Here is a 144,179-nt window from a genome sequence, read left to right as displayed (position 1 = left end):
AGGCTCAAGCTCTGTCTCTGTCCCTCAATAATAAATAAATGTTAAAAAAAAATTAAAAAGACCATGTAAAGCACCCAGTTCTGTGGCTGAATGCTTAAAAATCAGTAGCTGCCTTCCTTCCCTGCCCTGCTCCCATCCTATTCTTCCAGCCCCTCCTTTCCCGGTTATTCATTTGGCCCCACTCAACAAGAAAATCCTCTAGCTCCACTGAGAGCTATACGCTGACATTACAGGATGCTTTGTTTCCAGAACAGGACAGATAGTCAAGATACCCAAATATGAGTTTTTTTCTGAATTCACACTCTGAGCTCTAGAATATGAGAGACATCCAATAATATATGCCTACTCTTTCACCAAAAGTAAGTATTCTTAATTAATATTTGACAGGGTTTTTTAAAAACTTTTTATCATGTTTAAAACTGCAAATACATACATAGGGAGGATTGTATAAAGAACCTGTGTGACCCCATCTCTAGTGGTAATGGTTATCAACAATTTAGCATTCTTCTTTGTTCTATCGCCTTTCCACTTTTGCTGTGGTCTTGCTAGACGTCTTATTATACCACCACAAATACTTCCAGATATATCACTAACAACTAAGGACATTTTCCATCATAACCACAATTGTTGTCTCAAAAGTGTCTTACTGTGGTTGCTTGTTGGAATCAGGAATCCTCCACATTTGGCTGATATTCCTTGTCTTTGTTCATCTACAACAGTTCCTGTGGTAGCCAGAAAGTCACCCCATGCAGATCCCCTCAAGAGAACCTGTAGCCAGCTGCAGCGTGCAAGGTCAGTAGATAGCCCCCAACTCCAGCTCTTTGGAGATCAGAGTCAGGAGCCCCCAGAGCCTCATCACCTTGGATCGCACCGCTCCCCGAGCAGCCAACCTTCAGTGACTAAGGCCAGGGTATAAACACCCAGCTTTCCGATCTGACACAGCACAGACAACTCTAATGGACAAGGTTTGCCCCATACAGCACCACTGCATCGGCCAAGGTTTTGCCAGACCTGCACCTCAATGGGCCCTTCCCCTCTGCTTCCCGGCTTCTTCCATTCATAGGCACTGATCCTTAATCACACAGTTTGCACCAAATTGTGTCTCAGTATCTGCTTGCAGATAATGTAATTTACAATAGTTCTCTTCCATTTGTTTTCATACTTTTTACTAGATGAAAAAAACCGGGACTGACCTTGTATTTTAAAATACTCTTTTGGGCATCCCTGCATTCACTTCTCAAGAGCGGAAATTCTAAGCCAAACATTCTCATTTTCACTAAAGGAGATTTCCCATCAACTAAGATCAAAAGAAATCAAAGAAATACCAAATACCTTAACATTCCCACTTGATTTTCTAAAAAAGCTAAACTATTTTGGGGCACCTGGGTGGCTCAGTCGGTTGAGCGTCCGACTTTGGCAAAGGTCATGATCTCGCTGTTTGTGACTTCGAGCCCTGTGTGGGGCTCTGTGTTGACAGGTGAGAGATTGGAGCCTGCTTCAGATTCTGTGTCTCCCTCTCTCTCTGCCCCTCAGTCGATCATGAGTGCGCATGTGCACTCACAAAAATAAACAAAAATTTTTTTAAAAAACTAAACTGTTTCATATACATTAATGCTAAATTGCTAATATCAACAAAATAAGCCATGAAAGAGGTCTAAATTCCTATCCAAAGACTACTGTCATATTCAAGTTATAATAAATCTATCAATCTTTTTTTTTCCTAATATAGCAAGGGCCAACCTAAGTAACAACACATTGTGGGGAAGCTGCAGGAGTTACAATTCAATACATGTCCCAGAGTACTTGGTCACAGAAATGAAAGATTGGCTGGCTCAAAACAGTCTAAACTCCAATGCCCCAGATAAATGATCTGAGCAAGCCACTTTCCCTCCAGAATCTCATTTTACTCACCGATAAATTAGAAAACATTACACTTCCAACTTCACAGGGCTGTTGTGAGGCCTGAGAGAATATGGAGAAAGCGCCTCTGACACGGCTACATACTCACAGCCGTAGATCCCTACCCGGTCTCACACCTGGGGTGCTAAGCTGCTGACTGAGCTTCTTCCCCAACCCTCCTCCAGTGCCTCTGAACCGAGCCAGGTGTGTGTGTTTAGGTCCCCGACACTGGGCTCCCACCAAATGCCCACACCCTCGAGGTCAGAGAAAACAGGTTTCAACACTGTCCCATGGGCTCTAGCTCATGCTGGTGGGGTCCACCTGCCCTTGCTCTCCGCAACTTTTCTGTCTTTCATTCCTGACTGCCTGCCCCATGGACTTCAAGCTCCAGCATCAGATGGACACTGAGATCACAGCTTTATAACCAGTTCCCATGACTGAATAAGGCCAGATCCCTTGGTCCCCATCTGCTAGTGATTCTGCTCTCTGGCTGGACCTTGACTGACACACCCACCCTCATACCACCGAGCACCACAGTGCTCCCCACCGTCCTCAGAAGAACTGCCCAGAGCATGGCCTCCCCTCCCTCCAGCTTGTCTCAGGAATTCCCTGGATCTTTGAGCTTTTCCTCTTTGACAGCAACTTTGTCAAAGGCCATAAAGCTGCTTAGATTTTCCACAGGTTTGAAAGAAAAGCTCCTCCGTGTAGACTGGCGTCATTTCAGAAGGGAATTTGTCAGTGTGTACTAAAACCTTTTCCAAAATGAACATATCTGCTGCCCCAACCTGCTCTGTTTTTAAGATTTGAAAGACACAATCTTGGATGTACACAAAGGATTATCATGTCAGTTTAATTTATAATGGCAAAATATTGGGAAAATACTAACCAGAAGACTGATTAAACTATATTTTAGCCATATGGTAATGATTATGCATCCATTAGAAGAGGTAAAGGAACAAAATAAATTGCATTTTACAGAAGAAACATACACAGCCCATAAAAATATGAAAAATGCTGGGGCACCTGGGTGGCTCAGTCAGTTAAGCATCCGACTCTTGATTTTGGCTCAGGTCATGAGATCATGATCTCACGGTTTGTAAGATCAGGCTCCATGCTGATCCTACTTGGGATTCTCTCTCTCCCTCTCTCTCTGCTCTGCTCCCCCTGCCTCAATAAATAAACACAAAAAAAGAAAAACATGGGACTTCTGTCCTCTAAAATAATATATATATATAATTTTAATTAAAAAATAAAAAACAAAAAAGAAATATGAAAAGTGCTAACTTCATTAAGATTTAAATAAATGCAAACCAGGATTACAAGATACAATTTTACAGCCATTAGTTTGACAAAATTTAGAAGTTTGATGGGGCACCTGAGTGGCTCAGTGAGTTAAGCGTCCAACTTCAGCCAGGTCACGATCTCGCGGTGCGTGAGTTCGAGCCCCGCGTCAGGCTCTGGGCTGATGGCTCGGAGCCTGGAGCCTGTTTCCGATTCTGTGTCTCCCTCTCTCTCTGCCCCTCCCCCATTCATGCTCTATCTCTCTCTGTCCCAAAAATAAATAAACGTTGAAAAAAAAATTTTTAAAAAAAGGAGGAAAATCTATAATCATCTATAGAAAGATCATGAGATAAAAGTTAGCAACCATTCATAAATATATGAATTTTTTACTTTGGCAATCTAGGACCAAAAGGGAGCATCCTTATTCTGATAAAGAGGATCCACAAAAACCCTGCAAGAAGTCTTTAGTTAGGATTAGCTATAATTACACATTCAGGTGCTACCGTTTAATGGCTAATGTGACATGTTCCACAATTCAAGAAGCATTGCTGAACCTACTAAACGCCAGATTTGGGCTGCAAAGAGATAGAATTTATAGATCCTGACTTCAAAGACACAGAAAATCTGTTGGAGTTTTAAACATAATCATTTAAGAAACTCATTCATTTGAAGTGAGATTTAAACATATTTATTTTAAATGCAAACTAACATGGGATTAATACTGAGTGGTTGATATCTTTACTTCATTGACAAATTATATATATATATGTATATATATTTTTTATATTTATATACATATATTTATATACATATATATCTATATATATTTTTTTTTTCTTAAGAGAGAAAGTGAGCACAAGCAAGGGAGAGAAGCAGAGGGAGAGAGAGAATCTTAAGCAGGCCCCAGGCTCAGCATGGAGCCTGACCAGGGCTCAATCCCATGACCGTGGGATCATGACCTAAGCCAAACTCAAGAACTGGGTGTTCAACTGACTGAACCACCCAGGCACCACACTGACAAATATTTATTGAGCGCAAGGCACTATGACCAGATGTGAAAAAAAAAAAACAATGAACCAGAGTTGGGAGACTTTTTTTTATTTTTATGAAATCATGTCATGTTCTAGGGATTTGTCATACAGGAGAGGTAAAATTGTCTCCTCAATTACGTTTTATTGTCTACATTTTGTGTTTATCATTCAAGAATTGTATTATTGAACAGGTTTCCCAATGCACAGGCTCATGAAAAATTCAACAGCTTATTAAGGACTGGGAATTTTCACAGCAAAACTAAGACATGTCATATTTCTGGTTTAGGGTGTATAATAAATTATTAATAAAGACTCGTACAATTGTTTTTTCGAGAAAACAGTGACAAGGGGAAAACAAAGATCAATTGGTTTTGCAACAAAAAGGGCGGCAGTGACTGGCTAAATATAAGTCAGCATCTCTCGCCAGAGCACAACTTCAAACAAATTGAAGAAAATTACAAGCTTTGGTGTGTCGTGAAAAACCACATTGTTAATCTGCTCCAGTGTCTGTTCTTTGAGTTCCCTTCTCTATTTAGAAGAGCATAATTATTCGGCTTCAATAATTTTGCATTTACTTTTCCTTCTGGCTTCTTCTTTCTAGCATACACTGTAAGGTCACCAGTACCCTAAATGGCCAGCGGTCTCTTTTCAGCCTCACCTCTCCGCTAATTTCATAGCTGGCACTCTTTTTGTTACCCCTCTCCTCACCCAACTTTTGTGATGATGCTTGTGTTCCCTAATTCTCCCTCCACCTCCTCGAACACTTCCCCCCAGTCTTCTCTCTCCCAGAAGGATTCTCAAGTAACCCATGGCTGCAGCCTCCACTGAACAGTGATGGTTCCCATACCTGAACCCCTCCCCCCTTTCTCCTGCACTCCAGGCTCCTGCTTCTGCTCCTGGAAAACACCACTTCAGAATGTTCAAAACTGAATGTACTATCTGTCTTTCTCTTACTAAACCTCTACCTTCACCTGTGCCTGGCCATTAATAACATCACTGCTCACCTGAATGCCAAGGCACCAACCTCAGAATCGGTGCCTCCATTTTTCTCATCGTTGCCGTATCCAAAGGGTCTCCAGTTTCACCGACTCAGCTCCTGAGCATCTACTACTTCTGGACCCTCCTCATCTCCAGCTGCCCTAGTTAAGCCTTCATCCTCTCTTACCTAGATTATAGGTGCTAGGCCACCTGCCTCCAGGCTCTTGCCTTCACCCCATTCTGCCTCCAGGGTGTTATTTTAAAATACAATCTGCTTAGCTTGCTTTCCTGCCTGCTTGAATCTCTCAATGTTTTTCCAATGCCAACAGGTTAAAGTACTATTTCCTTAGTATAAGATGTAAGGCTTAAAAAAAAACTGGATTCTACCTATTTTTTCAGCTTTATTTCATATTTTTCTCCACACTGCACCCCCACACAAAATACACATGCACACCTGTTTCTCCCACACTCACATTATGCTGCAGCCATACTGAACTGATACTTCTTGAAGACGCCTTTCTCTTTCGTGCTTCCTTCCTTTTGTACATGTGAGTCCTCTGCTTGGAGTGCCCTCCCTTATATCCAGGGTCACCAGATTTAGCAAATAAGAACATAGGATGCCCACATAGATTTGAATATTCCTATATGGCATGAAGTATATCCCATATACCATGTTAACAATTTCACCTTTTACTCACCGATAAAACTCGGGTTGGCATTCAACGCTAAGAACATACCTCCCTCACCATAGTGTGGCAGAATGTGGCCTCTTGCTTTAAATGTCACAGAAATGCATGTCTGTCTCAACTGTGGATGTTGTTCTAAAAGCTACTGTTATTCAGTGCTAAGATTAGGCTAAGGGATTCACATGCATTATGCCTTGTTTATCATTTCAGTTGTCTTTGAGGTAGGTAATATTACTAATTTTCATTTCATAGATGAGGAAACCAAAGCCTTGAGAAGATACAGAACTTGGCCAAAATTATATCATAAGTGGGGAAGCACCAGAATTTAAACCCAAATAGCCTCACTGCAGAGCTCATATGATTCATCTTTGTGCTTTAGTAACTACTTATGTTTGCATAGTACCATGCACTTTATGAAATGCTTTTCCTCTTCCTCATGAGACATCTTGCAGAAAACTATAAGAACAATATGACCAAAGACTCGTGTACCACCATCCACAAAAATTACAACACAAATAAAGCCAAAGCCCAATAACATTCTCTTCCCCAGTACATACCATGTTTAATTGGTGCTTATCCTTCTAATTCCTGTATATGTAGTATACAGTGTATAATATTATTTTATATATTTAATATACCATTTCCATACTGTATTTGTCAGCAACTTGCATTTTTCTCTCCTATTGTATTTTTTAGACTTAGTCAATGTTGATATATGTCATCCTAGTCATTCATTTTCACTGCTATATAATTCTTCATTGAATGACTATATCACAATTCATTCATTCTCTTGTTACATGGATATTGTTGCCACTTCTAGGTTTTTGTTTCTTGCTTTGGCTTTCATTTTGTTTTGGATTTTTGCTTGGTTGATTTTGTTTTGTTTTATTATTGGTTAGAAGTAAAGGCTATTATTTAATTTTTATACATGGCTCCTCACACACACATGCAGGAATTTCTCTTTAGTAAGTATGTAAAGAGAGGGGTTTCTCTTAAGTGTATGTCCATTATTATATTAGAGGTCCTAGACAACAGAGTAAGACAAGAAAAAGTAAAGTCACAAGAATTAGAAATTAAACTGCCAGTATTTACAGTCAATTGTATTGACTACATACAAATCCAAAATTCAGGGGCACCTGGTCAGTCAGTTAAGCATCTGACTCTCCATTTCAGCACAGGTCATGATCTCACAGTTCATGGGTTCCAGCCCTACATCAGGTTCCACACTGACAATATGGAGACTGCTTGGGATTCTCACTCTCCCTTTCTCTCTCTGCCCCTGCCACACCCCACCCCCTACTCACATTTTCTCTCTAAGAAGTCTTTTAAAAATCCAAAATTTAATAAGCCAAAAATTGTATGAGAGCTCAACAAAAGTAGCTATACACTTAATGTTCACAAATCTGTTGCATTCTTATACTATTGCAACAAAATAATTAGGACATATAATATTTAAGAATAATTAGGAATAGGGGCACCTGGGTGACTCAGTCAGTTAAGCATCCAACTTCCGTTCAGGTCATGATCAAATAGTTCATGGGTTTGAGCCCCCCATGGGGCTCTGTACCGACAGCTTGGGGCCTGGAGCCTTCTTCAGATTCTGTCTCCCTCTTTCTCTGCCTCTCCCCTGCTCACACACACTCTCTCTCTCTCCCCCCCCGTCTAGAAAATAAATATTTTTTAAAAATGGAATAATTAGGAATAAATTTTATAAAAGATATATAAGGCCTTTAGGAAGAAAATGATAAAAAAAATATAAGATGCATTATAGACCTAAATAAGTAGAAATACTCAATATCATAAAATGTCAGTTTCTCTCAAAGTAATCTGTAAATTCATTGCAATTCTAATCACAATCCCTACAAGATCACCACAGACTGGGAGAAAATACTTGTAATGCATATATCCAACAAAATATCTGTATCTTGGATATAAAAAGAATCATACAAGTTAAGTGAAATAAGTCAGAGAAAGACAAATGCCATATGATTTCACTCATATGTGGAATTTAAGAAACAAAACAAGCAAAGGTAAAAAATGAGAGAGAGAAACAGACTCTTAATTATAGAGAACAATCTGATGGTTACCAGAGAGGAGAGGTGTGGGGGATGAGTTAAATAAATGATGGGGATTTAAATAAATAAATGATGTGCACTTGTCATAAGCACAGGGTGATGTATGGAACTATTGAATTACTGTACTGTATACCTGAAACTAATATAACACTATATGTTAACTGGAATTAAAATTTTTTTAATTTTTTTTTAAAAAAGAATCATACAAGACAAAGTAAAACAAATAACATAGGAATATAGGCAGTTTATATGTTGTGGTTCAAAATACATCACAAATTCTATCCACGCTTCCTTCAAAAGGCAGAGTTAATTCCCTTCTCTTTGAGAGTGAGCTGGGTTTAGTAACTCATGTCGAACAAACAGAGTAAGATGGAAGTGATAGTATGTATGTGATTTTTAAGACTAAGTCATAAAAGACATCACGAACTTCATTTTTGGGCAGTCTTGGATTTATTGCTCTGGAAAACACTTGCCATGTCATGAAGACACTCAAGCAGCCCTCTGGAGTGGTCCAAGTGGTAAGGAATTGAGAACTCCAGCAAATAACCATGTAAGTGATCCATCTTGGGATCAGATTCTCCAGCCCCAGTCAAGTCTTCAGATGACCACAGTCCCAACTGATATATTGAGATATTATGAAAGATCCTGAGACAGAATAATATAGTTAAGCCACTCCCAGATTTCTAACACTCAGAAATTGAGATAATAAATGTTTACTCTTTTAAGCTGCTAGTATAGGAGTGATATGTTATAAAAAATGACAAATACAGGCAGTTGTGTATTAACAGCATAGTGACTGAGAGCACAAATGCTGAGCCAAACTGTCTGGATACAAATTCTGGCTTCACTGCTGATTAATCAAGTGACTATAAGAAGTGACTAGCTATGTGACGACTTCAGTTTACTTATCTGTAAAGTGTAGTTAATAACATACCGTATAGGACCACCATGAGGAATAAGTGAGAGTTGATACAAGTAAAGCACCAAGGAGAGTATCTGGTCCACAGGAAGCATTCAAGAAGTGTTAGCTACAGTTATTAATTCATGAAAGAGTAAATGTGAATTGAAAGTTCAAAAGAATAAATAACGCAAAAACCCAATCCCCTCCCTCCTCTACCCTTACGCTAGAAAATGCTCTGTCAATATCAAATACTGGCAAAGATGTGGAACAGAAGAGCTCATATCTTGCTGGTGAGAGTATAAATTGAGACAGCTATTTTGGAGAACATTTTGGAAATAGTAGCAAAAGTGAAAATGCACAATATTTTACTTGAATAATACATAAAATTGCTCTATTATTTTTCTGTATCTTCTTCTAACTTTCATTTCTGTTAAGATGTTGATGTGAGAGAGGAGTGCCTGGGTGGCTCAGTCATTGGTGGTTAAGCATCCAACATCAGCTCAGGTCATGATCTCACGGTTCGTGGGTCCAAGCCCTGTGTCGGGCTCTGTGCTGACAGCTCAGAGCCTGGAGTCTGCTTCAGATTCCGTGTCTCCCTCTCTCTCTGCCCCCCTTCCACTTACACTCTGTCTCTTTCTCTCAAAAACAAATAATAAAACATTTTTTAAATGAATTGTTGAGATGTAGAAACCCAAACTGAGCTTTAGGTTCCCCACAGGTAGAAAAGCTTAAGGCAAGACATGAAAACTGAGAAAGGACTAAGAGAGGCAAAGGGAAATAGAGAATGTTTTGGATAATAGGAGTATCATAAGAACTGGAGATTAGAGAGAACACAGTTCTTCAGAAGGTTCAAAAGCTCACCATGGGGGAGGTCTCAGAGGAAGATGCAGAGTAGGAGGATCCTGAGCTCACTTCCTCCCACAGACACACTGAGGCAACAACTACATGTATTGTAACTTCCTCTGGAAATGATCTGAGACTGTCAGAGAAGATCTTCCACAGCTAGTCCTAGAGAGAAGCCACATCAAAAAGGGTAGGAGGGGCAGAGATGAGATCAGGAACCAAATCCCCATTTTAACTAACCACAAATGGGGAGGACAGCACAAGCACAGAAGAGAGAGATCAGACCCCACACCAGACACCCCCAGCCCTAAGAACCCACACTAGGAAGCAAGTCCACATAACGTCTAGCTTTGCAAAGCCCACTGGGACTTAACTCTGGGAGAGCCAGAGGATGATAGAAAACTGAGTCTCTGCAGGAGCCAGCACACTAAATAAATTGGTTAGAGACACAGACAAAAAGCAGCAGTTTGAAAAGCACCTAGGGTATACCTGAAGGGGATTTATTTACTAATTTTAAGATGTATGCCAGATAAGCAGAGATCTGCATGTTTCTCTGGGAACTAAAGTGCTGGCCTGGACAATTTTTCTTGCCTTCTGTGAACTTAGATGGCTGGAGGCTTTTGGGAATCCCTTCTAACACTCTTCATCTACCTTAGCAGCACACCAGCCCCTACAGACCCACCCCATCGAATCCACCCACCACCACCACCACAACCCTCCAAAGCAGATCCCACATAACCACACCTAGTGGGCAGCAGCAGCTAGGACCAGCACCCCTCCAAAGTGACTCCTGCCCTGGGGAGGAAGGGAGCAAACCATGCCCCCCAGCACAACCACAGCAATCACAGTGGCTAATTGCAGACAGCCTAGCTGAGTGCTGGCCCCATCTACCAGTGATCCCAAGGCAGCTGTAGGCAGGCCCTTAAGCCAGCAGCATGAAAAGCAAACCCTGCCCACCAGCATGTCCACAGTAGCTGTAACTGGGCCTCACAGCTAGACACACAGGAAGCAAGTCTGCACACCAGTGCACCCACAGTAGTCACAGCTCAGCCACAATGGAAAAATATATGCAACACACACTGGGGACACCCTTGAAGTGCATGATTCTGGTGATGAGGATTGTGCTACCAGGGGCACTACAGAACATCTTTTACACAATGCCACTACTTTCTCAAAACCAGGAGACATAGCTGACCTACCTAATATATAGGAACAAACACAAAGAGTAAGACAAAATGAGGAAACAGATGAATATACCTAAAATAAAAGTACAAGACAAAAATCACAGAAAAAGAGCTAAACAAAACAGGGATAAGCAATATGCTTAACAAAGAGTTCAAGGTAAAGATAAAAATACTCATCAAACTTGAGAAGAGTAGATGAACTCAGTGAGAACTTCAACAAAGAAATAGAAAATATAAAAAATATGAGCACGTGGGTGGCTCAGTCTGTTAAGTGCGTGACTCTTGATTTCAGCTCAGGTCATGATGTCATCGTTTGTGAGATGAAGGCCTGTGTCTGTGCTAACAGCACAGAGCCTGCTTGGGATTCTCTCTCTCTCTCTCTCTCTCTCTCTCTTTCTCTCTCTCTCTCTCTCTCTCTCTCTCTGCCCCTCCCCTTCCCATGCTTTCTCTCACTCTCAAAAATACATAAACTTTAAAAAATCCTTTTAAAAAAAGAAAATATAAAAAAACAGACTGAAGAATACAATAACTGATATGAAAAATATATTAGAGGAAATCAGCATATGAGAGGGTGCAGAAAAACAGATCAGCAATCTGGAAGACAGGGTAAGGGAAAACTATCAAGTTATACAGCAAAAAGAATAAAGAATAAAAAATGAGGATACATTAAGCGACCTCTCAAGCAAAATAAAATTTGCATTACAGGAGTCCCAAAAGGAGGAGAGAAAAACAAGGAGACAGAAAACTTATTTGAAGAGGTAATACCTAAAAATTTCCTTAACCTGAGGAAGGAAACAGATATTCAGATACAGGAAGCAGAGAGAGTCCCAAACAAGATGAACTCAAGAAGGTCCACACCAAGACACGTAATAATTTAAATGGAAAAAATTAAAGATAAAAAGAGAATCTTAAAAGTGGCAAGAGAGGGGCGCCTGGGTGGCGCAGTCGGTTGAGCGTCCGACTTCAGCCAGGTCACGATCTCGCGGTCCGGGAGTTCGAGCCCCACGTCGGGCTCTGGGCTGATGGCTCGGAGCCTGGAGCCTGGTTCCGATTCTGTGTCTCCCTCTCTCTCTGCCCCTCCCCCGTTCATGCTCTGTCTCTCTCTGTCCCAAAAATAAATAAACGTTGAAAAAAGAAAATATCAACATTTAAAAAAAAAAAAAAAAAGTGGCAAGAGAAAAGCAAACAGTTGCTTACAAAGGAAATCTAATAAGGCTATCAGCTGATTTTTCAGCAGAAACTTTACAGGCCAGAAGGGAGTGATATATTCTAAGTGCTACAACCAAAAATATTCTATCCAGTAAGATTATCATTCAGAAATGAAGGAGAGAGAAAAAATTTCCCAGACTAACAAAGTTAAAGGAGTTCATTACCACTAAGTCAGCCTTATAAGAAATGTTAAAAGGGATTCTTTAAGTAGAAATAAAAGGCCATAACTAGAAGAAAATTATGAAAAGTAAAAATTTTACTGGTAAAACTAAACATAGAGTAAAGGTAATAGATCAATAAGCTACATAGCCAATAGAGAGATTAAAACACAAAAGTAGTTAAATCAAGTATATATATAAAAATTAGTCGAGGAATACACAAAATTTAAAACTGCAAAATATGGGGGCACCTGGGTGGCTCAGTGAGCTAAGCGTCCGACTTCAGCTCAGATCATGATCTCACAGCTTGTTGGTTCGAGCCCCGCGTCGGGCTCTGTGCTGACAGCTCAGAACCTGGAGCCTGCTTCGGATTCTGTGTCTCCCTCTTTCTCTGCCCCTCCCCAACTCGTACTCTGCCTCTCTGTCTCAAAAGTAAACATTTAAAAAAATTTTTTAAAAAGTGCAAAATATGACATCATATGCATAAAAATGGATAAGGAAGTAAAAATCTAGTGCTTTTATAATGTGTTCAAACCTAAGCAACCATCAACTCAGTACAGACTATTATACCCAGAGGATGTTATATATGAACCCCGTAATAACCACAAACTAAAAACCTATATACAATACACAAAAAATAAAGGAATCAAGCATAACACTAAAGAAAGCTATCAAACCACAAGAGAAAAGAGCAAAGGAAGAAGAACTTCAAAGACAACCAGAAAACAAGTAAAAATATGGCAATAAGAACACATCTATCAATAGTCAATTTAAATGTAAATGGACTAAATACTCCAATCAAAACACAGAGTGAAAGACTGGATAAAAAATAAGACACATCTATACACTGCCTACAAGAGAATCACTTCAAACCTAAAGATACTAACAAACTGAAAGTTAAGGGATGCGAAAAGATATTCCATGCAAATAAAAGTAAAAAAAATCTGGGTTAGCAATACTCATGTTAGATAAAATAGACTTTAAAACAAATACTGGGGGCGCCTGGGTGGCGCAGTCGGTTAAGCGTCCGACTTCAGCCAGGTCACGATCTCGCGGTCTGGGAGTTCGAGCCCCACGTCAGGCTCTGGGCTGATGGCTCAGAGCCTGGAGCCTGTTTCCGATTCTGTGTCTCCCTCTCTCTCTGCCCCTCCCCCATTCATGCTCTGTCTCTCTCTGTCCCAAAAATAAATAAACGTTGAAAAAAAAAATTTTTTTTAATAAATAAATAAATAAAACAAATACTGTAACAAGAAACAAAAAGGGTCATCATATAATGATAAAGGGATCAATCCAACAAGATGATATAATTGTAAATATCCATGCCCCAACATAGGCACACCTAAATACATAAGACAAATATTAACAGATATAAAACGAGAAATTGAGAGTAACACAATAATAGTAACAGACTTTAATACGCCACTTATATCAATGGATAGTTCACTCAGACAAAAAATCAATAAAGAACTGGTGGCTTTAAATGACATATTGGACCAGTGGACTTAAATATATACAGAACATTCCACCCTAGAATAGCAGAATACACATTCTTTTCAAGTGTACATGGAACCATCTTCAGGATAGATAACATGTTAGGCCACAAAACAAGTCTCAACAAATTTAAGATTGAAATTATATCAAATATCTTTTATGACCACAACAGTATCAAACTAGAGACCAATTACAAGGGGGAAAAAAACAAAACAAAACTAGAAGAAACACAAACATGTGCACACTAAACATGTTATTAAACAAATGGGTCAAAGAAGTCTAAAGGGAAATCAAAAAATATGTGGAGACAGATGAAAACAGAAACACTACAGTTCAAAATCTTTGAGACACAGCAAAAGCAGTTCTGAGGGAAAGTTTATAGTGATACAGGCCTACCTCAAGAAACAAGAAAAATCTCAAATAAACAATACAACCTTATACCTAGAGGTACCAGAAAAATTGGAACCCCCCCCAAAAAAACCCCAAAATTAGGGAAAGAAAGGGAATAAAGATTAGAGTGGAAATAAAGGGCATGGAGATTTAAAAACAATAGAAAAGATCAATGAGACTAAGATCCAGTTTTTTGAAAAGATAAATGAAATTGATAAACCTTTAGTCAGACTCATCAAGAGAGTACTCAAATAAATAAAGTCACAAATGAAAAGTAAGTTACAACTGAAAACACAGAAATACAAAGAATTATAAGAGACAACTATGAAAAATTATATGCCAAAAAAACTGGAAAACCTAAAAGAAATTAATAAATTCATAGAAACATACAGTCTTCCAAGACCAAATCAGAAAAAAATAGAAAATCTGAACAGACTAATAATAAAATTATATCAGTAATCAAAAAAACTCTCAACAAACAAAAGTCCAGAATCAGATGAATGCACAGATGAATCATCAAATATTTAAAAAACAGTTAAAACCCACCCTGCTCGGGGCGCCTGGGTGGCTCAGTCGGTTAAGCGTCCGACTTCAGCTCAGGTCACGATCTCACGGTCCGTGAGTTCGAGCCCCGCGTCAGCCTCTGGGCTGATGGCTCAGAGCCTGGAGCCTGTTTCCGATTCTGTGTCTCCCTCTCTCTCTGACCCTCCCCCGTTCATGCTCTGTCTCTGTCTCAAAAATAAAAAAACGTTAAAAAAAAAATTAAAAAAAAAAAAAACCCCACCCTGCTCAAACTATTCCAAAAAACAAGAGGAAGGAATGCTCCCAAATTCATTCTATGTGGCCAGCATTACCCTGATATCCAAAACAGACAAACACACTACAAAAAGGGAAAATTACAGACCAATATTCCTGATGAACATAAATGCAGAAGATCTCAACATAATATTAACAAACCTAATCAAAAATACATTAAAAGGATAATTCACCATGCTTAAATGAGATTTATTCTGGGGATGTAAAGATGGTTTAATATACATAAAATCAATATGATACATATTAACAAAATGAAGGATAAAAATCATCTGATCATCTTAAACATGCAGAAAAAGCATTTCATAAAATTCAACATCCATTCATGATAAAAACTCTCAACAAAGTAGAGGGAACATACTTCAACATAATAAAGACCATATATGACAAATCACAGCTAACATTATACTCAGTGATAAAAAGCTGAAAACATTTTCCACAAGATCAGGAACACAACAAGGATGTCAAATATCACCACTTTTATTCAACATAGTACTGGTAGTCCTAGCCGTAGCAATTAGACAAGAAAAAGAAATAAAAGGCATCCAATGTGGTTAGGAAGAAGTAAAACTGTCACTATTTGCAGATGACAGGATACTATACATAGAAAACCTTAAAGACTCCATCAAAAAATAAGCATTAGAACTAATAAATAAGTAAAGTTGCAGGATGCAAAAATCAACATGCACAAATATGTTTCATTTCTGTACACTACTAATGAAATAGCAAAAAGGGAAATTAAGAAACAATCCCATTTACAATTACATCAAGAAGAATAAAGTACTTAGGAATAAATGTAACCAAAAGTTTAAAAAGTGGTGAAAGAGGTGAAAGACCTACTCTCTGAAAAGTATAAGAGATTAATGAAAGAAATTGAAGACAACACAAATTGAAAGATATACCATGCTATGGATTAGAAGAATTAATATTGTTAAAATGTCCATACCATCCAAAGCAATCCACAGATTCAATGCAATCTCTATCAAAATACCAATAGTAGTTTTCAAAGAACGAGAACAAAATATTCTGAAATTTGTATGGAACTACCAAAGACTCTGAACAGCCAAAGCAATTTTAAGAAAAAGAACCAGGAAGTATCACAATCCCAGATTTCAAACTATCCCACAAAGTTATAATAATCAAAACAGTATGGCTGGCACAAAAACAGATATATAGATCAATGGAATAGAATTACAAACCCAGAAATAAGCCCATGCTTATATGGTCAATTCATCTATGACAGAGGAGGCAATATATACAATGCAGAAAAGACAGTCTCTTCAATAATTGTGTGGGAAAACTAGACAATTGCATACGAAAGAATGAAACTGGACCACTGTCTTCCACCATACACAAAAATAAAAGCAAAAATAGACAATTAAGACTACATTAAAAAGCCTTTGCACAATGATGGAACCATCAACAAAATGAAAACACAACCTACTGAATGGGAGAAGATACTTGCAAATGATATATCCAACAAAGGGTTAATATCAAAACATACAAAGAACCCATGCAACTCAATACCAAAACAAACTCAACCAAAAAAATAATTTGATTTAAAAATGGGCAGAAGACCTGAATAGATATTTTTCTAAAGAAGATATGCAGATGGCCAGACATATGCAAAGATGCTCAACATCACTAATCATCAGAAAAATGGAAATCAAAACCATAATGAGGTACTACCTCACACCAGATAGAACATCTAGGATCAAAAAGACAGGAAATAACACATATTGGCAAGGATGCGGAGAAAAGAGAACCTTTGTGAATTGTTGGTGGGAATGTAATTTGGTGCAGCCACTATGGAAAACAGTATGATGTTCCTCAAAAACTAAAAATACAATACAAGCTAGTAATTCCACTTCTGGGTATTCACCCATGGAAAACAAAACACTAGTTTGAGAAGATATATGTACTCTTATGTTTATTGCAGCATTATTTACAGTAGCCTAGATAAGGAAGCATATCCATTGATAGATGGATGGATAAAAAAGATTGGTGTATGTGTTAGTATTGGAAGTCTTGGCCTCTGCAAGCAGACAATACAAAGACATAAAAGGCATCCAAATCGGCCAAGAAGAGGTCAAACTTTCACTCTTTGCAGATGACATGATACTCTATATGGAAAACCCAAAAGATTCCACCAAAAAACTGCTAGAATTGATTCATGAATTCAGCAAAGTTGCAGGATATAAAATCAATGCACAGAAATCGTTTGCATTCCTATACACCAACCATGAAGCAACAGAAAGAGAAATTAAGGAATCGATTCCATTTACAGTTGCACCAAAACCATAAAATACCTAGGAATAAATCTAACCAAAGAGGTGAAAAATATATATCCTGAAAACTATAGAAAGCTTATGAAAGAAATTGAAGACGACACAACAAAATGGAAAAAGACTCCATGCTCCTGGATAGGAAGAACAAATATTGTTAAAATGTTGATATTACCCAAAGCAATCTACATATTCAATGCAATCCCTATCAGAATAACAACAGCATTCTTCAGAGTTAGAACCAATAATCCTAAAATTTGTATGGAACCAGAAAAGACCCCAAAGAGCCAAAGCAATCTTGAAAAAGAAAATCAAAGATGGAGGCATCACAATCCCAGACTTCAAACTATACTACAAAGCTGTAATCATCAAGACAGTATGATACTGGCACAAGAACAGACAGATCAGTGGGACAGAATAGAGAACCCAGAAATGGACCCACAAACGTATGGCCAACTAATCTCTGACAAAGCAGAAAAGAATATCCAATGGAACAAAGACAGTCTCTTCAGCAAGTGGTGCTGGGAAAACTGGACAGCGACATGCAGAAGAATGAACCTGGACCACTTTCTTACACCATACACAAAAATAAACTCAAAATGGTTGAAAGACCTCAATCTAAGACAGGAAGCCATCAAAATCCTCGAGGAGAAAGCAGGCAAAAACCTCTTTGATCTTGGCAGCAGCAACTTCTTACTCAACACATCTCCAGAGGCAAGGGAAACAAAAGCAAAAATGAACTCCTGGGACCTCATCAAAATAAAAAGCTTCTGCACAGCGAAGGAAACAATCAGCAAAACTAATAGGCAACCGACAGAATGGGAGGAGATAGTTGCAAATGACATATCAGATAAAGGGTTAGTATGCAAAATCTATAAAGAACTTATCAAACTCAACACCCAAAAAACAAATAATCCAGTGAAGAAATGGGCAAAAAACATGAATACACACTTCTGCAAAGAAGACATCCAGATGGCCAACCGACACATGAAGAAATGCTCAACATCACTCATCACCAGGGAAATACAAATCAAAATCACAATGAGATACCCCCTTACACCTGTCAGAATAGCTAACATGAACAACTTAAGCAACCACAGATGTTGGTGAGGATGCAGAGAAAGAGGATCTCTTTTGTATTGTTGGTGGCAATGCAAGCTGGTGCAGCCACTCTGGAAAACAGTATGGAGGTTCCTCAAAAAACTAAAAATAGAACTACCCTATTTCCCAGCAATTGCACTACTAGGCATTTATCCACGGGATACAGGGGTGCTGTTTCTAAGGGACATACACCCCCATGTTTGTAGCAGCACTATCAACAATAGCCAAAGTATGCAAAGAGCCCAAATGTCCGTTGATGACTGGATAAAGAAGATGTGGTATATATATACAATGGAGTATTACTCAGCAATCAAAAAGAATGAAATCTTGCCATTTGCAACTACGTGGATGGAATTGGAGGGTATTATGCTAAGTGAAATTAGAGAAAGACAAAAATCATATGACTTCACTCATATGAGGACTTTAAGAGACAAAACAGACGAACATAAGGAAAGGGAAACAAAAGTAATATAAACACAGGGAGGGGGACAAAACAGAAGAGACTCATAAATATGGAGAAGAAACTGAGGGTTATGGGAGGGGTTCTGGGAGGGGGGATGGGATAAATGGGTACAGGGCACTAAGGGCACTCTACTCCTGAAGTCATTGTTGCACTATATGCTACTTTGGATGTAAATTTAAAAAAATTAAAAAAATTAAAAAAAAAAAAAAGAACATCACACTTCTGCCCAAAGCAAAAAAAAAAAAAAAAAAAAGATTGGTGTGTGTGTGTGTGTACATACACAATGGAATATTACTCAGCCATAAAAAAGAAGAAAATCTTGCCATTCATGACAACATGGATGGACCTAGAGGGTATTATGTTAAGTCAGAGAAAGATAATACCATATTATTTCACTTATATGTGGAATCTAAAAATGCAAATGAACAAAAAACAACAATAGCAAAAAGAGAAACAGACTCATAAATACAGAGAACCAACTAGTAGTTGCCAGAGGAGAGGTTGGTGGGAGGATACGGATAATAGGTGAAGAGGATTAAGAAGTAAAAAATTCCAGTTATATATAGAGAAAAAAACTTTTATCACAGGGGAGGTGGGGAGATGGGTAAAATAGGTGATGGGAATTAAGGAGTGCACCTGTGATGAGCACCGACTGTTGTACAGAAGTGCTGAATCACTAAATTGTACACCTGAAAATAATATTACACTGTCTACTAGCTAACTGGAATTTAAAACTTTAAAAATTTTTCAGTTATAGGGACGTCTGGGTGGGTCAGTCAGTTAAGCGTCTGACTTCAGCTCAGTTCATGATCTGTGAGTTCCAGCCCCGTGTCGGGCTCTGTGCTGACAGCTCAGAGCCTGGAGCCTCCTTCAGATTCCGTCTCCCTCTCACTCTGCCCCTCCCCTGCTTACACTTTGTCTCACTTTGTCTCTGTCTCTCTCTCAAAAATAAATAAACATTACATTTTTTAAAATTTTTCAGTTATAAAATAAATAAGTCACGAGGATGAAAAATACAACATAGGGAATATAAGTCAATAATATAATAACTCTCTGGGTGACGTATGGCAACTAAACTTACTGTGGTGGGCATTTTGTAATATATGTAATTGCTGAAACCACTATGTTATGTTGTACACCGAAATTAATGTCAACTATACTTCAATTAAAAATAAAAAGGGGTGCCTGGGTGACTCAGGCGGTTAAGCCTCAGACTTCAGTTCAGGTCACGATCTCACAGTTCATTAGTTTGAGCCCTATATCAGGCTCCGTGCTGACGGCTTAGAGCCTGGAGCCTGCTTCAGATTCTGTGTCTCCCTCTCTCGCTGCCCCTTCCCTGCTCATGCTCGCTCTCTCCCTCTCCCCAAAATAAGTAAACATTAAAAAAAAAATTTTTTTAATAAATAAATAAATAAATAAATAAATAAGTAAATAAGAGGGCACCTGAGTATCTCAGCCAGTTGAGCAACCACCTCTTGATTTCTGTGCAGGTCACAATCCCACAGCTCAGAGCCTGGAGCCCTGCTTGGGATTCTCTCTCTCTCCCCTTCTGCCCCTCTCCTACACTCATGCGCTCTTCATATATAAATAAAAATAAAATATAACTAAAATGATTAAAAAAGAAAAATAAAAAAAGAAAGTATACGAATACCAAAAAATAGTTACATTAAAATTAAAAAAAAATAAAAATGAGAAAAAATCTCATCATTACTAGAACATGGAGTACGAAGAGTAGTTACAGAAACGGTTTCAGTAACACTGAAACGTCAGACCAAAACTTTTGGCTTAGGCAAATGGAAAAGCATCGAAGGGCTTCAAGGTGGGAGGATGAGAACCTGATCTATAATGTAGACAGGACTCCGGCTTCTAAGCACAAGATGAAGAAGATGTAGTTCCACACTTGATTTGGCAAGCAGTCATGGCGATCTCATTCCCCTTTGCCAGGACTGGTCTGGCAGTGGATGTGTGACTAAGTTCTGGCCAAGGAGACATAAGGCAGAGAGCGTATGAGCTCCTGAGGAAAATTTCCTTTCACTGGGAGGAGGGGAGGGGCAGAGACACATTCCTACCAAGATTCGTTACCTGACTCCTATCATGAAGAGTATCAGAAAAGCCCAAACTGAGGGACAGGAGACTGACCTACACCCAGGAACCATCTGGAACAAGCATGAAGATGAAAGCTGACATGCTGAAGGAGGCAGAATGTAAAGATGGAGATCATCTGGGTTCCTGACAACTGTGTTTTGCTACCAAATTAACCAATTCTAGATCTAATTTCAACCAGAATTTACATGGTTTATTATTTAAGCCAAACGAACTTTGTCATTTTGTAGCATGTATTTAAAAAGTGATATTTATATGACACATGGGTAAGCAGATAAGGATATCCATGCTCAGCTCCTCAGGGCTCCAGGCCACCGCAGGCTCTTAGCTGGTTGCTCCAAGATCTAAGGAGATCAGTATCTCAGAGTACCTGCAACCCACCTACTGCACACTACTGAGCCTGGGCACATTGGCTGCTAAATGCTGGCTTAAGCCACTGTTAGTTGGGTTTTTTGTTCTCTGTAGCTCAAAGGTTCCAACTATCTGGCTAATACCCGAGTCAGCACACTGTTCCCTCAACCACCCAATCTAAAAACCCAGGAGTCATCCTGCACTCACTCCCATCATTCACCCCCTCATGTCTACCCTTCTCCCTCTTTGAAATCTCCATATTCTTTTTTTTTTAATTTTCTTTTAATGTTTATTGATTTTTGAGAGAGGCAGAGACAGAGTGCAAGTGAGGGAGGGGCAGAGAGAAAGAGGAAGACACAGAATGCAAAACAGACTCCAGGCCCCGAGCTGTCAGCACAGAGCCCAATGCGGGGCTCGAGTTCATGAACTGCAAGATTATGACCTGAGCCAAAGTCAGACACTTAGCCCCTCTCTTCACCCCCACTGCTATGGCCTTCACCTGGATGACCAAAAGTAGCGTCACATTGCCCTACCTCCAACTCACTAGTCTTTAATTCATCCTAACATAGCCAGCAAAAGCTCTAAAATGCAGATCTTCTCAGACTACCATTCTCTTTAAATCACTACTGGAGGCCACCAATCCTAACCTTGCATCATGATCACTTGTGATGAGCCCCACAGATAATTTGTTAAAGAGTCAGAATACTAAAGTGTGCTGATGATTTGCTATCGAATATACATTAGAATATATCCAAATTTGTCCCAATAATATTTGTTTTACATTCTGACATGCTTTTTTGAATTTTAAGGTTTACTGGAAGAACACCAAAAATTTCTGCAACAACTATTTACCCTCTCGTGTTCCATTCTACGTAAGAGGGAGTAGAAATGAGATGAAGGAAATTATTTCAGCTTTGAAAAAAAAAAAAAGACACTTCCTGTGAGACAGGAGTGAAAGAGAAAAGGAAGGACAAACATGCAAAAAGTTGAAGAAATTGAAACATCTAAACTTAGGAAGTCTTAATCTTTTCAGAATAATAGGTATCTTTGTATCAAGAGAAGGTATACCAGAATCTTGTTTGACTTCCAACTTTTATCCTTCTCTGAGCCTGGGAGGCTGAATTTATGAGCTAATTCAGTAAGACCCTTGCCTCCAAATCAGAATAGGACTCACCAGTGGGAGACTTTGACAGATCAGAGAATGTAGGAGATTGAGGTTGAGTATTTTTCCCACAGCTCCTTCCCTATCAGGTACCACAGGTTGGCTATGTACTTGCATCCAAGACCACAGATGCTGGCAGGTCAGGTTTCCATGTAACTACCTTCCTGATATTCTAGTAACCATCTCTTTATGTTGTGTCTTCAGGACTAAGGTGGTAATAGCCCCCAGCTGTCAGTATGGCCGGGATACTACACTATCGTCCATTGACTTCCTTAAATCCTGTACATATCTTTGTAAATAATCCTCTTTTTAAACTCTCAAATTAGTCGGTTTCAGAATGCCATCTGTTTCCTGCTGGGGCCCCCAGTGATTTTGACTTACAGAATGGGATGTGGGTCAGGCTGGAGGAGAATGGAAAGTTTTGACAAGGTCAAAACGAAGACCGTTATAGGCGTTTACTAGGCAAGCCCGTGACTGCACCACATACATGCACTCATCCTTCCTCGTCTTTGGGAACAGAAAATATTTAAGAAACTGATGATTTATTGGACTGAAACCACCAATCAATAAATTTAATTTTTATCATTAATCAATAATTACATATTATAATTCTATTATCGCATTATTGACCACCAAATGATCAATATTTTTCACTCTGCGCCTACTGAAGTTAGCTATGATTATACACGTGTTTCCTTTTCTGTAACTAGATAATCTCTAAATTCCTTTATGACTTCAGAAATCTGTGATGATAGGATTACAATATTAAACCCAGAAATAAAAACAGGGAAGATGGAAAGGTAGAAACAGCAAGGACGAGCCGAGAGCACATTCCTCGTTTAGGTACCTTCTCCATGAATCTTTACTAACAGCAGCCCTGAACAGTACCTCTTTTCTAAATGTTGATGGCACAAATCCTGTATCACAAAATCCAGCATTCCGTTACAGGTTTTATGCCACCCTCTTACCTCTAAACATGGCCCAGACATCAGTTTACCCTTGCCTTTATGCCTTCCGAGCAGCCACAGGCTCATCAAGAGTAGGGACTACACAATGTATTCCTCTGTCAAGTGCTGCCCAACACTTTTTTTTCCAGATATTCAATATATGTTTACTGAATTGAAATGGTAAACACAAGATGACTGATTTCCATGTATCAGGATGGGATACTAAACCTTCACCACATACTTTTATTTTCATTTGTGTTTGTTTTTGTGGATGTGTTTTCGTAACAGGAAAAAGGTAGATCGCATTCTGGGACAGGAGTTAATTTTCTCCCAACTTGTAAATATTTATATTTACAGAACTGCTCTCTTAGTTAGGATAAGCTAGGATGTGGTTACAAACAAACCCCAAATTTCAGTTGCTTAACATAACGTCCATTGCTCACGTAACACAAATTTATCCCCTCTCAGTTCTGGAAGTCAGAAGTCTGGTGAGCTTAACTGCTTCCTTGCTCTGATCTCACAAGGCTACAACTGAGTTGTGAGCCAGCCTGTTCTCTCACCTGTAATTTCTAGGAGGCATTCCAAGCTTACCCAGGTCCCTGTTTCCTTTCTGTCAGCCAGTGTTACTTTTCAGCTTCTAGGGGCCTCCCTCCAGTTCTTATACATGATTATATGGCCCCATACCTCTCAGGATCAAAAAGGCAGTAGCACCAACCTTCTCAGGCTTGGGAACTCTCTGACTTCTCATTCTTCTGTATCTCTCTGCCTCCAGCCAGAGAAAGTCCTTTGCTTTAAAGGGCCCATGTAATTAGTTTGGAGCCTCATCAACAATCCAGGGTAATTTCCCCAATTTTCAAGTCTGACACCTTGATTATACCTGGAAAGTCCTTTTTGCCGCACAATGTAACTTCATGGGCTCCAGGGATTAATGTGTAGACATCTTGGCCGGGGAGGGGGGAGGGGGGTCATCTGCCTACAATACATGGTTTTATATTTGTGCCACATGCTATCCTGGATGCTTTATATACATCAACTGATTTTTTTAAAAATCTGATGATTTGGTACTTTGAATATCATAACTTTTTTTTACAGGTGGGGACCAAAGCAAAAGAGGTGAAATAAGCTGACAAAAGTCACCCAGCTTGTAAGTGGCACTGGGGAACTTCAAACCCAGGGACTCTGGCTCCCACACCTGTGCTCTTTACTGGTACACCACACTCCCTCTATAGGACTGCTTCTGCAGCCCAGAGCATGTGTTGTCAGAGGGCTACATGGATGGGGCACATTGCCAAAATCATCCCAGGCCCAGCCAATATAAATTCTTTACGGTTTTTTTTTAATATATATTCAACAAAACTACACGTTCCCTTCAATTCTTCTTAATAGTTGTTTAACTAAACCCACATCAACCTTACATTTGCAAATAACCAACTTGCCCAGAAAGGCATTTATTAAAAATCAAAGTCAATCATTTACTTAAATAAAAAAGCAATTTCCTAAGAAATGTATTTCAATGTGTTGATTATAAAAAGATTATGAAGTTTGGCTAAAAAAAAAAAAAACAAACTATACACACACACACACACACACACACACACATCCCTAAAAGTTAAGGAATCGGTTTCTAGTGTCCAAGACTTACATATATTGAAAAGAGATTACCAGATGACTTTTCAGTGGAATACTAGCCTAGTTGTTTTAGCTATCTATTACTGAGTAACAATGACCCCAAACCTTAGCAGTCTTAAAATACATTATATATATTTATTTTTTCTACAGGTCATAAATCCAGGAGAGGCTCAGGTGGGTGGTTCTACCTCAGAGTCTCTCATGAGGTTGCAGTCGAGGGGACAGCCTGGGCTTCCGTTATCAGAAGGCTTGGCCAGAGCCAAAGGAGCATTTTCCAAGATGGCTCATCCATGACACTGCTGTAGGAGGCCTCCGTTCCTCACCACCTAGGCCTCTCCATAGAGCTGCTCGAGCGTCCTTACAACACAGTAACTGGCGTCTCTGTATGATTAAAGTTGGTCTACAACTTGCTATCACTGTAAACTGAATGAAAAGTCGAAAGGGGATATAGAACCATTACCACCATTACTTTTTAGAAGCTACTACGATTTATCAAAAAGAATTTAAGGGACCTAGGGGAATTCACCACTAACAAGCGGCAAAAACACATCAAAATCCTATCCATCTGACATCAAAGACTATGTTCATTCCTCTACCTGACACTGCCTTACAGAATTATCATTCTGAGCTGTTTTCACTATTGTTAATAACATTTCCTAGCTGTTCTTTGTGAATATTTCTGAATCTTGTGATTTTCATCTTATACAAGCTCAGTATATGAAAATCTGAATTTTTCCTAAAAAATAAATGGTGTAATAAGATTTTAAGATTCTTCATTTTTCAAAAGGTCCAACAAGATTTGTTTCCTTTCAAAAGAAAGTTTTTTGGGCTCATTTAAAATGTGATGTAACTTATGAAAAATTAATATACAGAGAACATGAGCAAAGACAAAGTAGAAAGGATAGGGTGTTGAAGGAAGAACGAATAATCTAATTTGGCTGGAATATAATGTATATGTCAGGAAGTGTGAGAGATAAACCTGGAAAGGTAATTTATTATAATTATTTATATATAATATCACATGTGACTGTGCCTTATTAGGTGACATCTGCTTAGTCTCAGAAGTATCTAATCAAAAGCACAGATACAAATCTAATTAAGAAGGTATTGATGTGTAACGTAAAATTTTCAAAAATGACTTTGCTCTAATTTAGATATTGTAAAGGACACTTATCTTAATTGTATAGCTAAAAAGATTTTATGCGTTTACTCCCACAGATCAAAATACAGAACAATTTCAACACCCCAAAAGGCTTCTTCATACACTCTAGTTAAAACTCACCCCCCACCCCAAAAAAGAAACTCAATATTCTGACTTGTATCACCACAGATTAGATTTCTTGTTTGTTCTTTTTTTTTTTAATAATTTTTTTAATGTTTATTTTTGAGAGACAGAGCAGGAGAGGGGGAGGGGCAGAGAGAGAGGGAGACACAGAATCCGAAGCAGGTTTCAGGCTATGAGCTGTCAGTACAGAGCCCCACGCAGGGCTGGAACCCTGAGATCATAACCTGAGCCAAAGTCGGATGCTTAACCAACTGAGGCACCCTTGCATGCTCTTGAAGTTCATATAATTTGTGTGTCTTCTTTCACTTGCTTTTATGTCTGTGAGATTTACCTATGTTGTTACAAGCAGCAGCAGTTCTTTTTTTTTTTTAGGTTTATTTATTTTGAAAGAGAGCATGAGTGGGGGAGGGGAAGAGAGAGAAAGAGACAGAGGGAGGGAGAGAAAACCCCAAGCAGGTTCCACACTGTCAGCACAGATCCCGATGCAAGGCTTGAACTCACAAACCAAGAGACCATGACCTGAACCAAAACAAAGAGTCAGACACTTAACCAACTGAGGCATCCAGGCACCCCAGCAGCTGTAGTGTTTTATTGCTGGGGGGTTCTCCAATATATGGATATGTATTTACAAAACTAATATAGTTAACACCTCCATTCAGCTGTTGATGAGTATTTGGATTATTTCCAGTTTGGGACCATTATACATTTGCAACGAACATTCTTTCACATGTGTTTTGGTGTGCTGAATGTTTATTCTTGTTGCCTATGTACCCAGGAATAGAATTGCTGGATTATAAATGATATCTGGTTAACTTTAAATGTCTTCTACCGGGGTGCCTGCGTGGCTCAGTCAGTCAAGCGCCCGATTCTTGATTTTGGCTCAGGTCATGATCTCACAGTTTGAGGATTCAAGCCCTACATTGTGCTCTGTGCCGACAGCACAGAGCCTGCTTGAAATTCTCTCTCCCTCTCCCCTGCTTGCCCCTCCCCCCACACACTCACACTCTCTCTCTCTCAAAATAAATAAAATAAAATAAATGAATGAATGAATGAATGAATAAAGTGTTCTACCAATTTATACTCCCACCAATAATATAGAATTCCGAATGTTCCACAGCTTCCCCCAACACTTGTTATCATTAGTCTTCTTATTTCAACCACTCTGGTAGAAGTACAGAAGTACCTTGTTCTGTTTTTTGTTGGTTTTTTTTTTTTTGTATTTATTTATCTGTTTTTGAGAGAGAGAAAAAGAGAGAGCACAAGCAGGGGAGGGGCAGAGAGGGAGAGAGAGAATCCCAGGCAGGCTCTGCGCTGTCAGCATGGACTCCAATGTGGGGCTCGAACCCACAAACCATGAGATCATGACCTGAGCCGAAATCAAGAGCCAGACACTTAACCGACAGAGCCAATCAGGCACCCCTTTCATTCTGGTTTTAATTTGCATTTTCCTGATAACGTAGAGCACTTTTTCATGTTTCATGTTGCCATTAAGCTATCCTCTTTTGTGAAGTGTCTGTTCATGGAATGTAGACTTAACCCAAGGTTTTTTTTTTTTTTTTAAAGAAATAAAGGTGTAGGCTTTTATACAACATAAAGTAAGCCCTCCCCCAAAATCCCCCTTAAGTATCTTTCTTTCTTCTCATGGCAGTTGCTTCATTTTTTCCCCCTCTCCTCTGTCTTCACATAAAGATAAAACTACATATAAGATCTTCTCAACTTCTCCCCCACACTTCCACTAAAAAAATTCTTCATTCCTGCTCTACAAGATAATAGCTAATCAAACTTTACTCAGCAAAATGCACACTTGGTTCACATCTATTGAGTCATAAACTTGCTGCCTAGGGAACCTCAATACAGCTCATTCATAACAGGTCTTAAATCTACTAGACTATAAACCCCTCCCTTCAAACTCAAGTTATCTTGTTTATAAGTTAATTTACTTAATTTCTATCTGTTCTCAGTGGAAGTTGTTTTGTTCAATGTTGAAACACAAGTGCCTAGAAAGAGTGCCTAATACATAGTAGGTGCTCAAACACTTATTAAATAAAATGAAGATTAAAAAGAAAGTACTGATTACATGAAAAGATGCTCAACATCACCAATCATCAGGAAAATGCAAACCAAAGCCACAATGAGATGTCACCTCACACCTCTTAGAATGGTTGCCATCACAAATAAGCCATACAGAGAAAGACAGATACCATATGGTTTCACGCTTATGTGGTTGCTGAGAAACTTAACAGAAACCCCTGGGGGAGGGGAAGGAAAAAGAAAAAAAAGAGGTTAGAGTGGGAGAGAGCCAAAGCATAAGAGACTCTTAAAAACTGAGAACAAACTGAGGGCTGATGGGGGGTGGGAGGGAGGGGAGGGGGGGTGATGGGTATTGAGGAGGGCACCTTTTGGGATGAGCACTGGGTGTTGTATGGAAACCAATTTGACAATAAACTTCATATATTGAAAAATAAAAAATAAAAAATAAAAAAAGAATGGTTGCCATCACAAAGACTAGAAATAACAAGTGCTGGTGAAGATGTGGAGAAAAGGGAACACTTGTGCACTGCTGGTGGATATGCAAACTGGTGCAGCCACTGTGGAAAACAGTATGGAGTTTCCAGTAAAAGTTAAAAATAGAACTACTGTATGATCTAGCTATTCTACTTGTGGGTAATTACCTAAAGAAAATAAAAAGAGGAATTTGAAAAAATATGCACACCCCTATGCTCATTGCAGCATTATTTACAATAGCTAAGATATGGAAACAACCTAAGGGTACATCAATGGTTAAAGATGTGGTATGTATATTACATGTGGTTTTTTTCAGCCATAAAAAGAAGGAAATCCTGCTGTTTGTAACAACATGGATGGACCTTGAGGGTATTATGCTAAGTGAAATAAGCTAGGCAGAGAAAAACAAATGCCATATGATTTCACTTATATGTGAGAACCTAGACAAAGAAAAAGCTAAGCTCATAGATACAGAGAACAAATTGATACTTTTCAGAGATGGGGGAGGGGGAGCAAAATAGGTGAAGGGAATCAAAAGGTATAAACTTCTCATTATAAAATAAGTCCTATGGGAATGCAAGCTGGTGCAGCCACTCTGGAAAACAGTATGGAGGTTCCTCAAAAAACTAAAAATAGAACTACCCTACGACCCAGCAATTGCACTACTAGGCATTTATCCACGGGATACAGGGGTGCTGTTTCAAAGGGACACATGCACCCCCATGTTTATAGCAGCACTACCAACAATAGCCAAAGTATGGAAAGAGCCCAGTGTCCCTCGATGAACAAATGGATAAAGATGTGGTATATATATACAATGGGGTATTACTTGGCAATCAAAAAGAATGAAATCTTGCCATTTGCAACCATGTGGATGGAACTGGAGGGTATTATGCTAAGTGAAATTAGAGAAAGACAAAAATCATCTGACTTCACTCATAGGAGGACTTTAAGAGACATAACAGATGAACATAAGAAAAGGGAAACAAAAATAATATAAAAACAGGGAGGGGGACAAAATAGAAGAGACTCATAAATATGGACAACAAACTTAGGGTTACTGGAGGGGTTGTGGGGGGGTGCTAAATGGGTAAGGGGCACTAAGGAAACTACTCCTGAAATTGTTGCACTATATGCTAACTAATTTGGGTATAAATTTTAAAAAATAAAACTTAAAAAAATGGTAAAATAAAAAGCTGTATTCTATGCAGATCTAAAATAATGACATTCATTCACAGAAAAAAAATATATTAAAATCCAATACTTAACAAGAAGAGGAAGGCAAAGAATGGGTACAGTTATTGGAATTTGTGTTTTTCTTTTTTTTATTTATTTATTTTTTTTTTTTATGAAATTTATTGACAAATTGGTTTCCATACAACACCCAGTGCTCATCCCAAAAGGTGCCCTCCTCAATACCCATCACCCGCCCTCTCCTCCCTCCCACCCCCCATCAACCCTCAGTTTGTTCTCAGTTTTTAACAGTCTCTTATGCTTTGGCTCTCTCCCATTCTAACCTCTTTTTTTTTTTCCTTCCCCTCCCCCATGGGTTCCTGTTAAGTTTCTCAGGATCCACATAAGAGTGAAACCATATGGTATCTGTCTTTCTCTGTATGGCTTATTTCACTTAGCATCACACTCTCCAGTTCCATCCACGTTGCTACAAAAGGCCATATTTCATTTTTTCTCATTGCCACGTAATATTCCATTGTGTATATAAACCACAATTTCTTGATCCATTCATCAGTTGATGGACATTTAGGCTCTTTCCATAATTTGGCTATTGTTGAGAGTGCTGCTATGAACATTGGGGTACAAGTGGCCCTATGCATCAGTGCTCCTGTATCCCTTGGGTAAATTCCTAGCAGTGCTATTGCTGGGTCATAGGGTAGGTCTATTTTTAATTTTCTGAGGAACCTCCACACTGCTTTCCAGAGCGGCTGCACCAATTTGCATTCCCACCAACAGTGCAAGAGGGTTCCCGTTTCTCCACATCCTCTCCAGCATCTATAGTCTCCTGATTTGTTCATTTTGGCCACTCTGACTGGCGTGAGGTGATACCTGAGTGTGGTTTTGATTTGTATTTCCCTGATAAGGAGCGACGCTGAACATCTTTTCATGTGCCTGTTGGCCATCCGGATGTCTTCTTTAGAGAAGTGTCTATTCATGTTTTCTGCCCATTTCTTCACTGGGTTATTTGTTTTTCGGGTGTGGAGTTTGGTGAGCTCTTTATAGATTTTGGATACTAGCCCTTTGTCCGATATGTCATTTGCGAATATCTTTTCCCATTCCGTTGGTTGCCTTTTAGTTTTGTTGGTTGTTTCCTTTGCTGTGCAGAAGCTTTTTATCTTCATAAGGTCCCAGTAATTCACTTTTGCTTTTAATTCCCTTGCCTTTGGGGATGTGTCGAGTAAGAGATTGCTACGGCTGAGGTCAGAGAGGTCTTTTCCTGCTTTCTCCTCTAAGGTTTTGATGGTTTCCTGTCTCACATTTAGGTCCTTTATCCATTTTGAGTTTATTTTTGTGAATGGTGTGAGAAAGTGGTCTAGTTTCAACCTTCTGCATGTTGCTGTCCAGTTCTCCCAGCACCATTTGTTAAAGAGGCTGTCTTTTTTCCATTGGATGTTCTTTCCTGCTTTGTCAAAGATGAGTTGGCCATACGTTTGTGGGTCTAGTTCTGGGGTTTCTATTCTATTCCATTGGTCTATGTGTCTGTTTTGGTGCCAATACCATGCTGTCTTGATGATGACAGCTTTGTAGTAGAGGCTAAAGTCTGGGATTGTGATGCCTCCTGCTTTGGTCTTCTTCTTCAAAATTCCTTTGGCTATTCGGGGCCTTTTGTGGTTCCATATGAATTTTAGGATTGCTTGTTCTAGTTTCGAGAAGAATGCTGGTGCAATTTTGATTGGGATTGCATTGAATGTGTAGATAGCTTTGGGTAGTATTGACATTTTGACAATATTTATTTTTCCAATCCATGAGCAGGGAATGTCTTTCCATTTCTTTAAATCTTCTTCAATTTCCTTCGTAAGCTTTCTATAGTTTTCAGCATACAGATCCTTTACATCTTTGGTTAGATTTATTCCTAGGTATTTTATGCTTCTTGGTGCAATTGTGAATGGGATCAGTTTCTTTATTTGTCTTTCTGTTGCTTCATTGTTAGTGTATAAGAATGCAACTGATTTCTGTACATTGATTTTGTATCCTGCAACTTTGCTGAATTCATGTATCAGTTCTAGCAGACTTTTGGTGGAGTCTATCGGATTTTCCATGTATAATATCATGTCATCTGCAAAAAGCGAAAGCTTGACTTCATCTTTGCCAATTTTGATGCCTTTGATTTCCTTTTGTTGTCTGATTGCTGATGCTAGAACTTCCAGCACTATGTTAAACAGCAGCGGTGAGAGTGGGCATCCTTGTCGTGTTCCTGATCTCAGGGAAAAAGCTCTCAGTTTTTCCCCGTTGAGGATGATGTTAGCTGTGGGCTTTTCATAAATGGCTTTTATGATCTTTAAGTATGTTCCTTCTATCCCGACTTTCTCAAGGGTTTTTATTAAGAAAGGGTGCTGGATTTTGTCGAAGGCCTTTTCTGCATCGATTGACAGGATCATATGGTTCTTCTCTTTTTTTTTGTTAATGTGATGTATCACGTTGATTGATTTGCGAATGTTGAACCAGCCCTGCATCCCAGGAATGAATCCCACTTGATCATGGTGAATAATTCTTTTTATATGCCGTTGAATTCGATTTGCTAGTACCTTATTGAGAATTTTTGCATCCATATTCATCAGGGATATTGGCCTGTAGTTCTCTTTTTTTACTGGGTCTCTGTCTGGTTTAGGAATCAAAGTAATACTGGCTTCATAGAATGAGTCTGGAAGTTTTCCTTCCCTTTCTATTTCTTGGAATAGCTTGAGAAGGATAGGTATTATCTCTGCTTTAAACGTCTGGTAGAACTCCCCTGGGAAGCCATCTGGTCCTGGACTCTTATTTGTTGGGAGATTTTTGATAACCGATTCAATTTCTTCGCTGGTTATGGGTCTGTTCAAGCTTTCTATTTCCTCCTGATTGAGTTTTGGAAGAGTGTGGGTGTTCAGGAATTTGTCCATTTCTTCCAGGTTGTCCAATTTGTTGGCATATACTTTTTCATAGTATTCCCTGATAATTGTTTGTATCTCTGAGGGATTGGTTGTAATAATTCCATTTTCATTCATGATTTTATCTATTTGGGTCATCTCCCTTTTCTTTTTGAGAAGCCTGGCTAGAGGTTTGTCAATTTTGTTTATTTTTTCAAAAAACCAACTCTTGGTTTCGTTGATCTGCTCTACAGTTTTTTTAGTTTCTATATTGTTTATTTCTGCTCTGATCTTTATTATTTCTCTTCTTCTGCTGGGCTTAGGCTGCCTTTGCTGTTCTGCTTCTAGTTCCTTTAGGTGTGCTGTTAGATTTTGTATTTGGGATTTTTCTTGTTTCTTGAGATAGGCCTGGATTGCAATGTATTTTCCTCTCAGGACTGCCTTTGCTGCGTCCCAAAGCGTTTGGATTGTTGTATTTTCATTTTCGTTTGTTTCCATATATTTTTTAATTTCTTCTCTAATTGCCTGGTTGACCCACTCATTCGTTAGTAGGGTGTTCTTTAACCTCCATGCTTTTGGAGGTTTTCCAGACTTTTTTCTGTGGTTGATTTCAAGCTTCATAGCATTGTGGTCTGAAAGTAAGCATGGTATAATTTCAATTCTTGTAAACTTATGAAGGGCTGTTTTGTGACCCAGTATATGATCTATCTTGGAGAATGTTCCATGTGCACTCGAGAAGAAAGTATATTCTGTTGCTTTGGGATGCAGAGTTCTAAATATATCTGTCAAGTCCATCTCATCCAATGTCTCATTCAGGGCCCTTGTTTCTTTATTGACCGTGTGTCTAGATGATCTATCCATTTCTGTAAGTGGTGTATTAAAGTCCCCTGCAATTACCACATTCTTATCAATAAGGTTGCTTATGTTTATGAGTAATTGTTTTATATATTTGGGGGCTCCGGTATTCGGTGCATAGACATTATAATTGTTAGCTCTTCCTGATGGATAGACCCTGTAACTATTATATAATGTCCTTCTTCATCTCTTGTTACAGCCTTTAATTTAAAGTCTAGTTTGTCTGATATAAGTATGGCTACTCCAGCTTTCTTTTGGCTTCCAGTCGCATGATAAATAGTTCTCCATCCCCTCACTCTCAATCTAAAGGTGTCCTCAGGTCTAAAATGAGTCTCTTGTAGACAGCAAATAGATGGGTCTTGTTTTTTTATCCATTCTGATACCCTATGTCTTTTGGTTGGCGCATTTAATCCATTTACATTCAGTGTTATTATAGAAAGATACGGGTTTAGAGTCATTGTGATGTCTGTATGTTTTATGCTTATAGTGATGTCTCTGGGACTTTGTCTCACAGGGTCCCCCTTAGGATCTCTTGTAGGGCTGGTTTAGTGGTGACAAATTCCTTCAGTTTTTGTTTGTTTGGGAAGACCTTTATCTCTCCTTCTATTCTAAATGACAGACTTGCTGGATAAAGGATTCTTGGCTGCATATTTTTTCTGTCTAGCACCCTGAAAATCTCGTGCCAATTCTTTCTGGCCTGCCAAGTTTCAAAAGAGAGATCAGTCACGAGTCTTATAGGTCTCCCTTTATATGTGAGGGCACGTTTACCCCTTGCTGCTTTCAGAATTTTCTCTTTATCCTTGTATTTTGCCAGTTTCACTATGATATGTCGTGCAGAAGATCGATTCAAGTTACGTCTGAAGGGAGTTCTCTGTGCCTCTTGGATTTCAATGCCTTTTTCCTTCCCCAGTTCAGGGAAGTTCTCAGCTATTATTTCTTCAAGTACCCCTTCAGCACCTTTCCCTCTCTCTTCCTCCTCTGGGATACCAATTATGCGTATATTATTTCTTTTTAGTGTATCACTTAATTCTCTAATTTTCCCCTCATACTCCTGGATTTTTTTATCTCTCTTTTTCTCAGCTTCCTCTTTTTCCATAACTTTATCTTCTAGTTCACCTATTCTCTCCTCTGCCTCTTCAAGCCGAGCTGTGGTGGTTTCCATTTTGTTATGCATTTCGTTTAAAGCGTTTTTCAGCTCCTCGTGACTGTTCCTTAGTCCCTTGATCTCTGTAGCAAGAGATTCTCTGCTGTCCTGTATACTGTTTTCAAGCCCAGCGATTAATTTTATGACTATTATTCTAAATTCACTTTCTGTTATGTTATTTAAGTCCTTTTTGATCAGCTCATTAGCTGTTATTTCCTGGAGATTCTTCTGAGGGCAATTCTTCCGCTTGGTCATTTTGGATAGTCCCTGGCATGGTGAGGACCTGCAGGGCACTTCCCCTGTGCTGTGGTGTATAACTGGGGTTGGTGGGTGGGGCCGCAGTCAGACCTGATGTCTGCCCCCAGCCCACTGCTGGGGCCACAGACTGGTGTGTGCCTTCTCTTCCCCTCTCCTAGGGGCGGGATTCACTGTGGGGTGGTGTGGCTCGTCTGGGCTACTTGCACCCTGCCAGGCTTGTGATGCTGGGGATCTGGCGTATTAGCTGGGGTGGGTAGGCAAGGTGCTCGGGGGCAGGAGGGGCAGGCTTAGATCGCTTCTCCTTAGGTGATCCACTTCAGGAGGGGCCCTGTGGCAGCGGGAGGGAGTCAGATCCGCTGCCGGAGGTTTGGCTCCGCCAAAGCGCAGAGTTGGGTGTTTGCGCGGAGCGAGCAAGTTCCCTGGCAGGAACTGGTTCTCTTTGGGATTTTGGCTGGGGGATGGGCGGGGGAGATGGCGCTGGCGAGCGCCTTTGTTCCCCACCAAACTGAGCTCTGTCGTCAGGGGGCTCAGCAGCTCTCCCTCCCTTTGTCCTCCAGCCTTCCCGCTTTCCGAGCAGAGCTGTTAACTTATGACCTCCCAGACGCTAAGTCGCGCTTGTTGTGGGAACACAGTCCGTCAGGCCCCTCCGCTTTTGCAAGCCAGACTCGGGGGCTCTGCTTGGCCGGCGAGCCGCCCCTCCGCCCCGGCTCCCTCCCGCCAGTCCGTGGAGCGCGCACCGCCTCGCCGCCCTTCCTACCCTCTTCCGTGGGCCTCTTGTCTGCGTTTGGCTCCGGCGACTCTGTTCTGCTAATCCTCTGGCGGTTTTCTGGGTTATTTAGGCAGGTGTAGATGGAATCGAAGTGATCAGCAGGACGTGCGGTGAGCCCAGCGTCCTCCTAAGCCGCCATCTTTCCGCTCCGGATGTGGAATCCTGTGTTTTTCTTTTTTAACTCACCAACCAAAACTAAGGTACTACCCATAGTTTAATGCTATATGGACAGCAAGTTGAACTCACATTAGAATTAGCCAGGTTTTGAACTGACAATCCAAGGACAAAGCAAATCTGATTGTCTGTCTGAACTCAGCTTTGGTTTCTATGTCAGTTAATTTGCTGTTGACTTTGAAAACTTTAAGTTGTTGCCATCCTCAAACCTTAAGAAATGAGTCATTTGTTTCTGTCAAGTGGATAAGGACAAAATCAGCAAGAAAGGAAATAAAATAAAATAAAATAAAACAAAATAAAATAAAACAAAATAAAATAAAACAAAATAAAATAAAATAAAACAAAACAAAACAAAATAAAATGTCCTAGGTTGTAATGTACAGACTACAGTGACTATAGGCAATAACACTACATTACATGTTTAGAAGTTGTTAAGAGTAAGTCTTAAAAGTTCTCAGCACAAGAATTATAACTATGATGATAGATGTTAACTAAACTTACTGTGCTCATTTTGCAAATAGACAAATATTGAATCATTATGTTGTACAGCTAAAATAATGCAATGCCAGTTATACCTCCATAAAAAAATAATCCTAAAGCTTCAAGCTTTAAAAAAAAAAAAAAAGTACTGAGAATATTATTGTATCCTTCCTGACATCCAAACCCCTCTAATAGGAAGCCATCTCAATTTCAGACTAAGTATCCACATGTACCCAGTGAAGCCCATATCCTACCAGAGAACCCAATCCCACCCCTCTCAAGGGGAAGTAGGTAGCACTCTGAACCACATAATCCTATCGTCTGGCCATAGCTAATGGTCCTATGTCAGCTAATGGGATTGAGGGCAACACCAACTGAAGAATTCTAGATAAGAGTGTTCCTTGCTGTTCGAGAGACTTTCTGGAAACCATCTGCTCTCTCCCCACCATACAATTATCTCCACCTCAGATGTGGACAAGGAGGCAGGTAACTCAGGGGTGGTCAGCAGCTGTCTTGTAATGCCAGCCTTGGAATGAAGAGGACCCAATAGAACATGGAAAAGGAGAAATAGGGGTTCTTTGTGACATCACTGAGCCACTGAACCAGACCACCCCTGAAGCCTGTCCTACTACTTACATAAATCAATAAATCTTATCATTTAAACCCAGTTTGAGTTGGGTTTGTGTTTCTAAGAACAGAACACACCTGGTACAAGAAGGCAAGGGCATTCACTGTAGGTAAGAGGAACAGCAAGAGCAAAGGTAGAGAGGAATAGAATAGCATGATCCTTAGGGGAGCTATAGGGACTGCAGTATCTGAGCATAGAATAGGAGGAAAGCGAGGCACCTGGGTGGCTCAGTCAGTTGAGCATCTGACTTTGGCTCAGGTCAAGATCTCACAGGTTGTGAGTTCAAGCCCTGTGTCAGGCTCTGTGCTGACAGCTCAAAGCCTGGAGCCTGCTTTGGATTCTGTGTCTCCCTCTCTCTCTGCCCCTCCCCTGCTCACACTCTGTCTCTCAAAAAATGAGTAAAGGTTAAAAAAAAGAATTAAAACAAAGTAAGAATAGGAGGAAAGCAAAGTCAGAATGAGACTGAAGATGTAGACAGAGGTCAGAATAGGAGACTAAATGTGTGCCATGCCACAACACATTGATTTCATCCTATAGGTAGTGGCTTAAAATGAAATTTCAGGGGGCAGAGCTGTTGCCTCAGTTTTTATTTGAGATAGGTCACTAGCAGGTTTGAAATGGGTTAGCTAGGAAAGAAATTGTGAAAACCTGAGCAAAGACAGAGTAGGGAATGTAGATTAGGGAACAGGTGTAAGATTTCAGAAGGTTGAGCCTACCTAGTTAGTTCACCTAATGGATGGGAGTAGTAAAGGAGAGGGAGGGGTCAGGGCTCATGCCCACCTTTCTAGCTTGAATTTCCTGGCTGTCAGTGGCATCATTTACTGAAATGGAGAATACAAACTAATGAGTTCCTCTTTTTGCCAGATTGAGTTCCAGGAGTTGTGAAATATGCAAGTGTTGTTTGACAGGTATGATAATGTCCTGCATGGTGCTTTTAGCTTTTTAAAATCAATTGATGGCACTCTCAACAATAGCCAAATTATGGAAAGAGCCTAAATGTCCATCAACTGATGAATGGATAAAGAAATTGTGGTTTATATACACAATGGAATACTATGTGGCAATGAGAAAAAATGAAATATGGCCTTTTGTAGCAACGTGGATGGAACTAGAGAGTGTGATGCTATGTGAAATAAGCCATACAGAGAAAGACAGATACCATATGGTTTCACTCTTATGTGGATCCTGAGAAACTTAACAGGAACCCATGGGGGAGGGGAAGGAAAAAAAAAAAAAAGAGGTTAGAGTGGGAGAGAGCCAAAGCATAAGAGACTGTTAAAAACTGAGAACAAACTGAGGGTTGATGGGGGGTGGGAGGGAGGAGAGGGTGGGTGATGGGTATTGAGGAGGGCACCTTTTGGGATGAGCACTGGGTGTTGTATGGAAACCAATTTGACAATAAATTTCATATATATAAAAAAATAAAATAAAATAAATAAAATAAAAGATCTTACTGCTATCAGAATAAACATGCCAAAGTATTTTATTTTAAACAAAAAAAAAACCAAAAAAAACAAAAAAATAAAATCAATTGCTGATATTTCATGATTGTATTTTTAGCATAAAAATCCAAATTTACCCCTTCTCTTGAAAAATCAGAAGATCTGACCACATTGAGCCAGTATCCCCACATGGTAAATTTAAATTGTGCATGTGCCCTTCCATTAACCATTATAGCATGCGTCCCATTGTCTTACACCCAGCCTGCTCCAACTGCCCCCCCCCCCCCCCCCCCCCCCCCCCCCCCCCCCCGCTTAGGGATCTGAACTCTCAGCCCCTCATACTGATGCAACTGATGTCAATGGAGTATCACCCCCTGAAGCAAGTTTCCATCACTCCCATGTACCCCACATTCTAGGTACATTTCTAGTGGCATCTAAAGCCCTTCCAGCAACGAACTCTCTGGTTACCACGTACTGCCACCTTCTATAGTTGGGTTTGCTACTACAGCTCTCTCCCAAAAAGAGTGCCTGGTTTCCAGGTCCCATGGCCAATACCTCTAAGCTCCCATCCAGCATTTCCCCCTTCCTTTGTCTTTTTTTAGTTCTTGTTCCTTCTGATAGCAGAAGGGTAGACCTCTGTCAAGAACAGAAGAGGAAGGGTCAGAAATGTATCAGCCTACTCAGGACAAACTGAGCTAGATTGGAGGAAACTAAAGGTTTCCAGGAAACCAGCCTCCCAGGAAACCCAGGGCTGCCACTTTAACGGAAACGGTAATGGAGATGATAACACACTCACATGGTACTCTCCTGTGGCTAAAATTACCCATCCACCAAAATCTCCTCCCTTCCTCCAAAATGACTTCTTTTCCTATCAACTATATTATCAAGTACTTTTTCTTTTTCCTTTCTTCTTCCTTTTTTGCACACTCAGCATCTTCCTTTTTTGCACATCTCAGTCATCTACATGACTAAACTTTACTCAAGACAATAGTTGAACTTGAAAAATCAAGTAATTTGCATCAAGAAGTGAGTAAAATTGAACTCTGCTATGGATTCTGGCATTAGGAAAAGAAGCTTCCTAGTTTAGATGATTAGTAGGAAGTTGTGTACCTTGGGGGCCCACAGTCAAGTGCATTTCTGAGCAGCCACAGAGCAACTTATTAAGAGGCTATTCTCAGTTATGCCCAGCTTATACCAAAAGGAAAACAATGGAGTTCTTGGTTGCTGGCATTGTACTGATCCTGGGTTATCTGCACAGGGAAGCCTGGCATGTGCTCTTTGTCTGAAAACAGGCTGTTCTCATTAGCACTAATGTCCACATCCGGCCTGCTCATGAACACTAAGGAAATAGAAGCCCTTCACTTCCTTTGCCTTGAATTATTGCTTCCTCTCTTGGCTTTCAGAATTGTAAATTGAATGTTATACAGGAAAATGTGTCTTCCACACACTGGCCACATGCATGCTTATATTTAGAACAGCTCCCCCTACTCTTCTCTATACCAGTAATATCTTATAGGTCTTATGTATCTTAAAAAGGGCACCGCTAAGAGAATTATTGGTGGTGGTGATGGTACAGGGGCTGTGATTTAGCCTCATTAACAATATTAAAGAAAAAAAATGTTGAAATAGTAATAAAATCTAAATCCCACTACCCTTACATGTTTTCATTTTTTATATAGCTTCATTCAGTGTGTCCATATTAAATATATTGTTTTATAATGTTTATATTCTTATCATTTAACATACATTTAAGTACCTAGTGGTGTGGAGTTTGTTGGGTGATTGTGAGTGAGATGACCATCATTCTCACCAAGTCTTAACTAGATATTTTCATTTATCAATACAACATTAATCTTTTTTTTTTTCAACGTTTATTTATTTTGGGGACAGAGAGAGACAGAGCATGAACGGGGGAGGGGCAGAGAGAGAGGGAGACACAGAATCGGAAACAGGCTCCAGGCTCTGAGCCATCAGCCCAGAGCCCGACGCGGGGCTCGAACTCACGGACCGCGAGATCGTGACCTGGCTGAAGTCGGACGCTTAACCGACTGCGCCACCCAGGCGCCCCTACAACATTAATCTTTACTGGCTACCAGAGCTCATGGATATTTCCTTAAACAGCAATTGAGAAAAAAAAATCTCAGATGTGTTTTTCCACACCACCAAGCAATTAACTAACTCAATCTTCCAAGGGCACGGACCGGGTGTCCTACGAATTTGACTCCGTCTGACACTACCTACTTGGAGATAGCCACTTCCAATGCAAATTGAAAGTCCAAGTTATCTCCTGTGCTTCTGACCCACTGGCTAAAAATCAGAAGTTCCACAACCCACTCTTTGAGTTTAGTTAATCTGCCAGAGCAGCTCGTAGAACTCAGGAAAACCATTTACTTACCAGATTACCGGTTTATGACAAAGGATACAAATGAACAGCAAGAGGTCCCGAACACAGGAACTTCTGTCCAGGTGAAGTTTGGGACCCGCCACGTAGATGTGTTCCAGTTTACGAACCCGGAAGCTCTCTGAACTCTGTCCTTTGGGTTTTTAATAGAAGCTTCACTACACAGGTGTGATTGGTTAAATTATTAGCCATTGGCAATTGATTTCACCTGGAGACCCTCTCCCTCTTCAGAGGTCAGGGGGTGGGACTAAACTAGTCACAAGGTTGGTTCCCCTGGCAACCAGCTCTACCCTTAGATGCTTTCCAATAGTCATCTTATTAACATAATCTCAGGTGTGGTTGAAAGGTGCTTGTTAGGAATATCATGAAACTTTATCACTTGGGAAATTTCAAGGATTTTAGGAGTTCTGCACCAGAAATAGGGACAAAGACCAAATATATATTCCTTATTATAAATCACAGTATCACCCTGAGGTGATATTCTAAGGAAGGCATGTAACCTTTAACTCTTTGCTTCCCGACCCTTGTGGAAAGCTCAAACTTGAGAAATAACATCCACGTAGAATTGCATGAATGCCCTAATTCAAGCATTACTTTATATTCTACTCCTCGATCAAGCAAGTCCCTGAAGTTGCTACCGAACTTGGACTTTATTTGACTGAAATCTACTGTGTTAAACTCTTAGTGTACCTCAAGAGACATTGACAGAATTAGTCATATCAAATCTTATAACAAGAAGTATAAATGGAAATATATGAAAATTTGTGTTATCTCAAAAGTCATCAAAGAAATTTAAACAGTGAGATGACTATTTTTGCTTATCAGATTAGCAAAGTGTTTTTTAATGGATAATGAGTACATTACTAGATAACCACAAGTGTTTTGATCTAGGTGGAGCATCAAGCATGAGACAGGAACACAGGACATAGTCAGAGATCCAATATATTCATTCCTGCATTCAACAAATATCTTTTAAGGTCATACTGATGTGGGAAGCAAAGGTAAAAGAAAAAATTAAATTTCTTTACAGTGTACAGCCCACTGACAAGTCCTTGAGACAGGCAGAGTGACCTTCCTCTAGGAACGCAACTGCCTTGGTGTTAATATTAATACTTAGCCAAAGGCAAAAGCAAAAGCTTAACATTATCCTGACCCCAATGGGATCCTGCAAGCCTCCTTTTAGATACAAAAATTCCTATGGAAACTTCCTTTATCTCTACCCCCCAAGATAAGTGTTAGCAATCATCCTCCAAACATATAGCCCGTTGATATACATCTCATGGTCTCATAACTAAAGGTTTATTAGACAGTAATAAATGACCTTTTCCTAACAATAGCTAGCCCCCTCAAGGTCCTGGAAACCTTGCTTCCAAAATTCCTTAGAGACTTATGCCATGCCTAACACACTCCCAACTTGAAAGTACATAATCAGTCACCTATCACAACCCCAGTTCAGCTCTTTCTGCCCATGAGTCCTCTCCCTGTACTTTAACAAAACCACGTTTTTGCATTGAACACATCTCAAGCATTCTTCCTTGGCCATCAGCTCCAAATCCCAATGTTTCCACATCAATACTATGTACTGCACACTGGGATAGATGATGAGGACATAATGGTGAGTGAAACAAATATGATACCTGCTCTTGTAAAGATTACAGTCCTAGGGGGATAGATAAATAACAATCAAATAATCACACTAATTAGTGTATCATTGCAATCTGGGTTGCCTGTACTGCCACAGACACCACTAGGTGTCCCCATATCCATTCACTCCATCTACAGTAACAGATCTCCAGGTTTAAAGCTGGGCATATGGCAGCCAAAATAAAGACTACTTTTCCCAGCCTCCCTTGCAGCAAGATGTGGCCATGTGACCAAGTTCTGATCAGTGAGAGGTGAGTAAAAGTAATAAGCACAATTCCTGAGTCATGCCCTTACAAGGAGTGATTATGCCCTCCCTTTCCTCTTTCTCCCTTCCACTGACTGAAATGGAAATATGGTGGTGAATTGTCTTAAAGCATGCTGGTGAGGGTAACTTAGAGATGTTCACACAACAAGGTAGAAAAATTCTGGGCTCCCAACATCAGAGAGACTCTAGAGAAATCCTGGGCTGCTAAGGCCAACATTATATTGTCAGCAAAAGATAGAGACTTCTGTCTTATTAAATTCACCATGGTCTCTGTTTCAGCAGCAAATCTATGTTCCAAATAGAAGAGCATTTGAGAAGACACAGTAAAGTGTCCTGACCTACGCTGGTCAGAAGGTGGGCTTCTCTGAGGAGTTGAGGCTAGAACTTGGATTGATGGATGGATGGATTTAATCAGGCTGGAGGTTGAGGTGGGGTAGAGAGGAGTCCTGGAGGAAAGCTTGTTTAAAGAACGGAATAGAAGGCCACTGTGGCTAATTAGCCTACAGAAAGGATGTGTAAGAATAATGGTGGGAGCTGATGCTGGCTTAGAAGTACTTAAAGCTGTATCAGAGGTATGGATCTTGATTCTAAAAACAGCAGGAAACCATTAAAATGTTTCAAGCAGGGAAATGAAATGACCAAGTCTGTGTTTCAAATACATTGCTCTAGTTGGGATGAGGGTTAAGGTTGGTGTTTGGATAATATTGCAGAAGTCGAGAGAAATTATGGTGCCTTTGTCAACTGTTGTAGGCCTTGTGAGCACAGGGTACACATACAAGATTGTTCATGGCAACATTGTTTGTAATAGACAACATGAACAACATCATGTGGCCACAAAATGAATGAGTCTTACAAACACTGTGCTGACCAGAAAGAAGACAGAGGTAAAAGATTACATACAGTATAATTCTATCTGCACAGTTCAGAAACAATCCAAAGTAGCCTGCATTAAATCTAAGGTGCCATTGATTGTAAAACACTTCATTATTTTATATTTCTGTATTTATATTTTATACCTTTTCTCATAAAGAAAAAAATGCTGCAAATTAAACCATGACAAGCCATCATCATAAGCATATCTCAACTTCAGATATGCTAAAATATGAAAAAGAGATCTTCTTGGATTTGGTAAAATGAGGCATAACGTTTAAAGATTCATACACGGGGGGCGCCTGGGTGGCGCAGTCGGTTAAGCGTCCGACTTCAGCCAGGTCACGATCTCGCGGTCCGTGAGTTCGAGCCCCGCGTCGGGCTCTGGGCTGATGGCTCGGAGCCTGGAGCCTGTTTCCGATTCTGTGTCTCCCTCTCTCTCTGCCCCTCCCCCGTTCATGCTCTGTCTCTCTCTGTCCCAAAAATAAATAAAAACGTTAAAAAAAATTAAAAAAAAAAAGATTCATACACGGGAGGTAAAATTTAAATGCAAAAACACTGGGCACCTGGATGGCTCAGTCTGTTGAGCGTCTGACTTTGGCTCAAATCGTGATCTCACGATTCGTAAGTTGAGCCCCACATCAGGCTCACTGCTGTCAGCACAGACTTCAGTTCCTCTGTCTCCCTGTTTCTCTCTGCCCCTCTCCCCTCATGCTCTCTATCTCAAAATTAATAAACATTTTTTTTAAAAAAGCAAAATGCTATCACAGAAATCAGGAGAGTCGATACTTCTTGGAGAGAGGGGCTGATTGTGTAATCAAGAAAGGGCACTCAGGAGTGGGGAGGCTTCTAGAAAACAGCAATGTTTAATTTCTTAACCTAGAGAGTGGTTTATGATTATTCCCTAAACTGTGCATGCAGGTTTTGTACACTGTTCTGCATGGCACACTGAGGCTTGTGGGGGACAGGCTGATTCAGATGTGCTAAGGGTGGAAGGTATGAGGGCAAAAGACCCAAGGCTGCAGAATGAAGGACGGGTAAGAGAGAAAAGCCTAAAAGCACGAAGACCAGTCAAGAGGTATATAAGCCTGACCTAAGTAGCAGCATGAGTATAGAAGAAAGGGAACAAACGGGAAAGATGCTTGGACTTTAACATAACATGGTCTTGGGTCTGGCTAGATATACTGGTTGATTGGATTATGGTTACATTGACACAGTCTTGATTATCATTACCATAGGCATCATTTGGGGAGAGATTACTACATTTCAGACAGTGGCATTTTGCACACATTGTGTTATTAATCTTCACAACCATCTGAAGTGTTAAATATTGTTATCGCCAGTATTTTAGAGATGAAAACTGAGGCTTAAGTCACACGGTTAGTGGCTGAGCCAGGACACAAAGCCAGGTATGACCAGCACTCCCACCATGTCTTTACTAGTCCCCTATCATTGCACTCCAGGAGCAGAGTAACTTTTCTCTTCCGTTGTGTGCACAAAGATTGTGTTACTGGGCTCCATGCTTTACCCAACTTTCTTTCTTTCTTTTTTTTTTTTATCCAACTTTCAAAGTGAAACAAGCAGCCTGATCTTCCATTCACCCCTTCTCTACCCCTGCTGTGTGCACTGGCCTGTGAGACTGTGACAACTAGCCCCTTTGCATTCTGGTTTCATTGGGTTCAGTCAGTGGAGAGCCCAGCAGGAGATCTGAGGGAGGTAGCAAAGTGCAATCCCTCCCTGTGGGGCTACTTCCAGCTGGTCTAGATGCACAAAGGAGGTAGGGGGTCTCAGCATCTCTCAGACAGACACTCTCTGTCTCCAATTCCTGTACGTGGTCCCCTACTCTTGAGGAATAATGGAGTCCACTGATCCTAACCCTGGGTACTGCGCTATTCTGCATGGTTTCCTTACATTTGGTCCTCCGTAAATAGTTCTTTATTAAACCCTCCTTAAATTATCCTAATTTAAATGTGTCATCTGTTTTCTGCTGAGACCCTGCCTGTAATAATACCTTACAGCTAAAGGCTTTTACAGTTTCGCATTAGTTTATTTGTACTTGAATAGCACTTTTTCAAGTTTTCTTTAAACAATAGACCTAGAAATGCAAGTGTCCATGTTTGATTCTTAGTCACTCTGCTGTAAGTAGAACTGAACAATCTCTTTGTTCTTGTCACAGACATTTTTATAGACTTTATGTTTGTATTTCCATCCGTTGTTCCCTGAGAGGTCTTTATACTTATATAATGTTAAGGCATGAAACCGCTCCTTCCCATTTGATCTTTGCTTTTTATCCTCTAACCTCTGGACTCAGAAGCCTGTGCAGGCCTCAAAGACAGGGAAGTGTTTTTCTATTTGTATCCTCTGCATCAGTCACAGAGCCTGGCAGGGAATGGAACTCAGGATGGACATTTTGAATGAATGGAGAATGATGTCTATTCTGGATCTCAGTTATTGGGGAACAAAACTCATCAGACAATAGTCTCCTGATAGAGCGTTCATGAGGAAAGTAAATAACGCTTGGTAATCAAGTCAGAGAGGGGTGTCTACAGGGAGGGCAAAGCATATGGAGAACTTACGGGCAATCAGAAGTTGAGGTAGCTCACAGACTTACATTGCCTTATACTTCCCTTCTTCAAAAATTCAAAGATGACCAATTCTTTTTCTCTGAGCAAATTATCCCATTTAAACATTCGTGAATTAACCACATTAACTTACTTCTAACGAAGAGAAGAGATAGTTTCTGTCTCATACATATCAGCTATCTTGTACTCAGGAGATTGTCAAGTTGAAAGATTTCTTTTTATGTTCCTCTTAATTCACGCTTTCCCATGAACAAAAATTTACTTCAAACTGGGAAGTGAGAGTTTGGGTTCATCTGTAATTTTTGAGTCACATTATACAATCTAGCTCTAACTAAGCTGTAAAAGCATACAACACTCAAGACAAAATGAGAAAATAATAGAATTCTTTGACAGAGTAAATTATGTGTAGGTTTTCCTGTTTCGTCAAGCCAGGACCATTAGAAATGATCCAGTTCAAACCCTTCTCTTGGCAGATGAAGAGAATAAAGCCTGAGGTCAGATTGGTGGTAGATCCAGGTCTGGGGCCATTGTTCCCTGGCTGCCCACCTGAAAACCAACTAGAAATGGAGGGCTCTGGGCTCCTGGGCTAGTTCAATGGTAGAGAACTTGACCCACCTGAGCGCTACCCGGCCATCTTCTGAAGCACACCCAGTAGCTGACAGGGACTGGCCAGACTCTGGAGAATGACAGGCAAAGCTGAGAAGCAGCTGTGATTGGTGACAGCCAAAGGCCACTGAGACAAAGAGGCCTGGAGGGCCAGGCCCTAAGTTTTGTTTTAAAGCATTGCTAGTTTCCATCTTTGGATAGTTTAGTATAAAAAGAAAACATGGAAAAGCAAGGTCAGGGGAGATAAATACCATTTATGTCAAACCTACCACATTCCAAGTTCCCTCATCTTAACCTTTTACCACTTTTGTGAGGTAAATAGTTCTACCCCTAATTTATTTTGTATACTGGAAAATTTCATTTTTATTTTGTGTAAGTGTTACGTTAAATTATTTCAAATAACTGGAAGCTCTTCGCCTTTTTTATATTATGGAAATTGCCTGAGGTCATAAAGCTAGTTAATAGCAGAACAAGAACTCAATAAGATATGTTTAATGCCAAAGTCCTGTAATGAGTTCCATCTCCTAAAATTCTAACAAGTTGAATCTTCAGAACATCTTTATTCATATATATTACATTCTTAGTATTTGATTTCCACTAAACTATATGCCTGGCACTTGGTCATTATTTTAACTTTTAGAATGCCAAAATTTCAGTTTTTAATCTTGCCTAATCATCCTTTTCTAATTCAAGTCATAATTAAGAATTCATCCATTTTTATCATATCAGTTAAATTTTGCTCTTGACAATTTAAGATATGTAATGTGTAAATGTGCTTACAAGTATCCCATAGTTGGCTGGGCTGTGAGAAAGCAGGTATATTTATATGTTACAAGAAACAATGTGAATTAAAAAAATAAAACATTAGGATCTTAAAACAAAAAGAAAGAAACAATGTGAGTTAGTTCAACTTTCTGGAAAGCTATCTGGTAATATTTAAAAAAAACAACTATAAAATTATGGATGTCTTTTGTCCATTTTGGAAGAATACACACCAAGTGAGTAAACCACACCTATATATATATGTGTGTGTGTGTGCGTGTGTGTGTGTGTCTATATACACACACGCACACACACACACACAAATCTTCATAGTGTTGTTTCTAATTACAAACATTATAAGTAATCTATATGCCCAACAATAACAAGCAGAAAAGCAAAATGAAGCACATCAGGACAATTCGAAATGACAAACGTGTGGGTCACCTAGCAACAACTAACACGAGCAAATTCCAGTCAACCTCAACCGGAAAAAGGTCACTGACAATGGCAGTGCCCCACTGCTGCCACATACCCTCTTCCCAGCCACCCTCATTGAGTATTTCACTTCATTGTTTTCAGGTCTAAGTTTGCATCTTACCTCTCCAAAGCCCTGAATAAAAAAAACCCACCTGAACTCTGACAGCCAGAACCCAGCATCAACACAATTGTGATATACAAGATGTGGTCTTTAATTTCATTGACAGTCACTTCATCCAGCATGTCTCTCCAGCTCACCACCTCTAACCACTCTCCCTTCAGGGCAACCTTACCTCTGGATGACTCTGTAATCTTTTTTTGAGTTAGTGATCCTAATCTGCAATGATAAATATTCACTGCCATCTACTGTGTGCCAGACATTAGACATTGATGAATGAGACTATTTTAATTTGTGTATTAACCCGCCTATAGGCCATTTCCTCTTTAAAAGGAAATAAACCAAAAGTTGTCCAGATCCTAAGGGCTGAATTTTTTTTTTTTAATTTTTTTTTTTCAATGTTTATTTATTTTGGGACAGAGAGAGACAGAGCATGAACGGGGGAGGGGCAGAGAGAGAGGGAGACACAGAATCGGAAACAGACTCCAGGCTCCGAGCCATCAGCCCAGAGCCTGACGCGGGGCTCGAACTCACGGATCGCGAGATCGTGACCTGGCTGAAGTCGGACGCTTAACCGACTGCGCCACCCAGGCGCCCCAGGGCTGAATTTTCAACATTAACTGTTAAGGACTGCAAAAGTCTGGAAACTGGAACTTTCTACAACCAATATATATACATATATATATACAATATATATACATATATACATGTATATATGTGTATATACATACATATGTATACATATATATACATATGTATGTATATACACATATATGTATATACATTTTTTTTTAATTAAGAAATTGCCTCTGGGGGCAGCTGGGTGGCTCAGCCAGTTGAGCCTCTGACTTTGGCTCAGGTCATGATCTGGCAGTTTGTGAGTTCGAGCCTTGTGTGGGGGTCTGTGCTGACAGCTCGGAGCCTGGAGCCTGTTTCAGATTCTGTCTCCCCCTCTCTCTGCCCCTCCTATGTTCATGGTCTGTCTCTGTCTCTCAATAATGAAAAAACGTTTAAAAAATTTTTTAATAAAATAAAAGAAATAATAAATAAATAAAATAAAAAATAAAAAATAAAGTTAAATAAATAAAATTAAATTAAAATTTTAAAATATATTTAAAAAAACAAAGAAAGAAAGAAAGAAATTGCCTCTGCAAGATTATAGCACTCATTTATCCTACCTAAGTGCCATACTCTTGTTGGAACATACTGGTAAAAAGAGCAGAATTTTGAGTGAGTCCACATCTCAAATTCTATTAGTGTGACTAGAAAGGTATAATGCCAGTATCCCTTTGTTTTTTTAAATTAATTTTTAAATTTTATTTTTAGATACTTTTAAATATCTTTTGTTTTATATTTATTTGAGAGAGAGATAAAGAGAGAGAGTGCAAGCAGGAGAAAGGGGCAGAGGGAGAGAGAGAGAAAATCCTAAGCAGTCTCCATGCTCAGCATGGAGACCTATGCAAGGCTCCATACCACATTCTGTCTCTGTCTCTCTCAAAAATAAATAAACATTAAAAATAAATAAATAAATAGTTTCAAATTTACAGAAAAGTTCCAAGGATAATAAAACTCTCATATACCTATATTAACCAATTTTTAACATTTGCTACCTTTGCTTTATAACTCTCTCTGTAATATGTGTATATATATATATATATATAAAATATGTGTCTACACATATATTTTTTTTTCTTCTAAACCATCCAAGAGAGGATTGCACATACCATACCCTTTACCCCTTTTAAGCAAGGATATATATGCTTACATAACAAAGGTAAATTCAGGAAGTGTAATAAGGAATTTGAATTTAATCTAAAGTGCACTTTTCAGTCTCATTAAAGGTCCTAAGAATTTTTTTTATAGGCAATTTTTATTTGGGCCAAGATTACTTATTTCATTTAGCTGCCATGTCTCAGCCTTTCCTTGCCTCGTGACACATTTTTGAAAAACACAGGCCAGTTTGTGTTTTTTTAATGCATCCTCCTGATAAGTTTGGTGCTTCTTGGCCACAGTGCTACCAAAGGGTAGTGCATCCTTTCAATGAGTCCCCTCTGGAGGCACATGATGATGCCCATTTACACTTCATTGGTGATATTCATTGTGATCACTTGGTTAGGGTGTTGTTCAGTTTCCCTACTGGATAGTTACTGTTTTTCCTGTTGTAATTACTAATTTCTCTTCAAACTTTCCCTCCCTAGATTTAGCATGTATATTTGATTCTTCCCTAAATTAAATTGGACCATAATGGTTAAAAATGTTGGTTTTGGGCACCTGAGTGGCTCAGTTGGTTAAGAGTCCAACTCTTGATTACACTCAGGTCATGATCTCACAGTCATAAGATCAAGCCCCGTGACAGGTTCCTCACTGGGCATCAAGCCTGTTTAGGATTCTCTTTCTCCCTTTCCCTCTGCCCCTACCCCACTCATGCTCATGAAAATGCATGCATGAGCTTACTCTCAAAACAAAAGAAAAACAAAAACAGTGGTTTTGTAACTCCATTCTTCTTCTTTGTTTAAAAAAGTTTATTTTATTTATTTTGAGAGAGCGAGAGAGAGCAGAGGAGGGGCAGAGAGAGGGAGATAAAGAATCCCAAGCAGTCTGCACACTGTCAGCAAGGAGTTCCACATAGGGCTTGAACTCACAAATCTTGAGATCATGACCTGAGCCAAGATCAAGAGTTGGATGCTTTAATCGACTGAGCCACCCAAGCACCCCACTCCATTATTCTTCTAACTCCATTATTAGTTGGCATATAAGAAAGAACACTCCCTTCTCTCCTATTTATTTATTCACTTATTTACTTACTTAATCTGTGTATTACTAGTAAGGACTCCTCGATTTTCTTTTTTCCTCAATGAGTAGTAATCTATTACTCCTTACACATATTGATGCGCTAATTGGCCAGATTGTGGCCAGTGAGCAATATTTCAGGCTGGTTTCTGAGTATTTTTAACATGTTGCCATCAATGGGGGTTGGGAGGAGGTACTTCCTTACTTTTGTGAATAATACAATGTCTTAAGCTTATCAGACTTTCCTTGCCTCAATCCTAAAATCAGCTATTATGTAAAGAGTACAGATTCCATTTCTAAATTGAATTGTTTGTGTTTTTTTGCTATTGAGTTGTATGAACTTTTTATATTTTGGGATATTAGCCTTTGATCAGACACATGATTTGCAAATATTTTCTCCCATTCAGTAGGTTGCCTTTTCATTTTGTTGATGGTTTCCTTTGCTGTGCAGAAGTTTTTTAGATTGATGTAGTCCCACTGTTTATTTTTACTTTTGTTGCCTTTGCCTTTAGTGTAAGATTTAAAAGCTTATCACCAAGATCTATGTCAAGGAGTTTACTGCCTATGTTTTCTTTTAGGAGTTCTATGGTTTCAGGTTTTACTTGCCAGTCTTTAACCCATTTTAACTTAATTTTTGTTTATGGTGTAAGATAGTAGTCCAGTTTTGTTCTTTTATATTTAGCTGTCCAGTTTTCCCAACACCATTTATTGGATAGACTGTCTTTTCCCACTGGGCTCCTTTGTTGTAAATTAGTTAATCATATATGCAATCAAATAAACATTTTTGGGCTGTCTATTCTGTTCCATTGATCTATGTGTCTGTTTTTATACCAATACCATATGATTTTAATCTATAGCTTTGTAATATAGTTTGAAATCAGGACGCATGATGATCCAGCTTTGTTATTTTTTTTCAAGATTGCTTTGGCTATTCAAGGTCTCTTGTGGTTCTATACAAATTTAGGGCGGTTGTTTCTATTTCTGTGAAATAGAAATTTTTTAATGGGCAGAGGATCTGAATAGACATTTTTCCAAAGAAAATATCCAGATGACCAACAGGCACATGAAAAGATGCTCAAGGAGATGCAAATCAAAACCACAATGAGATATCAGCTCATACCTCTTAGAATGGCTATTATCTAAAGGACAAGAAATAACAAGTGTTCGTGAGGATGTGGAAAAAAGGGAATGCTCATACACTGTTGGTGGGATGTAAATTGGTGCAACCACTATAGAAAACAGTATGGAGGTTCCTCAAAATTTAAAAATAGAACTACCACTCCTTGCAGATACTGCACCAGAGGAGTCACACATAGTTGTCATTGCCCTCTTTGCAGAAACTTTACAGAAGTTTCTCTCTGAGCACATGGCAACTCTTAAGGAAAAACTGATGGCACCAGTTGCAGAAGAAGAGACAACTGTCCCAAACAATAAGATCACTGCAATGGGTGTTGAACAAGTTGGTATGGCATGTGCCATCAGCATTCTGGGAAAGTCTCTGGCTCATGATCTTGCCCTTCTGTATGTTTTAGAAGATAAACTCAGAGGAGAAATCTGCAACATGGGAGCTGATTTCTTCAGACACCAAAAAATTGTGGCAGATAAAGATTACTCTGTGACTACCAATTCTAAGATTGTGGTGGTAACAGCAGGAGTCCACCAGCAGGAGGGAGAGAGCCATCTCAATCTGGTGAAGAGGAATGTTAATGTCTTCAAATTCATTATTCCTCAGATAGTCAATCACAGGCCTGATTGTATCATAACCATGGTTTCCAACTCAGTGGATATTCTCACATAGGTTACCTGGAAACTTAAGTGGACTACCCAAACACCATGTGATTGGAAGTAAGTATAACATGGATTCCACTAGATTTTGCTGCCTTATGGCTGAAAAACATGGCATTCGTCCCAGCAGCTGCCATGGATGGATCTGGGAGAACATGGCGACTCAGATGTGGCTGTGTGGAATGGAGTGAATGTGGCGTTTCTCTACAAGAACTGAATCCAGAAATGGGAACAGACAATGACAGTGAAAATTGGAAGTAAGTGCATAAGATGATGGTTGAAAGTGCCTATGAAGCCATTAAGCTAAAAGGATATACCAACTGGGCTATTGGATTAAGTGTGGCTGATCTCATTGAATCCATATTGGAAAATCTATCCAGGATTCATCCAGTGTCAAGAATGGTGAAGTGGATGTATGGCATTGAGAATGAAGTCTTCCTGAGCCTTCTGTGTATCCTGAATGATCGGGGATTAACCAGTATTATGATCCGGAAGCTGAAGAATGATGAAGTCACTCAGCCCAAATAAAGCAGATACCTTGTGGGACATCCAGAAGGACCTAAAAGACCTGTTAGTTCCGACTTCTAGGTTGTCGAAATTTAAAACTACAATGTGATTAACTGTGAGCCTTTAGTTTTTCATCCATTTACATGGATCACAGTTTGCTTTTATCTTCCCAAATATATGAATCTGGGCTCACAGAATCAGAGCCCATCTTTGGTTGAGTGCTTGCAACAGAGCCCTTGAACAAATAAAATTAACTATTGTAGTATGCTTCTAAAAAATAAAAATAATAAAAACAATAAAAATAGAACTACCATATAATTCCACAATTCCACCTCTGGGTATTTATGCAAAGAAAACAAAAACACTAACTCAAGAAGATATTTGCACCTCCATGTTCATTGCAGCATTATTCACAATAGCCAAGACTGAAACAACCTAAGTGTCCATTGACAGATGAATTATAAAGAAATTGTGCTATGTACATACAATGGAATATTATTCAGTCATAAAAAAAGAATGAAATCTTGCCATCTGTGACAAAATGGATGGACCAAGAGGGTATTATGCTACATGAGATAAGCCAAAGACAAATACCATATGATCTCTCTTATTTGTGGAATCTAAAAAATGAAAAACAAAACAGTACTAGTCCATAGATACAGAGAACAGATTGGTGGTTTCCAGAGGTGGGTGTGAGGGGTAGAGGGGGGAGGAAATGTGTGGAGGGAGTAAAAAAAAAAAAAAAGAGTACCAATTCCTATTAGTAGGGAATTTCATTGTGTGCACTAAATTTAGCCCTTCAATTAAAAGAGTTAGGAAAGATATTAGATATCATAAACTCAACTAATACCAATTCCAGTAAATCTTATAGGGTTCTTCTTCCCACTGTCCGTATTTGTATCTCCCTTCTTATGTAATGAGGACCCTACACTAACTCCCAACGAACTAATATATTTATTCCTTTGGTCAATCCTACAATACACACAAAGTAGCTTTAGAACTGCTATTTGCACCCTACTTTGTAGGGGGAAGAAAGAACTACTAAGAAGAACAGTGTATAGAGAAACTTAACGGAAGACCGGGGTGGGGGGAGGGAAAGGGGAAAAAAAAAGTTACAGAGAGGGAAGGAGGCAAACCATAAGAGACTCTTAAAAACTGAGAATAAACTGAAGGTTGATAGGAGGTGGGAGGGAGGGGAAAGTGGGTGATGGGCATTGAGGAGGGCACCTGTTGGGAGCAGCACTGGGTGTAGTATGGAAACCAATTTGACAAAAAAAAAAAAAAAAAAAAATAGTCCTCTCATCTCCAGCCACTGGCATCCACCATCTTGTCTCTATGGACCTGTCTACTAGAGGGACCTCCTATGAGTGGAAACCAATTTGACAATAAATTTCATATTAAAAAAAAAAAGAGACTCGATAGTGAAGAAAAGTAATATTTTAATACAGTCTTTTGAAAAAATCAAAGGAATGCAAAAATAAAATCTATGATGAATAAAATATTAAAAATTTTAATAAAGACAAAAAAAGAACGGTGTATAGTCAAATTATTGTATAGTCAAAAGTTACTTGGATTAGTTCTTTTTTTCTCCCTTCAATGTAGACATGACATTCATTTAAAAATATAATTGGCTTTATGTGTTTCTATTTACATTCCATGTTAGGAAATTTTTGATCCTTGTTGATTTCTTTTATTTCAAAATATCTAGAACATTAACATAACTCAAAGTCAAACTTATATACAAAGGTGTGGTCAGAGAAGTGTTACTCCTGCCTGTATACTTTTCATGTCTCCTCCACACACACTCTGTATAGGTCACTAAGTTCATTAAATTTTGGCTAGTGAAAATAAGCAGACATATGCATTTTCTTTAATTCCTCCTTCTCTCTTCAACAAAGCTGGGTACTACACATATACTTTTGCAATCTCCTTTTTTCACTTACTATGTCCTAGAAATCCCTATCAGTTTTAGAGGTCATCCTACCTACAACCAGACTGTATGTATGTGACAAAATTAATACAACCAGTCTTCCATGTATGTGACAAAATTTATGCAACCAGTCTTCCATGTTTAACCATTAAGGTACTTCCCAATATTTTGCAATTACAAGTAATGCTGCAATGAATCACCCTGGGCGTTTATTTTTGTATTGTTAGAGGCTATGTTCCTGGTGAATTTCTAGAAGTAGAGTGCCGGGTTTGTTAGATATTGCCAAATTCCCCTTTGTAGGCGTGGTACAATTTGCCTTCCCAGCAGCAATGTTTCCTCATAGCCTTGCCAACAGAATATATCATCAAGCTTTCAAATCTTTGCCAATCCAAAAGAAGAGAAATGGGGAATTTCAATATAGTTTTTTTTTCCAGTGTAGTTTTAATTGGATTTTTTAAAGTAAGTTTGAACATCTTTTTATATGTTTAGAGGCTATTTTATATAAATAATTCATGATTTGATTCTCTTCATAAAAACTTGAAGCACTATGGATAAGTCCCTTTTAACCATCACCCACCATCTGGTCCCCTTTTCCTTTACCCAAGGATAACTACTGTGATTAATTTGGTGTATATCCTTCCAGTTCTTATCTAATGTCTTTATATACAAATATATGTCCCCATAGAAAGTACACTGTATACTTTGGGATGTTTTGAATTTCTTTCAATGTATCATACTATACATGTCTATCTATGGCTTAACATTTGTTTTTTTACAGAGAAGTAAAACACTTTAATGCCTCAATGATTCCAATATTTTAAATTACAGTGTACTAAATATTTGTTTTAATATTTTTCCATTACCCTATATGCTTATAACCAGCAGAGTTTCTAATGTTTTGATTAAAATTTTTTATTGTGGTAAAACTCACATAAAATTATCATTTTAACCAGGAGCACCTGGATGGCTCATTTGGTTAAGTGTCCGACTTTGGCTCAGGTCATGATCTCGTGGTCCGTGGGTTTAAGCCCTGTGTCGGGTCGGGCTCTGTGCTGACAGCTCAGAGCCTGGAGCCTGCTTCACATTCTGTGTCTCCCTCTCTCTCTCTGCCCCTTCCCCACTCATGCTCACTCTCTCTCTCTCCCTCCCCCTCTCCCTCCCCAAAATAAATAAACATTAAAAAGAAAGCAGATTCCCGTTGTTTTGAAAGAGACTCTAAAACTTTTCATTTTGCGAATCTGAAACTCTGTATGCATTAAGCAATTCCCCTTTTCCCCTGACCAAGCTCCTGGTAACTACCATTCTACTTTCTGTTTCTTGACTACTTTAGATACCTCATATAAGTAGAATCATACAGTATCTGTCTTTTTGGCTGGCTTATTTCACATATCTTGCCCTCAAGGTTTATGAATGTTGTAGCACTTGGTAGAATTTCCATCCCTTTTAAGGCTAAATAATATTCCACTGTATACACCACATTTTGTTATCCATTTGTCTGTTGGTGACATTTCCACTTCTTGACTATTTTGAATAATGCTGCTATAAACATGGGATGCAAATGTCTCTTTGAGACCTTACTTCCAATTCCTTTGGATATATATCCAGAGATAGCATGGCTGGATTATATGGTAGTTTTCTTTTTAATTTTTTTTAAGGAAACTCCTGTTTTCTATAGCAGCTACACCATTTTACAACCTCACTAACAGTGCACAAGGGTTCCAGTTTCTTCTCATACACGAATAACACTATTTTTTTATAGTAGCCATCCTAATGGGTATGAGATGATACCTCATGATGGTTTTGATTTGCATTTCCCTAATGATTAGTGATGTTGAGAACCTTTTCATGTGCTTCTTGGCCATTTGTATATCATTGGGAAAATGTCTATTCAAATCCTTTGCCCATTTTTTAATTGGAGTATTAGATGTTCTTGTTGTTGTGATGTAGGATTTCTTCATATATTCTGGATATTAACCTCTTGTCTGATAAATGATTTGCAAATAGTTTTCACCGCTCCTTAAGTTGCTTTTTCACTATGTGCATTGTGTCCTTTGATGCAAAAAGTTTTTAAGTTTGATATGGTTTCATTTGTCTATTTTTGCTTTGATTGCCTGTGGTTATGGCATCATTCCAAATAAAGCATTGCCCAATTCAATCCATGAAGCTTTTCTTACAGGTTTTCTTCTAGGAGCTTTAGGTCTAAAACTTTAGACAGTTTTAGGTCTTACATTTAAGTATTTAATATATTTTGAATTAATTTTTATACATGGTGTAAGGTGAGTGTCTGACTTAATTCTTTTGCATGTGGATATCATTTTCCCAGTACCATGTGTTGAAAATACTGTCCTTTCCCCATTGAGTAGTAGCCTTGGTACCTTTGCTGCAGATCATTTGACTATATGCACAAAGATTGATTCTTAGGCTATTTTATTCCATTGGTTTATTTGTCTGTCTTTATGGAAGTACCACACTGTTTTGATTACTATTGCTTTGTAATGTTTTGAAATCAGTAACTGTGTGTCCTCTAACTTTATTCCTTTTCAAAATTGTTTTGGCAATTCAAAGTCCCTTGAGATGCCATATTAATTTTAGGATGAATTTTGCAGCTTAACTTTTTAATTCAGCAATATTGCTTTATTTACCCACATTAGTACAAATACATCTACCTCATTCTTTTAAACTGCTGTATAATGTGTATTAATTGTTCTACAATTTCCCTTGAACATTATCCAAAATGATTGTCACTTACATTGTTCCCAATTTTTACTGATTTTGATTGGAATTTTCTACATGTTCCTTTAATTTTAAATAAGGCAATGGGTTTAAGTGATTAATAATGAAAGCATTCTTTTTTAAACTTTTTATGTTTATTTATTTTTGAGAGAAAGAGTCAAGGTGCAAGCAGGGTAGGGGTAGAGAGTGAGGGAGACACAAAATCCAAAGCAGGCTCCAGGCTCTGAGCTGTGAGCACAGAGCCTGAGGCAGGGCTCAAACCCACCAACCGCGAGATCATGACCTGAGCCAAAGTCAGACACTTAACCAACTGAGCCACCTAGGCATCCCTTAAAGCATTCTTTTTAATGTCATTTTAACTGAATATAAAAATCAATATGTACTCAGTATTAAAAAAATGATGCAGAAAAATACAAGGACTAAATCTAAAACACCTATAATCCTACCAAGATGCCAGGTAACACATCACAGAATGGAGGGATTTATAGTACAGAGATTAAATCCTAGATCCTCCTTTAACAATGTGACCCTGGGCAAGTTACTTAACTTCACTAACCTTATTTTTCTCACCTTTAAAATGAAGACAATAATATCTACCTGTTGGAAGTTTCGTGAGAATTAAATGAGATAATACTTAGGATATTGGTTAGCACTATATTGTGTATCTATGCTATAGATTCTATAGGGAAATGGGTGACTAAATTATAGTATAGTCAAACAATAAAAATTTTTATAGCCATTAAAAATAACGAGGTAGCCAAACTATGGAGAGAGACCAAATGTCCATCAACTGATGAATGGATAAAGAATTTTTTAAAAATCTAAAGAGAAATTCTAATTTTAAAAAGAAAAAATAACTTTAAAACACAGAACTACTTTACAGAATCATCCACCTTTGTTTTTTTCAAAGTTAACAACACCTTGTGAAAAACGATTTCAAGTTAAAAACAGCAAAAGCAAATAGGCCACCTAAAACCTTCCAACTATGTTCATCCTGAAGTAGTATCCAGAAAGGTTTACAGGAGCGCCAGGGTGACTCAGTCTGTTAAGCATCTGACTTCAGCACAGTCTGTGAGTGCTGCTTTCAGCACAGAGCCTGGTTTGGATCCTTTGTCTCCCTCTCTCTCTGCCCCTCCACTGCTCATGCTCTCAATCTCTCTCAGTAATAAATAAACATATTTTTAAGAAAAGGAAAGGTTTACTTAGTGCAGTTCTGCAGGAGAACTTGTGAGATCAATCTGAACCTTCTGGCCTAAAATGATCAATCTCAGATAAAATAAGCATCTTCTACATTTCCCCTGGCTTTTATTAATGTAGGCCCCTGGCTCATTTGAAAATTGGCTACACCAGCTTTCTTACACAAAATAGCAATCCATGTAAACCTTTTAGCCTCAGCCGCCCAGGGCTATACAAGTAAACCATTACAACCATGGTCTTTTCTTAATTCCTAAAGGAAATCAATGGTGAGGTGAAAAGACTACTTCCACAAACTGTGGGGTTTTCCATTATATGCTTATGATGGTGTAATAAACTAATCAAAATATCAGATTTGCTATTTTCAGGATATGCTTGAATTATGTTTGTAGATTAAGGAGAACTTTCTAAAAACATATTTACTATAATAATTTCTATAAACATATTTATAAAAGGGATGAAAACTAAAAAGAACAAAGGGTGTAATATTATTTTTTTAGTTTATTTATTTTGAGAGAGAGAGAGGGAGAGATGTGTGTGAGCAGGGGAGAGGAAGAAAGAGAGGGAGAGAGAGAATACCAAGCAGGCTCCATGCTCAGCACTGGGCTTGACACAGGGCTCAGTCCCATGACAATGAAATCATGAACAGGAAATCACGACCATGAGATCATGAACTGAGCCGATATCAAGAGTTGGACGCTTAACTGACTGAGTCACTCAGGTGTCCCCAAAGGGTGTAATTTTAAAAGAGCTTCAGAAAGCCAGCGCAATGTAATAGCTACAAATTACTTTTTACTTTCACAAATGAAATTTACTCTTCCATAAGCAATGTAGAAATCCTTAAGAACAATTCTGATAAAGCTCAGTTGAGGAATTCATTGAAAGGTAAAACCAATTATTTGAGGGGGGGGGCAGGGAAATTTATTGATAGGAGAGATATGAGATTATAAAATAGTTCAGGCACAAGGAAAAGTTTCCACTCCATATATTTTTTTCTTAATAATGATATGTTATGGGATGAATTGAAATCTAGGATTAATTAAGCCAGTTAGGATATTAAAAATACAGTGAAGAAATTGAATGTGCAATTAAGTTGAAAAATCCCAAAATGATTCCAAGAGAAAGAATACAAGATCCACATCTAAGCAATATTTTTATCATTAACTCTTTATGAACAATGAAAGATCAGTAATAAACTAGAACTAAGAGAGTAGTGTCTGATAATTTTACAAAATTGTCTATTAAGTGGTATTGCTATAGAAAGGTACTATCTGGGTCACAGTACCATGAAGATCCATTTTGACCTTTCAGACCAAGGCCAAATAAAAGGTTCCATGTCCTCAAGTTATCATATCAGTGCCAGATGAGACAGAAATATGCTTCTATTTTATTTAAGTCACTGCTATATAGGGTCTTTGTCCCATAAGACAAATTTGTATCCTGACTAATATTGATGACATCTGATTGAAATGAAAAATATTGAAGTTTTTTTTTCATCTGCTAAACAAAAAATCATACCCCCAGAATGTGGTGATCTCAACAAGACATTACCATCTAGTCAGGTGGCCTACCTCTAGTCAGGACGTTTCTCTCCAAAGTCATCTCCTACACTGCAAGAAATGCTTGTAAGTGCAGCCAATGAAATCAGGATGGATCCCAGTATTCAAAAATCAAGCTAAAATACAGCTGAGAAAGAGCATTTATATGTACAATAGTCCCCCCCCCCATCTGTGGTGGACACCTTCCAAGATTCCCGATGGACACCAGAACGGTAGATAGTATCAAACCCTACATATACTATGTATTTTCCTACACATACATACCTATGATAAAGTTAAATTTACAACTTAGGCACAGTAAGAGATTAACAACAAAAACTAATAATAAAATATAACAATACACTGTGATAAAAGCTATGCATATGTGGTCTCTCTCTCTCTCAAATATTGTATCGTACTGTACTCACCCTTCTTCTTATGATGATGTGTGATGACAAAATGCCTATGTGGTGAGAAGAAGTGAGGGGAATGACTTAGACATCATAATGTAGCAGTAGGCTACTGGGCCAGGAGGAGGATCATCTCCTTCTGGACCATGTTTGACTGTGAGGAACTGAAACCATGGAAAGCTAAACTACAGATAAGAGAGGCTACTGTATATCATAAAATCCTTCACTATTCCTTTAAAGTTAGCTCCTCCTTCAGATTGTCCTATTCATGTTTGTGGCACCATGATCCTTCCTCTTCAGAAATCTCGGAGTTATCTTTGAATTCTTCTCCTTTTCCCCTACAATAAGCAGTGGTTGTATTTGTTAGGGCTGTACTTGCCTGCATGTGAGAGGAATCCACCTAAGGCAGCTTAACGAAACAGAAGTATATATTCCCCTCAAAACCAGAAGACAGGGGTAGGCAGTCTGGAGATGGAATGGCATCCAAGTCAATGACAGTAGCAGAGAGTCAGGCTCCTGGCTTTTAACTACCAATCTTTGCATGTGACTTTCATAGAGCTTGAAAGATGGTGCCTCCTCTCTGACACCTTTTGTGTTTGTCTTAGCCTAGGAAACAGAGCCCGAGGCAAGGTAGAAATGCTAATGCTTTATTGGGTGATATAATCCCCAGGCATAGAACAATAAACAAAACAAAGTCCCTTCCCCCAGGGAGTACATTTTAGTGAGGGGATTCAAAAATAAACAAATAAATAGATATATAAACTAGAGAAGGTGACAGAAAGTAATAGTTCTATTTTATATAGACTCTCAGAGAAGGACATTCTGAGGAGGTTGTATTTGAGCAGAAACTCAAATGAAAAAAGGAATAAGTTATGCAAATATCTGGAAGATGTACGTTCTATGTTCAAGGAAGGATGACTGCAAGGGTCTGAGATAAGAATGTACTAAACATAGTGAGGGAAGAGAAAAGAGACCATGTGGTTGGAACCAAATGAAAGATGCCAAGAGAAATGTCATGAAATTGAAAGGTGGTCTTTTGGGACTAGATGGTGTCAGATCTAATGGGCCAGAGTGAGAGATTTCATTCTAAGGATGATTACATAGGCCAATGGAGGGTCTAGGGAATGAGAAGCAAATAGAAGAGTAGACATCATTAAGAAGGCAACTGCAGGGTCCAAGAAGAGAGGGTGTGGTGGATGTGGTGACATGAACATGGAGGTCAAGAAGAAGCAGGGCTCATACTCAGAGTCTGGATTTCAGGAGTAGGACTATCCAGCAATGCAGTGCTCTTCCCTGTCTCACCTCCAACAACTCTCTTATCTTCTGCCTTCCATCTGTATCTGGAAAGAAGATGAGAAATCTAAGCCTGGAGACTGACTGTCAGGATCCAACCCCAGCTCTGCCACTTGCTACATATATGAACTTGAATAAGTTACTTTTATTTTCTATACTTCATCTTCTCCATCTTCCTTATCTATAAAATGGGGATAATAATAGTATTTCTTGCTTAAATTCTTGACATGCAAAATGCCTAGAAAAGCACCCACCACCTGACATGTTTAGCATCAATAACCAATACCTAATATCACTACTAGATGTTTTCAACATCTTAAATGTGCTGTATCTCTCTCACTTCTAAATTTGTCACCTGCTCTTCTCTACAGCTGGAATGTACTTTGTTTAATTAATTCCATACTCATCCTCCAACACTCACCCTAATGTCACTGCCTCTAGGGGGCCTTTTCTGATCCCATAGATGATGTCTCTTACCTCGTCACTCCATACTTAACCCTCATCATATTTTCCAATAATCATTTGTTTTGTTTGATTTTCCTACAGATCAAAAACTCTGTGAAGGAAAGAACTGTTCTTGTTTTGTGCGCCTCTGTATCCTCAAGGCCTTGCATAGTGCCTGAAAAACAGTAGGCATTCAATAGATATTGAAGAAATCAATTCACCTAGCAACCTGGTAATATTAGCAAAAAACAGAGTATGTAGTAGCCAAGCACCCAGGGCCACCTTATGACTTTCATGGGTCCCATCGTGCACAAATATATATATTTATAAATGTAAGTACTGTGCCCACTGTGCCTAATAGATAAGTTGGCCCCATAAGCATCAGCAAAGGATGGGTTAAAAGCAATGGAAAAAGTCAGCAGGAAATAGAGGGCCAGAACTGGAAATTAGCCTGACTTCTGAGATGTGGTAGACAAGGTAACTGTAAATCACCTAGAATGTTTTTAACTGCAAGTAAGAGAATCCTGACTCCAATTCACCAAACCAGTAACAGAGAAGTCCAGATATAGGGCAAGGTCCGGGCTTAGTTGATTCAATGACTCAACAGTGTCTGCAAAATTTCAAGTTCTTAAATGTTTATTTTTAGGAGAGAGAGAGAGAGAGAGAGAGCGAGGAAAGGGCAAAGAGGATCCAAAGCAAGCTCTGCACTGACACCAGCAAACCCTATGTGGAGCTTGAACTCAAGAACCGTGAGATCATGACCTGATCTGAAGTCAGATACTCACCTGACTGAGCCACCAGGCAGCCTTCAGTTTCTAAATCCCCATCCTTCTGTCCATAGCATCAGCTTCATCCCAAGGCCAGTTTCCCCTTATAGTCATCACATGACTGGCAGCAGAAAAGAGGCCACATCCCTCTTTGTTTTCATCCAGTGAGACAACCAAGACATTTTAGTCCTTCACTGTAGTCTGATTAAGCCAACATCAGACATGCATCCAATATGAACCAATAACAATCCTCTGGGGAATACCTCACACTGGCTGATCTAGCAAGTCAGGATCCTTTCCTAGAGCTAGGGATGTGGCGTGCACCAGAACAAAATCAGGGAACGGGAAATGTCTGTAACCCATTCACAACTCTTAAGCCCCTCAAGAATTCAAGAGATGTGGAATGAGTTATCAGATACCAACTACATAAAAGTATATAAAGTGTTTACAACAAGTAGTAAAATGTATTTGCATCAAGTAAATAAAAAGGTCAAGAGACCATTTAATCCAAGGGAAGATCTTTAAGGAGAAGATCTGTGGAGGGTGCTTTTGGAGAAAGCTTTCCTGTGAGCTGCCTCCCCAAACCCTTCCCCTTAAAGAGGGAGGGAAATTGAACTAAGTAAGGACCTGCCTACCTTAGGGGATTCCACCAGGCTTCTCAGAGAGCTTAATATATGAGCTCTATATTGGAGCGGTGCACATTGGAACTGATGCCTACTAAATTTAGAGGGCTCTCTATTGGTAACATTATCAAATCACAAATGACCTCCACATTGCTAAATCAACACTCAGTCTTCATCTTATTTAACCTATCAGCAGAGGAAAACAGTTGAAACTGGCTTTTCATAGGCCAACATTCCAGATTTTCCCTCTACCCTCATGATCCCTCTACCCCCCTGATACTCCTCTTTTGCTGCCTCCTCCTCACCCCCAATGCCTTGATGACAGAGTACTCCAGGGCTCTGTCCTTGAATCTGTTATTTTATCCACCTACACTTATTCTTTCCATATGTTAGCAACTTCCAAATGTTCACCTCCAGTCCAGAACTCTCTTCTGAACTTCAGACTCCTATATTTCCTGCCTTTTCAAAGTCTCCACCTGTATTTCTAATAGATATCTCAACATGTGCAAATGCAACTTCCTGATTTTTCCCAATAAACCTGTTCCTCCTTGACTTTCCCATCTCAAGTAATGGCAACTCCATCCTTCTATCTGCTCAAGCAAAAAGGCTGGAGACATTCTCTCTCTGTCTCATATTCTACATCCAACCCATCAACAAAAGTATTTTTGCCATTGTCTCTGCTTTCAAAAAATATCCAGCATAGATCAGTTCACATCATCTCCTCTATCATCTTTTGCTCAGGATTGCCTCTTTTCAGCATCAAAAGTATAAGAGTTGCACTCCATACTACCTATTGATGATTCCCTGAGAAAGTAGTACCTGACCGAGAAGGATCCACACTCATTACAGAGGTGAAAGGGTGAGGGCAGAATGGAGTGGAGGAGTGGAGTCAAGACAGGAAACAATGGCTGAAGGTTCTAGAGGGAGAAATGTGGCACATTCTGGAACACAGAGAGCAAGGGGAGAGTGGTGGGAATAGGGGCTAGAAAGGGAAAGGGTGGGCAAGGCCTGGCAGGCTTTCCAAAAGATTCCAACTTTATCCTAAAAGGAATCAGAAGCCACAGGAAGGATCTTGTTTGGTTTTGCTTCATTTTGTTCTATTTGCATTGTGGTGACATGAATGGACCTGTATTTTGACAGTATTATTGAAACAATCCTTATGAAGAATACTTCATCAAAGGCACCTGACCAAGTACAGGAAGATCAGTCAGGAGGCAGCAGAGTAGTCCAGGGAAGCAATGCTGGTAACTTGCCCCAGAGTAGAGAGGCAGGAAATGGAGAGAAGTCAACCAGTTCAAAAAATTTTACTGCCTATGTGTTATGGGCTGAATTTTGTCTCTCCAAAATTCATATGCTTAAAGCCCTAACCCCCAGTGCCTCGGAATGTGACTGGATTTGTAGGTAGCATCTTTAAAGAGGTAACTAAGGTCAGTAGGGCGGGCCCTAAACCAATGTGACTGGTGTCCTTATAAGAAGAGATGAGGACACACACACAGGGGGAAGACCATGTGAAGACATAGGAAAGGCAGTCATCTACAAGCTAAAGGGAGAGGCTCTAGAAGGAACCAAACCCATCCACACTTTCATCTCTGATTTCTAGCCTCCAGAACTGTGAGAAAACAAATTTCTAATTGTTCAGGCCCCCCCCATCTTTGCTATTTGTTACGGCAGCCCTAGCACACTAATACACTGTGGGGAAAAAAATTGAAGTCAGCAATAAGACTTTTGAAAAATAAAAATATACTCCATTTATTCTAATTGAAATTAGGGTCATGTATGACAGTAAAATTCAGACAAAAGAGCATTTCTTCAGTATTTCCAGCGATGGCTTCTGCAACACATCTGTATCGTCCCTAAAATGAGGAATAAGAAATACAAGTAAATAAAATGTTAGATGCCTCTATTTTATAAGACTTTTATAAGAATTTTGTCTTATTAGGAGGAAGCCATTTAAATTAAATTGGTTATCATTTTCTCAGTTTCCTAAGGAAATGAAATTTTGTATGCCTTTTGAATCCAGTGAGCAGAAACCTATTTATTTCCCAACTATAAAGGGATATTATAAGGGGATATTTTTTTAACAGTTTTTTGAAACTAGTCTGTGAGATTTTCAAACATACAATATCCTTAGAAAAATAGGTAAGGATATGCATTTTAAATGACTATTTTAAAATAGTCACCCAAGGGTGCCCGGAGGGCTCAGTCTGTTAAGCTTCTGGGCCCCGCGTCAGGCTCTGGGCTGACAGTGCAGAGCCTGCTTGGCGTTCTCTCTCTCTGTGTGTCTCTCTCACTCTCTCTCTCTCTCTGCTCCTCCCCCTCTCACACTTGCTTTCTCTCAAAAAATAAACTTTCAATAAATAAATAAATAAATAAATAAATAAATAAGATAGGTACCCAAAGTGAAACATATCCAAAATTTCTTTGCCAGGCATCTAATGCAAATATCTAAAATTACATCATTACTATTCATGGGGTCAGTTACTGAGTTATACATGGCGGTCATTCAGTGCTTTTACCCAAAGATATTCAACATATTAATTATGAGCATTTGCATTACTTTTAGCCATGGATGTTAGAGGAAAAAAATGAAGTGAAAAAGAGCTTTTTTGTGTGTTACTTTTCCATATTTCCATATTCTACAGAAAGAAGAAATAGCAAAACACCCCAAACTAAATAAAAGCAAAAACCAAAATCTTAAACACCTTAAGGTTGAATAGCTATTTTTGAAGTTGTGAATGGCTTGTTTCAAATTCTTAACACATCTGTTACTGCAAAAGATTAAGAAAGTACAAAATGACTCTTGAACAATACCTTAGAAAATCGTATTCCCCTGAAGGAGAAGCCTACTGTTGTATTCACAGTCTCTACAAACAAAATACAAAATACAAAAAATTATATTGGTCGTCATCGGGTGATTTTGTTTTAATATAGTATGGAGTGTACCTTTTATGCTGCTACTGGCAGCAGCAGTCCCAAGCGAATTGTAGAGGAGTAACAAACTTCCTACCCCGGCTATGGGTCTCCTATGGCTTCCTCGCCACCCCAAGCATCTCTCAGTATCAGCCTATATTTCATCCCTTAGGGGATACAAAATTTTAAGGCCTACTTGTCTCAATAGTGAATGAATGAATAAGCCAGTGCTAATATGCTTCATCCCAAATTACATGTGTGCATATTTAATACTGCTACTCCTTCAACAGAGTAAAATAGATCTTTATAAAGGTGGAGGAGAGTTGGGAGGCAGCCAGGAAACCAAATCTCCTTCCAATCCCACCACTGAGAAGCCTAAGTAGTCACTGCTGAAATGCACAGCCATGGACCTGGCCCTGCAGAAGTTGTGGACAGAGTCAGAAGTGCAGGAAAAAACATACTCTACTCTCCCACTCAGAAACACCAAAGGAGTGAATTTACAGGGTAAGGATAGAAAAGTAGAAATGTTTTGAATCTCTAACAAAAGCAATAGTGGCCAAAAATATCTTTTAAAGTAATATAAATGGTCAAATGCAAACTATAACCATTCTTGTTCTCCTAACTAGCCAAAGAAAATCCTTAATAGCAAATGAATAGATTATGTCTATTTTCACAAAAAAACATCTATTTGCTTCTAGATGTGAGAAATAATCCCACTGCCCCAATCAAAGGAGGGACACGGAGACTTGGAGCACAGTGAAGCGAGGCTTTAACCAACATTCTTGAAAGAGCAGGTATCTGATGGACAGGCACACTTGGGGCAGTTGCAACAGACAATGTATCTCCTAGCATGCAAGTCCCTCCCCTGATTCCTCATTGGCTGAGGACTACAGAGGTTATAGCCTTGCCTGGAAGTTGCCTATACCCTTGTAAGGCCAAAAAGTAGTCTGACTGGAACAAATGTATATTCCTTGAGGTAATTCAGAGACTTCAGTTCTTTGGCACATGGTCATTGCAAAGTCTGTGAAAAATAAGCCCAGGAAATGAAGAGAGGAAGAAGAACCAGGAAGTGAAATGTCTAAGGGTTTGGGACTCCATTGTGTGATGGGGAGGGCTTTGTACATATTTCCAACAGGTTGTAAACCTACTGTTAACTAGACAGCACAGCTTTTATTTGGCATTTCTGAAAATGAATCATCTCACTTCTCACAAGGGTATATCCTTATTAAGGGTGTTAGCACACGGAGATGTTATTTCTTGAGCCTAGTAAAGTGATCATGTCTTCATGATATTCTGATTTTTCATTCAAGACCAATCCAATTCAAATGTAATAGTTCAACAAGTATTTATTGAAAGCTACTATATACCAGGGATTGAGGAGACAAGGGGCAAGAGTTAAAGTCTACTGGGGATATAGGCATGCAAAGAAGCCATTCCAATACAATGCAATGAAAAGATGCAGTAAGGATTAAGGGAATATAGCATTTTGGTAAGAGTGATAGTTCCAGATCTGAATCCCAGCTCTCCTACTTACTTGGAGTGTAGCCTTGGGCAAGTCACTTAACTTCTCTGTGCTTCAGTAAAATGGCAATGGATAGTAACACCTACCTTTTAGGAGGATCATGAAGGCTATATGAGTTAATACATGTTAGTGCTCAACAATGCTTGGAATGTAGCACTCATTAAATGTTACTAACAGTAAAATCTTAGTTGTTATAACATTGTTATTCCTTCTCCTTTCTAGACCCTCTTTCCATGGCATCTTGTGAATAACAATGATCCATTAATATTATCATTGATATGATAATGACTGTTATTCAAAAGATGCTGGTGGGAAGGGAATCTAGAAAAGAGAAGGAAGTGGGCTGAATTGTCATAAAGGATGGGAAGGAAGGACAAGGAGGATTTTCCAGGTGGCAGGAAAAAAAGGAGCAAAGGCAGGAAAGTGAAAATCAGTATGACTAATGCATACACCTGCAAGAGGCTCAGCGTTATTAAAGCAAAAGAGAAGCAGGACTGCTAAGAACTACATCTTGTGCTAAGAAGTAAGCAAAAACGGGCTCAAGTTCCACATTTAAGAGAATGGAGGCAATGAAAGAACAGCCAAGAGTGTGAAATGATCACATTTTATTTAGAAAGGTGGGTCACATGACCATATCACACATGAATTTAAGGGTGGCACTAAGAGTCAGGGAGACCAGTTACAGGCCAGGAGGTGGTGACAGCAGTGAAGAGAAGAGGTAAATGCCTTCCATGACCACCAGCTCAGGTGCCCTCCCCCATTATGATCTATCTCATTAGCCTGCTGCTCTCCTTGAGAGCACTTATCAGAAACTGAATCTTATTTCATTTTTGTCTTATTTCATGACTTAGTAATGATCTCGTTTACTAGTTCATGAGCTCCATGAGGACAGGGGCTTTGCTTTGGTCACTTCTGCATCTCCAACTGCTAGTACCTGGCTTCAGGAACAGCTATAAAATTTACAAAGCCCAGTGCAAAATGAAAATGGGGGCCTCTTATTCAAAAGGCAGGAGAGACATCCTATGAAAAGTACTGAAATATAAAGCCTTTTCTTTTCCTCTACTGTCTCTCTCTAGACTTGCCATGATATTTTTTATTTGTTATTTAATCTCATTTGAAGTAAAACAAAATTTTAAATTATCATTCATCTTAAATTGCACAATGACAGGGTTTTTTTTTTAATGTTTATTTACTTTTCAAGAGAGACTGTGAGTGGGGGAGGGGCAAAGAGACAGAGAGAGACACAGAATCCAAAGCAGGTTTCAGGCTCTGAGATGTCAGCACAGAGCCGGACGCGGGGCTCAAACTCACGGACCGTGAGATCATGACCTGAGCAAAAGTCAGACGCCCAACTGACTGAGCCACCCAGGCATCCCTGCACAATGACAGTTTTAAATACAAATATCAGAGCTTTTAACTCTGAGGCAGAATCACTGAAATTACACAGTTTGTATTTGGTGGCTCATCCCCAGAAGGTGCTTCAAGCTGACCAGAGAAAACTAGCACAAGCTTGACATCAGACATTTGAAAGAAGGAAGAGAAGATATGGCCAGGCATGGAATGATCCAAGGGAATGGTCTCTTGGCTCAGAGTGAAAGGTGAGTATAGAAGCTCAGGGACACCCAGGGGGCTGCTCCATGAGTGGGGCACTTATGCGAAGCGTGGGCCTGAGAGCTGCCTGATGGGGGCCTCCCTCCCCTGTGCTGCCAGGTGCCTCATGCCTCAGTTTGGGGCAAAGAAGACAAGTTAGGCCTCTTTCCTTCCCAAAGGCCCACTGTCACATGAGTTACCTTCAAGCGTTTTGCAACTTCCATGTAATACCTCCAGGAGCTACCTGTTGGTGGGGAGGCAACCCACTGATGGTTGGAAAACCCATGCACCCATGGTGCTGCCAGTCCAGGTGGGGTGGGTCATGGCCACATTGCACTTCAGACACTGCAGGGCACCTGCACCTGATCCTGACCCTCCCTGCATACAGGCCCTCACCAGCGATAGAGGGCAGCAGGGGTCACTGGCTGTAGCTGGGAGGGGGTCCCAAGCAGGGTCCAGGGTGCCAGCAGAGGAGTGGGCAGCTGGGAGCCAAGAACCCATCTAGGGGAACTGCATGCATGCCCCACTGTCCCATCAGACTTCACTTATAAAACACACACTTAAAGATAAAATTAATAAGAATCTCAAGTCTATGATCAGAGAATATTAAACTCCAAATGTGAAGCCCTTCTAAGTATGAGGCCCTGGCTGTGAAGCCAATCCTGAAAACTTTGTGTGAGAGAGGAAGGTAAGGAGATGGATGAGAATTTGAGAAAGAAATCAAGAGTAACTCTGAGATTTCTATCTGAGGAGACTGCCCAAATGTTTACTAGGTCAGGTGGGAAGAAGGGGCACTAACCTCTTCTGTACAGTAGTCTTCTTTTTCAATTGTTTTGTCTCTCTTAGAAAGCTCATAGGTTGCTCATAGATCCCATTCTATTCTTATGGGAAGTTAGCTTGAAGCTTCTGCCCACATTCAAGAAGCCAGGAGAGAACTAAGGCAGGGCCAGAGAAAAGGAAGACAGAGCCCCTGTTTAGGCCCCTCTCTACAATTCCCATGCAGCTCACTTGTGGTCCAGCACAATTTTCCTACCCACCATGTAGAATGTAGGACCCAAGCCTCAGATGGTGTTTTATTAGTTGAATCATGTCCCTCAAAAAGATGTTGAAGTCCTAACCCTGAGTGCTTGTGAACATGGCCTTATTTGGAAATAGAGCCTTTGCAGATGGTCAAGATGAGGTGGTCTCTAATCTGACTGTGTCCTTATACAAAGGGGAAATTTAGACACAGAGACAGAAATGCATAGAGAGAAGACTATGAAATGGCACAGGAAGAAGATGGCCATCTACAAGGCAGGAATCGCCTGGGGCCTTTAGAAGCTAGGAGACAGGCCTGGAACAGATCCTTCCCTCACGCCCTCAGAGGGAGCAAAGCCCTGCCAATACTTTGATTTTGGACTTCTAGCTTCCAGACAATCAGATAATAAATATCAGTTGTTCTAAGCCATCCAGTTTTTGGTATTTTGTTACAGCCACTGAAGCCAAACCCTGGAAACAGGTCTAATGGATAATTAAGTTTAAGATGCCTTTGAAATAGCCACTTATTTATTTTCAAATGTGTTTTTAAAAAGAAACAAGGGTGTGTGTGTGTGTGTGTGTGTGTGTGTGTGTGTAAGATGTGGTAATACTGTGGGTAATTTTCATTTTATTTTTGCTTGCCTATATTTTCTAAATATCATATCCTAAAAATATATGACTTTTGTAACAAATACCAAAAGGAAAACTATTTTAAAAGTAGATATGTATGGTACTTACTAATTTGATTCCCAAATTTTCAAGGGTCTTGATAGCATCAATGCTTCTTAAATCAGAATGTCCTGAGCTCTGAGCCCATATACTCAGCTACCAGATGGACATGTTTACTTAAATGTTCCAAAATTACCTTGAGCTCAATATGCCTAAACCAGAACTCATTGCTTTCTCTTTAAAAATCTGCCCCTTCTGCACACATCATTTCAGATAATGGCACTTCCACTAATCCCAGTCACTGGCCGTCCACCAGCCCTTGATTTTACCTAAACTTTGCCTGCCACATCAAATCAGTCAGAATGTCCTGCCAGTTCTGTCTCCAAATATGCCCTCTTTCTTCACCTCCCCTCTGTTCCCAGGCCGCCATCTTTGTTCAGCCCTTGTGGTCTCTCACATAGCCTCCTGGCTACACTTCCTTCCACCCCAGCTTCCTACCTCAGCCAACCCCCGCCTCCTTCCATATGGACACTAGTTATCTGCAAAACTGAAAATCTCAGTGGGTCATCCCTACCCACTGATGACAAGATGCAAGCCAATATCTTGTGCATGACTTACATGCTCGCTCCTGTCCCCTTTCCTAGGCTCATCTCCAGCAATTCCCTACAGCACATTCTGCTCCAGCTACAAAAAACTACTCTCCAAATAAAGCATATTCTTTCAGGGTTATATGTGTTTGCATATGCTGTTTCTTCTCCAAGGAATGTCCTTCCTCCTCCTCTCTGATGTTCTCAGATTCAAGACTTTACTAAAATACTCTCTGAAACCTTATCTGAGTTCTGTCATAGTAAATTGGTAACTATCTAGTTAAACTAGGAGCATATAATTCTATCAGCATTTATGACATTTTATTTTAATTTTTGTCCAGGACTGTCTTTCCCAGAAAGAGGGACCTTCTGAGGAAGGACCCTATCATTCAACTTTGGATCGCCGGAGCCTAAATCATGACTTGCTCAAATTAGGTTCAACAGATGTTTGTGGAAGGAAATGCAGGAGGGAAGGAAAAGCCAGCAGACTGGGTTGAGTCTGACACATTTTAGATCTCAAGAAAGTGAAACTTTGAAAACTCAGACAAAATGTCAACATAATCTATCAGAGATTAGGTGGGATTGTGAAACAGTTGCTTTAAAAAAAAAAGTAATCTGCCAAAAGGGTTTTTGTTTGTTTTTTGTTTTTTTCCCAAGAGAAAGCATGGTACACTGGAAGACTGGGCCTTAAGAGTCATGAGGCTACTCTGTTACTAGCTCTCCAAATGGCGAAGGACATGCTCCTGAACCACTGCAGGCATCAGTTCCCTCACTTGTAAAAATGACAGGACTGTAAAATCAGGAACAAAACGACTCCTAATACCCATACCAATATCTATTATTCGACAACTATAATTCTTGAATTCTTATTCTAAGTACTGCACTAACCTTTTTATATACATTTTCTAATTATAGCCTTAAAACCATGTACAATAGGTTTCACGGCCCCCATTTTACAGGTGAGGAAAATGAGGCTGATAGAGGCTAAATCACACACACAAGCTCACATTGCTGGTAGATGGAAAAGCTGGGACAGAGCCTCAGATCTTTCCAACTCTGAGCCGAGACATATAAGCAATGCCAACTCCATTATTTGCATATGGTTTGGGGGTGGCAGACAAGTCAGAGCTGTGGAGTGATGGTCAACTGGAAGACGTATCTTGAAGTTTCACTTGCATAGCAAAAAAACTAATGTACTTAGAAGCAATTTTCTTAGTGAATGCTAGGAAACACAAGATCAAATTGATGTCCATGTTAGAGCCGGTATAAGCCTGTTATGAATTTTTATGCTACTCTCATTCCATTCATTCCCAGCCATTATTTTCCGGTTTTTGTCCCATCTATATCTAATTTATGCTGTGTTGCTAAATTTAATATATTCATGTAAACTATCTCTTTTTTTTTAAACAAGAGAGGATACAAGTTAATGGTAATTAATTATATAAGAAAATATGCAACTGCAATAGTAATTTTTAAATGTTAATAAAACAATTGGGTTTTTTTTAAACCTAATAGTTGTTTTAAAACTTCTTTTTTTAAAAATGATAATGCCCACTATCAACAAGAGCTGAGATTAAACTACAGAGATTAAAATACATACATGTTGATGGTGACATAATGTATAAAAGGGTAGATTCCTTTAGAAAAGTGATTTGGCCTTATGTAAACAAAACCACAAATACAGTCAACCCAATTAAGCTTGGATATTTCCCTGGCAGTTATATGTAACCCCTGCAAACATATTCAAATCTAAAATATGAGAAAAATTATATACAAAGATATATCTATTACAATATTATTTATAATAGTAAAAATGTCAGAAGGAAAGTAATTAATTGTCCAATAGGAGAATGGTTAAATAAATCAAAGCATACCCACTAAGGGAGATGTTTCACTATGTAATGTTTATACTTCAATTTTCGAACCACATGAATTATCTAGTCAAAAAATGAAATACATTAACTTTTAAAAAGAAAATTATTGGGGCGCCTAGGTGGGTCAGTTAGTTAAGCGTCTGACTCTTGCTTTTGGCTCAAGTCATGACCCCAGGGTTGTGGGATAGAGCCCTGCATCAGGCTCTGTGATGAGTGCTGAACATGGAGCCTGCTTGAGGTTCTTTTTCTCTCCCTCTGACCCTCTCTCTCTCCCCCGACTCTCTCTCTCAAACAAAAAATAAATAAAAAGAAAATTATTGGGGTGCCCGCCTGGCTCAGTCAGTAGAGCATGCAACTCTTGATCTTTGGGTTGTAAGTTCAAGCCCCACATTGGGTATAGAAATTACTTAAAAATAAAATCTTTAGGGGCGCCTGGGTGGCTCAGTCGGTTAAGCGGCTGACTTCAGCTCAGGTCATGATCTCTCGGTCTGTAAGTTCGAGCCCCGCGTCGGGATCTGTGCTGACAGCTCAGAGCCTGGAGCTTGTTTCAGATTCTGTGTCTCCCTCTCTCTGACCCTCCCCCATTCATGCTTTGTCTCTCTCTGTCTCAAAAATAAATAAATGTTAAAAAAAATTTTTTTAATTAAAAAAAATAAAAATAATAAAAATAAAATCTTTAAATTAAAAAAAAGAAAAAGAAATGATTATAGTGTAGCATAGTTATAAGTACATAAACAATGTACATACATTGAAAACTCAGAAGGAAATACTCCAAAATGTCTTTGGAAATAAGATTCTCTGACTTTTTTTTATACTTTCCAATTTTTTGGTAATGTGACAGTCTAATATTTATAAACATTTAAACTATTTAAAATACTAGTTTAAAAATTACTTGATTTACAGTAAGTGACCTTTAAGGTCCTGAACTCTGAAATTTTCTTATTCTGTGAATATTATCAGGGCAGAAAAAAGCAGGGGAAGATATTGAGGAAACCACTGTAAAAAAAAAAAATCGAGTGAGTTTCTTTTCTTTTTTTTAATAAAATTCTTAAAAAGTACTTTTTTTTTCTTTCCCTGCTGATTCCACCAAGCCTGTTCCCTTGGCTGTGGTTTAGTGAGTTTCTATAAAAAATAGTAAATGTAATGTTTAGAAAAAGGGATCCATAACCAAGGATAAATGTACAATATTAATCTGAACAAGGTAAAAATTTTAGTATACCTTTTAACACACTCAAATAAGTACCATCTTAATAATAATTCAGTAACATAATTACAAAATGTTGTTTAAGCTGCTAAAGTAAAAATCTTTGGATAAAAAAATGATTAGAAAAGGAATTTCACATTTTCAGTGCATTTAACATTCAGAACATTCTCACAAACTATTATGTTCTATTCTGAAAGTAATATGAATCGAATGCTTACCTCCCTTCAGAGCTCTGCAAAAAGAATAAAAATCGTCAGATCCCCGGCAAATAACTTCTTTGCGCACTGGCAAATCCATGGAGTTTATGGATAAATAGAGATTGAAATATAACTTTTTAATATCTCTTCCTTAAAAAGAAAAACAAATCTCATTAGTCCCCCAAATAATAGATTCTTTTATAAATAATAATTAACATGTGTTGTACACTTAAAATATGTCTTTTACTTTTCCTACATTATTTCATGTAATCACGACAACTTGCTACATGGGTATTGTTATCCTTGTGTTACAGATGAGAACACTGAAGCTCAGAGAGGGTAATTAATAGACGGTAATCCAACAGAATATTTCACAGTGAAAATTATGTGCACTAGTCCTAAAAATAGAGGAACCTATGTGTTTGAGAAAACTATCAGGTGGTTATGTAAAATTTCCAGTTCTAGTTCCAGTTCTGCTAGGAAGTTCAAGAAAAAGGAAAGGGAAAGGAAAGGAAATGAGGATAATCAACTCATTCCCATATTTTAGGAGTTTTTTTAAATGTTATTTAGAGAAAGAAAGCATGTGTGGGGGAGCAGCAGAGAAAGAAGGAGAGAGAGAATCCCAAGCAGTCTCCATGCTGTCAGTGCAAAACCTGATGTAGGGTTCAATCTCATGAAACTTGAGATAATGACCTGAACCAAAATTAAGAGTTGGAGGGGCGTTTGGGTGGCTCAGTCAGTTGAGCATCTGACTCTTGACTTTGGCTCAGGTGATGATCTCATGGTTTCCTGAGTTCGAGCCCCGCGTTGGGGTCTGCACTGACAGTGGAGAGCCTGCGTGGCATCCTCTCTCTCCTTCTCTCTCTCTGCTCCCTCCCCCCCCATTCACACTCTCTTTCTCTCTCAAAAAAAAAAGAGTTGGACTCTTAACAAACTGAGCCACCCAGGCACCCCTTAGGAGTTTTGATGAAAGACTTCTTGGAGAATAAAACTGAACCTTTTGATTAGAAATTATATGTATTAGTTATCTTATTATTCTTTCATGGTTTCCCTTTTACCATTTAACATGGAAAATTCCAGTAAACACTGCATTTTGCTTACCTCTTCTAAGTTATTCAGTTAGCCCAACTGGAAAATATGTACAATCTTTTTTATGATAAAAACAATTATTGTGGGCTCCTGGCTGGCTCAATCAGTAGAATATGTGACTCTTGATTTCAGGGTGATAAGGTCAAGCCCCACATTGGATGTAAAGATTACTTTTAAAAAATTTATTATAACCACTACCTCATTGAAAATATTTTCCTAATAAAGTCACCATGACTCATTGTAGCCATAATCAAAAGAAAATTTTTCCATCTTTAACCTGAACTTGGTGTGCTTAACAGAAATGCCAGCTCCTTCCTCAAAACTCCTTCCTTTGGCATTGGTGCTACCATTCTCTCCCAGTTGTCTTCCAACCTCTCTGACTCCTTCTCCTCATTGACTTCTCTTTCTTAGGGCTGTATCCTCAGCTCTCAATTTTTACTTTGCACACTCTCCTTGGCTTTAAGTGCCACATAAGGTGATAATTCCCAAATCATCATCTTTAGTTTCAACTTTTCTTCTAACCACCTGTCCCACATATGCATTCAATATCTGTCTTCAAGTGTTTTCCGTTATCTCACCCAACAGATCCAAAATTTGATTTCCTCACCTTCACCACCATATGGGCACTAGAATCCCCAACTCCAGTAAATCTCACTAGCCCACTTTTATCCCCATCGGCAGTCTCTTAATGCAGGCCCTTATCACTCTGAGCCTAAAGTACCACCAACTTCCTAATTTGTCTCCACTTCTCTACTTGTAGGGTAAAATGTAGAAAAGAACATCATACGGTCTGTTCCAAACAGTGGTTCTATGGTCCACTCCATGAACTGTGTCTGGCACCACTCCAAAAGCAGGGATGTGTGCAGAAGTTGAAGAGGTGTCTTCACAGGGAATTCCTTGAGACATGGGTATATGGCAGTACTGCAGTGCTACCAGTGGTGATGCAGGACAATGAAACTTTTTTAATTTCTGCATGGAACACAGCATGATGCCAGTCTTCAGTGACTCCAAGAAAGGAAGTGCTGCTTTGACATCTCAGCAGTTTACATCTTGAGAAGCTTTTTGCCCTTGGACATCACTGTGGTCATGTTGGACACATGAACAATGGTCAAAGTGAAGTACTACTTGTATGAATCAGTAGGCCAGGGATACCAATGTGGGTATCAGAGTGAGAGACAAGAAACATGTATAACAAAGAGAACTGTTTTTGAGTTCAGCTAAGACAACTCCAAGAACTTTCAGATGTAACTTTGAAGGAGGCTTAAAGTCCAGCTTTATTTTTTTACTAATCAGTTAATAGCATATAAATAATTCACCAGAAAAGCTATAAAGCCTCAAAATAAATAATTTCCATCCCTAACCTATTTTTGGTTCAAGTTATTATAAATTTTATTGAATTGAAGTAGCTATAGGCCCATAAAAATAAGGTTGATTTCTATGAATATGGCCCCAAACTTTACACAGACATTCTAATACATTCTAGGAAAACTCAGGTCATAATTGTAAAACATTATAAAAAATATGACTAAATAATCAATGAAACCAGGAGTTGATTCTTTGAAAAGTTTACAAAATTGATAAACTTTAGTCAGACAATTTAAAAAAAAAAAGATGAGGGACTCAAATAAATAAACTCAGAAATGGAGGAAGAGAAATAACAACCAACACCATATAAATGCAAAGGATTATAAGAGAATATTATGAAAAATTATATGCCAACAAATTAGACAACCTAGAGGGATGGATAAATTCTTAGAAACATACAACCTTCCAAAGCTGAATCAGAGAGAAACAGAAAATTTGAACAGACCAATTGTCAGCAATTAAATTGAATCAGTAATCAAAAAACTCCCAACAACAAAAGTCTAGGACCAGATGGCTTCACTGGTGAATACTACCAAACATTTAAGAAAAGTTATTACCTATTCTTCTCAAACTGTTCCAGAAAATAGAAGAGGAAGGAAAACTTCCAAATTCATTCTATGAGGCCAGTACTACTCCAATACCAAACCAGATAAAAACACTACAAAAAAAGAGAGAACTACAGGCCAGTATTTCTGATGAACATAGATACAAAAATCCTTAACAAAATATTAGCAAACCAAATCTAGCAATACATTAAAAAAACCATTCACCAGGATCAAGTGGGATTTATTCCAGGTATGCAAGAGTGGTTCAATATTCATAAATCAATCAACATGATACATCACATTAACAAGAGAAAGGATAAAAACTGTACGACCATTTCAATCGATGCAGAAAAAGCATTTGACAAAGTACAACATTCAAAAACTCAACAAAACAGGCTTAGAGGGAACATACCTCAACATAATAAAGGCTCTATGTGAAAAACCCATGGCTAAGATCATATTCAATAGGTAAAAACTGAGAGCTTTTCCTCTAAGATCAGGAACAAGGCAAGGATGTTTACTCTTACCATTTTATGCAACATACTACTAGAAGTCCTAGACATAGCAATCAGAAACAAAAAGAAATAAAAGGCATCCAGATTGGTAAGAAAGAGGTAAAACTTTTACTATTTTCAGATAACATGATACTATATAAAGAAAACCCTACAAATTCCACCAAAAAAAAGTCTAGAACTGATAAATGAGTTCAGTAAAGTTGCAAATACAAAATTAATATACAGAAATATACTGCATTTCTATACACTAATAATAAAATAACAAAAAGAGAAATTAGGAAAACAATCCCATTTACAACTATACCAAAAAAAAAAAAAAAAAAAAAAAAAAAAAAAAACCTAGGAATAAACTTAACCAAGGAGGTGAAAGACCTATACTCTGAAAACTATAAAACATTGATAAAAGAAATTGAAGATGACACAAACAAATGGAAAAATATTCCAATGCTCATGGACTAGGTGAACAAATATTGTTAAAATGTCTATACTACCCAAAGCAATCTACAGATAGCAATCCCTATCAAAATACCAACAGCGTTTTTTATAGAACTAGAACAAATAATCCTAAAATTTGTATGGAACTACCAAAGATTCCAAATAGCCAAAGTCCTCTTAAAAAAGAAGAACAAAGCTAGATGTACCACAATTCTAGATTTCAAGATATACCACAAAGCTATAATAATTAAAAGAGTATGGTAGTGGCACAAAAATAGACACATAGATGAATGGAACAAAATACAGAACCCAGAAATAAACCCACAGTTTCATGGTCCATTAACCTATGACAAAGGAGGCAAGAATATACAATGGGGAGAAGACAGTCTCTTCAACAAATCATTTTGGGAAAACTGGACAGCCACATGCAAAAGAATGAAACTGGACCACTTTCTTACACTACATACAAAACTAAATTCAAAGTGGATTAAATACCTAAATATAAGACCTGAACCCATAAGATTCCTGGAAAAAAATAAGCAGTAATCTCTTTAACATCAGCCATAGAAACATTTTTCTAGATATGTCTACTTTGACAAGGAAAACAGAAGCAAAATTAAACTATTAGGACTACACCAAAATAAAAAGCTTTTGCATGGCAAAGGAAACCATCAACAAAACAAAAAGACAACCTACTGAATGGGAGAAGATGTTTCCAAATGATATATTCAATAAGGGATTAATATCCAAAAAATATAAAGAACATATACACCAACACCAAAAAATATCAATAATCCAATTTTTAAAATATGACCAATTCTTTTGTTGCTGAATTAACATAATGTTATATAAATGTTATATTTAGTGAACAATTAAGGTATTTGTGGTGGCCACAGAGGTAAGGTACTCAAACCTCCCTTCCAAAGAACCTACTGGGAGAAGGGTAGTTGGCAGACAGCCTTCAGCTGCTACATTTTCAGATCTATCTCAGAAGTCATCCCAGAGCCAAACTCCTATAATGCTCCTATCATGACCAAAGCTGCTCCTATAATGACCAAACTCCACAAGGACACTAGAGCCAAACTACCCCTATCTGTCACAGGATACCTGTGATGTGACAGCAATCTTTGCTCTAAGGCTCCCCAGTTACCTGGCTCAGAATATCTCAGGGGTGCATTTTGGTCTGATGACCCTCTTACCAGATACTCCTTCCTTTCCTCTCTCATTTCAAAGGTATCAGACCTGCATCTCAATCTAAATTTGCTCCTTGCCTACTGTGGCTTCCTCTTCACTTTATTTTTCACATCATTTCCCCTAAGAAATCTCTTGTATGTCTAATTCCTTTTTGGTATCTGCTTTCCAGAGAACACTAAGTGACTCTGTATTGTATTATTACTTCAGCCTGGAAGGATACAATCTGCTTCCTGTATGTAAGGGCAAGAGGTTCAATTGAAAATGAGGGCATTTGTTATGTAAATAATCACTTCTGCCAAATGTGGGCAGAGGGGGGTGGTAGATAAAGCACACCACATAAAGCAGTAAACAAAACCTGAGAAAAGAGGAAGAAATTATAGAACATCAGCCAGGCAAAAACTTAGATTATTTCTTTCGCCCATGGCCAAGAAAGTGGAGTGAACAGAATTGATTATTCTTTCTTCTGTGCTACCACTAAGCCTTAATGTTATCATTTCACTTACCGTACCATATTATCTACAGATCTCTCTCTCCCATTGCACTGATTCTTGAGGGTCAAGAGAAAGTCTTATTTATCAATGAATTCACAATGCTTATCACACTACTTAAGATATACTATGCATTTCTAAATATTTTTTAATGAATACATGAATGCAGAAACAAAGTTTCAAAATACAGGTTAAATGATTAGATTCAGGAAAAATAAAACACAAGTTTATCGTGTACTATTTCTGGGTTCTCAGCAACCTTTTGTCTTGTAAACTGAGAACTAAAATCAGGGGAGAAATGTTTAAGTTTATTTATGTGAAAGCATTTTTTTAAAGTGTAAGCTCCAAATATAGGTTAGGATGTAAATGATGGCGATGATGAAAACAACAATGATAATGATGATAATTAGAACTGATGTTTCCTGGGATCCTAGGGCTTACAGGGAACAGAGCTGACTAGCAGGAGAGGAAGCAAATTTTGTGTTTTCACAGACACTCAAATCCATCCTGATGCTATCACCATCACCCAACTTAGTTTTTACTAAACTGATGACAAAGGAAATCATAGAGAGGAAAACAAGACACAACACAAAACAAAACAAAAAATATTGCCTTCTTTTATCCCATCATCATCATAGTTTTTTCTAGAAAGATCATCTTCATATGTTTAAAAAAAAGTTGTGACCTACTCATATACAGACCTTTCACTAGTAAAAACCCAACTTTACTCATGAGCTGAACAGTTAATGGCTGACAAAGGATATACCTATTACATTATTCAAAGTCTCACGTTATTTCCATTTTTACCTCTGTGTCATTATGTAATCCCCTCCCCCATGAGTGTGAGCTAGTCTAGTGCCTTGCTTCTAACAAATGGTATACAGCAAAGGCCATAGAGTGATACTTCCATGATTAGGCTACATAAGATTGTGACTTCTATCTTGTTAGCTGACTGTCCCTCTTGCTGGCTTTGATGAAGCAAGAAGCCATATTGAAAAGGCCCATATGGCAAGGAACTAAGTGTTGTCCAATAGTCAGACAGGAGCTGAATACTGCCAACAACCACATGAGCTTAGAAGTGGATTCTTCTATACTTGAGCATTCAGAAGAAACTCCAGTCCTCGCTGGCACCTTAACTGAAACCTTGTGGGAGATCCTGAAGCAGACACAACTAAGTCATGCCTACACTACTGACACACAAAGCCTGCAAGATAATAGATGTGTACTGTTGTAAGCCACTAAAATTGTGGTAATTTGTTACATGGAAATATAAAATAAATACATGTACATTTGGAACACAATCATTTATCATTAATACTTATTGAATGCTTTTCATTGAAGTACAAAAACAAAACATTGGACTTACTTGGAATGAAGGAAAGATGCAAGTATCCCCGGCTTCCCTTCATTGACATACAGGGTTCAATAGCTATTGAGATAGGGACTTTCATGTTATCTAAATGGAAGAATAAAGATAATGTCAATAAATTATTATAAATCATTTGTAGTAAGTAGAGTATTCTGAATATCATTCCCCAAAAGATGCCATTAAAATTGTACGAGAAAAATTGAAGGCAGTTAAAAACATCTCCCTCCCTGAGGGAATGACATCAGCAAGATGGCAGAGTAAGAAGTCCAAGACCCTCCTTCCCCTCATAAACATACCAATTCAACAACAACTCATGGACAAATTCCCTTTGAGAGAAATCAGAAACTAATTGAAAGTTTTCTGTATCCCAGGAGAATGTGAAATCAGACTCACCAGAGTCAGTAGAGGACCTCCTTTTATCAGAAACCCTGCACCTGGCACAGCACCATCAGGAAAAGATCCCCTACCCTCCAGCTTCACTCAGGAGGCAAGAGGTTGGTTCCTGTATCCAAGTTTCCTCCAAGGTGGATACCCAAGGACTAACAAATTAGAAAGTCTGAACAGACCTAGAACTGGTATGGAGATTGAGGAGTAATCAAAAATTTTCCAACAAAGAAGAGCCTAAGACCAGATAGCTTCACAGGGAAATGCTAACACTTTTTTAAGTTTATTTATTTATTTTGAAAGAAAGAGAGAGAGAGAGAGAGAGTACAAGCAAGTAGGGGAGGGACAGAGAGAGGGAGAGAGAGAATCCCAAGCAGTCTCTACACTGGCAACATGGAGCCCAATGGAGGGCTCAAAATTACAAACAGTGAGATCATGACCTGAGGTGAAACCAAAAGTCAGATGCTTAACTGACGGAACCACTCAAGCACGCCTCTAACAAACATGTAAATAAGAATTAATACCAATCCTCAAACTCTTCCAAAAAAAAATGAAAGAGACCATTTCCAAACTTATTTTATGAAGCCAGTGTTACTCTGATACTAAATCAGACAAAGACACCACAAGAAAACAATGGACCAATATCTCTAATGAATATGGATACAAAAATTCTCAACAAACTACTAGCAAACTAAATTCAACAACAGAGTAAAAGGATCATACACCATGACCAAGTGGGATTCAATCTTGGATGCAAGGATATTTCAACATATGAAAATCAAATAATGCAATATACCACATTAATAGAATGAAGGATAAAAATCACATGATTATCTCAATAGATGCAGAAAATGAATTTGACAAAATCCAACACACTTTTGTAATAAAAACTCTCAACAAACTAGGATTAGAGGAAATGGCTTCAGCATAATAAAGGCCATACATGAAAAGCCCATAACTAACATTACACTCAGTAGTCAAAAACTGAAAGTTTTCTTCTAAGATCAGAAACAAAGCAAGGACACCCACTCTTAACATAGCACCAGAAGACCTATTCAGATCAATTAGACAAGAAAAAAGAAAAGAAAAGCATGCAAATCAGAAAGGAAGAAGTAAAATTTTCCTTGCATGCAGACATGATTCCTTTTTTTTTTTAAAGATTTTATTTTTAAGTAATCTCTACACCCAATATGGGGCTCAAACCCACAACCCCGAGGTCAAGAGTCACCTGCTCCACTAATTGAGCCAGCCAGGCACCCCAAGACATGATTTCATATATAGAAAATCCTAAAGACTCCATTAAAAAACTGTTAGAACTAATCAACAAATTCAGGAAAATTGCAGGATTCAAAATAAATGTACAAAAATCAGTTGCATTTCTATATACTAACAATGAGCTACCTGAACAGAAATTAAGAAAACAAACCCATTTACAATAGCACAAAAAAGGAATAAATACTTGGCATTAAACAAAGGAGGGGAAAGACTTGTATACTGAAAACAATAAAACACTGATGAAAGAAATTAAGCAAGCACAAACAAATGGAAAGACATCCTGTGTTCACTGATTAGAAGAATGAATATTCTTTCTTTTTTAAAAAAAATATTTTAGGGGCGCCTGGGTGGCGCAGTCGGTTAAGCGTCCGACTTCAGCCAGGTCACGATCTCTTGGTCCGTGAGTTTGAGCCCCGCGTCGGGCTCTGGGCTGATGGCTCAGAGCCTGGAGCCTGTTTCCGATTCTGTGTCTCCCTCTCTCTCTGCCCCTCCTCCGTTCATGTTCTGTCTCTCTTTGTCCCAAAAATAAATAAACGTTGAAAAAAAAAAATTAAAAAAAAAAAATTTTATTTTTAAGGAATCTCTACACCTAATGTGGGGCTTGAACATACAAGCCCAAGATCAAGAGTCATAATGTCTACCAACTGAGCAGCCAGATGCCCTAGAAGAATTAATATTCTTAAAATGTCCATATTACTCAAAGCAATCTACAGATTCAATGCATTCCCAATCAAAATCTCAATGGCATTATTTTACAGAAAAAAAAAACCTCTAAAATTCATATTGAACTACAAAAACCACAAATAGTCAAATTAATCTTGAGAAAGAGGAACAAATCTGGAGGCATCACACTTCCTGATTTCAAACTATATTATAAAGCTACAGTAATAAAAACAGTATGGTACTGGCCTAAACACAGACTTAGAGACCAACGGAATTAAACAGAGTGCCCAGAAGTAAATTCATGCATATATTGTCAACTGATCTTTAACAGGGTGCCAAAAATGCACAATAGGGAAGGGATGGTCCTTTGAAGAAATAGTGTTGAGAAAGCTGGATTTCTACATGCAAAAGAATGAAATTGGGGGTGCCTGGGTGGCTCAGTCGGTTAAGCCTCTGACTTCAGCTCAGGACATGATCTCGTGGTTCGTGAGTTCAAGTCCCACATCAGACTCTGTGCTGACAGCTCACTCTCTGTTTCTCAAAAAATAAATGTAAATTCATTTTTAATAAAAGAAATGGAATTAGAACCTTATAATACACTGTACACAAAAATCAGCACAAAATGGACTAAAGACTTAAACATAAAATTCAAAATTATAAAAACCCTAGAAGAAAACAGAGGGAAAGTTTCAAGATATCAGTATTGACAATGATTTTATAAATATGACACCAAAAGTACTGGCAGCAAAAACATAAGTAAACAAATAGAACGGTATCAAACGAAAAAGCTTCTGCACAGCAAACAATCAACAGAGTGAAAAGGCAACCTATAGAATTGGAGAATATATTTACAAACCACATAGCTGATAAGGGGTTAATGTCCAAAACATATAATTATAATAATTCAATTATAAAAAAAATTAGTAACCTGATTTAAAAATCGGCTGAAGACTTGAGCAGACATTTCTCCAAAGAAGACATGGAAATGGCCAACAGGCATATGAAAAAATGTTCAATATCATAAAGTATCAGCGTAATGCAAACCAAAATCACAATGAGATATCACCTCACACTTGTAAGGAGAGCCATTTTTTTTTTAATTTTTTTAAGTTACATTTATCTTTGAGAGGCAGAGAAAGACAGAGTGCGAGTATTTCCAATGAAGCTTCCCACATGTCTGAAGTTGTCTGATTATGATGACAAGATCAACAACTCAATACAATCAGACAAATGTTTAGAGAGCCCCTGTGGGTGCTCAGTATGGGGCTAGGCATCAGAGCAGGTGGGCAGGGGCCTCAGGTGTTAAAGAGTGGAGAACAGAGACATAAGGGTTAGTCTTAACATAAGGAAGTCTATGATTTTTCTGGGAAGACAAGACCAACTTACAAAAAATAATTAGATGTAAGAATCAAAAGATTGTATAACACTGTATGGCATGTGATTTTATTATTTACAAGGGTTTGGGAACTATTGGACGATAGCTTCATTATTTTAGAGTTACCATGTATGTGATCAAGTTCTATATTTGGTTTATTACAGAAAGTGGTAACCAGTTTCAACAAATGCACAGAACAAGAGGCTCCAATTTACCTGCAGCCGTAAAGGCCAGCATTGCTAATTCATCATAGCACTTTTTCCTACTGAGTACTGCCTCAGAATCTTTCTTAACCCATCATTCCAGGCAATGGCAGCTGGCACAGAAAATGAAACTAATGCCACTCTGAGTGCTGGCATTAAGTATTTTTAGAGGTCTAGGGAGGAAATGTTGGCTGGAGTTGAACCATCATGGCACTTAATTTTACCTCTTCAATGGAATTTCCAGTACATAAGTATGCAGTCCCTTTTGACAGGAACGCCCTTGTCATCATCAGTCAATACATTCCTTCTCCTCCTTCAAAATGTATTCAAATATCATCAACACTGTTAAGCCTTCCCGGACTCCCCCACACCTCCTTACTCCCACAGTCACAAACACACAATCATTCATAGTATTTGACCATCTTTCAATGGTCATTTGTAGATCTTTACTACAATTATTCATTTATATATCTATTTCTTCATAAAAACTGCATCAGCCTTCAGGACAGGAAGACGGTCTCATTTGTTTTTCATGTCTCTGGCACAGAGCACAGTGCCAGGCACATGGCAAATGAGAAATGTGAGCTTACTTACTTTTGCTTGGCACCTATTATGTGACAAATATCTCTCTAGGCACCAAAGAAACAACAACGAACAAGAAGTCATGGGCCCTGCTATTGAGAAATGTACAATGCCAAGGGGCACTTGGGTGGCTCAGTTGATTAAGTATCTGACTCTTGATTTCAGCTCAGGTCATGATCTCACAGTTCATGAGTTTAAGCCCTGCCTCAGGCTCTGCGCTGACAGTGTGGAGCCTGCTTGGGATTCTTTCTCTCTCCCTCTCTCTCTCTCTCTCTGTCTCTCTCAAAAATAGACGTTTAAAAAATTAAAAGAGAAATGTATATGCCAATAAAAAAATCAAATAGGGTCATGGGATAAAGAGTGTGTGTGGTGGAAACAGAGGAGTGGGGACTAGGGATGATGGACTTACTTCAACTACGTTACTCAGGGAGTGACAGGAAGAAACCAGGCCTGTGGAAACTGGAGAAACAGTGTTTTAATCAGAAGGAATTCTAGTTAGTGCAGACTAACTAGAGAGGTGAAATGACTTTGGTATGTCAATAACAACAACAAAAACATACACATACAGACACACACACAGACACATACACACAGACCATAATATGAGGTACATGGAATAGGCAAATTCACAGAGACAGAAAGCAGAGTGGAAGTTACCAGGAACTAGAGGGAGGGAGAAATAGGGAATTAGTGTTTAATAGGTACAGAGTTTCTCTTAGGGATTATGAAAATTCTGTTAATGGGATAGAGGTAAGGATTACGCAACATTGTGAATGTCCTTAATACCACTGAATTGTACACTTAAAAATGGTTTAAGGGGTAACTCTTATGTTTGCCATGTTGGTAATATAAACAATAATGATAATAAAGGCCAGTGTGAATGAAAGTTATGAAAAGGCTGGGTGGGAATCATAGGGATGAGACAAGTAGGCGGGGGCAATCTTAAGGGGTCTTGGAGGTCTTGCTATAAAGTTGGGATTTCACTCTAATTGCAGTGGAAATCCACTGGACAGTTTTAAACAAGGAGAGTAACATTGTCTGACTTATTTACATTTTCAGAAGACCTCTCTGGCCCCTGTGCCAAGAACAAATTACATAAGAGCAAGAATTGAAGTGAAGAGAGAAGAATCTGAGAGGTTGCTACAAAGGCCAAAGGAGAGACAGGGGTGTGTGTGAGTGGTAACCAGAGGATAGTCATAAGTAGTTGGCTTTAGAATATATTCTGGAGATAATGAAAATGTGAACCACCAATAATAAATTGAATGTGGAAGATAAGGAAAAGAGATAATTTTTTTTTAATTTTTTTTTTGTACATTTATTTATTTTTTGAGAGACATAGAGACACAGAGCACAAGTTGGGGAGGGGCAGAGAGAAAAGGAGATACAGAATCCGAAGCAGGCTCCAGGCTCTGAGCTGCCAGCCCAGAACTCGACGCGGGGCTCAAACTCACAGACTGTGAGATCATGGCCTAAGCCAAAGTCAGATGCTTAGCCGACTGAGCCACCCAGGCACCCCAGTAAAAGAGATAATTAAAAGGTACCCCTGGTTTGGGGCATAAGGAATTAGGTGAATGATAAGATGGGAAATATAGGAATAAACAGGCTTAGGTCAGCATAAGTCAAGAGTTCTAGCTCCAAATGGCTATTGGACTTACCAGTGGCCATGCTCAGTTTACAGAATGAATGAATGAATCCTCAGGTCATGTACAGTTATTCATCCTACTACACATAAGACAAAAGCCAGAAGTTCCTTGAGATACCAGCCATAGCTTACCTAACTTTTGCATTTTCAGTGCTCCTTAGCATAACTAAACTTAATGCCTGTTAAATAAAGCTTGTTAAACTGCATTAAATTCAGCTGACTTGACTAGGCTCTGTAGGGCACATAGGGCTTTGGATGGACCACAAAATGGCTGCATGAAACAGAAAGATGAATACAGATATTTCAAGTTACAGAACAGCAGAAGTACAATTAAAGACCAGAGAAGAGGCTGGCCTCCTCAGAGTGGGGTATCATGCAACATACCAAGATATACCTGCTTAGCTGGAAGGGCCATGCTACAAGCACATGCCCAATCAGTCAGTAGGTCCTGTCAGCTCCACCTTCAGAATCCTTGCAGAATCTTCTCATCACCTCCACCACTATTCCTTTGGTCTGAGTCACCATTACCTCTCTCATCAGGGTTATTTCGCAACAGCCTCCCAACACATGTTCCCCCACCCTCGCCCTCTTATAGGTTATTGTCAACACAGCTGCCAGACCAAGGTTTGCTTGCAGTAAAAGATAATCTGGCCCCTGACCTGCAAAGCCCTCACCTCCTCTCCATTTCCCTCTATGACCACATCTTCTACTGCCTTCCCTCTCACTCACCCATCACAGCCACACTGACCTCCTTGCTATCCTTCCAACACACCAGACATGTCCCCACCTCAGGACCTTTGTGTGTGCCCTGTGCTCTACCTCTTCCCCTAGATATCTGCATGGCTCATTCCCTCAACTATTCCAGGCCCTTGCTAAATGTTACCTTCCCAGGGAGACCTTCCTTGGCCATGCTACTTTATAATGCAATACCCTTCCCCATCTGTGCACTCTGTCTCTTCCCCTGCTCTATTTTCCTTACATAGCAACTGCCACCATCTGACATGCTGAATATTTTACTGATAAAAACTCCATGAGAGCAGGGACTTTTGTTTTTGCTGTTTGCTGCTATATAATATCCTCAATGTTCAGAACAGACATGCTAGATGCTCAGTAAATAATTGTTTACTTCAATAACCCATTAATTCTTGGGTTTCTGGACTACCTATAGCTAAATAAATGAATAAATAAATAAATAAAATGAAGGCTAGAACTGAATCAGAGTCTGATGACTTCAGTTACAAGGGGGCATGTGTCCAGGGTCTTTTAGACTGACTTGCACACCCACATCTTCTACCTTTTCCAAAGTTGAGGAACATACAGCTAATTCTTGCCATTTCTGTAGGTTTTTAGCTGAACCCCCCTCCCCGCCACCAAATTCATATGTGGAAATTCTAATGTGACTGTTGGGAGATAGGGTCTTTAAAGAGGAGATTAAGTTAAAAAGAACCTGTTAGGGTGGGCTCTACTCCAGTATGATTGGTGTCCTTATAAGAAGAGGAGATTTAGACACATAGAGAATGTCACCAGGCTTGAGTGCACACAGAGAAAAGACCATATAAGACACCGCAAGATGGCAGCCATACACAAGCCAAGGAGAAAAGCCTCAGAACGAAACAAAACTGATGACTCTTGATCTTAGACTTCCACACCCAGAACTGTGAGAAGTAAAGTTCTGTGAAGTCATCCAGTCTTTGGTGTTTTGTCACGGCAGCCCTAGCAAACTAATACACTGTAAACATCCCATAGCCTCACCAAATGGAAATCATCCTCACGGAAAGACTAAATAGGGTGTTGTTTTTGTTACCAACATCCTCACAGGAATACCTACAGGAATCAGTGCTTCCTGCACATGCATTTTGGGCTCAGCCAGGACAGATTCTCTGAGGTAGGGAAGAAAATGACATGGCAGTGGGCATAGCACTGCTGTAGCTGTGTACTCTGCTTGCTCCCCTCAGTCCCTACATCAGCGAGGCAGCAGGAAAGGACCACAGGATTTCTCAGCATTAGACAGAAAGACACAAAATCCTCCCTCAAAAATCAAATCAAAAGACAAATCGTATTTTTGTTACTAAAAGATTAAAAGCTGAATAATTGGGCTACCTGAGTGGCTCAGTCAGTTAAACGACCAACTCTTGATTTCAACTCAGGTCATGATCTCAGGGTTTGTGAGATCCAGCCCTGCATCAGGCTCTGTGCTGACAAGCTAAGAGTGTGGAGCCTGCTTGAGATTCTCTCTCTCTTCCTCTGCCCCTCCCCGGCTTGTGTGTACTCTCTCTCTCTGTCTAAAAAAAGAAAGAAAGAAAAAAAAAAACTTTAGAATGATAATAAGTATAAAGTAAATAAGGACACATGAAACATGGCACAGAGGTAACATAATTGGGGTGCCAGCCTGGCTCAGTTCGTAGAGCCATGAGACTCTTGATCTCAGGGTTGTAAGTTCAAGCCCCATGCTGGGTATAGAGATTACTTAAAAATAAAATCTCAAAAAAAAAAAAAAAAAAAAAAAAAAGAAGGTGACATAATCAATGTATGGTACACAGAAGTCAAAGGAGAGGAGAGAGTTGGCTGCAGAGTTCACTGGGAAGGCTTCCTGAAGGGGGAAACTGATCTTCTATGATGGAGAAATTTCAGAGATAAACTGAAAGGGAATTCAGTATAATCCACACATGGAAAAAAGCCACAAGTGTAAAAGATTGGTCACACAGCTAAATTGTGTTCTCACACCTGGCAATTACTTTAATGCCCTGGAAGTAACTTTATATTAGCATTTGTCAGAGTGTGTTTTCCAGGACAGTCAATACACTCAAAAAATACAATAAAACAGAAAATCTGGGGATTAAATGGGTTTTTTTTTTAATTACAGAACTTTTCAGAACTCAGAGTACGTTTGCAAATCTCCCCCAAATGATTAAACCATCAATCTTTTTTCCCAACAGAATCTCAAAGAGCTAGCATTTGTGGAAGGTATCAAACCTTCCCGATATAGCTAATAGGTAGAAAAGGGCAGCCAACCCATGATAAGCAAAGCAATAGAAAGTACCAAACCAAAACAGCAGTCAAGCCCTGATGCTGCGTATTCAGTCTGGCAGACATTTGTGAAGAAATAGGGAGGAAAAACAAAAAAACAGTGATACAGCTAGTTAATAGCATTAGGGTATGGCTAATTTTTAAGTACTCAGTACTGTTGTTTCTATATGGCTATGTGCTAAAACTTTAACCTACAACAATCCTTGTAAAACAGCTTTAAAATCACTTTCACTTCGGGGAGCCTGGGTGGCTCAGTCGGTTGAGCATCCGACTTCAGCTCAGGTCATGATCTCACAGTTCATGTGTTTGAGCCCTGAGTCAGGCCCTGCACTGATAGCTCAGAGCCTGGAGCCTGCTTCCGATTCTGTGTCTCCTTTTCTCTCCCTGCTCCTCCCCCACTCACTCTGTGTCTCCTCTCAAAAATAAATAAAAACATTAAAAAAAAATTTTTTTAATCACTTTCATTTTACCGATAAAAAAGCTGGGACACAGAAAGGCTAAGTATTTTTTGCTGAAGGTCACACAGCTTGTAACTGACGGAACCAGGCTAACATCCACTTAGGGAGGTAATTCCAAGACCCCTCAAAAGTCACAGCCTGAAACACTTAAAAAGCACTGGTTACATGCCCACTGCTTTGCTGAAGAAAAAAAAATCACATACCAGAGCAATAATCAATTCCAAAAGGCAGCTAGGATGATTCTACCTTCTCAAGAAGAACCAGTAAGTATGGGTCTGAGGCAAAAACTCAGCAAAGAATTCTGCCAAAACTGGGAAGAATCTGAAACTGGGATCACAGTGGAGAGAGCTGACCACAGGGAGCAACAGAAGCACTCAGAGGTCAAGTTCAACACAGTTGAGAGACTTGGGAAGTCTGTGAAAAATGAAGAAAATCCACATGGACAGTCACCTGCCATCACATTTGCTGCCAGCAGCAGCAGCTGGAACACACTGTCATTTCCTGTGTTCCCGCGACAGCAAAGTGACGTTCGTTCCTGTAAAAACTCACCCTTGAAGCACTTGTTGATGTTTTACTTACCACAGTGGGAATACCAAACACTGGAATCAGAAGAGTTGCAGATCCACTGTAGCTCCCCAGGTTCAGTGAAGGTGGAAGAAAACAGAGTAGAAAAAAGTATAAATGGAAACATGATTCAATATCCCCAAAACTTTAAAAACGCAAGGAGAATCAGTAAGTAATCATCAGACTCTTTCCTTTCAGTAAGCAGAAAAGATTTAACTTAGTCATTGGTCACATGATTTCTGAGCTTCTGTCCAACTGTTTCCTCTTTTGTGTGTCTGTATTTAGTATTTGAGTACTTCCGGAAAGGGGAGAGAGGGAAATGATTTAGAATATACTTTTCTAGAACACTTGATGCAAATGAGAGCACAGACCGTTAAAAACAAAACAAGGTACTTCTCAGTCAATAGTAACAGAACCAGTCTGCAGGTCTCCCCTAGAATCCCAACAGACTGGTACGTCTTTTTCCATCTGTATTGCTGTTCTCTCCTACAAGTTTTTTAGATGACAGTGTCTCATGGCCCAGGGAGCTGGACCTATCAGTCTGAACTGAATAGTCTTATGCAAACTATTTCTGCTCCACAATAGGTGCAGCCACAGAGCAGAGCCGGACTAGATGAGAACCCAGACACGGGATATTACCATAGCTCTGCGCTGTGGGCAGGGGCCACACCAGGCTTGAGAATGCACTTACTTAAGCAAACTGCAGCTCCAGGGAATATTTTGACCCCTGATAATGAAATGGTCATTATTTTGCATGCGGCATGAATTTCTAAGTTCTCACTCTGTTCTAGAAAAAATAGGTGATCTTTTAGATACTTTGCTACTTGAAATCATTAAAAAAAACTTTTTTAAGTTTATTTAAGAGACACAGAGAGAGAGCACAATCCGGGGGTGGGGGAGGGGGACAGAGGATCCAAAGCAGCTCTGTGCTGACAGCACAAAGCCTGTTGCGGGGTTTGAACTCATGAACCAAGAGATCATGACCTGAGCTGAAGTCAGACACTTAACTGACTGAGCCACTTAGGTGCTCCACTACTTAAAATCCTTCAATGGACATAGTTTGGAATTAGTAGCCAAAATAGCATGGAGTCAAGGCCTAAAACTCTACAAGTTTGGAGGAAAATAATCATATGTTGGTAAAAGCTTCCACTAAAGAACTGGGCTGCTTTCCCATTTTTAGAAAGGCAAAAATCCATGGGAGGATGGGGTAAATGGGAGCAGTTAATGGGTATTGAGTTTCAGGTTTGCAAGGTAAAACCTTCTAGAGATCTGTTGCACAGCAATATAAATATAGTTAACACTAGTGAACTTATGCTTAAAATTGGTTAAGACAGTAAATTTTATATTATATATTTTTCACCACATTTAAAAAGTAAGAAAAATGAGGAGGGGGGTGGGGGAGGAGAAGAACCTGTGAATGCCCCTAATGGTCTCAAAATACCATTCCCCATTAAAAGGAACAAAGACTGGAGAAATTGCTGATTCCAGGTCTGGGGCAGAAAATGCACAAGATGGAGCCTGGAACATCTTATCACATTAGATAACCAATATGAAGACAGTCCCCACTGACCAAAGATAGGTTTCTTATCGATGTTGTAACAAATAACCACTAACTTAGTGACTTAACAATACAAATGTGTTCTCTTACAGCTCTGGAGGGCAGAAGTCTGGAATCAGTTTCATTGAGCCAAAGTCAAAGCTGGTTCCTTCTGGAGACTCTGGGAGAAGAATCTGTTTCCTTTCTCATCTTAGAGAGCTCCAACGTCTGTATTCCTCCATCTTCAAAGTTCAGCATTCCCATCTCTGCTTCCATCATCACATCACCTTCTCCTCTGACCTTCTCACCTCCTGACTCCTTCTTATAAGAACACTGTGATTATACTAGAACCATCTGGATAATCCAGGATAATCTCCCCAAGATCTATCTATAAAATTCTTTTGCCATATAATATGACATTCACAGTTTCCAGACATGAACATCTTGGGGGACCATTATTCAGCCTACTATGTAAACATTAAGATAGTTAACTGCAATGAAGTATACATATTTGTATATAAATGTGAGCTCATATTTTTTTAAAGTCTAATCATCAGATGATGCTAGGAAGCCAGCTCTTTTAAAAACCAGTAAATAAAGGGAAAGAATCAAATATTTATCCTGACTTCTCTATGGAAACTCAGCTACTGGTAACCAGACAGTAGATGGGGCAAGTTTCCCTTGCCTCCTCATACTATTTTCTCTACTTTTAGAAGTATTCAGCTAATATATTAAAAAGTAACAATAGAATATAACCATTTTGCAACACCTAAGGAATTACTTAACTTAGGGACTGAACATCAATGGTTACTAACTGCACAAAGAGAGAGACAGAAAGACTGTATTTCTTGATAGATGAACACTGGCAGACAGCCTCCAAGATGGTTCCCAATGATCCTTACTTCCTAGTACCCAAACTCTTGTGTAGTAGTCCTCTCCACCAGTGAATAAGGCTGATTGTGTAATATTGCATAATTACTGCGTGCAACTTCCAAGATAGATCATATACATCATTGTGGCTTCCACCCTGCTCTTTTGGATCATTTGCTCTAGGGGGAGCAGGTAGCCCTAAGGAGAGAACCACGTGGTGCGAAGCTGAGCCCTTTTGCCAAAAAGCCAATACCAGTTTGTCAGTCATGTGAGCAAGCCATCTTGGAAGCGGTTCTTCCAGCCCCAGTTCAGCCTTCAGATAATAGCAGCGCCAGCTGATATCTCGACTGCCACCTCATGAGAGAAGCTGACTCAGAAGCATTCAGCTAAGCCACTCCCAGATACTGGATCAACAGGCACAATGTGCTATGTTTGAAACCTCTGACTTTTAGGGGCTATTTCTTATGCAACAATAGATAACTAATACAAGTAACATTACCTATGAAATGGTTTTGTCCAAAATAATGAAATCTCAGTATGATGAGGGGCGCCTGGGTGGCTCAGTCATTTGAGTGTCCGACTTTGACTCAGGTCAGATCTCGCGGTCCGTGAGTTTGAGCCCCGCGTCAGGCTCTGTGCTGACAGCTCAGAGCCTGGAGCCTGTTTCAGGTCCTGTGTCTCCCTTTCTCTGACCCTCCCCCATTCATGCTCTGTCTCTCTCTGTCTCAAAAATAAGTAAACGTTAAAAAAAAATTAAAAAAAAAAAAAGAAATCTCCGTATGATGAAGCTTCAAGTCCTACTACCAATTTACAGGAGATACAGAGGACAGAGAAACACGTTAAACTACACCTCAGGGATACAATCAGAAAATCTAGACCAGGAAAAGATGTAAAGGACAAACAACTCTGTTCCTTCAACTGATAATTTACAAGGGAGAAAAAAACAAAATGAAAGAAATGAAGGGGCCTATAGAAGAGTCTGAAAAGACATTTTGTAAATTGGTATGAATAAGTATGAACTTTTCCTAGATCTTAATCCAAACAAAATGTGGGGAGGCATTGGAAATTTGGACTGGATATTTGATAACTCTGGGAGAGGGCAGAGGTTTGGGTATTATAATGGTATTATAATTTTTTAAGTCCTTATCTGGTAGAGTTACAAAATTAAATATTTAAGAAATAAATGTTATGATGTCTGGGATTTGCTTCCAAATAAGTAGAGGGCTTCCAAAGTAGTAAGTGGTTGGGGTGTAGATGAAACAACGCTGACAACAAATTGGTTGGTAATTGTTGAATCCGGATGATAGCCATGTTGATTAGTTGTACTCCTACTTTTGAATGATTGAAGTTCTCAATGAAAAGGAAGCCAACAATGTATAAACTGTTCTGAGTAAATCAAATACAGTTTTAAAAACTGTATCATTCAGACCTAATGGCCATTTTGTTACTTTTGCTTCCAAAAGCTGGATTCTTTCAGGATGATGAAATTGGTATTGAAAAAAAGGATTACAAAATATTTTATTACCAACGGGTTTTATTACCTGATGTAACCCAGACGTTAAGCCAGGATCATCCTGCCTTTTGAGATTCAAATAAAACTGACTCAGTGCCCTTTCTATATGTAGTGGGACACTCCTCACCTCCCCAACCTTTCCAAGATTACTCTGAGGTGAAGTTAGTAAAGTGGCATAAGAGAGATGTATATAAATTTCTCCTCCTCACCTTGGTCTGAGTTGTTTCTGCTGACTTATTTCAGTGGTGAATCACATTCTACACATGCTGTTCCTTTTCTACTTCTTGGTGTCACTCCAGACCACGCACCTGAGAAGTCCTCTTTCTCAGTATTTTAGGCTTCTTTTCCCTAAACAACCAAGTTGTCTTCTGAATTATGATGATACTAATAAAAATAGGCTTTTCACTCCACTACACAGGTGGCAAAATGGTTATATGGATACAGGACATTTAAAGAAAGATATGAGGTACTCAAAACAAGTTATGAACGAAGTGACACTTGGAAGAAAACGAAAATATTAACAATACTGTTTTTTCTTCTAGGAGTGGAACTAAGTGATTCTTTTTTCTTGCTTCTACTTTCTGATACTTGATGAGCATTTGATTATGGAATAATTTTTAATAGAAATCTACAAATCACATTAACTGCCAAGATAGCAACAGGTATTGATCTAAGTGACATAGGACAGAGAAGCAGGCGGAGGCCCAACCCGAGGATGGAGACGGCACCAGGTTGTTCACCTGAGACCTAGAACCTGCTCTCTACTAAGATCATAAACTGACTGATCCTAGCAGAGGGTGCTCTAGGTCTCAGAAATGGGAGCACTTTTCTACCCTACCCTCCCTCCTACAAGCCTCTAGCAGCTTCAGACCTGATCTGTCAACTAGTGATGCTCCTTGCTCCTTCCCCATCAACCTTCCTCAAACACAGATAAGCCATAATGATATTTACCATCATGGCAGATAGGAGACATGAGGCAGCTCCACACAGACTGGGTATTTTGTTCTTGACTTGACTGACAACTAGCACAGTACCTGGCACACACTGGGCACCTAATAAGTTATCTACTGATCTAAATAGCATGGGGGCGCCTGGGTGGCTCAGTCGGTTGGGCGTCCGACTTCGGCTCAGGTCATGATCTCACGGTCTGTGAGTTCGAGCCCTGCATCAGGCTCTGTGCTGACAGCTCAGAGCCTGGAGCCCGCTTCGGATTCTGTGTCTCCCTCTCTCTGACCTTCCCCCATTCATGCTCTGTCTCTCTCTCAAAAATGAATAAATGTTGGGGCGCCTGGGTGGCGCAGTCGGTTAAGCGTCCGACTTCAGCCAGGTCACGATCTCACGGTCCGTGAGTTTGAGCCCCGCGTCAGGCTCTGGGCTGATGGCTCGGAGCCTGGAGCCTGCTTCCGATTCTGTGTCTCCCTCTCTCTCTGCCCCTCCCCCGTTCATGCTCTGTCTCTCTCTGTCCCAAAAATAAATAAACGTTGAAAAAAAAAAAATTAAAAAAAAAAAAAAAGAATAAATGTTAAAAAAAAAAATTAAAAATAAATAGCTAGCTAGCTAGCTAGCAGGATTTAAGGCCTTTTGCTCCTTGGCCTTCACAAGGACCAACTTTGATTTTACAACTAGAGGTTAAAAATCTTAAAATGCCAGGACTTCATAAAGTTAGCATAAAGATGGCCATTTTATAAAAGGTCCTGTCATCTATTTAGTACCTATGATTTTTCCTGCTCTGATAGGATACATCAAAGGAGAAGAATGCACAGAGGGACAACTGGCACCACCAAAGACATCGCTACGTAGATCACCATTTCTCCTGTAACTACCACACTCAACTGGACATGGAGATTCTTATTATGGGCAACTATGCCAAAGAAGATAGGCAAAAACTTGTGGTTTGAACCAAAGGGAGATTAACACTGCTTCCTATAATTTTTGAAATTATTTCTCTAATTTTTAAAATTATAGATATTTTAATGTGGGTAAAGTTAGTATCTATACACTTAGAAAAACCCAAAAAACAGCTCTCCTATTTGCTTCTGACATCTGATCCCCAGATTAGAGGCAGCCACACTTATTATATAAAATTACTTATGCCTATGTCAGCATGAACATGTATTCTCACTTTTTAAAAACATAAATGGTAGAATAATATGTTTTGTTTTTCAAACATAGCTTATTTTATTATACAGAAACGTAATTCTCTGAAAATTAATTAAAAGTTGTTTGATACAACTTCAAATTGGTTTTAACAGTCAGTCACTAACAGAAAACAAAAGGCAATTTAATTATTATACATTGGAACATAAATCACATTTAAGCACAAACATGAAAACAGCAGACTCATTTCTCATCTTTGACTTGTTTCTTTTCACTGTCTTCTTCCGTTTCAAAAGTGAATGGTTTGTCATAACCCATTAGATGGTTATAATCTTCAGGGTTTGGAAAGAGCACTGGATTAACTAACAGTGATTTTGTTTTAGCGTAAAACGTGGTAAACACATGTGTGCTGTCTGGAATCTTCACGTCATTTTGGTGAAACACTGTACTCGTTTCTGAAAGCACAACATTATAAGTAATGGCTTTGTAAGTGTCTGTTGTAGCTTCATGGTACAACCGAATGACATAGCCTTTTGTAACAAAGTGAAGCAGTGCTGGAGTGATCACCGTAAAGCTTCCTATGATGCCATAAAATAATATTTGCAAAGGCAGACTTCCAAATATAATATTATTTTGTGCAAAAATGTATGGTAGAAATGCAAGGCTGATGACACTTGTAGAGTAAGAGAAACATTTCACACCTAAATAGGAAAAAAAAATGGGAAAAGATTAATATATATAAATTTTATGAAACAATCAACCTATTCAATTAATACTTCCACCTTCTTATAGCATCACCAAAACAATAAAATCAACACATACATATAGTGATTATTATTTCCTAGGCTCTGTCTTTACATACTTTATATATTTTATTCACGAAATCTTTGAAAAAGCACTATGAAATAGACGGATAATTATCATCATCACTCCCATTTAAGACATGAGAAAAACAATGCACTTGCTCTATATCACAGAGCTACCAAGTGGCAGAACTGGGACTCAAACCCAGGCAATTTGACTCTAGTGCCCAGGCCACTGACCAATACACTGCACTGCCTCTCCAGGTAAGAAATCTGCTTTAGGGTTAACTGGCCCTCTACCTCAGTTCCCCAAGAAAAGATTCAATATTACTCAAAGATCCTTATGAATACTATAAAAATTAATTCAGCCAGCAGATTATCAAATAAAACTCTATTAATAAGCACTTCCACATACCTAACATTAAATGTTTATATATAAGGCTAACATTATCAGGCTAAGTGCCCAGGGTTAAAACAGCAAACTACCATAACAAACAAACAAAACCGAAAACAAAACAAAACAAACACCAGTGGTTTAAGAAACACATGGGAAATAAGGCGCCTGGGTGGCTCAGTTGGTTAAGCATCTGACTCTTGGTTTCAGCTCAGGTTATGATCCTACAGCTAGTGAGTTAGAGCCCTGCAACGGGCTCCACGCCTGCTTGGGATTCTCTCCCTCCCTTTTTCTCTGCCCCTCCCCCACTTATGCTGTATCTGTCTCTCTCAAAATAAAAACTTAAAAAAAAAAAAAAAGAAAGAAACACGTGGGAAATATATTCAACTTCTTCACCAATGAAAGACATTCAAGTTAAAACAGTGAGATATTTTTACCTGTCACATTAAAACATTAAAAATCAATGACTTCTGAAATGCATAAAAATGGTTAAGAGACACCTGGGTGGCTCAGTAGGTTAAGCAACTGACTCTTGATTTTGGTCAGGTCATGATCTCATGGTTGGTGAGATCAAGCCCCACATCAGGCTCTGTGCTGAGGTGTGGAGCCTGCTTGGAGTACTCTCTCTCCCTCTCTCTCTCTGTACCCCACCACTTGTGCATGCTCTCTCTCTCGAAATAAATAAAAATAAAAAACATTTAAAAAATAAAAATGGTTAAAATGGTAAATTTATGTTACATATATTTTACCACAATAAGTGACTTAAAATGTAAATTTCTAGAAGATCGACAAGTTGAGATCCTAGACAAATTGGTTATAAATTTAACTTGGAAAAAAAAAGTAAGAAAAAAGGGTGGGAGAAGTTAGATATTAAAACATAAGTCTATAATTATAATGGTGTGGTCCTGGTGCACAATAAAACAGATCAGTTGAACAAAATGTAAAATCTACAAATAAACCTAACTGCGTACGGAAATTTATATACTATAAATTTATATACTATACATCTCAAATATGTGGGCAAAAATGGTGCTAGGACAACTGGATAGCCATATAAAAAAGATAAAAACTCAATCCATCCCCCATACCATCTACTAGGAAAATTCCAAATAATCCTGATATTTAAATGTAAAAAATAAAATCATAGAGATAGAAGAAGAAAATATCCATGCAGTCCTTCATAATCTGAGAATGGGAAAACTTTTCTAATTATGACTCAAAACACAAAAGCAATCAAGGAGAAAGGTAAATCTGATTAAAAATGTACATGGACATAAACAAAGTAGAGACAAATGAGAAAAATATTTGCAACTTATATCACAGAGTGTTAATATCCCCAACATATAAAAGGTTACTAGGATATGAGAAGATCAATAACCCTGTCCACAAACATGCAAGAAATAGAAGCAGATGGCTCACTAAAACAAAAATAACCACAGCCCTTAAACAGAAGAAATGTTAATAAACCTCAAACATAAGAAACATGAAATTAAAACCACGGTGAGATATTGTTTTCCTCCAAAACTGCCAAAAACCAAGTTTGACAACATACTGTTAATGAGGCTGTAACACAGTCTCATACACTGCTATTGGTTACAGGCTTAATTATCTTGCATCAGTAATTTAAAAATAATTCCTTCCTTCCTCCCACAGGTAGTTGCTATGACACTGGTACACATACAATACAATACAATACAATACAATACAATACAATACAATACAATACAATACAATACAATAGGGATACAATGTGGACCAAGATGCCTTCTATAAAAGCCACCCCTTCCAACTACTCTTTTTTCCCCAAGACTTTTGTCACACTATGGTGGGTTGAATAGTGTACCTCAAAATTCATGTGTACCCAGAACCTCCAAATGTGACCTCATTTGGAAATAGGGTCTTTGTAGACAATCAAAAATTGAGATGAGTTCATCCAGGAACAGGGTGGGCCATGACTCCAATGAGAATATCCTTGTAAGGATAAAACATGACAGAGACACAAAGAAAACATGGCCCTTCCCAACACCGATTTCAGAATTCTAGCTTTCAGAACAGGGAGAACAAATTTCTGTTGCTTTAAGCCACCAAGTTTGTGGAAACTTATTACAAGAGTCCAAGGAAACTAATGTACCATATACTTTATTTTGCCTGGATTGACGTAACTGTCATTTTCTAAACAATATATTCTGGGCTTTCCCAGCTTCATGTCTTTGCTCATACTACTCCATGCCTGGGATGCCCTTCTTTCACACCTCTTCATGTTCAAATTCTTCTCAACCTAAAATGAGACTACTGTGACATCAGTTAATTATTTGTGGAGGAATTAAAAGGAACAATCAACTAAAAAACTCTTCAAATGTCTTTAAAGTAGGATCCATTTGGTAGTTTAAAGAATCTCCAAGAACGTTACCTCTATCTTAATGTCTCTCATTCAGTTTTACACAGAAAAAGTATTTCTCTCTCAGTTCCTACATAAAAAAAATAGTAATCAGGGGCACCTTAGTGGCTCAGTTGGTTAAGCATCCGACTCTTGATTTTGGCTCAGGTCATGATCTTACGGTTTATGAGTTCCAGCCCCGCATCAGACTCTGCCCTGACAGTGCAGAGCCTGCTTGGGATTCTGTCTCTCCCTCTCTCTTTGCCCCTCCCTGGCTTGAGCTCACTCACTCTCAAAACAAATAAACTTTAAAATAAGTAAAGAAATAAAACAGCAATCTCTATAAAGTATATACAGTGACTTTCTATCACCATCATGTTGAAAGAACTCAAACATTAAATTCTTATAGAAGTTACAATTCTAGAACTTGGAATACCATGGATGGCTATGCTCTTCCACAAATATGACATCCTAACCACATGAAAATTAACCATTTATATTCTCATCTTTAAAGAAGGAAGTCAAATGGAAATAAATAAATTAGTAAGCCTTCCCTGCATTTGAAGTAAGGGTCTGCTCAGAAGAAAGGGTATTATGGGTATCACTGTTAACATATCTAGTAGTTTAAATCCAGGTATCTCAGGTCAGAAATGTGACAAATGCTCAGTGGCCTACTTATGTACTGACTCCTAGAGGAATTTCTAACCACTGAAAATTAATTTTTCCAGTAACTTCAGAACTCTTCTCAATAGTGATTACACTCAGTCCTTATTGCCAAAGTTTTAAATATCTACACAGTCCTCTAAACACAGTCTATTTTGATGCCTCACACTTGAGAACTTACAGATTCCTAGAGTAAATTAAAAAAATTTTTTTGGAAATTTATTTATTTTGAGAAACAGAGAGACTGAGCAGGAAAGAGCAGAGAGAGAGAGGGAGAGAGAGAATCCCAAGCAGGCTCTGCATGGTCAGCACAGAGACCCACAAGGGGCTCAAACCAACCAACGGCGAGATCACAACCTGAGCCAAAACCAAGAACCAGCCGCTTGACCGACTGAGCCACCCAGGTGCCCCTGCAGAGTAAATTTTAGATGATCAGTTGACACCAGCATAATCAAAAACAGGAATGCAAATGAAGGTGCTGAGATCTTGTGGCTGACCTGGCTATAAAGTAATCCTTCGGATATTTCAGGTTATTCTTTTAAGATTATTAAAATGAGATACAACCTCAGGAACTTGAACAAATCACATACCTAAGTTCTTCTGACATTCCCTAATAAATTATTCCATACTAAATACCAAATTAAGAGCTAAGGAAAGAGCTTCAAACTTGTAGTCATTTAATACAGTTTTTCTTCCCTATTAGTCTCTACCACCTACAAAAGCCACTAAACATGTTTCTTGAAAATTCTAAGGTGAACTGAAAAGCTGTAAAAGTAATGTATTTTTTTAATTATGAAAGTATTATATGCTCATTTTAAAAATATATGAAGTAAATGTGTAGTCTCTCAAAATACTCTTTAAGGGGTATTCTTCCACATCTTTTCTCTGCATACTCAAACATTACACAAATAAACGCACACTTCTTGTTCTGTTTTACTTTGTTGTTAAACACCTTGGGAGATGACCAAAGGATGGATGGAAGCTTTAGCACCCAGCCATAAGATCACACAGCCATTAAGTCTTCAAAAATCTTTTTTAAACCTCCTAGAAATGCAAGGGTCTCAACCTCTGAATCTTGCATTAAGAGGACACAAGAAAAAAATATATAACCTAATTTTTCCTCATATCTTGTGATTAAGAGGTACTAAAATAAGAGGTAACATCCTAAGTACATTTTACAAAGGAAATCACCCTCACTTTTGATTACCCACCAAACACTGTTCGGGCCAGATTCCCAGTATAAATCAGCCTTCCATCTTCTGATTTTTCAAGCTGTGTATGTAAGCACTGAACACACCTTTCCCAACAAAGAGGTATCTATTGAAACAGAGACCATTATAATGTGAGTACATAATAAAGTGCATTTAGACCAACTTTTAATTTTAAGTGTATTTTGTAAATTATAATGAAGAGTAAAAGAGAACTTGTCACATACGGTTATTTAAGGAATTCTCCCCAAATAATGTACAGAGCTAAAGAAATCAAACTAACAAAATCTCTTTCCTGAACTCCAGTCACAACCTGCGGAGTTGGAGAGTGAAGACCTAGGTTTGCACCCCAGCTCAAAGCCTTCTAGATAAAGCATGACTTTGAACAACTAAAAACTTCAGTGGAACAGTCTCTTCCATTCTATGGCTAATGAAAATGTCAAAAGTTTTAAGCGTATTAGTGTTCAAAAAACAAAATCCTCAATGTAACGTAAATAAAATACTGCAAATTCGATTTGTTTGAAGTCAAGGCCGTCTTTAATACTTCTATATCTCCTTGCTTCCCTTGTTCCTCTTAATATTTCACTTGAAATCCTGTATCACAGTTCACAGAAGAGGTCCCCAAATGTCTAAAAATTTATTTCACAGAACACACACTTCAAAATGTAAAAGGCATGCCTGATCCATTTATGTTGAAATTTAATGAAATTCCAATTCCCATATTAGGCATTTCCAAGTTTCAATCTTGTTTACTAATCTTGATACTTTACAGGGCAGGATTAGGAGACAATTTATTCAGATAAAATGAGAGCATTAACGCCCCCAACCCCTTTTTCCAAAGAGCAAAATAATTCCTTACAATAAAATCACCTAATAAAAAAAATAGAACAAACTTAAAGTCCGGTTATCTGAGTTCTTTCAGTTCAGTCTCCAGATGGTGCCTGTAATGTTGCAGATTAACCCCTCCGAGCTTCCGCTCAAGGAATATAAAGAGAAGAGTCGGTACCCACGAGCTGGGTTTGCAACCACCTGTAAATTACTCAGAACCGCCCAGAAAATGACCACTTTCCAACGGATATTCCTAGACTCGTGGGTGCTGTAAACCCCGGGATCCCGGGCCGGTTCCCGAGGCCGAGGCCCGGTACTTCTGCGCTGCCCTCAGAGAGCTTCTTCCGCACCAGGGTCACCAGGCCGCCGGGGCGGGGGCTCCCCAGGCCCGATCTACCCTCACTCCCCCACCTCCACCCTCACCGCCCACCTCCACTCCCATCCTCTCTCGGTCCGCAAGCCTTCAGACTGCCGACCTGCGTTCGCACCCGACTCCCGAGGAACGGCCGGGCTCCCCGCAGCCCTTCGCTTCCACCGCCAACCAGCCCCGGGGAGCCGCTGCAGGAGGCCACACACGAGGAGGCCGCGCTAGGGCCTCGGAGCGCGGCAGCCGCCCACGGCACTGTCCTCTTCCCGCCGAGCCGAAGTCCGGCCGCCCACGGGCTGCCCAAAGCCAGAAGCAGCATCCCGCGCGTGACAATTGGCGGCCGACGGCGCAACGGCGGCAACGGGAACCGCGAGACCCAGCTCCCAAACCGACAGCAGCTGGGACCAGCCGCGTTCGCTCCGCCTCCAGAAATCGGGGCGGGGGGGGGGGAGGGGCAGGCTTGGCCTCACGCGCGTGCGCAGAACTCGCGGCCTCCCCGCAACCTTGGCCGCGCGCGTTCCCTGCGGACAGAGCTCTGAACGCCGCCCACCGGAGTCTGGCTGCAGGGATCTGCCGACGACCATCCTGGGCGCAGCTTTACTTTCCCATACTTTAGCGCTCTTTAGGAGAATGTGGAAGGACAGAGGGGAGGGAGAGCCATGAGCGGAGGACAACGCCTGGAAGCCAGGGTTAAGTCTTTCATTCTTAGTTGGCGTCATTTTCTAGGCCCCCAAAACTATCTTCTTTCCGGAAAATGATAATGGCCTGTTACCACAGAATAATAATGCGATTTGGACAAAAATGAATGGTAATTTAATCCAACCGTTGGATTGGGAGAAAATAAATGGAATTTATTCATATAATGCTGATACTTGTCAAATACCTCTTCTGAAATCCTTCGCATCCATATACACGTTTCTTCATTACTTAAGAGGTATTGAAGACCTATTGTGAAGACTAAGGAGCAGAGGATATAAAGAGACCGCATAAAATTGGTCAGCTGGGTCTTGAAGGATGAGCATCCAACTAGTAGACACACCTTTGTTTACTATTTCAGAACAATGTTTTTGACTCCAGATGCTATTTGCATGTAAGATGATCAAACTAAAAGTCTAAACTAAAGTTCTTGAGAACTCCAGATCCTGTTTACTTTTTTTTTTCCTGGGTATCCAAAAGGATAAAATTACACTGCTTTTTTATGAATAACTTCATTTTCTTAAAGTTATTTTCCACTTACTTTTTTCTTATTTTAAGTTTATTTATTTAGAGAGAGTGCATACACATGCGTGCACATGACTGGAGAAGGGACAGAGAGAAACGAAGGGAGAGAAGCCCAAGCAGGTCTGCTGTCAGGGCACAGAGCCTGAGGTGGGGTGGGGAGGACTGGATCCCACTAACTGCAAGATCATAACCTGAGCCGCAATCAAGAGTCCCACGTTCAACAGACTGAGCCACCCAGGCCCCCTCTTCCACTTAGACTTTTAAAATGCTTCTGTTTAGTGTAATTGATTCTGCAAATAGCAATTTTCCATTTTACTGATATATGTCTAAAATTTTCTTTTAATATAGTGTTTTAATATTGTTACAAAGATAAATTGAGATATATTAGAAATGTTTCATTTATTTGAGCAAAAATTTATTCAAATTGGGCAGCACCAAACTGAAAGTGGTTTAAGAGTCCTCCATTGAGAGGAGCTAGCGGCAACACAGAGAAGACGAAGAAGCAAAGCAAGGAAGTTATTTCATTTGCTATAGTTTAAGCATTTGCATTATTTGGGGAAATCTAGTTGGCTATTTGTGATTGGTTGTTCTTAGACATTTATAGGAATTAATTCTGGCTTAGGTTTGGTTTGCTTACATAGGCTATCAAGGTATTAGAGCCATCTCAGTCTAACAGCGTCCTTGACTGATTACTTCAATAATATACTGAGAACTTGAATTTTAACTTCTGTTAGGCTTAGTTTTTTTTCCCCAACAGATGCTATAAGCAAATAAAAATAATATTTGGTTTACTTCAGGGTTTCAAAATAGCTAAACTGAGATCATATTCTGAAAAGTCTATGCTGTAGAATTACGTTGAATTGTTATTTATGCTTAGATTTCCCAGTTCTAGTAATATAGACGTTTGTTGAATATAAACTACTTGAATGGGATTTTAGAATGATACTAAGACTTTAAAAATAAGACTTGATACCCATTCATATCATCTAAGAGGTTCCCTTTAAAAACAGAGGCTGATAAGTATGCCTGGGTGGCTCAGCTGGTTAAGCGTCTGACTTCTGCTGAGATCATGACCTTGTGGTTTGTGAATTTGAGCCCTGCGTGGGGCTCTGTGCTGACAGCTCAGAGCCTGGAGCCTCCCTCAGATTCTGTGTCTCCCTCTCTCTCTGCCCCTCCCTGCTCATGCTCTTTCTCTCAAAAATAAACAAACATTAAAAAAAAAAAATGGAGGCTGATGTAAAACTGAAAAACAATTATCACTTGTAGAATGTATGGGCACCATTATTGTATGTCCTTTTTGTCTGTTTTTAGCTGTCTTTCCTCCCCATCCACCAGCTCTCTTTTCTTCCTTTAAGGTGAATTTAAGGGCAAAATGGCATGATGGAAAAAAGAAAAAAAATCGGTAAACCAATACACTGATAAGAACCCAAAATATTTCTTTATACATTACTGGTTTAAAACATAAACAGAAGAATCTTTCTAGAAAATAATTTGTCAACAGATTATCAAAATCACATTTAGTCAATGTGTTTCTATACAGATGCTAAAAATGATGCCTGTTGAAACTTTGGCTACAGAGAAGTTCAGTTGGAAAGTTAACAAAATATAGAACCACATAAACACAGTATGATTATGTAAAAATGCATGGAAAAAACTTATCTGCAATCTATATTTTTTCATAACAAGCAATATAATAAGCACAGTAAGCATATTATATTGACTATGTAAATAAAAATTTATCCTAGACTAGGTTCTAGCGCTAAATCTGGCATTAGCTAGCCTCAGTATTCTCATCTGGAAAATTCTATCATTCTCTAAGCAACGAACATAATGATCCTTTAGAGGGTGATAATGCAATGAGGAAAAGAGGAAGACAGAAGTAAAGGAGGAAAAATCTGATTGAAAATGAGCCCACAGCCTCCTCTCCTCACCCCATTGCCCCTCCTTCCTGCCAAACTCTATTCTGAGCTACCATTAAAACCAAAAACTTCCAAAAATGATTTTTGCAAAGTCTTTGAAAAGTAACAGAACAATCTGTTTGCAAAAAGCAAGAACTTTTATCTGCCAAATCAATAAAACATGTGTTTCAGCCGAAAGTTATTAATTAGGTCAACAAACTGGATCGCCTGTATCTATTTTCCTTTCGTGTATATTGTTAACACAACAAGCGCCTAGTTGAGCAACTTGTAATGGCGAGTGTCTTGGCCCTACATTCCCTGCGTGCCACGGCCCGTAAACAAAGTGCAAACTTTATTTAGCTGTTTCAGCTTTTCTGGAAGGGTGCCTGAATTTAACCACAGCAAAGCAAGTAAAAAGGATAGGCCGACTGACAGAGCGAGAGAGGAAGGATGCTGGGGCAGAGAGCATGGAGTGTTAAAGAAGGTCTCAGAATTCAGTATCGGCGGCAGATGCCTGGAATCTCTGTGAAAGATCTCAGAATTCAGGACAGCTGAACAACCCCGGGCTGGGAGGGGAATGCAGGGAGGGTTTTGTGGGGAGGGGGAAAAGCCCCAATCCTGGGGGTGGGGACGTGATTAGTTTTCAGTAATCGGTATCTGAAAGAGAGGAAATGAGGCCACCCGATTGCGTGAACAGTTGAGATGCTCTAGCAACTTTTCACAAAAGACAGATGCTGCTTTTTAAAGACCACGATCTTGTTAACATAGAAACCGCACTTCCACTTTGCAATTTTTTTCTCTGTAATCTCCAAGCCCCCACAAGTACCCCCAAACCAGAGGCAGAGACAACCTCTAAAATTACCAAAGATCTTAACATCCAATGTGAGAAACTACAAGTCCCAGGGTGTAGTGCTGCCGTGGAGAGTACATGCCAGAGTAACTACAAATCCCAGGATGCAGTGCTGCGACGGAACTCCGAGCATCTCTTTCAGAATGATGTCCCTGCGGAAATCAGATCAGGCTCGGCGTTGCATGCTGGGAATCAGAGACTCAGAATCCGATTGGTTGAGATTTGCAAATGACCGCGGTCAGTTGTACTGTAGGAGTAGGGAGGAGGGCGTGCGCACTTCCTGTGCACGGAAGCCGGCAATAGACTGCGTCCCTGCCTTACCAGGTACCGATCTCCCGCGCGTTGTAGAAAGCGTCCATGACCCGGCGGAAGTGATTCCTCCAACTGCCCCGGAACCCACGGCGGCAGGCAGCTGGGGGTGGGGGGGGTGGCCCTGGAGTAGGGGCTGTGGCGGTGCGCGGGGACCCGGCGCGGTGGCTGCGGTGGCTTCAGGGCTGACGAGTGAGTCTTGGGCTGGGATGGGAACGGAACTCCAGATTCGTATGGAGAACGAGGAAGGCTTGTACTGGGCGCGCTCACAGTCCCACTTCCCACCCCTTCCCATTTGGGCGGGGAAGGAACGGAAGCTCTTAACCTCCCCGGGCCTCCTCAGCTCCTGGTTTGGGGGAGGGGAGAAGAGGGCGGCGGGACCTTTCTAGGCGCCTCTCGGTGGGTTTGGAAGAGGGAGAAGGAGGGGCGGTCGCCAGCGTGTCTGGGCCTTCCCCGGGCTGAGCGCGGGGAGGGTGGAGTTAGGAGCATGGCAGCTCTGTCGCTTTCCCTTTTTGCTTTCCCCGGGTGCACTCGGATAAGTCCTTTTCTTGGAGTCCGTCCCCAGTCACAGGAGTGACTCTCACAGTCTTTCACAGTCACCGTCCCCCTCTTTCCAGCTGCAGGACCCCGACAAGTTTACCTTCTGGGCAACTTGTCGGTCGATCTCTACCCGACTTGATAGTTTGAAACTGTCGTGCATCTACCTTCAGTTTTTCTGAAACGTATCTAGTACGGCGGCCGCTGAATTTCTCTTACGGAACTAAAATCTCTTTAGTAATCTGTAGCTGTGGAATTCATGTCATTAGTGCGAGCATTTCTACTTTGCATCACCTTCAGTGTACGGAACAACCGAAATCCTTTAGTTTGAGTTTTAAAATCCTTATATGAAAACTGCCAAATTTGCTTTTTGACCCCCCAAAAGTTGTTTCCTTTAGAGTATAGTAGACTAAGATGATAAATTGCTGATCTTGCTTACATTATAATTCATGATGTTGAAACATCACAGGTGGATTCATTCATTCTAGAGATACAATGGTAAGAAAACAGCTATGATCCCTGTCATCGTGGATATTTATTGCTAATTGCCAAGTAATGATTTGGGGTTCATTATTAGTTTTTAAATGGTCATTCTTTTTTCTCTTAAGTATGAAATGTATTTAGTAACTACGATTTCAAAATATATATACATATTTTTTAAGTTTATTTCAACTCAGCTGCCGGTTTCATTACATTATGGTAATTGTGTAATGTAATTAGTAGTTAGTAGCCAGAGGTTTAGTCAACCCTATATATCAAGTTCTGGTTTTTTTTTTTCTTTTTTATGTTTATTCATCTTTGAGAGGGTGAGTGGAGGAGAGGCAGATAGAGAGGGAGACAGATGATCCGGAGCCGACTCAGCACTGAGAGTGGAGAGCCCAAGGCGGGGCTCAGACTCGCAATCTGTGAGATCACGACCTTAGCTGAAGTCAGACACCTAACCGACTGACACATCTGCACACCCCTATATATCAAGTTTTTCTTTTTTTCAAGTTTTAAAGTAATATTTGAGTGTACCTTATAAGGTACTTCCTTTGGTATTCTTTCCTTAAATAGGTTTTTCAGTACTATAAAATAATCTGGAAACTCTCTGCATTTACATTGATCTGTCTAAATGCATTTTGGCTCACTTGTAGTAAATGTTTACTGTTCCAGGGGCACCTGTGTGGCTCATTTGGTTAAGCATATGACTCTTGATTTAGGCTCAGATGGTGATCTCAGGGTCCTGAGATCGAGCCCTGTGTTGTGCTGGGGATGGAGCCTGCTTAAGATTCTCTCTCTCTGTACTGTACCACCTCCACTCTTGCATGTGTCTCTCTCTCCAAAAAAAATTAAAAAAAAAAGTTTACTGTTCCATTATTAAATAAGATCAGAAAGGGGCACCTGGGTGGCTCAGTCGGTTGAGCGTCCAATCTTGCGGTCTGTGAGTTCAAGCCCCGCATCGGGCTCTGTGCTGACAGCTCAGAGCCTGGAGCCTGCTTTGGATTCTGTCTCCCTCTCTCTGTGCCCCTACCCCGCTCATGCTCTGTCTCTCTCTCTCTCTCTCTCTGTCAAAAATAAACATTAAAAAAAAAAAATTTAAGTAAGATCAGAAAAAGCCCATCTAGTCATACCTGAAATTTCAAGCCTTGAAATTAAGAAAACAATATTACCTTTCATTCAAGAAATATTTATCAAAAAAAAAAAAAAGAAATATTTATCAAGCATCTGCTATACGCCAGGCCTGCTATAGTCCTGCCCTTATGGAGCTTGGGGAAAGCAGAGATACAATAAGTATATGTATAAGGAAATATAGTTTCAAGTGGTGATAGATGTGAAGAGATTATATCAAGATTAGAGTTAGGGTAAACTAGGTGACCAGGGTAAGGGTTTCGAATTTGATAGGGGAGTCAGCAAGGAAGATCTGCCTCTCTGAGGAGTTGATGGTTTTGCTTGGACAACCTAAATGATGAGGAAAATCTGAGGGAAGAGCTTTTAAGATAGCAGTAACTGCAAAATGCAAAGACCTTAAGAGGGGAATGAACTTGACCTATTACAATACAGAGAAGGCCAGTATAGCTGGAGCATAGTGAGGCAAGAATGATGGAAGATGAAAATCAGAATAGTAAAGATTAAGTAAGATGCAACTTTATAGTCCTTTTTCTGTTTGTGATGAGAGGCCATTAGAGGATTTGTGCAGGGGAGTAACATCTGACTTAGGCTTTCGATAACTAGTTACTGGGTGGCAAATAGACCAAGTTGGAGGAAAGTGGGGAAACCAGCTCCTAAGGAGGCTTGTAGTAGTCCAACTGAGATATGGTACCTTGAACTAGAGATGTGGTGTGGAAGTGAGTAGAAATGGTCTGATTTGGAATATCATTTGAAGACAGAGCCAGGTGGGTCTTGCCTTCACCCTAGGACAGAAAAAAATTTGAGGAATCAACAGTTTTGCTGAGCATCTGTGTGACCAGTAGTGCCATTTACTCAGATGAGGAAGACAAGAGGGTACACTGGTTTCTGAGGAATAAACTTGGAATTCTGTAAAGGAATAAGTCAGGAGTTTGATAATTATTGTACAGCTCAGAATGTGCAAGTAGGCAAGTTGGATATGTACAACTATTGCGTGGGGGCAGAGTCATATTTTGTAGGTAATATTTAAACCTGTGGACCAGAGGACATCAAGTGGAGAGTGTTAATGGAGAAGAGGGCAGATGACTGGGAGTACTCTGGTCAGAAGAGGAGCAAACAGTGATAGAAGCAGAAAAGGCAGGAGGATGTGGCATCTCTAACATTGAGGGAAGAAACTGTTTTGGGAAGGAGGTAGTAGCAACTGTAAAACCCTGCTAAGAGATGACAACTAGACAAGTAAAGTAATTGAAATGTGATGAGCCCTTTGAGTGGATTAGTGGGCCAAAAGTCTGATCAGAGTAGGTTAAGGAGATGTGGATGGTAGTAATGATGTTACAGCATTTTGATGTGTATAGGAATAATAGGAATTTGGTAGGACTAATAGAACAAAGTCCTTGGAGAGGTGTGCTTACATGGAAGGGTTGGCCTTAGATAAGAAGGATTTTTTTTTAATGTTTATTTTTGAGAGAGACAGAGAACGTACACAAGTGAGGGAGGGGCCAGAGACAGAGAGGAAGACAGAATCCAAGCAGGCTCCAGGCTCTGAGCTGTCAGCGCAGATCCCTACACAGGGCTTGAACTCACAGACCCTGAGATCATGACCTGAGCCAAAGTGGGACACTTAACCAACTGAGCCACCCAGGTGCCCCTATTTATTTTTGAGAGCAAGATAGAGAGCCAGTGGGGGAGGGGCAGAGAGAGAGGGAGACAGAATCCCGAGCACGCTATACCCTGTCAACACAGAGCCCTGTGTGGGGCTTGAACCCATGAACCATGAGATCATGACCTGCGCTGAACCAAGAGTCGGATGCTCAACCAACTGAGCCACCCAGGTGCCCCAGGAAGAATGGTTTTTCAGCTTTTGAAACAGGAGGGCAGACAGAAGATATGCTATATACATGCAAGTAGAATGAAGGTAGAAAGACAAGGTAATTGAAGTGATACCTTTCTGTTTTCTTGATAAAATAAGTAAATTTGTCAGGGCAGGGAGGAGAAGGTGTTGGAGGTTTAGGAGAAGCTAGGATTTTTTTTCAGAGTAGAAAAGCCAGTTTACTACCAGGATCACTACAATGCCAGGTGCCTATTTAAAGTGTGTGGTCACAAATTTAAAGTTGAGGTCAGTCAAAATGGTTGTGTCTTTTTTCCAGCCACATCCATCTCTTGGTTGAGGCTTGAGCTAGGCAGAGAATTGGGTTTGCCCGGGATTGGGATGTGGGTGGGCATATACATCAGAGGGGAGGGCAGGGACTTAGGGTATAAAGACTGTGAGATGTGCATGGTGCCACTCCTGATGAATTCAGTGGGATTAAGCAAGGTCAGAACTTGTTTTCTATTTGTTTTTTATATTTGTTTTTGGCCCATTATTCTAAGGGTTCTTTTAAATTAATTTATAATATGTAGAATCTAATTAGAGAGTATATAGTGGGAATATTTGCTCAAACCTTTTTAAACCAAAACAAAGGAGTTTGGAGATCATTGTCTAAGAGGGAGTTTAGGTAGTTTACAAGAGTGAGGAAGACAGACTGCGTTGAAGCACGTAGCACTCTGGAGTCCTTAAGTGCTCTGGTGTATGACCGCAACAACTCTGTTGAATAAAGATGGGAAATTGGAGTTACAGGCATTTGTAGAGGGATGAAGAATTTCAGATGGGTATAGTCATGAAATAGTGGCTCTGGAAGGCACTTTTAGACACAGTTTAGCCCATTGTGTTTGGGAGATAAACAAGTATTATCACTTTAATTTATCAGGGTCTCAAGATAGAAATTTGGAGAGCAGAAATTTAGATGTGGACTTCCAGTGACACTTCTGCTTTGTATGAAGGCCTTTCCCACCTCTCTCCTGATTTGGCTTATACTGTTTACTTTGCTTGGATCTCCTTCCAGTTCTGCTTGGTAAAAATACCTCCTTACATTGAGACCCAGATCAAAACCTACTTTCCTTTTGTGGCCATTCACTTAAGAGATTCATAGTCCAAGATTTACTTCTTTAGGACTCCCAAAGTCCTACTCCTTCTCTATTAGCATCTGCAAATCTAGAGAATTTGGATTAGTTTTATTATCAGCATCAGTATATTTTGAAAGGTTAATGAGACAAAACCATTCTGGATTGATATCTTTACAATGAAAAATACCTAAATTTAAGAAAAATCAATAAATTTTTAAAAACATCTTACTCTAACCTTATTTTAATTGAGATATAATTGACATACCCTGAAATAGTGTACCATTTAATTTTCCAGAAAGTTGCCTCATGTTCCTTCAGAAGCAACCACTGATCTATCACCATAATTCATTTTGCCTGTTCTAGAATTTCATATAAATGGAATAATGCAGTATGTACTTTTTTGTTTTTCCATTCAGTATAATATTTTTAGTATTCACCTATGTCTTGTGTACCAGTAGATCATCCCTTGTTGTTACGAATGGTATTCCTCTGTACAAATATATCACGGCTTATGTGTCATCAGAATAGTTTCTCATTTGTTTTGAATAAAGCTGCTCTAGACACTTCCATAAAACATTTTTTTCTTTTTTATTTTTTAATGTTTATTTATTTTTGAGAGAGTGTGTGTGCATACACGAGCAGGGGAGGGGTAGAGAGGGAGGGGGACAGAGGATCCTAAGCAGGCTCTACACTGTCAGCACGGAGCCCAGTGCTGGGCACAAACTCACAAACCACGAGATCATGACCTGACCCCAAGTCAGACGCTTAACCGACTGAGCCACCCAGGCTCTGTACAAAATTATTTTGTGGGCAAGTTATTTCTTGGATGAATACTTAGAAATCAAGTGTGAGGATTTAGGAAAGACTTGTTTATCAGTTTGCCACTTGTAAATTAATAAGCTATAACTTACCAAAACATAAGTAACTGAGAACCATCATTCACAGTGATCTGAAGTCCACTTAACATCACTGTAATGATTGCTGTGGTCTGCATCACCCTGTGTAATATTTCTGATTGGTCATTTGGGGCGAGTCTAAAATAGAGTTCTTAAATATCAGAAGGATCTCTTCTAATCTAGATTCCTAAAGGCCCATAGTTCACAACAGGCAGAACATAGGGCAGACATTTGTGAGGGTTTGTTTCTAGAAATGAAGCCCTGCTGATGGAATATTATAATGCAGTTGATTACTGAGTATTATTAGGTGAGTTATTATTTTAATAGTAGAAACTTGACCATTTAGGACAACAATTAGGCTGTGACTAATTGTTAACTATCAGAAATAGATTGAAAATTGAGGTCAGTGCTTTTACTTTAAATGACCTAATAGATTCCCTTAGTAAAGGCAAAGAACTACCCTCTTTGAGCTAGTGTTGGTGTGTGTAGACAGCCACTGAGAACAAAACTTGTTCTTAAACTCAGGGATGTTTGGAAGCACATTTTAACCCCAGGAGATTTGAGGACATTATCAAACACAACATTTTCAGATAACTGAATTCATTCTAGGAAACATAAAATTCTAGAGATCGTGTACAGAAATATATGTTTCATACACTTGCATTTATAATTAACAATTTGTGGTAGTGCAAAATTGTGAGACTGGCATTTTGGTTATCGTAATTTCATAAAATGTGGCTGTGACCTATGTCCTTGAAGTCTTTAAAATAAAAATTATTTTAAGAACCAAGAATTCATATTGACTAAATTTTATTGTGAAAGATGGAATACCATCTCCTTCCTTCGTCACCCCCTCCCCTCAGTATAGCCCAAAATGTTTTAATAAACTTAAATAGAATAGTTTTCACGATGCTTGTCTAAAAGTTCTGTAAGTTTATTCAATGCCAACATCATGGGAAAACATAAAAGTAATTAATCTTGGTCAAAAGAATTGTACCTTTGAATAACTTTATTCTGTCAGAAAGCTCAGAATAGGAATATCTGTGTCCTTGGCCAGATACACTATTGTATGAAGTTTCACCCTGTTAACATTACCACATAATTACCGTTGTGTTGGATATCTGGGTCATAAAGAGAGAATCTTGCCTTGTGGAAACTTAAGGTTAGTAAGCAAGACAAAATGTATCTAAAAAGACACACTTTGAAGCATTTGCATCTAATAGTAAAGAAAACTATAAATTCCACAATGGAGGAAAAATGGGAGAGGAGTAGTACTATTTGCTAAAAGTATTAGGAGAGTCTATGCAAGAATTAGATATAGGAGCATTGTTATAAGTTAAATAGGCCAGAATGAGAAATTCTAACTCCTCTTGAGAGACGTACATCCAGTGACACTATAAGCACATTCGGGCAGGATATTTTGATGTGTTATTACAAATTGGAATTGCCTTCTAACTTCTGTCAATTTGTATTACTTTGTTTTCCAAATTAATCATATTTTTACATATAGTTAGGAACTAATCATCAGGCTGACCATTGTTCCCTTATGAGCTGTTTGGTTCTATACGTTTATTTGTTTCTTTTTAAAAAATCAAATTTAGGGCGCCTGGGTGGCTCAGTTGGTTAAGCTCAGTTGGTGACTCTTGGTTTTGGCTCGGGTCATGATCTCACACTTCATGTTTCAAGCCCCTGGTCCGGCTCTGCACTGACAGGGCTCACCCTGCTTGGGATTCTCTTTCTCCCTCTCTGCCCTTCCCTGCTCACACACCAGCAGGGGAGGGGCACAGAGAGAGGGACACACAGAACTGGAAGCAGGCTCCAGGCTCTAAGCTGTCAGCACAGAGCCCCACCTGGAGCTCAGACCCACAATCCGTGAGATCATGACCTGAGCCAAAGTGGGACGCTTAACTGACTGAGCCACCCAGGCACTCCTCAAAATAAACTTTAAAAACAAATTTAAACCATAGTTTTCTTTTTAAAAAGTTACAGTTTCCTAGTTATTTATACTTTGAACATGTATTTTTGTGCATTTTATTTATTCTGCAGAAAACATAATTAATAGGCAGGAAGCCACTTGTTTTACATAAATGGCACCAAACTATACCTGTCATTCTAATCTGCGTTTTAAAAAATTAATCTTGGGGTGCCTGGGTGGCTCAGTCGGTTGAGCATCCAACTTCGGCTCAGGTCATGATCTCACGGTCCGTGAGTTCGAGCCCCGCGTCGGGCTCTGTGCTGACAGCTCAGAGCCTGGAGCCCGTTTCAGATTCTGTGTCTCCCTCTCTCTCTGCCCCTCCCCTGTTCATGCTCTGTCTCTCTCTGTCTCAAAAATAAACGTTAAAAAAAAATTTTTTTTTTAAATAAAAAATTAATCTTGGTGATATTTCATACATACATAGATTTAATTTATTCCCTTTCACTGCCCATAATAACTATCAATAATTGTAGATATACTATTTTTATTTAGGTCATTCCCTAATTGGGAACTTTTCAGGGTTTTTCTCAATGTTTCATTTGTGCACGTATTATAGTCAATATTCTTCTCCTTGCCTTTGTGCACAAGCTAGTGTTTCTCTAAAATAGATACCAAGAAGGAGAATTATTGCTAGCCTCCTGATGATTGTGCTGCTGCCTTCCAAAAACTGTTGTGCTATATATTTAGTATTATCCTCTTCCTCTTCTGTACCACTTGATTCTTAGCACATTTTAGTGTTTTAGTTTGGGTGTTTGGTGATTACTGTTGGGATCAAACATTTTTTTTGTACAGGTCTATGAGCTATTTTTATTTTTTTCTTCTGTTATTTTTCCAGAGTTCAGTGAGTTTTATTATATTTGTTTCTTTAATCTGTAGCATATTTTTTATGAATGGTATCAGTTAGATGTCTAACCTTACTACTTTTTTTTTAATTTTTTTTTTAAAGTTTATTTATTTTTGAGACAGAGAGAGACACAGCATGAATGGGGGAGGGGCAGAGAGAGAGGGAGACACAGAATCGGAAGCAGGCTCCAGGCTCCGAGCTGTCAGCACAGAGCCTGACGCGGGGCTCGAACTCATGGACCGCGAGATCGTGACCTGAGCTGAAGTCGGACGCTTAACCTACTGACCCACCCTAGGCGCCCCTAACCTTATTACTTTTTCCAAGTAAATAGTGAATGTAAAGAGACATACAAAAAATAGATTTGTAGCTGCTGCTGTCATCTACTTAATAACCTAAGTCAATCAGTTAAAAAACTATTAGTACTAATAAGAGAGTTCTGCATAGGTGATGGGATACAAATCAACTTTTAATGGATTTAAAAGCTTTTCTTTAAAACACCAGCAATAATCTTTCAGAAAGTATAATAGGAAAACAGACAGAATTCATAATAAAAACTATAAAGTATCTAAAAGTCCACCTAAAAAGAAATGTGTATTGATAAAATGGGACTTGCCTGGCCACTTAGAACATGTTTATCACACTGACTGTAATGAAGCAGGCTCCAGGCTCTAAGCTGTCAGCACAGAGCCCCACCTGGAGCTAGTTATTTATACTTTGAACATGTATTTTTGTGCATTTTATTTATTCTGCAGAAAACATAATTAATAGGCAGGAAGCCACTTGTTTTACATAAATGGCACCAAACTATACCTGTCATTCTAATCTGCTTTTTAAAAAATTAATCTTAGGTATCTTAGGTATTAAACAGGTTAGTGAGATAAGAGTATAGTCTAGAAATTCCTTTAATAGTAAATGATTGCAGTAACATTTCAAATTTGAAGGATGGGCTGGCTGTTCAAAGATCTTTTCAATGTTCAGTAATACTAGATTCAAAACTGATTGCTTTGTGGGTGCTAGGCTCACCTAGAATTTCTATTGGTTCCCAAAAAATAAAAAACTATAAAAGAATAATGTTTATATATAACACTAAAAGCACAATATATCTGAGGACTTTTTGTTCATACTGTGTCTTTTGCCTAGAAATATTTTCAACCTACTGCTCAACCACGTGTGTTTACCTACCTAATTCGTATTTCCAGAACTCAGCTCAGTTATGGAATAGACACTCAAGTGTTTACCCTGAGAATTTTGTAAACCCAAACTTAGACTTATGTAGGTAATTTGTAGGTTACATCCCAATTTAATCACACTTTAAATATTTTTAACTTCTACCTAAGAATTAGGATTTACTCAACTATTAGTGTTAATATACTGTGGATTTTTTTGTTGTTGTTGTTAGTGATGGGGAGTTTCTCTTCCCCCACCCACCCATCTTTAATCCTTAATAAATGGTGAAATTGATTTACTATATTAAGTCTATAGAGAAGCTGTTGCTACACAAAGGGCTTCTAAAATGTGACTGCATGGTTGCGTAGCTACTGCTAGTTAAGTAAACATCCTAGATGTTTGGCTCTGGAGATTTTCCAGATAGAAAGTTGGCTTGAAGTTCTTGTTCTAGCTTTTCTATCATTTTTTTCCTTTTTTGTTTTCTTAGAATGATTACAAAGCAGTATGAACAGAATACAGTAATAATGACCAATGAATTTTTATCTGCTATTATTATCATAAAGTGGCAGAGTACTGCTTTTAGTACTTACACTTTCAATAAGTATCTAAGGATTTCTATCAGCAGCTCTTACCTAGCAGCAGTGGAAAACAAGTTTTAATGGGAGCCAGAATTTTTTACCATAGCAGCATGGAATAATGGAAAGGAGTGCAGGCCCTAAAGCAGACCTACCTAGGTTTAAATCCTCTTGCTGCCACTTGAGCTGTAGAAGCTTTAAGCAAGTAGCAGCTTCTTCGTGTTTCTTCATCTCTAAAATGAGAATAATAATACCCTTGTGGAAGTGTTGTTTTAAAATAATGTATGTAAAGCATGTAGTGCAATGTTTACCACTTATCAGGCTCTCAACTTGTTGGTAATAATATGACATTGCCCCTGTTGCCCTTATCTCATATTAGAAATGGTACTTACATATCCATGCTTAGCATTCTAGACTAACAAATAGATTTGATTCCTACTCTTACTCTGTCATTACTGGAACAAATCATTCAACTCCCTTATTACATCAGTGATGTTACTATTTTTTAAAATGAGGAATTGCATAGGTTATCTCCAAGTTTCTTTCCTGCTATAAAATGTTATGGTTCATTTTCTTGGCCCTTCCCTTAAGGCTAGATAAAATACTGGTCAGGAATTTCTTAGAGAACAGGATGTCTTCCCATTAATAACATAAAAATACTGGTATAAATGAAATCTTGAAGAAATGATATAAAAATAAAAAGTTACTCAAAACATGAACCCTTTTCCTTTAGCATTCATCTTTGTAAAATTTAAGATTTGTCAGAATATTAAAGATTTTCTACAACTTCACTGTTAAACTTTAGAACTTCCATAGACTGCAGAAAAGATGCCACAGTGAAATGTATTATAAATGTGCACAATTACATAAGAGGAGGGCAAGCTTTATCTTTTTCATTTTTCTGAAGGCTACTTCATGTCCTTGGATTTATCATGTTATCATTGATTTAGCAAATACGTGCTTTAGTGTCTGCTAGTATCTAGTAGATACAAGTATACAAAGATGATTAAGGTCAACGATCTCCTTCAAGTTCAATTCAACTCCTAAGGAACAACATCTGTATTTTTAAACTGTTGTCAGAATAGCTACCTTAAAGGGAAGGAAAAAAACAAATCTGTATTTATACAGACCACTATTCTGAAGGTGATCATCTTTTCCTCCCATGTTCAGAAACTTGATACTGTTCCATTTATGGTGGCTGGGAAACTCCTGCATAGCAGAGAGAGAGTTTTTAAACTTGTAATACCAAGGATATATTAAATAGTAATGGGCGAAAACATGTTATTCCAGCATTAATCTTAAAATAGCATTGTTATATTTTCAGGAAACTACTAAAGTTCCTGTGGAAGTAAAGTAGAATTTCATAAGAACATAATGGGTAAGTTACATAAAAGTCATTTTTTATTGCAAATAGTAGAAGCTGGTCTTCTCAAAGATAGGCCTTTGACATTGGTGAATGCAATCAGAATAGACTGAAATTAGTTGTTTAAATCTACAGCATCTGCTTACTGCAGGCAAACCTCAGAGATATTGTGGGTTTGGTTCCAGACCACAGCAATGAAGCTAGTCAAATGAGATCTTTGGTTTCCCAGTGCTTGTAAAAGTTATGTTTATACTATACTGTGGTCTGTTAAGTGTGCAATAACATTATGTCTAAAAAACAAAACACAACATAATACCTGCTAAAAACAAGGTATGCCTGTACATATTTTTGAAAGGCAGATAAGTAATGTTTTTGTGCCAAATATATTTGTGATCGCTAGTAAGAAATAGCACCTTAAGAAATTAGAAACTTTCCCAACAAGCATATAAAATGCTTTAGCTTGCAAAAAAAAAAACCACAAGAATTGCAAATTTAATTAATAATTGTTTTTATTTTTGTTCTAAGGGATTGATAACACCTGCTAAATATCTGTATGCTTGAGTAGTCTACAATTTAAAAGTTACTTGCATCTTTATGAATGTCCCTGCTTTTTATTATGAAAAATTGTGAGAGTCATACACTACATAGCCTTCAGTGATTGTTAATGTTTGGCCACATTTGCTTTCTCTGTGTGTGTGTGTGTATGTGTATGTATGTATTTATATATCCACATACACATGCTTGCTTTTTTCTGTACCATTTATTTAGTTGTGCAGTATCACTTCACACCAAATACTTGAGTAGGCATCTCCTAATTCATTGCATATTCAGAATTTTCTCAGTTATTTCAGTAGTGTTCTTTACAGCAGGTACATTATAGACATAGCTCATTTTATTGTGCTTCGCTTTATTGCACTTCACAGATACTGCAGTTTTTTGGTTTTGTTTTTGTTTTTGTTACAAACTGAGTTTATAGCAGCCCTGTGTGGAGCAAGTCTATTGGTGCCATTTTTCCAACAGCAGTTGCCCATTTCATGTCTCTGTCACATTTTGGTAATCTCACAATATTTCACTTTTTCATTATTATTATTGTATCTGTTACGGTGATCTGTGATCAGTGATCTTTGATGCTACTGTTGTAATTGTTTTGAGATACTATGAACCATGCTCACATAAGACAGGGAACTTAATCGATACATGTTGTGTGTGTTCTGACTGCTGCACCGACTAGCTATTCCCTCATCTCTCTCTCTCTCCTCAGACCTCCCTATTCCCTGAGACACAAAATATTGAAATTAGGCCAGTTATTAACCCTACAATGACTTCTGAGTGTCAAGTGAAAGGAAGACTTGCACATCTCTCACTTTCAGTCAAAAGCAAGAGATGATTAAGCTTAGTGAGGAAAGCATGTCGAAAGCTGAGACAGGCTGAAAGCTAGGCCTCTTGCAACAGTTAGCCAAGTTGCAAATGCAAAAGAAAAGTTCTTGAAGGAAATTGAAAGTGCTACTCCGGTGAACACACAAATAATAAAGCGAAACATCCTTATTGTTGATGGAGAAAGTTTGAGTGGTCTGGATAGAAGATCAGACCACCCACAACAGTCCCGTAAGGCAAGGCCTAATCCAGAGCAAGGCCCTGACTCTTCAATTCTGTGAAGGCTGAGAGAGGGGAGGAAGCTATAAAAGAAAAGTCTGAAGCTAGCAGAAGCTGGCTCATGAGTTTTAAGGAAAGCTGTCTCTATAACATAAAACTGTAAAGGTGAAGCCGCAAGTGCTGATGTAGAAGCTGCAGCATGTTATCCAGAAGATCCAACGAAGGTAATTAATGAGGGTGGCTACACTAAACAACAGATTTTCAGTGGAGATGTAACACTTTGTATTGGAAGAAGATGCCATCTAGGACTGTTGTAGAGAAAAGTCAATGCCTGGCTTCAAAGGACAAGCTGACTCTCTTGTCAGGGGCTAATGCTGCTGGTGACTTTTAAGTTGAAGTCAATGTTCATTGATCATTCTGAAAATCCTAGAGCCCTTGAGAATCATGCTGAATCTACTCTGCCTGTGCTCTACAAATGGAACAACAAAGCCTGGATGATGGCACATCTGTTTACAACATGGCTTACTGAATATTTTAAGCCTACTCTTCAGACCTCCTGTTCAGGGAAAAAAGATTCCTTTCAAAATACTACTACTTACTGACAATGTACTTGATCACCCAAGAGTTCTTATGGAGACGTGCAACAAGATTAATGTTGTTTTCATGCCAGCAAACATAGCATCCATTCTGCAGCCCATGGATCAAGGAGTAACTTTGACTTTCAAGTCTTGTTACTTAAGAAATACATAGCTGCCATAGATAGTGATTCTCGTGATGCATCTGGGCAAAGTTAACTGAAAACCTTCTGGAAAAGGTTCACCATTCTAGATGCCATTCAGAGCACGTGTGATTCTAGGAAAGAGGTCAAAATATAAACACTAACAGGAGTGTAGAAAAAGTGGATTCCAACCCTAATGGATGACTTTGAGGGGTACAAGACTTCAGTGGCAGAAGTAACTGCAGATGTGGTAGAAATAACAAGAACTTGAATTAGAAGTGGAGCCTGAGGATGTGACTGAATTGCTACAATTTCAAGATAAAACTTTAACAGATGAGGAGTTGCATCTTATGGATGAGCAAAGAAAGTAGTTTCTTGAGATGGAATCTACTCCTGGTAAAGATACTGTGACAGTTGTTGAAATGACAAGAAAGGATTTAGAGTATTACATAAACTCAGTTGATAAAGCAGTGGCAGGGTTTGAGAAGACTGATTCCAATTTTGAGAGAAGTTCTCCTGGGGTCAGATGCTGTCAAATAGTATCACGTACTACAGAGAAATCGTTCCTGAAAGTAAGAGTTGATCAATGCTGCAAATTTCATTGTCTGATTTTATATAATTGCCACAGCCACCCCAGCCTTCAGCAACCACCACCCTGCTCAGTCAGTGACCATCAACATCAAGGCATGAACCTCCACCAGCAAAAAGATTACTACTCACTGAAAGCTCAGACAATGGTTAGCATTTTTTTTAGCAATAAAGTATTTTTAATTAAGATAATATACATTTTTTTACACATATAATGCTATTGCATACCATGGTATACTGTAAACAAACTTTTATATTCACCGGGAAACCAGAAAATTGATTTGACTCATTTTTGCGTTGCTTTTTCATGGTGGTGTAGAACTGAACCCACAGTTATCTCTGAGGTATGCCTGTGTTTTATATCCAGTCAGGGATCACGTATTGCATTAATTTGTCTCTTTAATCTCATCTAAACAGTTCCCTCCTTTTGGGGGTGTGAGGAGTGAGGTCTTTGATGACCATTTAAAATTTAGATTTGTCTGGGTTGTTTACTCCTGATTAGATTCAGATTAAACATTTTGGACAGCAGACGAACATTAATGATTTTTTTATTTATTAATCCTAATTGGAAGGATTTTAAATTAACTACTAATAAATAAATGGATGTTTATAGCTTGAATACTCCAGTTTTATCCTCTGTACTCTTTTTCTTGGGCTTCATAAGTTTTTAGAATAAGCCTTAAGATATTTTCTTTCAGATATTGGTAACCATAAAGATAATTCTGTCAGTACAATACTGTGAGAATTCTAGATGTTAGAAAGATCTTATGGGGATATACAAAAATGCAAACTCCCAGAAAAGTTATATTGAGCTAGCTACTGTGGCAGAAGCTGTGGTGGCAATGAGGATAGCTGGCAGTGGAGTAACATCTATGTGCTCTGTGTCCTCACCTCCACTTGGAATTTTCAAAGACTGGTATTTGTCTATATTCATTACTTCAATCGTGCAATAATTTAAACTCAGCAGTAAAATGTTTGGATTATTAATACGGACCAAGAGCAAGATGCTGAGTAAAAGGAAGCCCTAACTTTTAGAATTAGGAGCTTATCAGGGTAGTTGAATTCACATGACATATAAACATTCATTCATAAACACACAATGTGTCATATTTTTAAGATGAGTATTTCAGGTGATTTAAAGTTTTACTATTTGCTTATTTTATTTGAGCCTTTAAATTTGAATGTGCTACTGTGTTCACAAAAAAATTGTTAATACTTCTTCGAAAAATACTAGTAAATTTTCATCTAAAATAATATTCTTAAATGTAGTTTATTCTGACATTGGAAAATGTTTAGAGAATGATAAAACAAGGAATTAAAAAAACCTAAAATCTTGGTAGATCTTACCATCCAGAAATGTTTTGGGTCTGAGTTATTCAAAAATTAACCTTGGTAAACCTGTTTATTTTAATTTTGTGATTCAAAAATCATTTTACTACTTACTTTAGATGGAGAAGAGAAAACCTATGGCGGCTGTGAAGGCCCCGATGCCATGTATGTCAAATTGATATCTTCGGATGGTCATGAATTTATTGTAAAAAGAGAACACGCACTAACATCTGGAACAATAAAAGCCATGTTGAGTGGCCCAGGTATGTACATTTCTTTATTTTCTGTTAATAAATCTTTACTTTCAGTATGTTCTTAACTTGAATTAAGCGATTCATAACATTAAAGGAAAGAAACAGTAACTTTTCTAACATTATTTCATGATTGTGTTGCATTGGAAAAATTGGTTCCTGCCATTTCCTGTTTTCAGTTATTTACCCTAATAGGATCATTTCCCTACATTAGTTTCCATGTTTAATTTCTTCACCACAGTAGGACTCTGATGGTGATGTGTGCTCCTAACTACGTATAAAGTTTATGTTTAGAAATTTACCACTTCCCAAACATCTATTCTTGCCATTTTCTTTTTTTTTTTTCCCTTGAGAGGTTTTTGGTTTTTTTTGTTTGTTTGTTTTGTTTTTACCTTAAAATTTTTCTTGAGGATTTGAATTTCTGGAGCACACAATAATTCTGTGTTCAGCTTTTGGAGGAAACACCAAACTTTATACAGTGGCTGCACCATTTTATATTCCTACCATCATTGTATGAATATTCAGGTTTCTCCACATTTTCACTGACACTTATTTTCCCTTTTTTTTGATTCTAGCCATTCTAATGGGTATCAAGTGGTTTCTCATTATAGTTTGGATTAACTCTTCCGTAGGGACTAACGGTGCTGAACATCACTTCTTGTGTTTGCTATACAGTTGTATATCGTCTTTGGAGAAACGTCTATTCAAGTCTGTTGCACATTTTTCAATTCAGTTGTGTGTCTTTTTGTTAGTGAGTTGTAAGCGTTTTGGTTTTTTTTTTTTAATAAATTCTGGACAGTAGACCCGTATTAGATATGATACGCAAATATTTTCTTACAACAGTTGTGATTTTTTTCTTAATGTTTATTTATTTATTTTTTTTTTGAGAGAGAGAGAGAGACAGAGCACGAGCAGGGAGAGGAGTGGGGCAGAGAGAAAGGGAGACACAGAATCTGAAGCAGGCTCCAGGTTCCAAGCTGTCGGCACAGAGCCCAACATGGGGCTCGAGCTTGTGAACCACCAGATCATGATTGGAACCAAAGTTGGACACTTAACTGACTGAGGCACCCAGGTGCCCCATAACAGTTCTGATTTTACCTCTTACAGTTAGGTCTTTGATTTTCACTTAATTTTTGTATATGATGTGAGGTAATGATTCAATTTCATTCTTTCTTATATGGGCATCCTAGTACCATTTGTTGAAGAGACTGTTCTTTCCCTCATTTAATGGTCTTGGCACCCTTGTTGAAAATCAGTTGACCATAGCCACATGGGTTTATGTATGGGCTTTCAACTCTCCCCCGTTGATCTTTTTTTTTTTTTTTTTTTCCTTTAAAGTAATCTCTACACCCAACGTGGGGCTTGAACTCACAACCCTGAGATCAAGAGTCGCATGCTCTACCCGCTGAACCAGGGCGGGGGGGGGGGGGGGGTGGCATTGCATTGATCTGTCCTTATGCTAATACCACAGTATTTTGATTACTATAGCTTTGTAGTAAGTTATGAAATGAGGAAGTGTTTTATTTTTTCAAGATTATTTTGGCTGTTTGAGGTCACTTGTTTTGGGTCTTCTTAGATTTGCTTTAAATTCTATTTAATACACAGTGTAATATTAGTTTCAGATGAGCAATATAGTGATTCAGCACTTTCCTACAATACCCAGTGTTCATCACAAGTGCACTTCTTAATCCCTATCACCTATTTAACCAATCCCCCCCACTCACCTCCCTTCTTATAACCATCATTTTGTTCTCTATAGTTAAGAGTCTGTTTCTTGGTTTGCCTCTTTCTCTTTTTTTTCCCCTTTGCTCATTTGTTTTGTTTCCTAAATTCCACATGAGTGAAATCATACGGTATATGTCTTTCTCAGACTTAATTCATATAACGTATTACTCTAGCTCCATCCAGGTTGTTGCAAATGGCAAGATTTCATTCATTTCTTTCTTCTTTCATTCATTTCTTTCTTCTTTCATTCATTTCTTTCATTCATTGTTAATATTCCAGTGTGTGTGTGTGTGTGTGTGTGTGTGTGTACACACACCACATCTCCTTTATCCACTCATCAGTTGATGGACACTTGAGCTGTTTCCATAATTCGGCTGTTGTAGATTATGCAGCTGTAAATATTGGGGTGCATGTATCCCTTTGAGTTAGTATTTTTGTATTTTTTGGGTAAAAACTTAGCAGTGCAATTGCTGGATCATAGGGTAGTTCTATTTTTACGTTTTTGGGGAACTCCATACCGTTTTCCAGAGTGGCTTCACCAGTTTGCATTTGTACCAACAGTGCACAAGGTTCCCCTTTGTCCACATCCTTGCCAGCTACCTGTTTCTGGTGTTGTTGACTTGGGCTATTCTGACAGGTGTGAGGTGATATCTCATTATAGTTTTGATTTGCATTTCCCTGATGATGAGTGATGTTGAGCATCTTTTCATGTGTCTGTTGGCCATCTCTATGTCTTCTTTGGGAAAATGTTATTCATGTCTTCTGCCCATTTTTAATTACATTATTCAGTTTTTGAGTGTTGAGTTTTGTAAGTTCTTTATATATTGTGGATACTATCAGATATGTCGTTTGCAAATATCTTCTCCCATTCCATAGGTTGCCTTTTAGGTTTTTTTTGTTTTTAATTTTTTTTTAACATTTATTTATTTTTGAGACAGAGAGAGACAGAGCATGAACAGGGGAGGGGCAGAGAGAGAGGGAGACACAGAATCTGAAACAGGCTCCGAGCTGTCAGCACAGAGCCCGACGCGGGGCTCGAACTCACGGACCGTGAGATCATGACCTAAGCCGAAGTTGGATGCTTAACTGACCAAGCCACCCCGGCGCCCCTTAGTTTTCTTGATTGTTTCTATTTAAGGTCACTTGTAATTCCTTTTCCATATTTTTTACTGTGAAATTTTTATTTATTTAACTTTTTTTTTTTTTTTTTTAAGCGAGAGAGAGACAGAGGACGCAAACAGAGAGGGATAGAGAATCCCAAGCAAGCATTGCACTGTCAGTGCAGAGCCGATGTGGGGCTTGAACTCACAAGCCGTGAGATTGTGACCTGAGCCAAAACCAAGAGTCAGATGTTTAACCGACTGAGCCACCCAGGCACCCCTACTGTGGAAATTTTAAAACATATACAGAGAGATTAGTATAATACACTTGCATGTACTCATCTCCAGCTTCAATTTTATCAATATTTTGTCAATTTCATTTCATCTATTTTCCTCACTTTTTTTTTTTTTAAACGTTTATTTATTTTGAGAGCGCGAGCTAGGGAAGGGCAGAAAGACAGAATCCCAAGCCGGCTCTACCCTGCCCGTGCAGAGCCCGATGTAGGGCTCGAACTCCTGAACTCTGAAATCATGACCTGAGCTGAAATCAAAGGCCGGACGCTAAACTCACTGAGCCACCCAGGCACCCCTATCATCCTCACTTTTTTAAAGAGTATTTCAAGCAAATATGTCCTGCCAGTGTCATTTCACTTGCAGAATCTATGATAGTCCCCCCTGCACTCTCCCTTTTTTTGCAGACCATGAACTTTTTGGAGAACCAAGTTATTTGTAAAATGTTCACATCTGGATTAGACTTAATGTTTCATTTTGTAAGCTTATAAATTAGAACTCTAGAGGCTTGATTAGAATCCAGCTCATTTTTCTAGGCAAGAATACTTTATAGGCAGTACTCCTGTATTTCTGTTGTATCAATATTTTAGCAATGTCAGGATAGCTTAGTAGGTTACAGGGCTAGTAAGCTGATTCATCTCTGAACAGTTCTGCAGTTAGATTTTCATATGCTTTTAGCATTCATTGTGATTACTGCTGAGATTTACTTCATTTGGAATTACAAAACAGTGACTTTCTAATTCCTATCATTTCTTGTGCATTTATTAGAATTCTCCTATGAAGAAATATTTGGTTACCCTGAAATATACTCTGTATAGCAAAAATAAGTGCTTGATTTTTTTCTGTTTACATATAATTTTTGAATAATGAAATTATTCTTCAGCATCCTCCAGTAGCAAAAAGTGTTTGGGGTTTTTTTGTTTTTTTGTGTTTCATTTTCTTGTGACTTTTTATTATTTAAGGTTTTTTTAATCTAGTGTAGTCCTTCTCACTGATGCTCAAATTGCCCCCATTTGCTCCATTTTTATTCAGAAGGAGCCACATCAGGTTTTTTTGACCTGGCTCTGGTAATCTGGGATAGCTGTACTACTTTCTATAATGACAAGATTTCCTAGGCTCATTTGGTACATAATTCTCCAGTCTGGAAAAGAGCCATTTTTCCAAAGAGCCATTTTCTCCTAATGGAAAATGGGCCTTAAGGACCCCAATCTGGTTGTTAGCAGTACTCCTTGCTCGTGGGATGAATTAAGTTTAGACTTTTCTACTGGATAGAGCTAGGATTTACTTTAGAAAAATAAAATCATGGGTGCCAACAAATTTTAACTAAAAATTAAGATTAAAGGATGTTTGTTTTTTGTAAGTGTGGTCTCCTTTAATATATCTGCAGCCCCGAACTAATGTTTGCATAAAAAAGAATGAGGTACAGATACTTGCACCTTCAGAATATGCTAAGTGAAAGGAGTCAGATACAAAAGGTCGTATGTGGTAGGATTCCATTTATATCCAAAATAGATAAATCCATAGAGACAGAAAGACTGGTTTTTGCCAGAGGCTGAGGGTTGGGAAAATGGGGAATAACTGCTTAAAGGGTTTAGGATTTTATTTTGGGATACTGAAAATGTTTTGGAACTAGATAGCAGTGGTGGTTGCACAACATTGTGTATGTACACTGAATCGTATGCTCTAAAGTGGTTAATTTTATGTTATACGAATTTCACCTCAAAAAAAAAAAAAAACCCTAATGTTTGTCTAGTAACAAAGGCTTAATAAGTGTCTATTGGTAGTATTTCGTACGTATATTCAAGAAAGAGAATTTTAGTCATTGACAAAGCAGAATTTACCTCATTGATGTGAATTACTCATTCAATCCTGCTCTCTTTTCTTCCCACCCCACCCCCAAGCAACAATTATTAGAACACTTTTAAAATACTACTACATTCTCAGAAAGTACATTTTTCTACTTTTTATATTCAGTACTCGTGCTAGACTGCTAAGAAACTATTTTATCCCTATAGTAAATGCTAAATGCTATAACCTTTATATAGCTAAAGAAATTTTGAGAGATCATTAAAAACAGTTCATAAAGTGTTACTAAAACAAAGAAAAGTAACTTATGAGGAGATCTGATGAACATAATCATACTTTTAAAAACTAAAGGGGGAAACAAACATTTATTATTTATTTTTATATGGCAATTCACTATAGCACAGGGCTCCTGATGATACATAAAGACTTGATTCCCTAAACTGAATCTTCGAAAAGATTGTCTCTTTTTTTTAATTTTTTTTTTTAATGTTTATTTATTTTTGACAGAGAGAGAGAGACAGAGCATGAGCGGGGGAGGGGCAGAGAGAGAGGGAGACACAATCTGAAGCAGGCTCCAGGCTCTGAGCTGTCAGCACAGAGCCCGACACAGGGCTCGAACTCACAAACCGCGAGATCATGACCTGAGCCAAAGTCGGACGCTTAACCGACTGAGCCACCCAGGCGCCCCAAGATTGTCTTTTTTTATATACTATTCGCCTTTACTTAATCATGCCACCATGATTCTTAGGAGAAGCTAAAATTTCCAAAGTCCTTGGAAGAAAATTAGAATTTTAAAATTAGTCTTGATTAATCTCAAATACTATCTTAATAAAGATTTCTTTTTTATATTTATACTCAGAAATCAGAATAAGTTATTTCATGTGATGCTAGTTGGGTTTATTCTTCTCACGCTGTATTAGTTTGCTAGGGCTGCTGTAACAAAGTACCACTGACTGTGTTATTTAAACAATAGAAATTTATTTTCTCATAATTCTGAAGGTTAGCAATTTGAGATCAAGGTATTGGTAGAGTTAGTTTCTTCTGAGGCCTCTCTCCTTGCCTTGTAGATAGATGGCTGTCTTCTCTGTGTCTTCACATTGTCTTCCCTCTGTGTGCATCTTTGATCTATAACTTCCTGTTCTTATAACAATACCAGTCATTAGATTAGGGCCCACCCTGATAATCCTGTTTGGCCTTAATTATCTCTTTAAAAATACTTCCTGCACAGAAAAAATTAAAAAAGAGGAAAAAAGGATCCTATCTCCAAATATAGTCACAGAAGTACTGAGGGTTAGAACTTCCCAACATGGGAATTGTGGAGGAACACAGTTCAGCCCATAACAAACATACTTCTTTTCTTTTACAGGTCAGTTTGCTGAGAATGAAACTAATGAAGTCAATTTTAGAGAGATCCCTTCACATGTGCTATCAAAAGTATGCATGTATTTTACCTACAAGGTTCGCTACACTAACAGCTCCACGGAGATTCCTGAATTCCCAATTGCACCTGAAATTGCACTGGAACTGCTGATGGCTGCGAACTTCCTAGATTGTTAAATAAAATAAATTATAATAAACTGTTAACTTTTTTCAGTATTTAATACCTGTAGTTCAGTTAGTAATTTTTTCATATATAGCATGTTGCCTGTGTGCAGTTGAACTTTAAAGTTCATTGCAAAGCAGATTATCTTCTGTTCTTTTGCATAGCAATCAGAGTTGAAATTTGTTTGCTACATCAACAAATTGAGGACATTTTCACAAATTGAGAAATAAACAAATATGCCAATTCGTAGGTGGTTTTGCCTTATCCTTTGGATGTGATTTTTAAAATTAGAGCAGTGGTGATATAGTAAAACTGAAATTTAAGCATAAATGAACACATTCTACAGGTAAATAATGGGGCTACGTATTTTTGTGTTTTTAGTGTTTTTTTTTTTAAAAAAAAAAAACAAAAACCTGATCTTGTAGCCGTTGTTAGCATTACTAGAGTTATGCAAATAATTGCATTATAAACATGTTTATAACTTAGCCAAAACATTGATTTTTATAACTGTCAAAGACATAAGAGTTGAAATTTCTTATGTGTCTTTTGATAAACTGCAGTATTGTTTAAGTGTATCTTGTCTTTTTGTTTATTGCTGCAATTTAAGAACTTTATTTAAAAGCAGTTCTGGGAGATTACTAGGCACAGCTTTTGAAGCAATCACTTTTTGAACCGGTAGCCACATGGTCAACAAGTAAACTACACGATTGATTACATGTGCATTGTGCATTTTGGCCAATCCAAAGTACTGTACCTGCATTGACTATAAAGCTTCCTTTGCAATATTCTTACATAGTCCCTTGTTGTGACTGCACTTCTGATTATTTAAATATGTTTTAAAAGACTGATTATGGACTTTAATCGGCTCTTAAAAGCTAGACTTTTCAGAACTATTCTAGTCTTCCTCCAACAAACTGAAATGTTATAAAAGATTAAAAACATGGAGAGATGCAGTGCAAATCTTATCATGTACTTTGATATAGTATATGAATTATCTTCTATTAATTAAAATATGTCCCAATAAGTATGATGCCCATAATCTGTGGGTCTTCTACTGAAATCAGATTTACAAAGACGTCATTCAGCTTTTATACTAAACAGAAAAACTATGACAGAGCACCTCTGCTTAGGCATGAGAAAAGAAGTACTGGAGTGGGTTTATTATTATCTCTATCTTAGTGGTAAAACAAAACTATCATTATAGGAGATATATATTTAAGCCTTCAGCTTAGTTCTTTTAAGACTGATTTAATATGGACCAGTTTTTCTGGAACCTACAAAAAACATAACCAAGATCTGTAAGTAATTTTTCCTCATAGAAGACCTAACATTGTACTTTCCAGCTTACTGAAAGCAATTAAATGTGTTAATTGCATATATTTTAGTAACTTCTCAAGACATACTGGTACATATTTTAGTATAGAAGACTATCAAGTACAAGAATTATATTCTATCTACTTGCTGACAAATAATGTCAAAAACCTAAATGATGATTCTAAAGGTCAAAGTGACAACTAGAATAAAGTTTAACTTTGACCAATTTTAGTAGGTTACTTTATGTGTTAGATCCAGAAGTAACCTTAAGTTTAAGATATTGAAGTAGAACTGAAAGATTAGGAAAAACTGTATATCTTGCGGCAAATGATACTTGCATGTTAATAAAGGCTCTTGACTGAAAGGTTTGATGAACACTTGGTGTTTGATCTTTTTAACTTTAATTTGCTCTTTTTTCTGAGAATTCATGAATCCACTTGCTTCAGGACATTTGCCATATGATTGAATAGCAGGAATTTTTATTTGGTTAAATCAAAGAGATACTTTTACATAGCATTGAAATCTTAACAGTTTTTTGAGACTTGATAATTAGTTTACCTTTCAAATGGGCAAATCTCAATTTTTTTCCTGCACATAAAATATTACCACAAAATCCTGTTTTATTCAGTCAATACTTCATTTTTGTACTAAGATGATTTTATGCTTTTTAGGTTGCTTATCTTTCATGCAATTATTGACAAATGACAGTCTCCTTACTTTTGAAATCTTGTTGATACTGAGAAATGCAGTTTACTGTAAGCAGTAAATTCACCTCATGTTAGTAGAACTACATTTAGAGACATCTTGCTACGTATGGAGTGGTCATCTTAGTGTGAGCCATATTGCTAAATTTATCAACTCTTCAAAAATAGTGCAAATATTCTGAGAAATAACACAAATGTTTTTGATCCAAACCTATTGAATAAAGGTAAGTGGCCAGGCTGGTTTAGGAAGAAAGTATATAACTAAAGGGATTAGAGTACCTTTCTCAAGTAGCCAGTAATCTGGTTCAGGTAGTATGGCATGTCACAAAACTAAGAATGTAGCAGCATCCAGATGCCTAGGTGACTTAGTCAGTTGAGCATCCAACTCTCCATTTCGGCTCAGGTCATGATGTCATGGTTTGTGGGATCGACCCCACATCAGGCTTCATTGCTGGCAGTGTAGAGTATGCTTGAGATTTGGGATTCTCTCTCTCCCTTTCTCTACCCCTCCCCTGCTCGCTCTCTCTCAAAATAAATAAAAACCTTAAAAAAATGTAGCAGCATCAAAGCTGTAATTCAAAGGGATTTCACAAATTTGCTTTCTTATAATGCAACACATCATCTCTTAATTTGTTCAAAGTAGACGGGGTTTAAGCATTGTGTTTCCAACATTTTGGGTTTTTTTTTCCAACATCATATTGAAAGGCAATTTTCCTGTTCTGGGCAAGAATAGACTGATGAGGTACCATACCATCCTTAAACACTGAAGGTACTCTGATGAAAACCTGTTCCTAAAGAATTGAGTCCAGGAAGTTACACTGACTAATGGAATGGCTATATATACTAAAGTTATAAAAATACAAAAGCTTGTGAAACTAATGAAACAATTTAAGTTGTGTGATTTTTTTTTTTAACACAACTGTTTTCATTCTTTGCCTAGTGGCAATTTTTGCCCTATGTACATCTAAAAGCTAGATGGTAAGCCAGCAGGAATGAAGGAGGAAAATTATTTTCTTAGGTGGTATTGATTGGTTATCTTTCTTAGTGTCCAGCAGAATGCCATTACGTTGCAGGCATTCAATAAATGTTAAGTTGAATCAAACTCACTGGTGTGTAAAGGTAGTGTCTCAGACATATTCCACTGCAACCCTAAAAGTTTTATGTCCTAACTACTAATACGTAAATGTTAAAAGATTAGCCTGAGCCTAATTGGAGATATCTGCACATCATCTGGTCTGCCACTTGCAGGGAAGACTAATGAATAGCAAAGGCAGGAAAGCTAGGTTCAAGGTCATTGTTAATGATCTAGCTTCTTGATGTCCTCCCTTGAAAAAAGAATAGCTGTCTCAGAATAAACGTTTCTCCAAAGAAGGTACACAAATAAGCAACGATACATGCAAGTCTGCTCAAGTCATAAGTCATTAGGGAACTAGTAAGCCACAAAAAGATACCTACTTCACAACCACTAGGATAGCAATAATATTTTTTTAAGGGACAAATAATAAACACTGGCCTAGATGTATAAATTGTAAAAATTACAATTTATAAATTGCAGGTGTGAATGTAAAATGGTGCAGCTCCTGTAGAAAATAGTTTGGCACTTCAAAAAATTAAACGGGGAGATTCCAGTTCAAGAAGGTGATGTAGGAAGACTCTGAACTCAACCTCCTCCATGGAACACCCCAAACTACAACTATTAACAAAACAATTGCTCCCGAAGAAAAACCGAGAGCTGACTGAACAGCTACTGCACAGCATAGAATAGCAAGAGAAATGGGGACATGCCACAGTTCAAAAGAGTAACCTATCCAGCTAGCCAGCAAAAGTCACTAAGTCCACATAGCCCGAGTAGGGGACATGATACGCAAGACCACTACTTAACTTTAGGAGAAGTAGCCATTTCACTTAATCCATAGGAAAAAAAAAACAACAACAGAAAGCCAAGCAAAATGGGGAGACAGGAGTATGTTTCAAAAGAAAAAGAAAAAAACTTCAGAAAAAGAACTAAATGAAACAGGATAAGCAAAATGCATGATAAAGAATTTAATAATCACAAAGATACTGGGTTGGGGGAAAGAACTGATGACCTCAGTGAGACCTTCAAAAAAGAGATAAAAAATACTAAAAATCAATCATAGTTGAAGATTACAATAACAAGTAAAAAACACTAGAGGGAATCAACACTAGAGGATGCAGAAGAACATATCAGGATCTGGAAAACAGGGTAATAAAAGGCACACAAACTGAGCAGCAAAAAGAGAAAAGAAATTTTTGTTTTAAGTTTATTTATTTTGGGGCACCTGGGTGGCTCAGTCAGTTAAGCATCTGACTCTTGATTTCTACTCAGGTCATGATCTAGCCCTACACCGACCTCTGCACTGACAGCATGGAGCTTGCTTCAGATCCCCTGTCTCCTTCTCTGTCCCTCCCTGCTCACGTGCTCTCTCTCTCTAAAAAATTAATAAACATTAAAAAAAAGAAAAACAGGAAAGAAAAAAATGCAGATAAAATTAAAAAAAGAAAACAATGCCCAACATTTGTTATGAGAAAGGTTATACACAAAAATGAGAAAAGTTTTTAAATTCATGAGATTATTATATAATCATACCAATAAATTTTTGAATTGTGATTGATTTACTAGGAAATTCTAAATTATGAAAATTAAACAAATAAAAATCTAAATAGACCAATGAACCATGGAAGAAAATAAAGTAGTTGTCCATATATTTCTCCCACAGGGACATAAGACTAGATTATTTTTACAGTTAAGTGTTTTGTTTTTTTAATCTTCAAGGAACATGATTCCCACAGTAAACTGTTCTAGCACATAGAAAAAGATGGCAAATTTCCAAGTCACTCTTACAAAGCCAGGATTATCCTGATAGATAGATAGATAGATAGATAGATAGATAGATAGATAAATTTTTAAAAAGCAATCCACAGAGGCCTCTCTCACAGGAATATAGAGGCAACAATTCTTTTTTTTTTTTTTTTTAATTTTTTTTTTCAATGTTTATTTATTTTTGGGACAGAGAGAGACAGAGCATGAACGGGGGAGGGGCAGAGAGAGAGGGACACACAGAATCGGAAACAGGCTCCAGGCTCTGAGCCATCAGCCCAGAGCCCGACGCAGGGCTCGAACTCACGGACCGCGAGATCGTGACCTGGCTGAAGTCGGACGCTTAACCGACTGCGCCACCCAGGCGCCCCTAGAGGCAACAATTCTAAATGAAATTCTGGCAAATCAAATCCAGACGATAGTCAAAGAATACTACACCATAATTGACAGTTATTCCAAGAAAGCAAAGATGGTTGAAGGCAAGAAAACGTATTGATATAAATTTACCAAAGAAAAATGTAGGATCATCTCTGTAGATATTTAAAAAACACTTGGTGGGGAACCTGGGTGGTTCAGTTGGTTAAGCGTCCAACTTCGGCTTAAGTCATGATCTCACAGTTTGTGGGTTCGAGCCTCGCGTCAGGCTGTGCGCTGACAGCTCAGAGCCTGGGGCCTCCTTCAGATTCTGTGTCTCCTTCTCTGCCTCTCCCCCGCTTACGCTCTGTCTCTCTGTCTTTAAAAAATAAACATTAATTTAAAAAAATCATTTGGTAAAATATTCTTTCCACTTCTGATTTTAAACTAATACACTAGGAAAAGAATATTCCATACATTATTTTCAAACAATACCTGGGGCACTTGGGTGGCTCAGTTGGTTAGGCATCTGACTTCAGCTCAGGTCATGATCTCATGGTTTGTGAGTTCAAGCCCTGCATCAGGCTTTCTGCTGTCAGCACAGAGCCTGCTCCATATCCTCTGTCCCCCTCTCTCTCTGCCTCTCCCCTGATTGCACTCTCTCTCTCTCTCTCCTTGTCTCTCAAAAAAAAAACATTAGGGGCGCCTGGGTGGCGCAGTCGGTTAAGCATCCGACTTCAGCCAGGTCACGATCTCGCAGTCCGTGAATTCAAGCCCCGCGTCGGGCTCTGGGCTGATGGCTCAGAGCCTGGAGCCTGTTTCTGATTCTGTGTCTCCCTCTCTCTCTGCCCCTCCCCCGTTCATGCTCTGTCTCTCTCTGTCCCAAAAATAAATAAACGTTAAAAAAAAAAATTAAAAAAAAAATTTAATAAAAAAATAAAACAACATCAAGCCAATAGTTACCACACTTAAAAAATATTTATCACATGCAATTTCATTTAAAATGAGGGCAAAATAACAAGTGTTGGTGAGGATTCAGAGAAAAGGGAAAATTTGTCTACTGTTGGTGGGAATGTAAGTTGGTGTGGCCACTATGGAAAATAATATGGAGGTTCCTCACAAAATTAAAAATAAAACTACTATATGATCCAGAAATCCCACTTATGGGTATTTTTCTGAAGAAAATAAAAATACTAACTCAAAGAGATATATGCCACCCTCCAACCCCATCCATGTTCATTGCAGCATTATTTATAATACCTAACATATGGAAACAATCTAAGTATTCATCAATTAATGAACGGATAAAGAAAATGTTTTATGTATATATACACACACATATGTATATATACATATATATGTACACACAGAGAATGGAATACATTTATTTCAACCATAAAAAAAGAATAAAATCTTACCATTTGCCACAACATGTCAGACCTTGAGAGCATTATGCTAAGTGAAATTAGAGAGAGGAAGATGTGTACCGTATGATCTCAACTGTATGTGGAATCTAAAAACCAAAACAAAACAAAAACACAAATCAAGCTCATAGATACAGAGAACAGATAGATTGGTGGTTGCCAGAGGTTGGGGGGGTGGTGGTGGTGGTGAAAGGGGTAAAAGGGATCAAAAGGTACAAACTTTCAGACTAGTAAGTCACAGGGATAAAATGTACAGCATGATGACCATATTTAATAATAACGTGTTGCATATTTTAAAGTTGCTGAGAGTTGATTTTAAAAGTTCTCATCACAGGAAAGAATTTTTTTTTCTAACTATGTATGGTGACAGATGTTAACTAGACTTACTGTGGTAATCATTTTGCAGTGTATACAAATATCAAATCATGCTGTACACCTGAAACTAATATGGTGTTTCATGTCAATTACATCTCTAAAAAACAAAAGTGAGGACCAACATACAAATACTTGCTATCAATACACTACATAGTATTTCTTGGAAATTTCCAGACAAAGTTGTAATTTTAAAAAATTAGGTGTAGGGGCACCTGGGTGGCTCTATCGGTTAAGCATCCAACTTTGGCTCAGGTCATGATTTCACCATCTGTGGGTTCAAGCCCCGCATTGGGCTCTGTGCTGACAGCTCAGAGCCTGGCGCCTGCTTCGGATTTTGTGACTCCCTCTCTCTCTCTTCCCCTCCCCTGCTTGTTCTCTCTCTCTCTCTCTCTCAAAAATAAAATAAACATAAAAAATAAAATTAGGTGTAAATATTGGAACAAAACAGACAATAACATCTGCAGGCAATGTAAGGTCTCACAGAAAAATCCCCTAAGTATAAACTTGAAAATTCTGAAATCTCAAAGAAGTTGAAAATGTAGTGGCCATTTTTATGGGATGTTCTGTTTGTTTACTTTGGTTTTAGCTATATATCATAATAGTCCCCATCCTGGACTTGGAAAATACCCATTATCTAAAAACAAGTGAAGATGGGGCCCCAACATCCTACTACAGAGGTAAAAAAAAAGATTTCTTCTCAGCTTCCTGACTACCCATGCTTTGGGACATGACCAAGGAACACTCCACATCCTTCCAATAATTGCCTTTTATTTTCTACCTAGGCTTTAGTTAAGGACTATGACTCTTACAGAAATTGATGTTAAAGGTAGGTTATAGGCAACAAACTCTCAAGATAAAGGGGGAAACTGATATACATTTTTTAATTACCTTGCCTAGCTAGGGCCAAAAGTAGTGGCAATTCCATAGAATTCATAAATGGTAATCTGAGAGTCAAGAGCTCAGGAGGATTAAATAGCTATGCAAGTTATTTCTTTCCCATTGAGGACAAGGCTTTGGATGCTTGCAAAGCATCTATCAAAGAACAAGATGGAAGATATAAAGAATTAACAGTGTGAAATTATAGCCTGAGAGGTGGAATTACAGCTTTTAATGGTACTGAATAGCTTAAAGAAAGAAGACAACCACAAATTCCTGTTTCATTTCAAGGCACAGTTAGAATCCTAGGAAATTTCTATTATGCTGTTCTTCAGCCACAGACAGTTTTTTTTTTTTTAGATTTATTTTTAAGTAATCTCTACACCCAAAATGGGGCTCGAGTTCACAACCCCCAGATCGAGTTGCACACTCTACCTATTGAGCCATCCAGGTGCATCCAGAGGCAGCTTTCTGATCACTGTAAAACCAAATGTGAAGATTTATCCAATAAGTTGCTGAATTAAAATGTTAGTTGAGTTGGCAACTGGTGGTTACATGTCTACTATGTGAAATTTAAGATATTAAGAAAAGAGAAGGAACCCACAAAATTAAACAAGGATCATTTCTAATCCCTTAAGACCCTTCTCGACAGCTAAATCTACCACAGTGTTCTAGCTGTAAGGAAGTAGGGACTCCTTTAGACTTGGAGATATACTCTGGGGAGAGCTAATTCTTACCTCACCCATCATTGTTTCAGACTAGGAATATAAATTGATCCCTGGAGATTTTCTAGATCTAGCATCAATGTTAATGAAAGATTACTGTAACTTCGTGAACACAGAATCACCAGGAGCTCAGAACCCCCAGGAATAAGTTTAGGGCACCCCATTGATGCCAGGAGGTTTACTGACTGAAGGCAAAGTAAATACAATAGAAGAGGGAAAGCATAAAAACCTGCTTCAGCCTTACAATCAGTTGTAAAAATGACAATTACAACATCTAATTACAACTTATTCTTTCCTGCTATGTCCTATGTATATCTACATGTGTTAACTATCGTCCTTCTTTTTCCACCGTCTCCTTTTCCCCCCACTATTTTATTTAGCACTTGTGGTGGTTTAACTTTATAATTAGTCCTTGAGGGGATCACAAGAGAACTGCAGGAGAAACAGACATAATGTAGAGATCTTGGATTTGTTTTTATTTTTTAAAAATGCTTATTTATTTTTGATAGAGAGAGCAGGGGAGGAGCAGAGAGAGTGGGAGAGAGAGTGAATCCCAAGCAGGCTCAACACTGTCAGCACAGAGCCCAATGCAGGGCTCAAACCCACAAACCATGAGATCATGACCTGTACCAAAATGAAGTCAGATGCTTAATTGACTCAGCCACCCAGGTGCCCCTCAGATTTATTTTTAAACTCAATAATTGAGATATTGTGGTGGAAGGAATTAAGATGGTGCAGTAGTAGGGGGACTCCATGCTTGCCTCATCCCTCAAACACAGCTAGATAAATATCAAATCATTCTGAACACCCAAGAAATTGATCTGTGGACTGAGAGAGCAAACTGCACAACTAGAGGAAGAAAAGAGGCCACACTGTGGAAAGTAGAAGCTATGGAGATGAGATTTGCAGGAGAAAAGAATCCCTGGTGTGGTGGAGGGGAGGGAGCCCTGATCATGGAGACAGGGGAGAGAGAGAGAGAGAGCGAGCAAGAGTGAGAGAGAGAGCGCAGCATGCAGGGACTTGCACAAGAAAAGCACTTCCCCAAAATTACTGACTGGGAAAACAAGAGAGGCTGATAATCAAGAGTTTTTACAAGCAGCAGAGCTCAAAACCTGAAGTTTTGGAAGTTCGTGCCATTGCCAGGGTCAAGCCTGGCTGGCATAGCAGTGCTCATGTGGAGGAGGGCAGAGGACCAGAAGCAGAGAGCATGGTCTGAGGATGCCCTGGGTCACTTTGGGAGAGACAGTTCCCCTTCCTGGAGTGCATTTGGGAGAGGTAGCACTGCCTCTTAGGGGACAAAAGACCGTTGAGCTGCCTCATTCATTAGCATAGCAGCAGGGGCACCTGTTGAGGGCAGCTAACTCGGACACTGGGTTTTTGCTGCTTTTACCATAAACTACAAACCCCGCATGGTCATGCAACTGCTTTTCTGGGACAAACCAGCACCAGACACAGCTTGGTGACACCCTCTCCATTAGAGGATCAGTACAGGTCTGTGCCATGCAAGGTCCCTAAAATTTGGAGTTTTGAAACTCAGCCATGCTCCTGAGCTAAAACACAGGAGTACTGTGCTGCCAGATGGGCAAACACTTGGACACAAACAAGGTGAAGGCAGAGGTTTGACAGAAGCCTCAGACACAAGAGAGAAAATTGTTCGTTCCTCTGTGAGAACTTCCTGAACATCAATGGGTGCGAACTCCCCTCTCCAGGGACAAGAGAGCCAGGTGACACCATTTTTCACCCCTTCCATCAACACTCATGGACTTCAAAGAGACACAATACTCACAGTAGAGGCTTGAGCCACTTACACCAAGCCCTGTCCCCCTGCGCTCTATAGGTTTTTTGTTTGTTTTGTTTTGTTTTGTTTTGTTTTGTTTTGCTTTGTTTTGTTTTGTTTTGTTTTGTTTTACAGAGGGCAAATGTGCCTGAGAGCCAGAAGAGCAACATGCCTCTTCCTCAGAAGACCAACACAAAACCCCTGCACACACCAAGTCTAGTAGCCACAGAGTGCTCCAGAGCTCCAGCTCTAGGGGAAATAGGATCTAGCCTTTTTTAACAAGCAAACCAAAACACACAGAGTTAAAACTCACCACACAAGACAAAGTCCAAACACTCCTCACTGCAGGCAAGGAGAAACTCTGCAGAGGACTGAATTGAGGGAAAGAGCAGCCAAAAGACAACAGCAGAGTGCACACAACAAACACCAAAAACACTTCCTGAAGTGACAGGCCGTGCACAGCATGTGACCTTTTCTTAATATAGCCATTAATCTCTGAGGTAGGAAACGTAACAGGCTTTCCTAACACATGGAAGAAAGAGACCTAGACAAAATGCCAAGAGGAAGGAATTCATCCCAAAAGAAAGAACAAGAAGAGGTCATGGCCAAGGATCTAGTCAAAACAGATATAGGTAATATGCCTGAACCAGAATTTAAAACAATAATCATAAGGATATTAGCTGGGCTTGAGAAAAGCATAGAAGACACCAGGGAGTCCCTTACCATACAAATAAAAGATCTAAAAACTAGTCAGGATGAAGTTTAAAAAATGTTGTAACCAAGATGCAAAATCTACTGGATGTAATGACCACAGGATGAAAGAAAGCAGAAGAATGAATAAGTGATATAGAAAATAAAATTATGTGGGGGAAAAAATGAAGCTGAAAAGAAAGGAGAAAGAAAAAGAATTGAATCACAAATGTAGA

The 144,179-nt window shown here is 38.8% G+C and overlaps 3 protein-coding genes and 1 pseudogene across 5 annotated transcripts; 2 read left to right on the top strand and 2 right to left on the bottom strand.

The window, feature by feature from the left end:
* The first annotated feature begins 52,477 nt into the window (after positions 1 to 52,477).
* Positions 52,478 to 53,670, top strand: LOC122496066 (annotated as a pseudogene).
* A 12,388-nt stretch (positions 53,671 to 66,058) lies between these two features.
* On the bottom strand, positions 66,059 to 93,325 carry LY96 (lymphocyte antigen 96). Its single transcript, XM_043601218.1, has 5 exons — positions 93,094 to 93,325; positions 82,903 to 82,992; positions 75,927 to 76,055; positions 67,147 to 67,199; positions 66,059 to 66,188 (listed from the first exon to the last, which is right to left on the bottom strand). Exons 1-5 carry the CDS (start codon positions 93,203 to 93,205, stop codon positions 66,090 to 66,092), a joined length of 483 nt encoding a protein of 160 aa, XP_043457153.1. The 5' UTR covers positions 93,206 to 93,325; the 3' UTR covers positions 66,059 to 66,089.
* A 5,826-nt stretch (positions 93,326 to 99,151) lies between these two features.
* TMEM70 (transmembrane protein 70) lies at positions 99,152 to 106,163 on the bottom strand. The gene is made up of 3 exons (XM_043601217.1): positions 105,845 to 106,163; positions 104,544 to 104,649; positions 99,152 to 99,796 (listed from the first exon to the last, which is right to left on the bottom strand). Exons 1-3 carry the CDS (start codon positions 106,052 to 106,054, stop codon positions 99,339 to 99,341), a joined length of 774 nt encoding a protein of 257 aa, XP_043457152.1. The 5' UTR covers positions 106,055 to 106,163; the 3' UTR covers positions 99,152 to 99,338.
* Positions 106,164 to 109,928: 3,765 nt separating this feature from the next.
* ELOC (elongin C) lies at positions 109,929 to 134,554 on the top strand. Of its 3 annotated transcripts, none has more exons than XM_043601213.1 (4): positions 109,929 to 110,028; positions 121,883 to 121,936; positions 126,269 to 126,412; positions 132,689 to 134,554. In XM_043601213.1, the coding sequence occupies exons 2-4, from the start codon at positions 121,933 to 121,935 to the stop codon at positions 132,877 to 132,879; spliced, it is 339 nt and encodes a 112-aa protein (XP_043457148.1). In that variant the 5' UTR covers positions 109,929 to 110,028; positions 121,883 to 121,932; the 3' UTR covers positions 132,880 to 134,554. The 3 variants fall into 3 exon arrangements, with proteins under 3 accessions (XP_043457148.1, XP_043457149.1, XP_043457151.1); XM_043601214.1 differs by lacking the exon at positions 109,929 to 110,028 and adding an exon at positions 110,098 to 110,205; XM_043601216.1 differs by lacking the exons at positions 109,929 to 110,028; positions 121,883 to 121,936 and adding an exon at positions 124,861 to 124,969.
* Positions 134,555 to 144,179: the final 9,625 nt, after the last annotated feature.

This window comes from Prionailurus bengalensis, chromosome F2 (genome assembly GCF_016509475.1).
Source record: "Prionailurus bengalensis isolate Pbe53 chromosome F2, Fcat_Pben_1.1_paternal_pri, whole genome shotgun sequence".
NCBI classification, from domain to species: Eukaryota; Metazoa; Chordata; class Mammalia; order Carnivora; family Felidae; genus Prionailurus; species Prionailurus bengalensis.
This window is presented reverse-complemented; position numbering and strand designations above follow the sequence as displayed.

Bases quoted from the DNA above. Each gene is read 5' to 3' on its own strand.
- TMEM70 (XM_043601217.1), bottom strand. From the start codon at position 106,054: ATGCTGCTTCTGGCTTTGGGCAGCCCGTGGGCGGCCGGACTTCGGCTC. The intron at 104,650-105,844 runs GTCGGCAGTCTG...CTGTTTCAATAG, and splicing joins GGAGTCGGGTGCGAACGCAG to ATACCTCTTTGTTGGGAAAG. The intron at 99,797-104,543 runs GTGGGTAATCAA...TTTCCTATTTAG, and splicing joins TCTGGCCCGAACAGTGTTTG to GTGTGAAATGTTTCTCTTAC.
- ELOC (XM_043601213.1), top strand. The intron at 126,413-132,688 runs GTATGTACATTT...TTTCTTTTACAG, and splicing joins AGCCATGTTGAGTGGCCCAG to GTCAGTTTGCTGAGAATGAA.
- LY96 (XM_043601218.1), bottom strand. From the start codon at position 93,205: ATGTTTCCATTTATACTTTTTTCTACTCTGTTTTCTTCCACCTTCACT. The intron at 82,993-93,093 runs GTAAGTAAAACA...TCTTCCATTTAG, and splicing joins TGTTTGGTATTCCCACTGTG to ATAACATGAAAGTCCCTATC. The intron at 76,056-82,902 runs GTAAGTCCAATG...TTTCTTTTTAAG, and splicing joins GCATCTTTCCTTCATTCCAA to GAAGAGATATTAAAAAGTTA.